The sequence below is a fragment of the Panicum virgatum genome, chromosome 1N (assembly GCF_016808335.1).
Source record: "Panicum virgatum strain AP13 chromosome 1N, P.virgatum_v5, whole genome shotgun sequence".
Lineage (NCBI taxonomy): Eukaryota > Viridiplantae > Streptophyta > Magnoliopsida > Poales > Poaceae > Panicum > Panicum virgatum.
This window is the reverse complement of record NC_053145.1, coordinates 18,534,449-18,659,065: the sequence shown is the minus strand read 5'-3', so window position 1 is coordinate 18,659,065 and position 124,617 is coordinate 18,534,449. Positions and strand designations below refer to the sequence as shown.

Genomic DNA, 124,617 nt, shown 5'->3' with positions numbered 1-124,617 from the left:
CCACTATGCCCATTTACTTACGAAAGCACTGGCGGTGAAAACAGACACTATGCCCACCTACTTGCGAACTGGAGGTGAAAATGTATCACCAGCGGTTCAATTTGTTGCATTTGCAAAAACCTACTCTATATAGTAGTGCAAAAACTTGATGTAGAACCTGATGTTTCATATGACTACATCAGGTTTTGATACTGTTCATACCCATTTCAGAATTTTTTTATTGTGCAGCTACATATGGCTTTAGTCCACCTGGGAACCAATCTATTAAATAGAATTTAGCTTTCAAGTTTTTTTGTTTATTTTTTAGTTATTTTCTCATTATATGGTAGCTACCATGATGTACGACATCCTGTGTCCTTTATGCCAGAGCAACAAATGTCCTATAAAATAGGTAGCTTTTGCTTCTGGAAAACAAAAGATAAATAACAACAAACTGCTGGGGCGAAAAAAGGAGAATGATACAACATTATTTGAGCTTCAAATCAATTTCAAGTAGCGCTGTCACCTCTTAGGCAGCACTAGTGGTTCCGCAGCGGCCAGCAGTCCATGGTGCGAATGCGAGGTGTCAGGATTAGAAATTCAACTACAAAAGAAGTCCGTCGGCCTGTGAAACAATGAGATAGCTTGCAAGCTGTCATGACCTAGAGAGGTAATAATAGGACTACCATGGGCTGTTGTATCTGATTCGGATCATAGGCCGACGGGATATATTAGATCTAAGGCCGTCAATGTACAACATATACCTGTGTAGTCGCCTTAGTAGACCATTAACGAAGAAGATAATAACTGAATCATCCGTTCTTCCTCGAGTTCTTTCTATTCATGCTAAGAACCTATGAATCCTCTCTCTTCTTCCTCGAGTTCTTTCTATTCTTGCTAAGTTCTTTTCCAAATCCCTCCAATTCTGCTATGTTTCCCTTCCTATCCAGGTCCATAACACAAGCACGCTAGGTTCGCAAGGTATGGTGGCGCCGTTGGTGAAGTGACTGCGGTGAGAGGACGGCACCAGGATCAGACACACGCACACCAACCAGGCCTACTCGAGAGACGTAGGTTCAGTTACACATGGATTCATTCCATATCGGGAATGATAAAAATATAACAAGAGACTGAGATTTATTTCGGATCGAAAACTAATTGCAACAAAATAGTCTCATAATAGTAAATAAGAGACCGAGATTACTTCCACACCTCTGAACTCATGGATTGATTCCTGGTCTCTTAATATAGCTATCATAAGTCTATTTTATTGCAATTAGTTTCTGACCTGGAATAAATCCCAATCTCTTATTATATCTCTTGTTGTTTCTATCATTCTTGACCCTAAATGAATCCATGTCTAACTAAACAAGGCCTCAGTCTTGTTCCAACCCCAGCCATCTTTTAGGAATTGAGCTCCCAACATCGAGGTATCGCTAGTGAATTTCCTCGTTTCTATTCTCTCTGTTTGTATCTAAAATCCTAAGGATATAGGAATAGGATATAGTGGAGCCGAATGATGTTGGCACAATCGGGTAAAAATTTCTCGGTGAAGAAAATAAGCCGATAAATACATTTATCGGTGGTGGCCGGTTTGTCAAAAATTCTAGGTGATTCTGAATCGCTACCCACCCATTTTCTCCTCATCCATGCATTTTCTCATTTATATACATTGTGATATATTATTTTCATATTAGATTGTTTGGAGATAATCTAGAGTCTCTTGTGTACAGTTTGAGGGATTTTTTTGATAAACTAACAACAAATACGATAAATGTGTTCATCGGCAACCTCCAATTTTTCCCCTTACTGGTAAAGTTAACCCTAGGCACAATATTACTAGTCCTGCTAATGGGCCCAAACCCACCCCTTACCCCACCCCAATACTTATAGAAATCAAATGGCAACCCACCCCAACCCAAAAGCTCAACTAAATAATCCAATCCGCCCGTCCATTTGATGCTTTAACCCATTGGTATAGATAGATCTACTAATTAAAACTCACCAACACTTATCCCTACTACTAAAAAGAGGTTAAGGGTGATGTTTTTTCGTCTACATCGTCACCCTCTCCCTTTGGTTAATCCTGCGACGGTCATGATTCACCCGTTTGAATTTCCAGGTGCGATCCTCGTAGGTTTCAACCTGCCCAGCGCCCGCCCGCGAATCTTGCCCGGTCGCACATCCTCCGCTCGCTCGCCTGCCAAACGCCGCCGCCCTACTCTGATCCGATGGCCTCCCGATGATCTAATCCGGTGCCCTCGACGTCGTACCCAACCGCGCATGACATCATCGCCGTCGCATCCTCCTCAGCCATCCTCGCTGTCGTGTCCTCTGTGCCATCGCGTCCTCGTCCTCTGATCTGGTGGCCTCCCAACACTCCAATCCGGTGCCCTCGCCGTCATGCCCAATCGTGCGCTATGCCCTCGCTGTCGCATCCTCCTCTGCCGCCCTCAACGTCGCGTCCACCTCCTCTGATCCGGCGGCCTCCTGAGTCCCGACGCTCGGTTGTTCCAGGGCATCGAGTATGGCGGGCTAAGCAATCAGGAACGCATTTGGCCGGACGCCTTGCTGCGCGTCGCCTCCTGAACCCAGATTCCAGGTACGTATCCAAGGCCCAATTCAGGATGCCCGTTGTTCCGGGTGGGGGCGGAATTATAGGGGATGACGCTGCTAGGTTGGGGAATTCAAGTTGTGTGCTGAATCAGTGGGAGCGGGGGCAGTTGAGATGTGATGGTGGATTTTGAATTTATCGTAGTGCATATGGGTGCAAATTTAGAATGCCATGAATCGGTTCTTACATTAGATCTATTTTGTTCTTCGCTGGTTGCTCTATGAATATTCATGATTTGATAGACGGTGTATAGAGATAAACTTATCAGTAATGCTTAGTGACAAGGAAGCTCTCCATAATGCTTATATCCTGGTGAGTAATGCTCTAGATGAAGGTTGTAACTTAACACAGGTGAAGCATGCATGCATACATGCATACTAGAACTCTGGGTATGCACCTTTATGCATGATGCATACTTAAACTTGAATTGTATGCGTGATCTATGTGCAGTCAGAGAGATTTGATTGATGACTATAGTTGATCTGTGATTGCTTGTCTATGGTTACAGTAGATGATGTTACCAGTTGCAGTAGCTATGATATTGGTTGATGAAATCTGACCACTTGTTCAATTGTTTAGGAAAACCAATGACTTGGTATGTTGTTTTTCGCGGGAGGAGAGACCTGGTATGTATGGGTTTATGCCAAGCCCAAGTTTCAGGCTTCAGCCACTCGAGCTACAAGAAGTTCAAGACACCAGACCAATTGTTCATGCATACCAAGTTTTTCTCTTGCCCTAACTTTTCCAATCTACTATTTGCTGTTCCTTCGTCGTCTCTACGTCGATTGAGGGCGTTCTAGGTGGCCTGCCGACCCTAGAACAACCCTACGTGCGCCTGCCCTGACGGGTCTTCCTGGGCTAACGTTCGTAGGCTTCGTCACTGTTCTGCCGGCGGCGACCGGTCTGACCGCTTCAATGGATCGGTTTGACCGGTCTACGCAGGAGGCGCTGCAGCGAGCTGCCTCTTCACGCCGCACGTTCGAGTGCGTTCGTGTGTTGATCCTGAAAGGCGTCAACATATTTTTTGGCGACTCCGCTGGGGAAAAGAAAAAATAAATCAGTTGCCATGACCGGTATTCCTAAACCTGGTGAGGTTGATTCTGCCAATATCCGGAGGCCGAATGTTCAACAACTTCCGGCCGAGCATCAGAAGATTCTTGATGACATCCAAAAGAAGATCAGAGAAGAGAAGGAGAAGGAGATCCAGAAGCTGGAAGAAGAAGCCATGAACCAGTACATCTCGCACTTTGACATCGATCGACAAGGGAAGGTCACTACGGATGCCGCCTTCGATGCTTCACAATTTGAGGTAAATTTCGATGAGAACAAGCAGCCTGTCCTTAATTCTGAAATAGCTAATGCTATAGATGATGTTGTTTCTTCTCATGTGAATAATAAGTTGGAATTTATTGGTCAAAATATGCATGATATGTTTGATGACCGTTTTAGTCGAATTGAAATACATCTTGGTATGGAGTCTGTCGGTAATAATGCGTCTACATCTAATAACGATAAGACAATTCGTGGTTCGGTAATTCCAACTAATAATGCTATTGAGACTAATTCGGCTAATCAGCAAAGCCGAATTAATTATAATGCATCACCTCATGCCAATGTGCCATATGAGGCAGCAAGTTCGTTGCGATATTCCACACCGCCGAACTTTGCTCAACCTAGTAGTACACTGATCACAAATCGGCTTAACGCCGATGATGTTGGATCAGGTAGTATCAAAGAGGAGGTGATTAAGATATTTCGGCAAACTTTTGGTATAGAGTCTAAAGCCAAATGCCGATCTTATCAAAGGTCATACCCTGAGAATTACGATTATGTTGCATATCCTCAAGGGTTTAAAATTCCTGAATTTGTTAAATTCACCAGTGATGATAGTAGAACTACATTGGAGCATATAGGTCAATTTATTATACAATGTGGTGAAGCTAGCACTAATGATATTTACAAATTGAGGTTATTTCCTTTATCCCTATCGGGTGCTGCATTTACATGGTTTATTTGATTGCCACCCAATTCAGTTTTCACTTTTGCTGATTTAGAGCAAAAATTTCATGATTATTTCTTTAGTGGTGAAACTGAATTGAAATTGTCACATCTCACATCGGTTAAGCAAAAGATACTTGAAGGTGTTTCTTTAGTGGTGAAACTGAATTTACATGATTATTCCGATGTTATAGTTTGACAATTTCTGATAGAGATTTAGCTGATCTAGCTTTTGCTGGTTTACTTGATTTTCATAAAGCAAAGTTAGAGGGACAAGAAATTCTAGATGTTAGTCAAGTCTTACAAAAGGCTCTAGCTAATGAAATCCGAGCTAAAGAAGCTAGAGATTCTCAAAAGTCCAATGAAAAACCTAATCGTCCTGTTTATGTGCTCGGGTGTGATTCCAATTGTTCGGACGATGAAGGTAAAGATGTTTATACCGCTGAATTTGTTTGGTCTTCTAATGATAAACCTTGCGTTTGCGGTTCTCTTAAGCCGATTCATAAAGATCGGCAAGAAAGATTTACTTTTGATGTATCCAAATGTGAGAGGATATTTGATGAATTATATAAGAATGGGTACATCAAGATGTCGCATGTCATACCGCCGCTTGAAGAATTAAAGCGGCGAGCTTATTGCAAATTTCATAATACTTTCTCTCATGCGACTAATGATTGCAATGTGCTTCGAAGGCAAATTCAATCGGCTGTTAACGAAGGCCGAATAATTGTTCCACAAATGAAGGTGGATCAGAATCCTTTCCCTGCACATACACATGTGCTTGAATTGAGTAATCCTAAAGTGTTAATTCAGCCAAATCAACAAAAGGAAAAAATATAATTATTGGTGAAGAAAGATCTGAGCCTTCGAAATCTCATCAGGAAGCTCCAGCAAAGAAGGTCCCTGAAGATTCATTGAAGAATTCAGCGCTCGGGGGGCAAGAACAGAAGAAGGATGCCAGATCTGCTCAGACCGGTCTGACCGGTCCATCTGGGATTTCTAAAAAAAATTCCAGAAACAACAAAAAGGAGAGGCCGAGTTTCAAGCAACTCTTGGCCAAGTATGAGGAGAAAGGAGCTACTCAGAAACAGAAGAAGCGACCAGATCAAGCTAAAGACACAAATCCATCATCGGAGCATCGTGAGCAATCGGCTTCTCATGTTCAACAAGGTAATAATGCTTTTGCGCCATATTCATTTAGTGGGCCGATTGCTCCATGGTTCTGGTCGTATCCTTACTATTACACACCTATGGATTATAGTAGAATGTATATGCATCCATATTTTATTCAATATTCTTCTATATATCCAAGTTATGGTGCCTCTCAAAGACCGATTGTTGCTAGCAATAATCTGGTCAAAAGCAAACCTGATTGCAGCAAGGAGGGTGAGAAAGACATAAAGCAAGACAACAAGTATTTACAGCCGAGGTGGTGCCCTTCAGGCTTATCTCACACCCAAAAGAGAAGGCTGCAACGGATGTGCAAGAAGGAGTCTATGGAACAGCAAGCGGAGGTTGTACTAGCAAGGTCGGCGACCATGAAGTAGGTATGGAGGCCTAAGCAAGTTGTTTCGTCATCAGCTTGAAAAAGAAGCAAGATATAGCCGATAGAATTTATCGCCCTTAGAACAAAATATGGCCGATGCATATTTATCATCGTCCTTAGTCAATTTTGGTCCAGAGGCTTGTTTTTTGGCATGCTAGCATCACCAAAAAACAGGGGGGGCATATGTTGGCGACCAAAATTGGCACTGGTCGAACAGACCGGTCTGACCGGTGCTTGAGAGCGGTCAGACCGGTCTGGACCATGTAGCCGGTCTGGCAACACCGACCAGTCTGACCGGTGGGTCTGACCGGTCAGACCGGTCTACCTGGAATCCGAGTACAACTAGAACTCTTTGTAGATTTAGATCTATAATAGGATTTCTTGCGGGATAAGTCCACCCCACCCTATAAATATAAAGGGTCACGGCCGATTAGGGGATCCAATCGATCAAATCAATACAACTTTTATCTTTTTACTTTTCTCTTGCCCTAACTTTTCCAATCTACTATTTGCTGTTCCTCCATCGTCTCTACGTCGATTGAGGGCATTCTAGGTGGCCTGCCAACCCTAGAACAACCCTACGTGTGCCTGCCCCGACGGGTCTTCCCGGGCTAACGTTCGTAGGCTTCGTCACCGTTCTGCCGGCGGCGACCGGTCTGACCGTTCCAAGGGACTGGTCTGACCGGTCTACGCAGGAGGCGCTGCAGCGAGCTGCCTCTTTGCGCCGCACGTTCGAGTGCATTCGTGTGTTGATCCTGAAAGGCGTCAACACATAGGATTCCATCACTTTTACAAAAATTAGACTAGCAGTTAAGATGATGCGGCCACATTATTTGAAACAACCAAAAGGGGGGCTTCACCATCGCCCTAAATACTACTGCCAAATTCAGCACCAATGCAGAGTAAACATCACCAGGGGCTTCACCTAAGCACTACCAGAGGATTCCACATAAACAAAATGGTCTTCAACTTCTGGAATCCAAGCTCACTTCATCTTTAGAACCACTCCAAATAGCATGGCCACCACAACTCCAATCAGACAGACAACAACTATCCAAATCCTCTTCTTGTCCTCTAGTTCATTCTTCACAATTGCTTGAAGTGCAGAGACACAACTTTGTGAGAACCTCCACCTAACATTGAGTTGTTCTTTGTCCCTAACCAGCTCTTGCTTCTCCCTAACCCAGGTCTCCTTCTCAGCCTCCAGGATCTCCTTCTGTTCTTTGACCTCATTCTTCAGTGCTTGCTCTACCATCATGTCCACCAAGTTCTTGTCAGCCTTCTCGATGCATTTGTTAACCATATCCCACAGTGTGAGGATAACCTCTTGTGCCCTTTGTGACCACTCCTTATCGAGCCATTGAACGAATCCACACCTCTCTGATTTGACCTGAGCATAACAGCAGCACATAACCATACAGTCTCATTAACTACAACAAAAAAATGACTCACAATTTAGTAACAATCACTGAAACAGCTGCAGTTACCTTCAGTGGGCATCCTAGAAACCGACGACCTATATGTTTGCCTTCCCAAGCCTATAGGCGACGAGGATGCTTACCATGATGGCACAGAACCAAGGATTGATCGACCACGCCACCCCAATGCGAATCCTCTATACTGTCAGGAAGAGAACTAACTGAGGAACACTACAGAAATGTTCAAATTCTAAGAATGATAACTAAACATCAAACAAATTTAGAGCATATTACCACGATTAGAGTCATTTAGATTCAGAGAAGGTAAAGGAAAACCCTAGCGAATTCTTTCAAAGATCTACACCAAACTAATCAAATCGAAACCCTAGAGGGGAGGGTCAAAAAAAAAACCTCACCGGAGGAACTGGGCTTGATTTACCGGAATTAGAGTCGTTGCCGGAGTTCTCGGAGCCTCCAGCGCTCCCAGATGTAGCACGCCATGCAGTCGAGTTGAGGGACGCAAACCCCGACCGCACGACCGAAGAACCAGCGCCGCGGGTCACTCGCCTCGACGACCTTCCACCTCCAGTCGTGGCCCAGCACCGGCTCTTGTAGAAGACGCACCGGACGCAAGGAGTCGCCGAGCAGCACTCGAATGGATCTGTCTGCTCCTCCATTAGGGCCGGCGAGCTGATCTCGAAAGAGCTCATTAGAGTGGGGGCCCTCAGACCCGTTGGAGATGGACTGCGGCTCATGCGGCCGCGCCTCGCTCCGGCCATCCCCCTACAGCTGGAAAGGCGTCGGCCGGAGGCGGACCGGCAGGGGGAGGGCGGGCGAGGGCGACTGAGGGCGGGGGAGGGCGAGAGCCAAGACCTGGGGAGACGAATGGACGCCGGTGACTCGAACAAGGCTGACCACACCGATATCAATCGGCTTCCGACGTGGGCCGTGCGGTAAGAACACCAAAGTGGACCGTTCGGTGGAGTGCCCTAGCCAACAGCAACCAAACAAGCCTCCCTTTCTCCACATATACAGGCCACCTGAAAGTATTAGTGTCGTTCACTTTGAAAAAGAAAGGAGTGAAAATTGATGATATGGGCCCAAAGGACATGTAAATGCATATATATGCCCAATGCAACTTGTGTGGCAAGCTTTTTGTTTCTATTATCCATGGAACCATTTGACAGGTACTTCCCTCACGTGCAAATTACTTAATGGTTACAACAAGAACAATCAGCAATGACACTAAGATCGACCAATTGTACAGATCGACCAATTGTATAATGTTAAGTTTCTGGACTATCCAAGGTGGCACACTTTCATGGACAAAATGAGGCAATATTTTGATTATTGGGTTCATCATTAAATAGTAGGGTTCTGAAATTAATCCAGAGCTACAATCACTACTGGGAAACTACACCCCTTTAGGATATTCGCAGTCGTCATACTCTATTTTCATCCTCTAAAAAGAATATTTCATCCTAGTCACCGAGATTCTCTCCTTTATACCTAGTTTTCCCACACCCGTAATACTATATATGTCATCCTCTATCCTAACTACCCATCGGTGGGGCCCACACATCAGCCACCCCTTTCCTTTTTTACTCCCCTTCTGTCTCCCATCCCCTACCACGGAACAGGAAGGGGCCCACGCCCTGCCACGTGGAGAGGATGGCGGGAGTCGAGTATTGTACCAGATATAGAGGAACCGGAGCTGAGTGGGGAGGTAGCCTACGGGATAGAGGAGGCCGGTGCAGGAATATTTATACTAAAATGGTACTGCATGGTGGCATACCGTGCCGCGGTGTAGTCAGCCTTAGTACTGGTTGGAAACCAGCTTTGGTCCCGGTTTTCCAACCGGTAATAGGGAAGCAAGACCAATAATTGGGGTCTTGGACATCAGATATTTCATCCGGTGCCTACATCCCCCATTTGGTACCGGTTGAAAAGACCAATCATACTATTTGGGGCCCCCACGCTGACACAAGCGGCGTCCCCTTTGGGGCAAGTTGGACTTTTCAACCAGTACCAAAGGGTTTCCCCCTTTTTTTTCCAAATCCTATTTTATTTCAATTGTTTATTATAGTTTTAGTCGCGTAATCATGTAGTTAAGTTGTTTAGACATAATGATATTTACATATATACAAATGTCGATTGATGTCATGATTACAATATATGCAAGTATATACTAAGACCCTCACGATGTCGATGCAGATACCAATGTGGCAGTCGTGGTAGAATTCGCCTGTAGGATCTAGGATCTCCCTCATAATGAATCCTATGAGTTTCTCCGACACGACCCTTATCATATCCACGGAGTAAACTTCATCTTTGATTTGCCTCATATATCATTTTGAAAAAAAAGAATCTCGATATATTAATTCATCATGTCAGTATAATTAGAAAAACATAGATGTGAACTGTTTGTATATACTCTTAGGTCCTCCGTTGTAATCCTCTTGCAGTGCCTTAGAGAGTGCATGAACTCGCATACGTGCATCTACCCTATCAACGGATAGCGAGAGAACAAAATCTGGATAAATACCAATTCCTATTACTGGTAAAAAGGTACTGATTAAAAGAAATAGTTTCCGTGGTAAAAACCCATGAAATTTTTATTAGGAACATTAAATAGCTTGTATCCATAGAACATATGGCATAACATAGATAATAAATAAATAGGAATTAATATCATTCCAGTTGCCATTACAAAAGTAATTAGCATTTTTGGCTCACACCATTTATTTCCTTATTTTTGTATGGCACACTATAGGAGAAATAAATTAGTTATGCAATATTTGTGTTTGCCTATATAGAACAAGTAAGATTAGAAAAATGTCTGCGACCCCACATACCGGAAATTCCATTCTAATGTTCAATTCCTCCTTCCATTGATCGTTTTCTTTTTTTAACAAATTTTTTCCACACCTTGTGCTTATAAATATGTTTGATGTTTAATTGATCTAAAAATGAAAAGGATACGATTGTGCAAATTTTACTTACTTGTTCAATGTGTCTATGATGCATTGGATTAGCTCTTGTTTCTTCCTCATTGAGTAGAACACTGTAAGACTTCCGCTCTCCATACAAAGAACGAGCAAAATCCAATGAAAACTGCAGATATAGAAATACAAGCATTAGACTTAGCATTTATTTACGAATACATAAGAGGTATCGATCAAGTCTTACTCAAAGGCGTAGGGTATCATTATATAGCGTTTTTGTAATATTGCGCAGTCAGGTAATTGTACATGTTTTGACACATGTTAATACTTATCCTTCAAATTTATCTCATTGATTAGCAAGGGACTCATGAAGCCCACATGATGCTGTCATCCTTCTTTTCAGCATCTTTGAATCTCCATACTACATGATACAATATAAATTACATAGTGCACAAAGGATACGGCACTGGTTAACAAAATGTATTAATCTAGAGATGAGTTACTTAAGAACCCAAATGTTGACGATAGAGACGTCGAGGGAATCTTGATGGTATACTGCATGGACAAGTTCGAAGTCCACCGAGATTCTATCCTCCCCATGGAAGAATTCTTCGTCGCGATACTTAACTCCAAACAACATTCTCATTTTTTTTATTTTTGCAGGTACCATTTATAGAAATTGAACATCTATGCCTAGAGTGATCTCCTCCTTCTCAGTAACAAAAGGTTTCCGATGCTTCTATGGAAGACCAATAACTTTAGCGACTGGGGCATCTGTTTCCCCCACTGCCTATTCACGCGTCAATCTTGTTTCATGAATAAATTCCACCACATGTTGGTCTTCCGCCCTCAGCACCAGGAGGGGCTCGAGTTCTCTTTGTTGTGTACCTAGTTGAGGAACGGTCTTCCCACATTTCATATATTTCTGGTGGACCTTTATCAGCGTGCGGTCGTGGTCCGAGGGTATTTTGATCCATAGTTTGTATAGAAAATTAGTGTATGGATGCGTAGATCTTTTTGAAAACAATTCGTTTGAATACTCATATATAGTATTCAGATTTATAATCACGAAGTTTAGTGCAAGCCAATAATGAATGGATGCGATGCATCAAGAAAAAAAAGAGGGCACATAACCCTTAACTCCACCCCCTTTTGGCTGACATCAGTGCCACCCCTTTCCCCTACCTCACGACCTCCTCCAAGAACACACCTTCCTCCCTCCATTGCTGTCTTCCCCCTCTAGATCCCCTCCTTTGCAGCATCAATCGTGGAAAAAGAACTAGCAAAACGGATCGAGGAGGAAGAGAGGATCAAGGAGATGTGCAAGATCGGTGTTTCCCCCCACTTTCCCCATGCGGATTCTCATGGGGAAACCCTAGGTGATGTTGCTTCGAGGAGTCTAAGCGTATCTACATTGTCGGAAAAAGGCAAGTAAACATAGTGTGGTTGCTACAGCTTCACTTGTCGTTTATTCTACCTACACTTTGTCATAACATTAATTGAACAAAGATAATATACCTAATTCATGGTATAACTAACTATGAATTCACTTATATGCTTCAAATTAATATATGAATGATCATAGTTGTTGAATCTCATTTGTCTAAGATCGGAAGGTAAGTGCTATATTTTATGATCGTGGAGACATATGACATAAGTGGTAGGTATTTATCTATCATCAGAAGATACGTGAAGTGTTTTATGACTGTGGAGGTATATGATATGTGTGGGTAAGAGCAAACGCATCATATAATTGTATCATGTACATTTTTGAAATGAGCATATGCATTGAGCCAGGTCGGTGTGGAAGTCATATAACTATTCTGGAGTGCTCTTAAGCTAGGTTGGTGAGAAAGTTATATGACTATTCCAGACTGCTCTTGTGGATCATGTCGCTGCTTGCTGGCTGCGACCGAATTGGTACAACATAATACGTGGCCCGAGGAGGGGTATGATGTAGCTTCATACCTTGTTGGGTATGAAGGCAGTGGACATGCATATGCATTTGCACTATTTGAGGTTTATTTATAATGAAGTGGATTGTTGGCATGAAGTGGATATGAGGAGTATATTTTTAATTTATATGAGGAGCATTGTTTCATTCAATCTTGGAAGTGGTTTATTTATTGTTTATAATGTCCTTAACTTCTCTATGGAAATTCTATTGGATTAATAAACTTATCATGTACATTTTATTCATTATTGTGGCATGTTTCCTTCTATTATTAAATTGATGTCTAATTAAATTATAGTTTGAATGACATGTTCAAGCAGTTTGCTTGCTGAGATTATTCAATCTCACCCTTGTTTATCCCTCCCAGGTTATCCTTTTAAAGCTAGCATGAAGAGGAGTGGGTTAGTTGCACGCCATTCACTTCTATGGGATCTCGTAATGATGTGGTGTACAACTTTGAGTTTGATAGATCTTATAGTGCTCTTTCTCATATTCGTTAAGGATGCAGAGATACCTTGTTGGAGTATCACACTTTACATAATTATGTATCTATCTGTCGTCGCTTCCGCATTGAGTTCATTTCTAGGTTTATGCTATTGAAATTTTCTATTTCGGCATCTTGTAGTGTCGTTGTGTAGCATCCTAGGGCTGGCGTGATACCTAGGGTGTTACATTAACACCTTGGTTAGCTCATCATTCTCCCTTTGAGGCTGGAATGTTCCTTCTTTGGCCTCTTCTACTGTCGTGACCAGATCGCGGGCCACTTCTTCCATATGCTGAGGCATGACTAAAGATCCATACACTTGGTTCGGTGTCACACCATGAGCAAACAACCACCACTTTGATCTTTTTGACCAGTCCCAAGTCATCAGCTGATGTCTCTATCCATGAGTTCCTGCTCCGTCTTCTGCCATTTTCTAACCACCTTACTATACCCACCTGCCCCAAGGTAGTAGTTGTATTTCTTGTTGGCTGCATTGACTTTGGCCTTTTCTGAAAACTCCTGCGCTTCCTCAGACAACTTGTATTGTTTTTACTCCTCCCAGTAAGGTTTAACCTGAGAAAGATCATCTCAGTTCGGTTCCTTGTCCTTCTTGATGTAGTTGGCGAAACAACTTCTTAAATGTTGAGTTGTCACATTTAGCCAAGGGATTAATTCAGAATGAGTTGTCACATTCATAATTAGTCCCTTATACTCAAATAATTAGGGTTCACAATTCTTTTTTATACATGATTAGAGTGTCAAAATAATTCATTCATACCACAAAATTAGAACTAAAATTGAATATGCTATTTCACGTGTGTAAAAATTATTGTAAAAATAATAAATTACATCACTTGCTAACTACATCTAAAAAAATTATCACATGTATAGAACAATAACAAACTAACCCATTTGTTAACTACATCTAAATAAATAATTGTCATATGTATAACAATTAATATAACAAGTAGAAACTAAATCAGGTGCTAACTACATCCAAAAATAATTATCACACGTATAAACTAAATCAAGTGCTAACTACATCTAAAAAGTTAATTGATAAGTCATGGAGAAAATTGCCAACCTTTTGACTAAAAAAATGCAAAAATTCCCCGCCCCTCCCCTCACTTGGCTGCCATGAACAGTGAGTTCATGGCAGTTGTGTGTGGTGGTGGAGGGGGGGGGGGTATTTATAGGCGCGGGCCAAAGGCACCTGGTGATGCCTTGACCCAGTGCTAATTCTTATTCATTAGCACCGGTTTATGGCACCAACAGGTGACTATGGCTCTGTTGTCGGTCGAAACCCACCGGCGAGTAGCGACGGGCAACACGAAGAGCCGAGAGGTTGCTGGGGCACTGGCAGGCACTGCCCCCTCGTCGACGGCCCGCAATTCCGTCACGCGCCCGGAGGTTTTGTGGAAAACCGGGCGTGCCACCTGACCTATACCCGATCAGGAGGGTGCAGATGTGCTCCGAACAGTTTCCTGCATACAAAGACACGTGTAAACGTAAGTCCGAGCCGTGGTCGGCTCCCCGGGATGACTCTTGCATCGGCTTTAAAGAGTCGATCGAGTCCCGGTGTCAGATCGGATCTGTAACCATCCAGATTTCGATAAATAAAGCAAATAACTATAAAGCCGCTTCAATTAAATCTAGCTAATCTAATCCACGATGGTAAAAGCTTCACTGCTAGATCGGAACATCCTACACGTGACTAGGCCTAATGAACGTAACAGATAACTAAACCATAACCCAAAACAGAGGCCTAAGAACTAGCAAGAGCCGATTCCCGGAACAATCCCTATTAAGGCCAAAGATAAAGCATCTACTACGCCACCGGATCGTCCAATCCGTTTGCAAGGCCTAACCTAGCAGATATTACGCCGACTCCTAAGATAAGAGCAAACCATAACAGATTAGATCTACTGGACATAAAAGAAGCAGAGTGTTGCTTCTGTGCGACTAATGCTAAGCGACAAGAACTAGCATGAGATTGGAACGTGACAGCACAGGAACAATGTGATATTCGTAGATGATAAGCAACGAAGCATAATAGATCTACTAAAAGCCATGCTACGAACATCAGGATAACTAGCATTACTCGCCATCAAAAACGCTTCAGTACGAGTAATACCAAGGTAAAAGCAAGAACTACACTGCCCTGATCGCAGGAAGCGATCAGGGCAGCATGGCACTTACTTGGATGAAACCCTAGGATTAGGGGTGGCGATGCGCCGAGAGTTGTTGTTTGCAAGACGTGATGACGCTCTCCCTTTACAAATGTCATAGGGTACATATTTATAGTCTGGAGACTTCTTGCCGTGCAAGGCAACCCCTAAACTCTTTCCTAAACGAAGACTAGAGATAGATTACAACTCAATAAAGACTCGAAGATTAGATAACTTGATCTGGACTCTTCCCTCCACCGGTCCAGATCTTCATGAAGCTTCCAAATATCAGCCGAAACATGCCGTATAATTGTGGCAGATTCTGGTCGTCCTATTGTTTCGGCAGTTCCCGTCAACTCCGAGCGAATCTGGACGTGATTCCAGTTGTATTGGAAAGCTTATCTCCTTAGCTTTCCATGCATATCTAGAACGTCCAAAACGGAGTCCATATGTGGCCTGGGCGTCCATTTTTGTGCGGCCTCTTCCTGCAGTCCGAACCAGCCTCGCGAATAGACTGGGCTTCAACTTGGATTAGGCCCGTGACTCCATCTGAGCTTGACCCTTGAGTGCCCAATTATCATTGTATTTGGCCAAACTTATGATATAAGCCTGGCTAAGTGGACTCCTTTACCGTGGGCTTCTTCTGACATTTGGCCTACCAATCCTGGTCAAATTCTGGCGATAACACATGCCCCCCAAGTTTGGCCAAATATGACAGAATCTTCTAAGCGCCAGCCGTAAACCAAATAAAAACATCATCTCCTCAAATTGTCTTCTCAGGCCACTGATGGTCTTGCCCCCCGAGCCGATAGATCGGCTATTAGCCAACTGACTTTGTGACCGATTGCTTGAACCGGCCTCACGCCTTCCTCGACCAATCTCAATGTTGTTGCAGACCGGTCCTAGTTTTCATATTCCATGGATGGCACTGACTTATGTGATCATACTCGTGCTTCATCAGCTCAGCATCAACACATACGGCCTCTCCTGCAAAACAATCACTTGCCGAACTGGCTCTACAAAGATCATTGTGAATCGGCTAAAAGCCGATGGATCATATTTGGTTAGGCAAAAAGTCATGCAAACCGACCCAATCATCAAAAAAGCTCTTCCCCCACAAAAATATGCTATGTCATGCAAAGGGTGAGTGGAAGCTTCCAAGTATGTCTCAAAGCATTTACAAGTGCTAGCATGTATATACAGTGAGGGTATAGCATAAAGACACCGCATAGAAAAAGCTCAAAAGAATATATCTATATTAGAACATGAGCAAGCAATTTTTAGGATTTTCAAAATAAAAAGCATCACCACTTAGCCCAACCAACTAGTACATTAAAGCATGACAAGCAAAAACCAGCAAGTATCTACACCAGTGAGCTCTTTCCGATACAAGGATCTTTTAACAAGCTTGATTACTCATGCCCTCAGGTCTTGCAGGTTAAAACATATTGCATTTGAAACTTAAACAAGCCTTTTGTTCTGTGCCAGGGGTTATTTGATTATCAAGCCACTTCTTACCAACCAATGCTAAGCCTAGGTCCGTTGAACCATCAGAAGCTTAAAGCAAGGTTTTGGCCATTCACAGCCTAGTCCAAGTTCATGCTAAAGTGCAATAGCAAGCAGTCCCGAACTAGATCAGTGAAACAAAACAAACCCACCTGGATCTTTTCATTATAGCACAACATGGACATCATTCAGATTTTAATGTAATTTAGCACAAGATTATCATATAAGCATTGAGACTCGAGCTGCATAAATGATTCCAAGAAAAGGATATAGCTACCAGGCATGTACAAGATAGTAAAAGCAAAGTCAGCCTACACATACTAGTAGCCAAGTAAAGCGGTGAACATATTTCAGATTTTCAAAAGAATAAAAGCCATGCTCGGTATCAGATATTCAACATATTCAAATGAGCCTAACCACACATGGTCACCAGCATCCACACCTCAAAATATATACACGAAACACAAGTAGAAGCTACTAAGCATACAAGGAAGCTAGTGCAAGTGATAAATGCATATACTGTATGATGATACAATGGTGGGTTTGAATATTACCAATCAAATTGGCTGTTGACGAGCCAATGGTTAAAATCCCGCCTGGTCCGTACTTGCCATAATGCATTCTCATCACAACTATCGGCTGTTAGAAAGCCGAACACCTGTAGCCTAAAGTCCAATCAGCACATCTGTTGTCGTAGAGAGCTCTTCAAATGCTTTGTCGACGTGGATGAAGTAACCGATGTTGATCGCATCAAAGGAGCACAGAAGCTGAATCAGCCGGCTGATGTGACGAATGCCCTGACCCTCTATCCGCAGGGGTCGGGCGAGACGGACCCTGTCTGCAGAGGTCGGGCAAGGCGGACCCGTCCATAGGCGACGAATGCCCTAACCCTGTAGGAGCCGAATTCGCCGATGTCGATGGTGTCGCAGGAACGGGAATAGCCGATGACAATGATGATGCAGAAGTACTGTTGGCCGGATCGATCGGCTAATGTATCAGACACTCCCACGCCCACATGGGAGCAGAAGTAGCCGATGTCGATGGCCGGAACTGCGAAGGAGCGGAAGTAGCCGATGGCGAAGAAGCCGTAGGAGCACTGGTGGTATTTCTTCATCCGGACGAAAAGTTTTGTATGGGTCTCCATATTTCATCACCAAATCGTGCAAGAATGTGTTTATTCTGTGAGGCCAGTGGATAAGACCAGCCTCAACCCATTTTTTGTCGCTTCGATCCGATCACAGTCTTCCGGTGCGATCCCTGAGATCGGCACTTGTCCTTCCGCGTCCCAAGCGTTCATGTCTGCAAGCGAAACCTCGCTGGAGTCATCTGCACGGACCACCTCCACTTCATCGCCATCCCACTGGACCAAACACTGGTGCATCGTGGAAGGAACACAACAATTGGCGTGAATCCAATCCCTCCCAAGCAGCACTGTGTATGTACTCTTACTGTTGACGATGAAGAACGAGGTTGGGACGGTCTTGCGGCCAACTGTCAACTCCACATTGAGAACCCCCATCGCTTCTGATGGCTGTCCATTGAAATCATTAAGCATCACATTAGTCTTGATCAGATCCGCAGAAGAACGACCCAATCGGCGCAGCACAGAATATGGCATCAGGTTGACCGCGGCGCCAGTGTCGACCAACATCCTATTCACAGGCTTGCCGTTGATGAAGCCCTTGAGATACAATCCCTTCAAGTGCTTGTAGCTTTTCTCCTTGGGCTTCTCGAAGATGATTGGCCGCGGGCCGAGATCCAGCTGCGCAATGGCCAATTCCTTCGGTTGGGGTGCCCGAAACTCCGATGGGAGCACGAACACCATGTTCACATCAGCCGATGGCTTCTCATCGGCTTTTGTCTGCTTGGGGCGCCACTCCTTCCTTGGAGGGCGCCTCTCCTCCCTTCGCGGTCGCCTGACTTGTTCCGCGAGATCCGGACGCGCCTTCCTCAGCACGTCGAGGTATTTTGCTTCTGCCCCTTCCAAATAGCGCAAGCGCTGCACTCTGCGCTTCTGCGAGCGATTAAGCCCGTCAGGACACCACCGTGGGCGATGGTACCCATCTTCTTCTTCTGGCTCGGAATCACCCCTAGATGGGCACCTCACATGGTCATCTTGACGTGTTCTGGACCATAAGCGCCGGAACACCGATGTCTCGTCCTGCTGGCGTCCTCGAGGCCTGCACTCCAAGCAATCGTCTATAGTAGGAAATCGGCTCATGCCGGAATTCCAACAATACCTGAAGAACGGGCAGTGCCAGTGGTCGCGTATAGCCTGGCGTCTCCCCAGTGTCCTTCCTGTGCGATGCTCGTACTCGTCCTCCTCCGATTCGTATCGGTGACGCAACTTGTACTGGTACTGGTACTTTTCCAGAAGCCGATTAGAAGCTGGAAGCTGATTGCGGATGTGACGCACCTACTCTTCAGTCACATGCTGCTGTTCCAACTTGCGTTCATTCTGCGGCCGTTTGCCGGAAGCGGCCTCTCTCCTCTGCTTGTCATGGCGGTGCATGGGTCCCGCCATGTTGATCTGGAATGCCAGATCCTGGCCCTCGGTTCTGAAGTCTGACAGCTCCACCATGTTAGCTTGTGGGAAGGGCTTTGTGTCCACCTTCATTGTGTGTTGAGCCAGGATTAATCGGCCTTGCTCGATAGCCGATTGGATCTGACGACGTAGCTCCTTGCATTCTCTCGTGGCATGAGTGAACGAGTGGTGCCATTTGCAGTACAGCCTCCCCTGCAGCTCTTACGCCATCGGTAGCTTGTGATTCTTTGGGAGCTTTAGCTGTTTTTCTTTGAGGAGCAGATCAAATATCTGCTCTGCTTTGGTCACGTCGAAGTCGAAGCCCTTCACAAGCCCCTGCTGCTTGATCCATTTGCACGGGACGGGGTTTGCCCCCCCGAGTCCACTCTACTCTGGCCACCTCTTGCTCTTCGCTAGAGTCATCAGATTCTTCCGTCTGGGCCATGTTTACATGGCGCTTGAACTTGTCCTGGTAGAGCTAAGGATGGTAATGCTCATATGTTGTAAGCTTCTATACCAGGTGCGCCAGAGATGTGAACTCCAACTGAAAAGCCGCATCCTTGATCGGCTTAGCGAGTCCCAGGACAGCCAGATCGACTGCCTCCTTCTCTATGATGCGCGACGAGTAGCATCGGTTCTTGACCTCCCTGAAGCGCTGTATGTATTCTGACACAGTCTCTCCTCGCTTCTGCCTGACTTGGGCGAGGTCGGCAATTCCAGCTTCAGCAGCCTCCGAGTGGTACTGGGTATGGAATTGATCTTCAAGCTGCCTCCAAGTCCGAATCGAATCCGGAGCCAGTGATGCATACCATCCAAAAGCTGGGCCTGTAAGGGATTGGCCGAAGAACCGGACCCTCAACGGATCTGACACTGAGATCATCCCAAGCTGCGTTAAGTATCGGCTCACATACTCGATGGAGCTGGCTCCTTCTGACCCGTTGAACTTGGTGAACTCAGGAAGCCGATACTTGGGTGGCAGTGGGATCAAGTCATAGTCACTTGGATACAACTTGGAATAGCCGATCGCTTTCCTCTTGGGCAGGATGCCAAACTGGTCTCTCAATATTGCATTGACCTGCTCAACACTAAGAACTCCTGGGGCCGATGGCTCAGCACTCAGCCCAGTAGCGTACTTTGCCAGCCACGCTTGTTTCTCCGCGTCTGCTCCAGAAGCTCCTGGGTTTACCATCTGCACCGAGCGTGTTGGATTGACGCTGTCAGGGATGTAGGCGCACGTGTAGTCGTGTGGGATCTCTTTGGGTGGCTCGGTGAGGAATTGGCCTTCTCCAGGATCACCGCCGATCTTATGGACGACGTAGATCGGCGAATTTTGTGGTCTTGGGGCCGCAAATGAGAATGGCAATTGCGGCCTAGAATGCAGTGCGGCTTCCTCTGTGTGACTCCCCAGGGTTGGTCCCGATGGAGAGTACTGATTCTTGATTATCTCCTGGATGACGCGGTGCGCCATGCGCTCAAGCTCGTTCATCAGGCTCTGAGAGTGCCGATGAAGCGAATGGGCCACCATGTAGTTCACCTCCTGACGCAGGGCCCTGGTGCGCTCCTCTGATGGTACGGACAAATCTATGTTGTCGAGAGCGCCTTCAGGCGAGAACCCCTTCCACCTGATGCCATGGTTGCGGGTCCTCTCAAAGGAGCCGATGAGATCGGCTTCCAGCAGAGCTTTGATCTCATCATACTTCTTCTTGTGTTCAGGAGAGAGCTCTTCATACGTGACGGGCTTGGGAGCGGGTTCTTGATCTTGAGCTCCAGTCATTGTTGCAGTGGACGTTGTTGGCGAGAAGTGTCCCACTGGGCGTGCCAGAATGTGTTGTCGGTCGAAACCCACCGGCGAGTAGCGACAGGCAACACGAAGAGCCGGGAGGTTGCTGGGGCGCTGGCAGGCACTGCTCCCTCGTCGACGGCCCGTAATTCCGTCACGCGCCCGGAGGTTTTGTGGAAAACCGGGCGTGCCACCTGACCTATACCCGATCAAGAGGGTGCAGACGTGCTCCGAACAGTTTCCTGCATACAAAGACACGTGTAAACGTAATTCCGAGCCATGGTCGGCTCCCCGAGACGACTTTTGCATCGGCTTTAAAGAGCCAATCGAGTCCCGGTGTCAGATCGGATCTGTAACCATCCAGATTTCGATGAATAAAGCAAATAACTATAAAGCTGCTTCAATTAAATCTAGCTAATCTAATCCACGATGGTAAAAGCTTCACTGCTAGATCGGAACATCCTACACGTGACTAGGCCTAATGAACGTAACAGATAACTAAACCATAACCCAAAACAGAGGCCTAAGAACTAGCAAGAGCCGATTCCCGGAACAATCCCTATTAAGGCCAAAGATAAAGCATCTACTACGCCACCAGATCGTCCAATCCGTTTGCAAGGCCTAACCTAGCAGATATTACGCCGACTCCTAAGATAAGAGCAAACCATAACAGATTAGATCTACTGGACATAAAAGAAATAGAGTGTTGCTTCTGTGCGACTAATTCTATGCGACAAGAACTAGCATGAGATTGGAACGTGACAGCACAGGAACAACGTGATATTCGTAGATGATAAACAACGAAGCATAATAGATCTACTAAAAGCCATGCTACGAACATCAGGATAACTAGCATTACTCGCCATAAAAAACGCTTCAGTACGAGTAATACCAAGGTAAAAGCAAGAACTACACTGCCCTGATCGCAGGAAGCGATCAGGGCAGCATGGCACTTACTTGGATGAAACCCTAGGATTAGGGGTGGCGATGCGCCGAGAGTTGTTGTTTGCGAGACGTGACGATGCTCTCCCTTTACAAATGTCATAGGGTACATATTTATAGTCCGGAGACTTCTTGCCGTGCAAGGCAATCCCTAAACTCTTTCCTAAACGAAGACTAGAGATAGATTACAACTCAATAAAGACTCGAAGATTAGATAACATGATCTGGACTCTTTCCTCCACCGGTCCAGATCTTCATGAAGCTTCCAAATATCAGCCGAAACATGCCGTATAATTGTGGCAGATTCTGGTCGTCCTATTGTTTCGGCAGTTCCTGTCATCTCCGAGCGAATCTGGATGTGATTCCAGTTGTGTTGGAAAGCTTATCTCCTTAGCTTTCCATGCATATCTGGAACGTCCAAAACGGAGTCCATATGTGGCCTGGGCGTCCATTTTTGTGCGGCCTCTTCCTGCAGTCCGAACCAGCCTCGCGAATAGACTGGGCTTCAACATGGATTAGGCCCGTGACTCCATCTGAGCTTGACCCTTGAGTGCCCAATTATCATTGTATTTGGCCAAACTTATGATATAAGACTGGCTAAGTGGACTCCTTTATCGTGGGCTTCTTCTGACATTTGGCCTACCAATCCTGGTCAAATTCTGGCGATAACAGGCTCATGCAACTACTGGCATCGGTTCGTGTCATGACCAGGTGCTAATGTCGGCACCATTAGCACCAGATCGTGCCACGCCCCTATGCCTATGCCACCGAGAGCATTTGGTACTGGTTTATGCCATGACCTGATGCCTCTGCTGGATCATTGGAACCGGGTTATGCCACAACCCGGTACCAAATACCCTCCCTCCCCTCCCCCGGCCAATGGTCCAAGCCATTGGTACCGGCTGCAATAGCAGCTGGTACTTTTGGCCTAGACCTTTGCCCCATTTTCTAGTAGTGAATAATTGACTATACTAGAAGATAAGGACATTCAAACAATAACTCCTCCATTGAAATGTGCATGTTGATGGTATCAGTCATTGAAAATAAACAAAAACGAGAAATTTTGCAATGTGTCATTTTAATAAAGTCTGTGAGTTTTCATAATATAGTGTCTCAATTGATATACTGATGGTTTAATGAAGCAGTACAATGCAGAACCTATAGTCGGTACAAATGTTAATCCCTTTTCCTCGCCATGGCCAATACTCACTGCCAGCCATATATATAAGATTTTTTCACTACATCCATCTGCCTGATATAAGATGATGCCCTCCCCACCCCCTCTTTGCGAGGTAAGGGTTTGTGGACTACTGAGAAGGACCTTGCCTAGGTACTAGTAGAGCAGGAAGTGATCAATATTACTCTTTTCTTTTTTTATTAGAGTAACGTGTCTTCTAAGGGGGAAATTTATGTTACACTAGTCACCTAGTGCTCGCATTGACAATCACTGCAACGAGGCATGTGAGGTGTGTGAGGTATCAGAATTGTAAATTAGGGTAGACCTGATCCTCCTTCCACGGATAGAAGTGATGAACTCAGAGAATGCTTGAGCACGGTGCATGTCCTCGTTGGTACCATTGGATGTTGGCATGCAGAAGGCTCCCATTAGCTTTCAAACATGCAGTTTGTCTAGACATGTAACTCACCTACAGGTACTCTTCAAAGTAAAGTCATTTGTTTAATATTGAATCGAGAGTAGAGCTCGTGTCTTTAACTTCGAAAAAAAAATGGAGGATATGCACACAAAGGGGAGACAGCAGATGCAAATAACTCTTGAGGCTCTGACGATCAAATTATTTACTGTGTTCCACACGAACACAACTGCTACATATATACCTTTGGCGAATATCTTCTATAGGTACATATTAAGAAAAATAATTAAAAACTCAAATGGCAAGAACTGAGAACTACATTTGATGCCAGACCGCTACTATGATTCTCATGCATTATCCCACTTAATCAAAGATATAACTGATGTAAATTTGGATGAGCCGGACCTGGGCATAAGAATTTGTGATCTCAAGGTGTCCGGCCGAAAGTCCAAATCGTCATCCAAAAAGGCCAAGGCGCGAACGAAGGCCCAGAAGCTAAATAAAAGTGTTTCCCCATGAAAGGATTCTACTGGAATAGTAGAGGTCTTTCAGACTTGGCTAAATACTGTTACATTTCAGACGCGATTAGGGACCGCAATCTAGATTTTGCTGCAGTCATGGAGACCGGGAAACAAGATATGTCTAGATCAATTCTTAACCGCCTCTCCGGAGGTGCGGATTTTATCTGGCATTGTCTCCCTCCTAGGGGACGGTCAGGCGGAATTCTTTTGGGAATCAACGCAATGGTCCTTGACTTATCTTTAATTGTGGAAGGGGAATATTTCATTAAGTTTCATCTCCGAAACAAAAATGATGACTTTAAGTGGATATTGATGGCGGTCTATGGTCCGGCTCAGGATGAATTTAAATCAGCTTTTCTATCGGAACTCGTTTGTACCTGTTAACAAAATCCGTTGCCCACCTTAATTGGGGGGGACTTCAATATTATGCGCCACAGTAAGGAAAAAAACAAAGAAAATTTTAACCCCCGTTGGCCGTTCTTATTCAATGCCGTCATTGATAGCTTTGATCTTCGGGAGATAGATTTGATAGGGAGACAATATACCTTTGCAATCTCTCTTCCGGATCCGACCTATGAGAAACTCGACAGAGTTCTAATGACTACTGAATGGGAATTCAAGTACCCAATGGTAACGGTGCAGGCGCTGGACAGAGGTGTCTCAGACCATGCACCGTTACTTTTGGACACAGGTGACCCAGCTTATGCGGGGCATGCCAAGCAGTTCAAAATGGAACTCAGCTGGCTAGCCCAAGAAGATTTTAGAGAACGAGTAATCGATATTTGGAACAAACCGGCCAGTGGGCAAAATTTCATTCAACGCTGGAATAGGAAAATGGGGGCACTTAGAAAATACATGTGGGGGTGGGCTCGCCATCATCATGGGGAGTATAGAGCACAAAAAGAATACCTCCAATTGGTTGTCACTAATCTTGACACTCAGGCTGAAACTAGGACACTCACAGAAGTGGAGAGGAATCAATTGGAAGCAGCTCGAGATGACTTGATCAAACTCTTGTGAGAGGAAGAACTCAAGTTCTATCAACGGGCCAAAAACAACCAATGTTCTTTTTAGAGATAACAATACCCGATACTTTCAGATGATTGCGAATGGCAAACATTGTAAGAAACATATCTTCTCCCTAGAACACGAAGGCGGGAAAATTGAGGGGCAAAAAAACCTTAAAGATTACATTACTCAATTCTACAAAGAACTTTTTGGACCTCCGGAGGAGAATCATTTCACTCTCCTAGAGAGGACGGATGATATTCCTCAAGTCAGTTCTTCAGAAAATGAATTCCTTAGAGCTCCACTCACGGAAAAGGAGATTCGGGATGCAATTTTTGATATGGAACATAATAAAGCACCAGACCTATACGGCTTCCCGGCTGAATTCTATCAGTAGTTCTGGGATGTCATCAAAGGGGACTTGATGAATATGTTTCATGATTTGCATAAAGGAGATCTCCCTCTTTTCAGCCTACATTTTGGTGTCATTACGTTACTATCGAAAACGCAAGAAGCTAGTAAAATCCAGCAATACAGGCCGATTTGCTTATTGAACGTAAGCTTTAAAATCTTTACTAAAGTGGCAACAACCCGAATTAATTCAGTCGCCGACCACATAGTTAGTCCATCTCAGACGACTTTCATGTGAGGGCGCAACATTTTAGAAGGAGTCGTGATCTTACATGAAACAATACATGAACTTCATCGCAAGAACTTGAGTGGGGTCATTTTCAAAATAGATTTTGAAAAGTCCTATGACAAAGTGAAATGGAACTTTCTAATACAGACGCTTTGGATGAAAGGCTTTTCACAAAAATGGATTGAGTGGATTAAGTCTTTCATATCAGGCGGAAGTGTAGCTATTAATGTCAACGATGAGGTGGGTCCCTACTTTCAAACAAAGAAAGGACTTAGGCAGGGTGACCCACTCTCACCCATCCTGTTCAATCTAGTAGCTGATATGCTCACATTATTCATTACTAGGGCAAAAGCAGCGGGTCAAGTGAGTGGGGTGGTGCCGCATCTAGTGGATGACGGCTTATCCATTCTACAATATGCTGATGATACGATCCTCTTTATGGAACATAACCTGGAGCAAGCTCATAATATGAAGACTATTCTTTGTGCATTCGAGCAGCTATCGGGGTTAAAAATTAATTTCCATAAGAGCGAAATCTTTTGCTTTGGGGAAGCAAAGAGTTGCGAAAGCCAGTTCATGGAACTGTTTGGATGTAATCCGGGATCGTTCCCACTTCATTATTTAGGCATTCTGATTCACTATAGGAAGTTGTCTAATAGCGATTGGTTGAAAATCCAAGAACGGTTTGAAAAACACCTTAATAGTTGGAAAGGTAAAAATCTTTCAACTAGAGGGCGTCTCACGCTTATCAATTCTATTCTTAGCAGTCTACCCATGTATATGATGTTCTTCTTTGAAATCCTGAAAGGGGTCTGTAAAAAGTTGGATTCCTTTCGTTCTAGATTTTTTTGGCAAAGCGATGAGCATAAAAGAAAATATCGGCTAGCCAAATGAGATATCCTGTGTCAACTAAAGGACCAAGGAGGACTAGGGATACATAATTTGGAACTTAAAAATGTAGCTTTACTCAGTAAGTGGTTATATCGGCTGTTAACGATAGACAGTACTTGGCAGCAAATCTTACGCAATAAATATCTAGGGACTAAGCCGTTGGTGCAAGTCCATTGGAAGAGCGGAGATTCACATTTCTGGGCATGCTTGATGAAGGTCAAACGAGACTTTCTAAGATTTGGAACCTTTATAATAAAGGATGGATCGCAAGTAAGATTCTGGGAAGACATATGGCTAGAAAATAGATCTCTACAGGACCAATATCCACAACTATAAAATATAGTCAGGAAAAAACAAGATACAATGGCTGATGTATTAAGTACACAGATTTCTAATCTATCTTGGCGCAGAGATTTATTTGGGAATAAGCTGGTGATGTGGAACAATTTAGCCTCACGACTAGCATGTGTTAGACTAAACCAGGAAAGGGATGGTTTCAAATGGAACTTAGACCAGACATGTGTTTTTCAGTTAAATCGCATTATCTAGGTCTAATCAATCAAAATATCCCCAACCTAAATAAGAGATTATGGAAGTTAAAAGCTCCACTCAAGATAAAAATATTTCTCTGGTATCTCAGGCGAGGAGTCATTCTTACAAAGGACAATCTAGCTAAAAGGAATTGGCAAGGAAACCAACAATGTTGCTTCTGTCATGAAAATGAAACGATTCAACATCTGTTTTTATATTGCCGGTTCACGCGTATAGTATGGGCTTCGGTCTATGCGGCCTGGGGCATCCCTAAATCACAAAATATGACTAGTAGGTTTGGGAGCTGGCTTAATGGAATACCCAAGGAGTTTAAACCACTAGTTCTTTTAGGCGCGGCAACCCTGTGTTGGTCTGTTTGGCGATGCAGAAACGCTGTGGTGTTTGATAACAAAAGATCTTCCTTTTTGCAGGTTATCTACTTGACTACACACTGGCTCCGTTCGTGGGCTATCCTTCAGCGACATACATTGCAGGACAAGCTTGTAGCGGCATCTCATTTCTTGGAGCAGGTGGCCAAGGATTTTTTTTGCCCGGGCACATGGGTGGCGGTCTAGTCTTCGGATTATAGTCATTAGTGTGTACGGCCCGATCTGCCAAGAACAAACTCTTTTTAGGCTGTGTGCCGGTTTGGCAGAGGTCGGGAAAATTTCAAGATGATGTATCACCTCGATGTATTGTTCTTGAAATCAATAAAGTTTCCCTTTTCCAAAAAAAATGTTCGAATATTTTTACTATGTATCTGAATTGAAAAGGGATATATACCCAAAACCAAAGTTATTTGTTTCTGTTATGCATAGCTAAAACCAAGATGGAGACACGAAAGGAGAACAGGTACTGTAAAATTAGAATGGCCTCAAGCTGTGCAACAAAGGCCATCATCAATAACCTCCATACAAGAATATAAAAAATGTAGCAGATATTTCCTACACACAGAAATTAAAAGGCTTGTCTGTGCATTAGGATGTATGTGCGCCTTTCGAATGCTGTGAACAGTTTATTATAGGTCTATGTCAGCCACATAGTGCCAACAATGAGAGTGATGCAGCTGGGAATTGAACTTGCTAAATTCATAACACTAATTTACTGCATCAACAATACATTATGGAAAAGACACATCTCGGTGTACTTGTCTGCATTATTTTTCAAGGCAGAGGACCTGCATCTGCTAATCAATCTGCATATGGATCTTTCCGAATGCTTTGAGCCACCTAGTAATCTTAACTATATTCTTTTGTTTCGTTCACTTATATATGTAAAGAGCGCATAGATAATTCTTCAACCTAGCTCTTTCTAAATCAGGCAAATACCTAGCAATCATAACAAAGCCATTTTCCCACCTCCTAAAGATCAGTTTTTCTAACTTCAACCACGCACCAACCATCAACGTAGCGATGTGAAAGACCATAAATGTTGAAGGACCATAGCCGAAAAAGGGTCATGTAGTGACAATAATATATGCTTTGACGGTTTCTTCTATTGCTAGCTAATGTATTCTTCATCAATCTTTGCAAAGAAGGATATCACTAAAAAGCTTATATAGGCACGTGGCATCTCCTATTCTACATAATGATAGTGTCAGCGTATATTTGAGGAAGATACATAGGACATGGTACACCAGAGGCTTCATGTAGGAAACATTACTCATGTTTGCCCTACATCTAGACTTATCCATGGAATTGGTCTGTGTCTCTTATATATATGCGACCAATGAGGGGCAAAAGAGGACAGTCGTAGCTGTGATAGCATTTGTGCAGTGGTGAGAGGTTTTTGATGTATTGGTTGAGGCATCCGTGTAAAGTTGTTAGATGGGGCAATATTTCTAGGTAATTCTAGCATTGGAGTGGAAAAAATCAGGTTATCAGTATCATTACCCGGTAAAGGCGGTTCCCCGCATGTATTTGTGGCCACAAGTACGTGTTATCTCAGCCATCCATTTCTCCCCCATGATATTCATCTAACCGGTGAATTTGCTACCTACCAATGATTCTCTCACCTACCCATGATCGATCTCACCCTTGATTTCAAAATGAATGGACCGAATACACCATGTGGCCACAAGTACATGGAAAAATCTAACTTGGAAAAATTGACAGTATACATCCAAAGGTGCATCAACCAGGAATGGCGCCTCTGGTGTGTAAAATATAAAGAACAAACCAAGTAATTGATTAATAATTTTTGGTCAAAAGGGAATGAACCTATGTTTCATCAAGTGTGTACTTTAGCATGTTTCTGCCATTCCCAAGATTTCTAACTCCAATTTGTGAGTTGTTGGACCAAAAGATGATAAAACACTTGAAAATTACATCGAGACTGTACTTTAATAGCGTACATGATGGGTGAGAGGCTTCAATGGGGAAATGATTATATGGCTTTGGTAAAATCGATGCCTATAAAACAAAAGTGTTTATGCCGAAGGTACCATGATTATTAAGAAGAAAGAAGAAATTAATGAAATACAATTTGTCTTTCAAGTTATTTGTTACAATAGGTAGACAAGCTTTTACTCATTTCCTTGCTATATATATATATACATGGCTTTGGTCCTCCTGGGAATTAGTCGTCTCTTATCTAGAGGGTCTCTTTATATCGTAGCTACCATGACGTACCACATCCTGTCATTGTGCTAGAGCATGCAACAAATGTTAGCTACATGTACCATGCATGAATGCATTGCATCCACACACCGTCCTATAAATTAAATAGCTAGCTTTTGCTTCTCAAAAACCAAAGGTGGATGTCAGCAAACAGAAGACGTTTATTTATAGAGTCTAGTTATTAGAACAATGGGCGGCAGAGAGAGTTAGTCAACAATACGATAGATATTCAAATTCTCCTCGATCCGTCTTCTTTTATATGTGCAGCTTCTAATAAGCGACGAGAGAGAGAGAGAGAGAGAGAGAGAGAGAGAGAGAGAGAGAGAGAGAGAGAGAGAGAGAGAGAGAGAGAGGAAACAGTGGTTCCTCATCAGTCCATGCGAATGCGAGGTGTCAGGATCAGAAATTCAACGACAACTCCCACTCCGTGCACGTGCGGAATGGACAGAAGGCATGCAAGCACGCGCATGTGTGAGGCGAGGACAGCTAGCTGCGCCTCTCATCTGCCAGGCCTAGCTGAGGGAGCCTGAATGCCTGATGCATCGCACCCACGTTCCGCCGATGGGCTTGGAGCCTGCGGCTGGGCGGCTCCCACACTTGGTGGATCGCCCGAGTTCGCGCCCTCACGGTGCGCGCACCCGGCTGGATGGATTCAAGGTAGATGTAACGTTGTGAATGTTGGGATTAGTCCTACATTGGTTGTGGGGGGAGAGTTGAACCAACATAAAAGTGGGAGGAGTCTCTCACCTCTTGGGCTAGCTTTTGGGGTGTAGCAGGATTTCCCCCGGGTCACTAGTACAGAACTGCCCTTTAGTCCCGGTTGCCAACGGGCATTTATCCCGGTTTTCCAACCGAGATTGAGCATCCGGCTATTTGTCCCGGCAGCTCACGACCCGGGACCAATGCTATTTTTCCAAAATAAAAAAAAGAATCCCGCAGGCCCGACCTCGCCCACAGGCCGGCTCTCTCCTTTCCAAATCTCTCGATGACAAAATCATTCACAAAACCAATCACAATCGAAATCCACAAACAAATCATTCATATAATCTATCCCAAATCATTCACATAATTTCAATCCCAGAATCATTGAAGAAAAAAGAAAGAAAACAAAGAGGGCTACTATGATTGAATCAATCCCAAACTTCATCTTCTCCACGCAAGCCGTAGCCCAGCGCCGCCTCTGCGCGTCGCCGCTCGCCGCGGCCCTACGCCGTGGCCGCCGTCCCGCATCAGTGCGCATGGGGGTGACACGGACCTCGACGCCGGAGTAGCCGTCCTCGGTTGGTGGTGAGCTGCACGCCCATGCTGTAGCCGTAGACGAAGACGAAGACCAGGTCCGGTAGTTTCTGACCGCGTGCAGGAGCACCTTGGAGAAGCCGTCCTTGTTGGCGCCGCCCTGCTTCTGGAGGCTGCGGAGGTTGCCGTCCGGCCGGCCGCGCCGTCCTTGCGGAGGCTGCGGAGGTTGCCGTCCCCAAGCTAGAACAGAGAGGGAGAAGATAAAGCAGACAACGAATGGTTGGGGGCAGAACTCGAGAGGAGAGAGATAAAATAGATGGAGGCCAGTCTTTTGTCCCGGTGATTGGTTGGACTCGGGACAGATGGACTTCTTTTGTCCCGGTTGGTGGCTCCAACTGGGACAAAAGGTGCATGTCCCGGTTAGATCCACCAACCGGGATAAAAGGGGGTCCTTTTGTCCCGGTTGGTGCCTCCAACCGGGACAAAAGGCATCTGTCCTCTCCGCTGGCCCGGCTAGTTGTTGGACTCGGGATAAAAGCTATCTTTTGTCCCGGGTCCAAAAACAAACCGGGACAAATGGCTTGGAACAAAGGCCTGTTCTATAGTAATGGGTGTGCACCCTGTTGGGCCGACTCTTCTGGTTTTTGGCCCGGTTCCAACATTTGGTATCAAAGCTCAGGTTGGCCCAGTGCATTCCCAGCGGAATCTCGGCTCCAATGCGTGAGGGGAGCTCACCATATGTGAGGGGGAGATTATTGGGAATAGTCCCACATTATGAGTTGTGGGTGGGTAAGCATGGTTTATAAGGTTGAGGGTGCAACCCCCTAATGGGCTAGCTTTTGGGGTGTAGCGAGACTTTCTCCGGGTGTGCACCCGTTGGGCCGACTCTCCTGGTTTTTGGGTCGACAATTGGTATCAGGGCTAGTTTTTGGGGTGTAGCAAGACTTCCTCCGGGTTTGCACCCGTTAGACCGACTCTCCTGGTTTTTGGGCCGATAGTGAACATGTGCGCACTGCATAGGCTCGACGGGCTTCACGACGATTGCCGGTGGAGAAAAGTCACTGCTGTCAGAGTCCAACACCAGCATCACGCCAACCAAGACTACGGCAGCGGTTCGACAACACCGATCGAGTAGAATCATCAAAGCCCTAGCTAGGTTTACTAATTGCATTCTTTAGTCGTAGTAGGAGATGCTGACCTCAAAGTGGTATCGGTCATTCCTAACAGTCCCATTGGACCATCCCAGTGGCTACTTCTAATTAGACTTGTAACTTGTAAGACAATAATGCATATTAACTCTAATCTTTATACTTAATTATAATTAATCTACAGCGGAAAAATTATAATTATGTTGTAGATTATTTATGTTGTATGCTTTGATGGCCTTCATGAAAGAGTTAATACTGTCAAAAAATTAGAAATATTCACCTCTAAACTATGACCTTGAATTTACTAATAACATCGTCTAAAATTTTCTGAGTTTCAAATTAAATAACGGCGGTGAGAAGACGGCGCCAGCATCAGATACACACGCACGCCAACCAGGCCCACTTGAGAGACGTAACTAACGCCGAGCAGAACCAGCGGTTCCTTGAGTCCTCGACTAGTTATCTCGTTCTGTTATACATGAATTCAGTCCATGCCAGGAATGATAAAAATAAAAAATATATATAACAAGAGACGGAGATTTATTCCGGGTCGAAAAATAAGTGCAACGAAATAGGCTCGTAATAGTACAATACGAGACCGGAATTAATTCCACACCTCTGAACTCATGGATTGATTCACGGTCTCTTAATGTAGCTATTGTAAGTCTATTTTATTGCAATTAGTTTCCGACCTAAAATAAATCCCGATTTCTTATTATATCTCTTGTTGTTTCTATCATTCTTGACCACTATTTTCAGATACGGACACGTTATAGATGTCCACCTTAGTTAATTGACCGACCCAATAGAAGCCCAATTAAGCCTGATTGCCGAGAGAAGTATATAATAAATCCTAACCCTAACCCTTCCATCCTCACTCTCCCTCACACAGTTCTCCCGCGCGCACACACACACACACTCTCTCTCTCTCCCTCCCCTCCCTCTATCTCTCCTGACTCAGATGCGGCGGCCGCGGGCGTGGGCGGCCGGAGTGGCGGCGACGCAGCGGCTGTGGCGGCCGCGGGCGGGATCCAGCGACTGCGCGCGAGATCCGGCCGCCGCGCGCAGGATCCGACCATGGAGCGGCGGAGGGCGGAGGACGCCGGTCATCGTCGGCTTCGGTGGAAGCGGTTGCGGTAGGCAGCAGCAGCAGCAGCGCGGGCGTGGTACACTGCGGCGCGGACGTGGTGCGCCGCGACAGCGGCTGCGGTGCGCGGCGGTGGCGGCCATAGCGCCTGATGAGCTCGGCGGGCCTGATGGGCTCCGTGGGCTGTTTTTTTTCTTTTTTCTACTCTTTTATTAACAGAGGCCGGCAGAAACCGTCTTTATAAATGCATCATTAACAGTGACGTTTGCTTAGAGATGGTTTGCTCTGCCCAACTCTGAAAATCAATTTCAACCGCCTCTAAAAAGATTTTTGTAGTAGTGGTGTTGGCACAATCGGGGAAATTTTCTCTGTGAAAAAAATACAAGCCGATAAACATGTTTATCGGCGAAGGCCGATTTGTCAAATTTTTTCCTGAATCGCTACTCATCCATTTTCTCCCTATTCATATATTTTCTCATTTCTATACATTGTGATATATTATTTTTCATATTAGATTGTTTGGAGATAATCTAGAGTCTTTTGTGTACAGTTTGAGGGATTTTTTTATAAACCTCCAAGAAATTCAATAAATGTGTTTATCGGTAACCTCCATTTTTTTCCCTTACCGGTAAAGTTAACTCTCACAATATTACTAGTCCTGCTAATGAGCACAAACCCACCCCTTACATACCCCACCCCAATACTTATAGAAATCAAATGGCAACCCACGCCAACCCAAAATCTCAATTAAATAACCCACCCCGCCCCGTCCATTTGATGCTTTAACCCATGGGTACATCTAGATCTACTAATTAAAACTCAGCAACACTTATTTAACTATGTATATAGAAATTTTGTGGCTCCGCTCTAGATGGCGGACCCATGTATAGGTCTAGCCACACTACTTTAAACAGAATAGGTGCAAGTCATACTAGTCATCTCCAACAAATTTCAGTCATGACAAAGTTTTATGGTGCGAACGCGAGATTTTTAATTTCAGGGATCTAGCTCCCAACGCGGGACCCATATTTAAATATAGCCAAACTATTTTGCACAAAATATCCATTTCAACCCACCCAACCTGTCCTAATCCGCATTTACATAGAACCCGCTTCGCCCCATCGCATTAATTACTTAATACAACACATTTTAATCCATTCAAACACATTCCACATCAAAATCCACCCTATAAAATACATTCCAACCTACCCCACTAGTAGGCCTAAAATATTAGGAGTCAAATTGCATTTCAAATTAAACAAGGTTCGCTCCAGCGCCGTTCCAATTCCTCGCCCGGCGGCCACCACACACTATGGCGATGGTGGAAGATCTCGTCGACGGCTGCATCAGCAACCTACGCAATTGAGTCCTCGGCAACATCATCTCATTTCTCCCTGCTCTTCCAGGTGGCGCGACCTATGGCCCTTGGCCTAGAGGCCCAGACCTAGGGAAAATCTATTCATCACAACGTGCTACTGCGTGCGATTCAGCTGCAGAAGGACCTGCGGTCCTATATTCATCTTCTTCCCCATGCTAGGGGAGAGGGGGGAGCGGCCGCGTCGAGCTAAGGGAGGGGGAAGGGGGTGGAGCGACTGCCGGCAACGGGGGTGGGGGCAGCAGACCCTGGCGGGCGGGGTAGTGGTTGAGGCGGCGGATCTTAAGGTTTCGTGTTACCGGGTTCTAATAGCCGGCGGCCCTAGAGGAGGTCGGCGGTGGTGGTGGTTCATCCGGCGGTGGAGGTGAGGCGGGGCGGCACGGGAGTGTCACCGGTTGGCTGGAGCCGAATATCCGGTGGGCCAGCGGTGGTGGACGGGTGGTGAGATTGGTTAGTGGTTACTGATGCCGACTTCACGTGGAGCTATCTGTGGGGTGAGATGCCGGCATCAGTACACCGCTTCTCGCCCACCTTTGGCATCGCCAGCTTTGCCAACTATAGTCTCCCATATGTAAGCCTGCCTATTCTCAAGCAGCTGAGCCTTTTAAGGGTCGGAATCATAGCGATCGATCTAGATGCCTTGCTCGCCGGCTGCCATGTGCTGCAGAGCTTGATGCTAGAAGATAGTTATTGCTGCTCGCTTCCAAATTGTTTCTCATACCCTAAGAAGCATCGGTGTGAAAACTTGTCACAATGGAGGCATCGACCTGCAACAACAGCATATATAGACTGGTCGGAATAAAAAAAAGATTGAAGGGACGCCCGGTTTGATTTTGTACCTCGTTTCATTCTGCATGTCACTACTACAATAATCTTTTCTAAGGCGGTTGAAAAATATTTTCAAAGGCGAGCAAACGCAACCGCCTCTTCTGTAAATGAAACATTTGTAGAGGTGGTTGCCTGCCCACCTATGTTAATAGAACAGAAAAAACAAAAAAAGTAAAAGCCCACCAAGCCCACCACGGGCCCGCTGAGCCCATCGGCTGTCGTCACTGCCGCCCTCGGCCACCGCCGCCACCGCGTGTGTCTGCCGCCCGCCCGAGCCCTGCCGCGGTCGCCCACCCGAGCCCGCCCGTGCCCGCCGCCCAAGGTCGCCGCTGCCCGCCGGATCCCGTGGTGGAGGAGTGCCTGAGGGGGGGGGACAAGACTGGGCGAGGGAGAGAGACGGCTGGGAAAGGGAGGAGTGTGGGGGGAGGGAAACCCTAACTCGTGCTTAGATACTCCAGGTGATATATCGGGCTGAGATGAGCTATTTGGACTCCGAGATGGGCTCAATCTATTAACTAAGGTTGGCTTTTATAAGTGGACCGCCTCTGAAAATAGGAGTATTAACAGAGGCGGTCACTTTAATGTTGACCGCCTCTGTTAATCGATTTGCGAGAGGGGTTCTTCAACCGCCTCAGTTAATAAGAAATGACCGCCACGGTTAATACTGATCATTGACAGAGACGGTTACTTTTTGTGCCCGCCTCAGAGGTGCTAAAAAATATCGTTGTTAATCAGTTTTTGTAGTAGTGTGTACTAAGCAAGTACATGATTTGTCAACAACGGACCCCTTTGTAAGGTTTCATGATCGGACATGATGATTCTTTCGAAGGACCTACATACAAACTCGCTTGTCCTGAATTGGAGGTAATGATCGATCTATCCATTTCTTAGCTAAGGCTTGAGTAAAAAAGTGAAGTAATGGAACATAATGAACATTTGCATTTCTTGGCACACCAACTCCTGGTCTGCTAGGTGTCCTAGCCTTTTAATTCATAGCAATATATGAAGTTTTTTTGTGGTAAATATATGGCTTCTGTATATTTTTTATTTGAACACTTTGCTCTATTGTTTTGGCTGAGTGGTACACTGTTTACACTGGCCTAGGCAGGTGAGTGTCCTGATGTACCTGGGCCCTTCAGCTAGCTAATATCCTCAGTTTTTATTCAGCTAGCTATCATGCACAATTTATTTGAACGATTCCGTGTGCGTAACTTGGAATGGCTATGCAACAAGAAGGGTCTAGGTTTTTTTTTTGACGGTCACGGGGGGGAGAGCATCCCCACCTGAAATTCATTGATAGGGCTTTTGGCAGCCAAAATACACATTACATTTTCAGCAAGTTGGAAAAACCAAGGGAAGAGGAGAGAACACCACGATACAATACAACAAAGGAGTAAAGAGAACTCACTTCAAAGATAAAGCCATAACACTAGATGAAAGACTACCATCGATGATTGATTAATGCCACCACCGAAACAGCATGCTTGCCGGTTACACCACAGCCATTGCACACTGCACCACCCCTCATAGCTACGCCGACCCGCTGCAGCCCTCCATCTGAGAGACCGCCCAACGGAAAGGGGACTAAAGGTGGTGAAGGTTGCGCAAGCCAAGGTTCCCCGAACACCTCCCTTGAAGCTGAAGATGACATCTGACAGCTCATCCGGGCTCCACATACTGCCATCCAACGCCATCCAGACGGAGGAATCCTTGAAGGGGAATGGCAGAAGCGGTGGAAACACCACCCGGCATATGATTTAATGGCACTGCCAACAAGGAGAGCGTCGACGAAGCAGAGGCGCCAGAGGAGAACACTCATCGAATCATGATAGCACCCAATAGCCAATGCCGCCTCACCCATGAAGAGCAGGGAGGAAGAATGAGGCTCACCCATGAAGAGTGAGGAGCGAGGCAACGCTCCAGCTCTAGCTTCGAAGTGTAGCGGACAACACCAGTAGGGCGAGTAGCCTCACGTCAACGCCTCCAAGGAGGAAGACGACATCCTCAGACGCCGTCGTTGACGGCACCGGCACAATGCCGAGCAAGGATTTCTCCTGACTGCTACTCGACAAAATCAGCACAACCATGGCAACCAGAATGTGGACGGGGACGCCACAAACAACACCTCCAAGGAGGAAGAAAGGCAACAACAGATCGTGTTGTCGTTGTCGGCACCGGCATAATGTCGAGCTAGGATTTCTCCCGGCGATTCCACAGGCCACCAGCAATGCAGCCGCCAAGGAAGACGACCCGCGAGCGCCAGGACGCCCCGAGAGGGGAAGCCTGCGCGAGCATCCGTTGGAGCCCCTGTCTACCGTCGACGCCGCGACGAAGGACCAGAACAGGTTGCACATGACCGCAGCATGGCCACCGCATCAGTGCGCCAGAGCAAGACACCGAGAAGCAGAGGCAACTAGCACCAACAGCCCCGCCCACCGTCCATGTGTACGGCTCCGACCAGCGGTGGTCAAACCCAGGAGCACCCAGCTCCCCCATCAGAGACCAGATCAGAGACTAGATCAGGACCGAAAGATGCGGGGTCCGGCAGCTAGAAGCCAAGCTGGGCCCTCTATAGCTCGCGAATGGAGGCACCCGCGTCGGATTTATGGCACGAGACGCCATGTCCGCCGGCGAGATGCAGAGGAGGAGATACCAGGGGGGCACTAGATCCAGTTGGGTACGGCGCGGAGCTGGCCCCCACTGGTCCGCAACGCCGGCCGCTGGCGCCGGAGGTCTCCCGGCCACCGGGCTTGCCTTCGAGCTGATGGAGGAGGAAAACCATGGGGGGGGAGATGTCGTGGGAGGAGGCCCCGCCGCCACCGGCCTTGAGCCCGGGCGGACTTCCGCGCGGGGGGCTCTCTGGCAGCAGCGAGGAGGAGGTAGGGAGGGAGGGGGAAGGGGCGGTGGACGGCGGCGGTTCGCCAGGGTCGCCGCAGGGCGACGCGAGCGGAAACCGGGGGGGGGGGGGGAAGGGGGGGACTTCTTGAAGCTCGGTTAAGCAGCTATCTGGTTTTTTTTATTAGATTGGTGATTTCAGTAGCTCTTTGGATTATTGCTCCCAGTTATGGATAGAAATTCAGAGAGTAGAAATTATTGCTCCATGTTTGATTCTCTTGCTACTGTTGGCTAATTGTTCAGATTGCATTGCCTAAGGAAAATGTATTGAGATGAGTTTGGAGCAGACCTTAGATTCTAGTTTGCTGGGTTTGTCAGGCTTTTGAAGGATGCACATCCTTCAAACAATTGTTATGGTGGTGGATATAGTTGGACATCAAGTTTCTAAGTAGACAAGAGATGTGATGGATTGATTTTACGTGAATTTATTGCAAGATTGAAGCAAGAATGAAGAAGAAGATTAGAGCTTAGTCTTCTAGCTTTCTTTCTTTGTTTTACAGCTTTCTTGTATTTGTGAAATCCCTCCCTCGAGGTTTAGAGACTAAGAACTCTTATAACTCTTTTGGCTAACTCATTCACATGTGAATGATCAAAGCCGAACCTTTTTCCATAATCTAAAAAATAGTTGCATGGACTATATCATTTGTTTCATTTGGACAATATCTACTGCTTGATAGAATTGATTGGTAGCAGTAAAGCTGATGTCAGTTCAGTTTATATTATCTTGTTGATGTGATTCATCTTGCATTCTTGCTACACCGTAGAAGTATAGATCGTACGATGCTGCTTATGATTACCATTGCTGCTCTTCAGCTCACTCAAGGTACTGATACTTGGTAGATAGTGTTAATTGTAGCATTAAATTATTTGCTCCCATGATCCTGAATGAACTGTTAGGTCTGGTCATTACTCAATGGTCTGCCATATTACAATCAACCATATATGCTCGAATTATTGCAGGTAATGGAGAACTCCAAAGTGTGCATCGCCAAGTTGGAGGACAAACAGCAGCCTCTTATGTACAATGCGTGAATCAACCATACATATGCATAGTACGTACTAGTCAGTGTTTATGAGTTCTTGAATTTCTTCCTTTGTTACTTGAAAATAAACGAAACGTCTCTGCATTTCTGGTACCGCTATAAGAAATCCTTTAATCCATGACAAATTTTCGGTGACATACTTATTGTTTCAAGCTTTTGTAACATACTTATATGATGCATTTCAGTGGATGTGGCTAAGTGTGGCTCCTCTGCTTGTTTGTCTTTGAATCCAAATTGTTCGTGCTGGCAATTGAGTATACTAACCCCAGTAGTTCGCATTCCAAAGATCTGACCAGGTGTTTGTTGGTTTGTATACAATTGTTTAATATATGTATACATGGATTGGTCTTTGTTTTTTCTAGTGCACTTACCTGGGCATGTATTTTATTAAGAAGTTGAGAGAAAACGGTTATTTATAAATACAGGACAGGCCGGACAAAGGTCACAGCCTACAAAGAAAAAACAGAACACGCAAGGGTTTACAATACAATTGATGCGCGGCCAGGGATGCGACCCAAAGCTATGGTGAGCGCCTCTACTTGCTCGTAACCTGCGTGGGCCCAGGAGACAGCCTAGTCGTCAGCGTACAAGATCTGCATTTTATAACAAATTTCTCTTGCAAAAGAGCAGCCAACAAGAAGATGGGTGATTGTTTTTTATTCCTGACAGTAAAACACACAATTACCATGATCCTGAAGGTTATGCCGTCTTCTTCTTGCTGCTGTCCAGCTGCGATCATGTAGCACCAACCAGCCAAAAAATTTGCATTTGCCAGGAATACGTGTTTTCCGAAGAATTTTCGCTCCTGGCATCGAAGCCTGCCCAATGATAGAAGTTCTGTATGCTGAAGAAGTAGAACATGATTGGTCACTCGTCCATTTCCAAACCAGCTGGTCAGGAACACCGGGACGAAGCACTACCGTCCTAGTCAGCTCCCAAATAAGTAGCTAGTCAAGCAGGACTTGCATAGTAAGGGCTCCGGAGATATCACGTACACAACGATCATCTTGTAGTCCTTGCGCCACTGTTCTAGTTCTCTAAATGTCTGGACCTACCGCGTTGCACAAGCAGGCTGCCAAATCCATGATGGACTGACATTCCAGCCAGCGATCGAGGAGTCCAAAAAAACAAAGATTGCGCGCTATCACCCAAATCAATAGAAATGGAAGCCTCAAACAAAGCTCCAGTGGTATGCAGATCTTTGGCAATGCAAGCAAACAATGACCTCCCCCAACTGTGTCAGTTCCCTTCCACAAGATGTCATCGAGCCACCAAAGGGCCACCGATTCAAAGTCTGAACCAATATATAAATTGAAGATGTCTGCCAAATAGCTCCACATAACTGTTGCCACACAACATTCAAGAAACAAATGATGGAAAGTTTCAAGTTCGTCACAAAATAAACAGTTTTGATTATCTACATGTCTTTTTCGCAATACAACGCTGCCAGAGTGTGAATCCTAGGTGGCACCTTAATCTGCCAGAGTGCAGGGCTATACAACGCCTGAACTAACTCCAAAACTAATAGTTTTATAAAGAGACTGAAATGAAAATCTGCCATTTTCCCCAAAGGTCCAGAAATAGAGGCACAGTCGTCTACAGAGGTTATAGATTCTGCTATGGAAAGAAGATCCGACCAAAGCTGCATAAGCCTTTGTGACACTCCTCTCCGATCCTAAACGAAATTTTCAGGTTTATGACATTCCACACCTCAGCACTACAGATATTTTTCTGTTCAGCAAGCACACATAGATCCCCAAATTCCCACATTAGTTGATCAACATGTCCTAGGCTATGTAATCCTGTGTTTATGTGCTTATTACGTGATTAGCAGATTCAACACCCACAAGTTGCTGTACGTAAGCTAACTTCTTTTTCCTTACAAGGTGTACTTGCTCAAAACAGATAGAGAAGTGTAATATAGAGTAGAGGGCACTTGCTCTATTCATATTCTCAACTCTAGATAACGAGTGGTCCTCCTACTCAATATAATCTTTATATTATCCTGCAAAGCAAAGGCCATTCATAGAAGGTAGATGGATGTACTCATGTTTTATAATACTGCAGAGCAGAGGCCATTTATAGAAGGTAGATGGCTGTACTCATGTATTAGAATTCTACCTACTACGTATCTGTTTTTATTATACTGTGCTGCTTTGATCAAGTCGCCAATAGACCAGTGGAGATATTATTGGAAAACTACAAAAAAATATTATTTAATAAATAAATTTTGTTGTTTTTGCCTTCGTAGTGGCATCAACGTAGCGGAAAGCTTTGTGCAAATCATGCAATGAACTTCATTAGCCAAATGGACACATATTTGAAGTACAAAAAGGCTCTACGAACAAGGCAACTATCGTGGTGATTGCACCGAGTTGATACAAAAAAAATTAAATGTGTCATTATATGAGCACATCATGTGCAGCTTGCGGCACCTCAATGAAAACTAGAGCCTCCAGAATTGTCGAATTGTCGAGTTCTGGTGAAGATCCAGTGAACACTATGGTAGTCTGGGACGGACAACCCGTTGGTAAAATGCACATTGGGTACCTTCAGTTGTTGTCAAATCGATCGAAGAACAAACATGTGATTGGGAATGTTTAGAAAAAAAGGTTAACGATTAAATTGTTTGATAGATTTGATTGGATACTCTCAATCAGCCGCATGAAGGTTTCACTCAAATGTGAGTCAGATCCCTTACAAAGTTGTGCAGTTCAATTCTTGGATTGGTTCTCCAAAACGAGGACATTTGGTTTTAGAAACCGTCCCTTCGGTATAAGAAAACTGGATCCTACCATATAAATATTTTTTTTTGAAACGAACTAGGCAGAAGAGCTGCCGATTATATTAAAAAGTAGATGAAGCCCAGACTGGGCACACAACAAATGGAAAAGAAACTACAAAATAACACTGGCCGGCTGGATCAGGGCATCAGCACGCGCCACACAACGCTAACAAACTACACAACAGAACTCCACATCGGTCAGTTGGATTGGGACATCAACACGCTCCGAGCTCAACTCATCTCCAACAATTGCTCGGTCGGATTGGGACATCGACCTGAGCCTCAACTTGCTTTGCCCGGTCGGATTGGGACATCGACACGAGCCTCAACGAGAACCCCGCTCAGTTGGATTGGGTCATCGACATGAGCCTCCACAAACTCTGGCCGATCGGATTGGAACGTCGACACGAGCAACCATACACCCACCAACTCTTTTTTGTTTTTTTCAATGTTGAAAAGGAAAGGAAAATAAGAAACACCCCTGCTGCAGCTAGCCGGAAGAAGGCGAACCACCACGTCGGAAATGCCTAGCGTCGTCTTCAGGAAGGACGAGCCACACATGGTAGGATGGTGAGGTATGAGAAGACGCCTCCAAGAAGGGAACGGCGTCCGCAGACGTCATCGTCCAGGTTTTCACCTTGACCTCCACAGATCCCACTAGAAGCCGAGCTGAAATGCATGAGATGGCCGGCGCAGCCAGCCACGCCACCACGGCGCCGTTGAAACACCTATGTTTGGTCGCCATCAGCCACATCACCATGATGTCTCTGACGAACAACCGAGCAAGCCGCCACCGGCCATGCCACCACGATGTTGCCGACACATCTCAGCGGGGGCAGCACAAACTGCCGGAAGAAGTGGCCCGGCGCCGCCACACCGTGAGGCACGGAGCACCCGGGCGCCGCCACCACCATCGCCGTGCGCCGCCACCTGGGCCTATGCAGAGCAGCCGCCGTGTGTAGGCCTCGAGCTGCAGTCGCCCAAGGCCCGCACACCACCGCCGCCGCCCAAAGGCCACAGCCGGCCGCCCACCACCGGATCTGGGTGGAACCACCTGCAGAGAGCAGATCCAGGCTCCTCCTGCACGGATCAGGCGGCCAGGCCCACAGATTGGTCACCAGCTCCAAGCATGCACCAACAGCCACCGGAGCAAGAAGAAAAGAGGGGAACGAATGGAGAAGGAAAGGAGAGGGCAAAAGCAAAGAGGAAAAAAAAACGAGAGGGCCCCGCCACCGCCATCCTTGCTGCTTGCCAGGCTTCCGATGGGCAGCTCCGGCGGCGGAGGCAGGAGGCAGGCGGCGAGGTAGCTACGGCGGGGAGACGGGGGAGCCACCCGAGGGCGTGTACACGAAGTCCTACCATATGAAATTGGACTTCCAGGGTTTGAACATATGAGGAACCTGGTCAATATAATTTTTGCATTCGAACTCCAAGTTGGTGGTGCACGGCGGCAGCTACCTGTTCGGCATGCCAACCAGAACACGAATTATCCCTTTCTTCTAGTAGGGAGAAAACCGTTTTTTCTTTTCGTGGCCACCAATATGAATTAATGCTACATAGACACATTGCATCCATCTGCCCGACATGAGATCGATGTCCTCTCTGCTTTGGTTGCCAAGGGTTGTGGACTATATATTGAGGACTTTGCCTTGTGTCTGCCTGAACATCGAAATAAGCCCGCATTCAGAATCACTTCAAGCAGCCATGTATATGGCTCCTCGAGGAATGTGAAGTATCAGGATTACAAATTAGAGGACAGCGGATCCTCTTTCCATGTGGGGGAAGTACTGAACTCAGACAATGCTTGAACACGGTGCAATTGTTCCTTTGGCATCAGGGATGGCATCATTCGGAGGCTGTAGTGGAGTGGATTCTTCGAATTTCTAGTAAGGCCATTAATTTGTTTGTTCGCCATCCCATTGGATGTTGCTTGAAATGAGGACATGGACCCTAAATACGCTAGACGAACAAGTGGGGTAGGTTGCTTTCTTTCTCCTTAGTGGAATCATTCGGGTGGGAGTACCTCGAAGGTTCTTATCAAAATTACTTGCTTGTTCCATATGAACACAACCCCTACATTTCTTTGATCATTACATTTTGGGGCAATTGCGTTTCTGCCCTTATTTTCAACCCCAATTGCGATTTTACCCCCATTTTTGTTGACTTTGTAGTCTTACCCCTACTGTTCCCAAACGAAGCTGCCATTTACCCCTACTTCTAACACCGTGACCTGCATCCCAAATAAAATAATTTGAAAAATAATCTAAACCCTACGAAAAGACAAGTATACCACTTATCCTTATCTCTTCTCCCCACCAGATCTGGCCACAGCTCTCTCGTTCTCTCCCAGGAAGCAGCCCCCGGCAGCCAGCAGGGAGGCGGCCAGGAAGCAGGCCCCGGCGGCCAGGGAGGAGGACCTGGCGGCAGCCAAGAGGGGGCTCAGCTCGCCGGCCAGGAGGGGGCTCGGCTCTCCGGCCAGGAGGGGCCGCGGATCCACCGGCCAGGGAGGCTCGACGGCCAGGAGGTAAGGATGGATCTAGACATCCGAATTCTTAGAACAAATTTAATATTTTAAAATAGATATGCTTAAAATTTTATGCTAATATTTTTTTTTATATTACACATAAGAATAAAATTTTGTATAGATTTTTTATGTATTATTTGCTCCCTACAATTAAAAAGGTGAAAAAAGATTCAAATCCGTATCCGATCCGTATTCGAATTTTTATATCTATTATTTGAGAATATATATGATAAATTGGAGGTTTAGTTTTTACGAATCTTTACAAGATCAATGTTAAATACAAGGCTATGAATTTACACAGTAAATTATATATCTTATTTGTCCATAATCGAAGAAAAATGACCAAAAATCTAACATTCGAATAAACATCCGAATCCATCCTTACCAGGAGGGGTCGCGGATCCGCCGGCCAGGGAGGGCCCAGGAGGAGGCTCGGCTCGGCATTTAGGAGGGGCTCGTCTCGCCGGCCAGGAGGGGGCGCGGATCCGCCGGCTAGAGAGGGGCCGCGCGCCCAGCGGCCAGTAGGGGCCACGCGCGTGGTCTGGGGAAGGGGCGCGTGAGAGCCACGCTTGGATGGCCATGGAGTCTGAGTGCAGAGTCGTGGAGGTAGCAGTGCCCAGGTACCGAATTTGGATCTCTAACCGTGTATTTGCCAATATGGATCGAATTAACCTCGGGATTTAGACAACACAATAGTGCTAATTTAGTTTCAACTGCTCTGATTTGTAGGCCAAATCAGATGAGAATTACTGAGAGTTGTACCTGGAAGCATTGTGGAGATAGACATCGAAAAAGATGAGAATAGTTATTTGTGTTTTAGCAGGTTCTTTGTTGCTCTCAAATCATGCATTGATGAAAAGGTTGTAGACCCTACATTGCCATGGATGCCACACACTTGACAGGAAGGTCTAGGGGTCAGCTTATGGTGTGATTGAGACCAAGTCTAAAGAAAGCCGGACTTGGTTTGTCAATAACTTGAAGAAGGCTATTGGTACTCCTCCTGGTTTTGTCATTAGTACAGATGCTGAAAAAGGTATAGAGCTGGTTGTAGATGATGTATACCCTGGAGTTGAGCATAGAGAATGCATGAGACACTTGTGGAAGAACATGAAAAAGAATGGATATGGTGGTGAGCTTTATGGTAAGAATATGTGGTGTGCTGCCAAGAGCTTCACAATTGACATGTTCAAATACTTCATGGGCAAAATAGAGGAGAAGGATCCTGGTGCACTTGAATGGTTGGATGAGAATCATCCACATGTTTGGAGTAGAAGCAAATTCTCTGAAGATTGCAAGGTAGATTACATTAATAACAACCTTTCTGGATGTTTCAATAGTTGGGTGTCAAAAACTAAGGACTTTCAAATTATTGAGATGCATGACAAGATAAGACAGATGATCATCAAGAAAATGGTTTTGAGGGCCAAAATTGCTAGGAAAATGTCAGGAAAAATCATCCCAGCTGTCACCAATGCTCTGAATGCTAAAACCAAGACTACTAAGGGTCATGAGGTGTTGATATGTGGGGCTGGAATAGCAGAAGTAGCTGTGAACAGATTCAGACATGCAGTGAATTTGGAACAAAAGACATGTAGTTGTAGGGCATGGCAAGTGACTGGAAAGCCATACACTCATGCTTTAGCTTTCATTGGTAGATTTAGTAGGCATGTACACATAGATGAATTTGTTGATGACTACTTCTCTGTTGATAAGTTTAGGAAAGCATATTCAGCTACATTTAATCCTATGACATCTAAGGATAGTTGGACACATGTTGATTTAGGCTACAAAATCAAGAAGTCTAAATTGAGAAGAAAACCTGGGAGGCCAAGAGTATCTAGAATGAAATCATATGATGAGGCTGGCAGTAGCAAAAGAGAAAGCCATGTTCTAAATGTAATGAACTAGGTCACATAGCCAAGCATAGCCAAGGAGGTCCCACTGCTAGTCAAAAGAGAAAGCTTTCAGCTTCACGAGATGGATCAGCTTCACAAACCTCAGTGTAAGTTATGGATTTTATGTATCTATATTTCTATCCTTATTTATGTAGTCAAACTGTTCATTGATCCATTTTTTTACATTTGTGTGAAGTGCAAGTGCAGATGCAAGTGCAACAGAAAGAGGGAGAGGGAGGAGAAGAGGCAGAGGAAGAGGAAGGGAAAATTCAATTGAAAGTGAAACTGGAACTAATGGTATTGGATGAAGAAGGGGAAGAGGAAGAGGAAGAAGGGGAGGAACAAGAGGGCGATTGGCTGCGTTGTTAGGGATAGATGCTTGAATGTGATGCTGCCACTGAATATGTAATATACTAGTTGCTTTTGATGGACACCTATGTTGGATGTGATCTGGTGGTGCTTCTCTTTTGGACATGTAAGATGGGGATGTGATATGGTGGTACATCTCTTTTGGATATGGATGATGGGATGTTATACATACATATATATATATATGTGTGTGTGTGTGTGTGTGTGTCATGATGCTGCCCAAATTCTGTCAATTTCTTATTAATATTGTTATTGAAATGTTGCTGCAATATAGTGGCAAATAAGGGTATATTCACAAAGTTTAAAAAAAAAGTAGGGGTATATTCGCAAGGGCAAAATTTTCTTCTTTAACATTGTTAGCTGCTTTGACGGAGTAGGGGCAAAACGAGACTTCATTTCGGAACAGTAGGGGTAAGAATGCAAAGTCAACAAAATTGAGGGTAAAACCGCAATTGGGGTTGAAAGTAAGGGCAGAAACGCAATTGCCCCTTACATTTTATTGGTATATTAAGAAAGGAAAAAGTCCGGTTTACATCCTTGAACTATCATAGAAGTCCGATTTTCAACCTTCAACTACAAAACCGGATAACATATGCCATGTAACTGTCAAAAACCGGCAAATTTGGACCTTGGGGTGGTTTCCAAGGTGGTTTTGTATTTCGTGAGAATTAAAAATATTCATATTTAAACTAAAAAATTCATAAATAATTTATTTTAGATAAAAAATACAAAAGAGGGATTAAAAGTTTTCTAAAAATGTAACATATCTATTGGCATGTTTTTATTTTCATAATATCTTGTTGCTTTTAGTTATGTCTATTATTTTTGAATAACTAAGATTCAAACAGAGCAATAATAGATAGGTTACATTTTTAGAAAAATTTTGGTACTAGTTTCATATTTTTCTGGTTTAAAATGAAGATTTATTTTTTAGATCTAATTAGAAATTTTTAATTTTTTAAAAAAATACAAAACCACCTTGGAAACCACCTCAAAGTCCAAATTCACCAGGTTTTAATAGTTGGATTGCCCATGTTATCTGGTTTTATAGTTGAAGGTTGAAAATCGGACTTCCGTAATAGTTCGAGATTGTAATTCGGACTTTTCCCATTAAGAAAAGATAATAAAAATCTAAAATGGTCAGACCTACTTTTGATGTCATGCTACTAATAGAACTTTTTTTGTCCAAAACTCCAAATATTTGACAGGTATGTTAGCATGTATCTGAATTGAAAAGAGATATCCGAAACCAGGTCTATTTGTTTGCTGTCATATATAGCCAAAATCAAGATGTGGACAACAAAAAGAACATATAAGACAAAATAAGAACGGCATTGGCATTTGCCAACAAAAGGAATCAACATACATACAAGAATAAAATGTAGCAAATATCTCCTCACACAGCAATGTATAGATAATCAAGAAAAAATGTTTTTAAAAGTAATTTTGCAATTCATAATTTTATAATGATTTAGAAGGCCTAATAATATACTTTTTATTGATTTAATAATGGCCGCATGAAGCAGTAGAACATAGAATGGATAGTTGGTCGAAGAATTTAATTCATTTTTTACAGACCATGGACGCTGCCAATAAATTCTAACTGTGTATGACTACATCGACGTGCATGTTAAAATGGTCCCTTATTTGCAAACCAGGGATTGCAGACATTTCAGAAGGACCTTGGTCTATGTTATGGCAAGTGGAGCCAATCCAGGGCCCATGCGGTACTGTAGCATGAGTACAGTACCGCGTGAATAGTGCACAATCCGATTAGATTAGATTGATTTGTTTTATTAGGAAAGAGATAAGATAGATTTATTCGGTTAGGATATTACTTAGGGGTCAAGTCAGTCGTCCCTATAAAAGAGACTATCATATATCTTTTAGAGGCAAGCAAGATTAGAACCAAATACTTCCCAGAGCTCCAACGTGAGGGCGGGTAGCCTCTAATCCTGCTATCCACCATATCATCTATATCCAGAGTTGAAGGGGGTATGAGTAGATCTAGAGCAGAAAGACCATAATACACTTCTCTATTTGCTTTAAGTGTGACATCCAAGGGGGTAAAGGTTCTGTTACATTGATCTTGTGTGTGCCTGGATCTTCAAATTGAGACAAATAATAGTCAATCACCCATATGACTACCATAGACCATATAGGCATTTGAGGTATCAGGATTATTTATACTTTATACAGTGGAGTTCGGTCCCAGACTTCCCAGCTAAAGAATGCTATGGATGAATGTAATTTAGAGATGTCTCGTCCTGAATCAGCGGCAGGGTTGTGCTGAGGATAGTGCTTTTGAATTGATGGCACAACACCCACCTTATGCTTGGCGTGTCTGTTTGTTGGTTGTCGTTTAAGGGAAGGAAGTTTGTTTGTTGTTTAAGGGAACTTCCTTGAGCACAAATTTTTCATTTACCTTGATCCTTGATCGCACTGGCGGCCCCAGAGGGTAGTCCAGGTAGGCCCAGGACAACCCTATGGAGCTCCAGCACTCTCGAACTCTCGAGCTGTGGTTAGCATAGGCTTGGAGTTTTGGAGCATCTCTTTTGTAACTCCAGAACCGTCAAATACGGATCTAGACATGGAGTCCTATGTTAATAGCCACCACTGCTACTAATTACAAAAAATGTTTCGATCCTTCTTTCTTTTTTTTCTTCCTCGACCCGCTCGACCCTGCGCCTCCCTGCCCTTAGCTTCCTCCACCACCGCCCACCCTTCTCGCCACCACTGCCGGCGGCTTGTCATCCCCGGCCGCGCCACCTTCTCCTCCCCTCCACGGAGCTCGCCGCCACCTCCGGCGGTGGTTCCTTCCTCCCCGGCAGCGCCACCACGCCTGAGATTGCGCGAACACGACAAGCACGTGCAGCACGGTGAGCTCATGCGCGTCATCGCTGTCGCCGTTGTTGCCGCCAAGCAAGATGCAGGAGAGCACCGTAGTGAAAGAGCCTAGAGATTTGGGAGGGCAGGGAGGAGGTGAAGGGGTCTGCGGCGCTAACTTCGCCGTGGAGGAGGCGGAGAGAGAGAGAGAAGAGAGGAGGTCGAGCAAGGACTTGGAGGCAGCCACGAGCGCGGCGTGCCGGCTCCAGGAGAAGTGACATGGTGGGTGGTGACTGCGGCACGACTGGGCTGCAGTGGTGGGTTGAATCATCAGAGGCGGGGTGTGGGAGTATGGGAGATCTGGTCGCCAGTGACGCCTTGCTCTGTTGTTGTTTGGTGCCCAGTTCTGGAAAGAGCAGGCAAGCGGAAGGGAAGCAGCGGAGGTGACTTGGAACGGATTAATGGTAGTGGGACTGTGGGAGGAGCTGGAGGAGTGTCGTGACGTGGTGGGGATAGCGAGCCTGGACAACATGGTGTCCAACGCCGTAGCTCTCCACGCCGAAGTTGGGAGTACTCTTCTATCCAAACACCCAGTCTAGGTAGCTCCAATTCTATGCAGAATTAGCTTCACATGCAGTTTTGGAGTAGAGCTGCTCCGAGTAGAGTCGGAGCCATGCCAAACAGACCCATAGTCATAAGCATGACTAGAAACACATCTGACAAAATAGCGAGAAGCAAACTATCGAATACCACCACCACCACAACTGGACTGAGAAGTTGGTCTAAGTGTATGTACTAATGTACACCATGAGCAGGGCATTACATATTTACATGTTCTGATTGCCCCTGCTCATCCTCGCGCTTCAAAGAGAGCAGAACTTGTCAAGTTGATCCTCTCGGTGACGGGCGCGCAAGCGGCCCAGCGCAACCAGCGCACAACCCAGCCACGAGCAGGGCGCCAGCTGCTCGGCCAGCAGGCTAGCTGCACGGGCGCTCGGCCCATTAGTGGCTCCGGGCGCTGGGGCAGGCCAGGTGCTGCCAATGGCAGGCCGAGCGGGTGCAGGCGCCCACGGTCCATCTCAACGAGAGCAGCCAAGGTGGTGTTCGTGGTCCAGATTTGGCCGGTTCTTTTTATTTTCATCTCTTACTGAAATTCTGGCGCGCCAAAGACCAGCTAGCGATACTATGTTAGGTGAACAATGAACTTCTACTTTTATGTGGTAACACTCCGTGTGTTTCGATTGAATAATTTTAAAGGTAATGGACACATCAATATTATTCATTTACTTGCATGCACGCAGGGGCGTCCTGGCACACCCGGTTTTAAGAGGAAAACCGAATGCATAACTATATATATGCCAGGATCAAATTTCATACATATAGAGACATCATAAGTGAATAATCAGTACAGTATCACGAAAAAGAGAACTAAAACAAATGAAACACTATCAGAGTTTACAGCTTATCCTGGAAACGATGGCTCCAAACTTCACAGGCAATCGACTGGGGGTTGCGTACGCCTAGAACTCAGCATCATCTTCAAAAGACTTCACAGCAACTTTCCCTTCTGAGCAGCAGTAAGCAATGGTGAGTACACTTATGGTTGGTACTCAGCAAGGCCACAAGAAATAACCAGAAAATGATTTAATTCCATCTTTAAGTTAAATTAATCATGTGAGGGTCTAAGCCGCTCCTGACCGTGAGCACGGCTAACCGGTTAGTTTTAACTCTGCAGAGGTTGTACACTTTCACCACAATTCGCGTAAAAGTTCCGAAGAACTTTGAACCCAACCACGCAATGTGCTAGCTAGGCACAATACCACACTTCCGAGGTGTGACTGCATAGGGACGCTACGAGGCCTTTACAAAGATTCCCTAACCTATGACAATCCGCTAAGGATTCAAGTCAAAGCGGTCATAACACTGTCCTAATGAGGTGGTACCTTGCCAAAGGACCATTAAACAATACCAATTGCCCCAAGAGGACCGAGCTATACCCCGTTGATGCATCCCCTTTTGCCCTTTCGGTAAGACTGTCACAAGCTAGAGTCTCTAATTAATCAGCCAAGACCAGAGCCATATAGTATTGTGGTTGCACTGTTTTCTTGGGTGGTTCTCCATGTTCCAATTAAATCATCATAATACTCTTGTAAACAAGCATAGACAGAAATATGGTTAGGGTCACTTGCCTTTCTCCAACGAAAAGCTACTCTTACTGCTCTTCACTGCTCTTCAGCCTTTGCTCACTTGGAACTCTTGATCTTCAATCTTCGAACAGCGATCCTTCTACTCGGAGCAATCATGGAACAAACATACAAAGCAAACAAGAAGATACAACTAAGAACAATACACCAGAACAAAAGAAAGGCTTTAAAAGAACGTACTAAAGGATAGGGGTCGCTGCTACGGTTACGAGAGCGCAAGAAACGCGGAAAACGAAGCTAGAACAGCGAATCTATGGACTAAACGGTGCTTCAGGGATCTAGTTGTGATTAACTATGGACATGAAGTGCTAGCAAAAAGGATTTGTGAGGCACATTAAAGTATGCTCACAGAGGATAACAAGGTCATAAAGCTATCGCACACGTTGCAAGGATCACGTGAGCGCGAGAATCGATGAAAACGGAGTTAAAACGTGAAAGATATGGCTAAAACAAGGTTTCACGGGCTTATTTGTGAAGAAACAAAGCTTTCAGGGGCTAGATCTAAAGAAACCAGGGGCCTAAACATAATTAAACCTTATACGCAGGGGTCAAATTGCAAAAACACGACTCACGGACGGCGGGTGGGATTTTAGATAAACTCAGGGTTTAAAACGTAAAAGGAAGGACCTATACGTAATTATTTTTGAACACTGATGGACTGCGGGTTTATTTTGTGGAAACTTGGGGACTCTTTTGCAAAATACCCTAGGGTTGACCGGTATTGGAACTGTTGACTTGGATTTAGATTGGATCTGGTCCGTTGGATGAAGATCGAACGGTGCAGGGCGAATCGGTGGAACGGGCGGCGCTGGCTCACCAGCGGACGGTGGCGCACGGCGGCGGGCTCGCTGGACTTCGCCGAAATGGCGGTCCGGGGCACGGATTCGGGAGCAGGTTGGCCGGGAAGCGAGCTGGAGCGATGGAGAACTCCTCTAGGGGTTCGGGACGAGGCGCCGAAGACCGGAGGGCGGTGCTCGCCGGCGGGGCGGCTCGGCGGATCAACAACGAGCGATTGCGCGCGAGAGGAGCCGCGAGAGAGAGAAGGAAAAGTGGCCAGCGGGGTTCCTTACCCTGCTCTGGAGCTCCGGCGGTGGCTTGTGGGACAAGGAAGGAGCGCGGTGGTGGATCCAGCGGCGGCGCAGAGAACTCGACGAAGGCGGCGCTAGGGCTAGGGTTTCGCGCGAGAGGCGGTGGCGGCTTCGAAGAAGGGTTCAAGGGGGTCGCGCGGCACTTAAATAGGGCGGGGACGAGGCCTCGGTGTGCGGGCCACGCAAGGCGCGGGGAGGCGCGCGCGGGGGCGGTGGACGGGCTCGAGCCAGAGTCCGGCTCGAGGTGGGGGACGCGCCTGACGGGCGGGCCCCACGCGTCGGCGACAGAGGGAGGAGGGGGGGCGCGAGCTGGGCCGGGGAGGGGAACTGGGCCGGCAGTGGGATTTTTGGGCTGCGGGGAAAGAAGAAATAAGGGAGAGGGAGAAAGGAGAGGTGGGCCGGCTGGGCTGAAAAGAAGAAGAGGGTAAAGGAAAGTCTTTTCTATTTTTGAAAGGATTCAAACACATTCAATTCAAATTTGAATTCAAGAATTCAAATTCAAACTGAACAACAAACAATAAAACTATGCAAGGAAAGCATGAATGCAACACAAAAGAACAACCTTATTTAATTGAAAAAAAACAACCAATCTATTTTCTTTTACACTAAATTCCCTGTAAAGAAAATAAGTGTTGGATAAAATTTTAAAATTACAAGAAAATTGTTGTTTTATTTTTAATTTTAATCACATCCTAAAATTCAAAAATTTCAGGGTGTGACAGAACTACCCCCTTAAAAGGAATCTCGTCCCGAGATTCACAAGGCTAGCAAGAGACGAAAGTTTAGGTGGGTAGCATCCAACACATATAACTTTCTTCTCAGTTATTCCTTCTTACAATGTACACTTCTTAATTCCTGGTAACTTACACATAACACTTCACGGATACTCAGTCTAATTCCTCCCTTAACTTCCATTCTTTCCACAGCTTCGTTAGCACATCTTTCGAAGAACATCCTTCATACCTTGATAAAGTGATTTGAATAGAGCTTGATTGTTTCTTTCTGGCTTGGGTGTCTTGTATCATCTCTCAAGTCTTCATGTACTTCTGTCATGGAGTTAATTATCATTTTCTTTTTCACACCAACTGGCAAGGTGTCCATCTTTTCCACACTTGAGGCAGTATAATCTAAGGTCACGGGATCTAGTCATCTTATGCTTTGTTGGGCATCCATTGGCATAGTGCCCTTTTTTTTACTACATACAGAACACATTCTTTTGGCATACCCATCCTGGCTTCATCGCTTCGTGAAACATCCGTTGGCATAGTGTCCTTTTTCACCACATTTATAGCACAGTACTCTTTTAATACGTCCATCCCGACTACTTTTCTGCTCCTCCACAACTCTTAGTGGAATGGCTAGTACATCAGGATCCTTTTTGGCAGAGGGGTCACATGGAGGTTGAACAACTTTTGGCTGTGATTGATTGAAACTAAGTTGAGTACCGTTATCTGCCAATGGTTGTGGTAACTCTATCTTCTCTTGGCTTGTTTTACTAATTTATTTCTTAGGCTGCTTGCTTCTTTTAGGCTGATACTCTTTGAAAGTGATAGTCCAATCCTCGAGGTTTATAGTCGGATTTCTATCTTCAGCTTGAGTAACTCCTTCTAGGTTTGGAATATGCATAGATAACTTTCTATTGATATCTGAATGATAACGTTGCCTTGCTTCTGCTGTCATTAAGCTATCTTCTTGTAGACATCGACGGCCATAATGCTCACAACATTGGCACTTTTCTGAAGTCTTACTAATCTCATGTTGTTCCTCTATCTGTGGCTTTGGTGCTTCATAGTTTCTCTTATGCTTTTCATTGTTCCATGCTTCAGCTACTTGCCTCTTCACTGGTCCGGTAGGAATCTTTGCTTTGGTCAACTCCATGCTATGAGGTGATGCTATATTAGGCTGCAACCTTCCTTGTAAAACACGAGCTTGCATAGCTAACAACTTCTCTTTATCAAACGGTGGCAGACCAGTTGGGAATTGATTATCACTGCTAACAGGGTTGTGGCTCCTAGGAAATGAGGCTTGCTCTGTAACATGTTGTTGGATATTGACCCTGGTTGGAACCATTGCTTGTACTCCCTGAGTTTGTGCTGGGATGTTGAGGTCTTCTTTCTCCTTTCTGCTGGGACTCACCATCTAGTTGCGTGGTAAGGATGAGGTCAGTAGAGAGAATGAAAAAAAAAGAAAGATCGAATTAACAAAATCCATGATATCCTCTTCAACTCTTGGTGGTCGCAACTTAAAGAAATCAAGGTGGAGGGGAGAAAGATATGGGGGTAACAGAAAGGAAAAGAGAGCATTCTTATCTTCAGCTTCTTTCATTTGTCGATCATTGTAGACGCTTGAAGGCTTCTACTATTGCAGTCAGTGTTAACATGAACTCCTTTCTTGACATCCTCGAAAGGATTAGGTAGAAAGACGGAGGATAACAAGGAGGGGGAGGTATAAAAGAAGAACCCATCTAGGCAACTGATGTCATTGTAGTTAGAAGACCCACAATACACCAACAATCATTACAAAGAAGCGAATCAAACAAGGTCATAAAGACAAACATCATCATGCAAACACAGAATTCCACCAGACAACACAGTCAAAGACGATGCTAAACGTTGCTAATAGATCTAGAAGGGGTACTCCTAATCATGGTTATATCTTCCATCTTCGTCATTGATGACACTTGTCTCCTTCAACTTGTCCAGCGTTGACTTCACCATCGTGATTGCAGTAGTAGTGATAGTGTCACCATGTGGCTCAAGCTTGATTCTTTGGTAGTGCTTTGAATTTTCCATCCAACATGAGTAGGAAGGTGAGCAGGTGGTATTATTTCCAATTCAACTCGACTCCTTATGATGAACTAGCAGTTCTATTCTTAAGATGACTTGGATCTCAGATGACTTGGACAGGCATTAGGATACATGACACGGATCATCTAATTTTCTTGAATCATGAAAGATACTTTGGAATAAAAAAATCAAGGGATGATTCCAGAGCGGTATTGTTGTTATTATTATTATTTTGGAAAGAAGAGGCACAATGTGAAAACTGAGCACATTGTAAACAAATTAAAAGAAAATAGGCTCAAGAAAGATAAGTTAAAAGAAATTCAAGGATGGAATTTGTATAATCATACATCAAGGAGGATTAAAATCAAGGAGTGATCCAGAAGGGGAAATTAGACCTACCAGAATTGAGGGTCTAACGTTTGCAAAATAATAAGGTGCAAATGAGAAAGGGGTCAGACGAAAAAGGTGAGTTATCAAAGCGGATTGAGAGAAGAAAAAGCTAAGGAGTTAGAATATTCAAAGGAGGGGGTCAAGGAATAAGTATGAATGGATTTGATATCAAAAGAAACCTTAGAACACGGCCATTGCTATCTAGGCTTACGTCCTACAGTCGATACAGCTCTGATACCACTTCTGTCACACCCGGTTTTAAGAGGAAAACCGAATGCATAACTATATGTATGCCAGGATCAAATTTCATACATATAGAGACATCATAAGTGAATAATCAGTACGGTATCACGAAAAAGAGAACTAAAACAAATGAAACACTATCAGAGTTTACAGCTTATCCTGGAAACGAAGGCTCCAAACTTCACAGGCAATCGACTGGGGGTTGCGTACGCCTAGAACTCAGCATCATCTTCAAAAGACTTCACAGCAACTTTCCCTTCTGAGCAGCAGTAAGCAAGGGTGAGTACACTTATGGTTGGTACTCAGCAAGGCCACAAGAAATAACCAGAAAATGATTTAATTCCATCTTTAAGTTAAATTAATCATGTGAGGGTCTAAGCCGCTCCTGACCGTGAGCACGGCTAACCGGTTAGTTTTAACTCTGCAGAGGTTGTACACTTTCACCACAATTCGCGTAAAAGTTCCGAAGAACTTTGAACCCAACCACGCAATGTGCTAGCTAGGCACAATACCACACTTCCGAGGTGTGACTGCATAGGGACGCTACGAGGCCTTTACAAAGATTCCCTAACCTATGACAATCCGCTAAGGATTCAAGTCAAAGCGGTCATAACACTGTCCTAATGAGGTGGTACCTTGCCAAAGGACCATTAAACAATACCAATTGCCCCAAGAGGACCGAGCTATACCCCATCGATGCATCCCCTTTTGCCCTTTCGGTAAGACTGTCACAAGCTAGAGTCTCTAATTAATCAGCCAAGACCAGAGCCATATAGTATTGTGGTTGCACTGTTTTCTTGGGTGGTTCTCCATGTTCCAATTAAATCATCATAATACTCTTGTAAACAAGCATAGACAGAAATATGGTTAGGGTCACTTGCCTTTCTCCAACGAAAAGCTACTCTTACTGCTCTTCACTGCTCTTCAGCCTTTGCTCACTTGGAACTCTTGATCTTCAATCTTCGAACAGCGATCCTTCTACTCGGAGCAATCATGGAACAAACATACAAAGCAAACAAGAAGATACAACTAAGAACAATACACCAGAACAAAAGAAAGGCTTTAAAAGAACGTACTAAAGGATAGGGGTCGCTGCTACGGTTACGAGAGCGCAAGAAACGCGGAAAACGAAGCTAGAACAGCGAATCTATGGACTAAACGGTGCTTCAGGGATCTAGTTGTGATTAACTATGGACATGAAGTGCTAGCAAAAAGGATTTGTGAGGCACATTAAAGTATGCTCACAGAGGATAACAAGGTCATAAAGCTATCGCACACGTTGCAAGGATCACGTGAGCGCGAGAATCGATGAAAACGGAGTTAAAACGTGAAAGATATGGCTAAAACAAGGTTTCACGGGCTTATTTGTGAAGAAACAAAGCTTTCAGGGGCTAGATCTAAAGAAACCAGGGGCCTAAACATAATTAAACCTTATACGCAGGGGTCAAATTGCAAAAACACGACTCACGGACGGCGGGTGGGATTTTAGATAAACTCAGGGTTTAAAACGTAAAAGGAAGGACCTATACGTAATTATTTTTGAACACTGATGGACTGCGGGTTTATTTTGTGGAAACTTGGGGACTCTTTTGCAAAATACCCTAGGGTTGACCGGTATTGGAACTGTTGACTTGGATTTAGATTGGATCTGGTCCGTTGGATGAAGATCGAACGGTGCAGGGCGAATCGGTGGAACGGGCGGCGCTGGCTCACCAGCGGACGGCGGCGCACGGCGGCGGGCTCGCTGGACTTCGCCGAAATGGCGGTCCGGGGCACGGATTCGGGAGCAGGTTGGCCGGGAAGCGAGCTGGAGCGATGGAGAACTCCTCTAGGGGTTCGGGACGAGGCGCCGAAGACCGGAGGGCGGTGCTCGCCGGCGGGGCGGCTCGGCGGATCAACAACGAGCGATTGCACGCGAGAGGAGCCGCGAGAGAGAGAAGGAAAAGTGGCCAGCGGGGTTCCTTACCCTGCTCTGGAGCTCCGGCGGTGGCTTGTGGGACAAGGAAGGAGCGCGGTGGCGGATCCAGCGGTGGCGCAGAGAACTCGACGAAGGCAGCGCTAGGGCTAGGGTTTCGCGCGAGAGGCGGCGGCGGCTTCGAAGAAGGGTTCAAGGGGGTCGCGCGGCACTTAAATAGGGCGGGGACGAGGCCTCGGCGTGCGGGCCACGCAAGGCGCGGGGAGGCGCGCGCGGGGGCGGCGGACGGGCTCGAGCCAGAGTCCGGCTCAAGGTGGGGGACGCGCCTGACGGGCGGGCCCCACGCGTCGGCGACAGAGGGAGGAGGGGGGGCGCGAGCTGGGCCGGGGAGGGGAACTGGGCCGGCAGTGGGATTTTTGGGCCGCGGGGAAAGAAGAAATAAGGGAGAGGGAGAAAGGAGAGGTGGGCCGGCTGGGCTGAAAAGAAGAAGAGGGTAAAGGAAAGTCTTTTCTATTTTTGAAAGGATTCAAACACATTCAATTCAAATTTGAATTCAAGAATTCAAATTCAAACTGAACAACAAACAATAAAACTATGCAAGGAAAGTATGAATGCAACACAAAAGAACAACCTTATTTAATTGAAAAAAACAACCAATCTATTTTCTTTTACACTAAATTCCCTGTAAAGAAAATAAGTGTTGGATAAAATTTTAAAATTACAAGAAAATTGTTGTTTTATTTTTAATTTTAATCACATCCTGAAATTCAAAAATTTCAGGGTGTGACACGTCCCGACCAAATCGGAGGCCCAGTGCGAAATGCTAAGATGAGGCCCTAATTGTCTAGTAAAATCAAAGTATCAAACAATAGTAATAAGTTACATATAAATGAGATATTTCAAGAATTATTGTACCTATTTTTCACTTGAAGAACTTTATTCTTTGGATATTTTTTGAAATAAAATCTTCAATAATGCGCTCGTAATTAATCTTCTCCAGCTATCACTCTCAAGTGCTATCGTAGCCAAATCGTTGAGCCTTCCTTGTGTCATTGTAGAACGCAAGTAGGACTTTAATAGCTATCATATTTTTCTATATGTTGTTTTGCTCACCACATGACTTGCATTTGCAGTGGAAAAAATAAAATTAATAGACGTATTATTATCATCAAGACATCAACATAATCAAACGAGGAAAGAAGAAAATAACACGAAATTAAATCTTACTCTTGGCCTGGCCTTCCGCCTTAGCGAGTGCCTCTGCAGCCAATTGCAAATGCAAGTGACGATCACGATGGAACAGACCTGCGATGGAATTGGATGCAGAATTGCAGATGGGCGGTCTGGGCTCTGGCGCGAGTCCTACTCGCCAACGCCGCCGGCCGCGATGCTCATGCTACTTGGAGCTTTGGATGAGTCTGCCGTCCGCGAGGCGCGACGTACACGCAAGGGCGATGGCCGATGGGCCGCCTGCCGGGCGATGCCTGCCGCGATGGCGATGGCCGAGAAGCTGAAGCATCACTGCGTAAGTTGGGGGTTTCACTTCGTGCGTGCACCGATAGAATTGGAGGGCCACCGATCAGTTAAACTTCTATTAATTTGGGCCTCGTTTTCTACGAAATGGGCTGCAAACTCATAGAATTGAAGTCTCCTATACTACTATATAATAAGATATACTTTATATTTTGGGGGCTCTTCAAATTTGGGGGCCCTGTGCGGTCGTACAGCCCGCACGGGCCCAAGGACGCCCCTGATGCACGTAGAGAAGCCATCATAACTTTCGTACGAGTAATTTTCTGTACTTGAAGTGATCCAATGGTTGCTAACAGTTATGGTTTCTAATTCATTCGCACGGGCAGTTCTAGTGGTACATTCGGACATTAGCTTAGGATGTACAAGGGTATTTTAACGTCATATGAGCACTTCAGGGTCACTTTTTACAAAATAAATAAATAAATACCCTGGAGGTCTGAACTACTGATGCATGAAAATCTTTCAGAGAATCATGAAATGGGTCCTTGTGCGGCAGGTCGTGTTCGCTGGCGTCCATGCCCATGGTTCTGAAGGCTCTAGTGCTTGGCATCCTGAATCAAGTTGGAAAACTGATACGAGTTATGATCTTATGTCATGTTCTCCAGTTGTAAAAACTTGTACAATTTTTTTTTGTATGAGCAAAGCAGAGCAATTTCTGGGGTAGTGGGTGCTTACTTCAGGCATAACGACATCAGGTGGAGGAGCACACATGTGAGGGGAGCACAGAACCTGCAAATGTCAAGATCAAGGCAGTATCATAAGAAGAATTGAAGAATCATCGTGCCACGTGCGCGTTCACCAGAAGCATAGACCATTTTTTTCATGTAGTATCTGGTGTGATTTCAGTTTACATAGAGTGACCCAGGATATGGAATGTATAAGAATATAGCAGAGCAAAGGAAACAGTGGTTGGATGAGACATTTTTTTAAATAAGGTGTGGATAAAGTCTAATTCAGAATCTTCTTTGATGTTCTAACACTGTGTCTGTTGGTCCAACAGTGAGAAGTAGGTTGTTAGGACCTGAAAATAAATGGAGAAAGGATTAATGTGGCACACAACAATAGCCATGAAGGCAAAGTTCATACATTTAGTTTGCAAAGTATAAAATAGAAGGGTAGAGTTAAGCTAAATTCACAAATACTCATTTTTTTTAAAAAAAGATGAAAATGAAAAAAGTAGAGAATATGCAAACTATAGACGAGATGCAGAGCTGTTACTCAATGGTTTTCTATGCTCTCACCATCAGCAGCAATTGCTTTTCTTTGTCCACAGCCATTTGTTCAGAAGTGGAATTACTTTGCCATTCTGCAGAACATGGTTAACCAATCACAGGACAACAACAATCAATATTGTTTTGGAGGCAAGAAATTGCTTGTAGCTGAAATGTGTATCGTTGATGTTATACAGAAGTCCAAAAGCACAGTGATGCATATGTAACATCTGAAAGGGAATCAACACTTTCTACTGCAAGTGAAAGGAATCATACTTCATACTGTAAGACTGAAAGTGCCAATGTAGATGGCCTCTTCAGTTCAAATAAAATGTTTAGGCTTTGAACTCCACCTCAAAAGTTTGAGAAGAGATATTAAGGTGGAGGAAAAGGACCTCTTCAGTTACACATTGAATTTGTACGTGGGTCTTTATTTAAGGTTGTAAAGATGAATTATACTTAAATATGCAACCTTCTTTTTGTAGTTGATGTATCGTTATTTGGCTACGGAATATGGATTTATAGTTCCCTGGTTATCATAAACTTGACAAATGCAATTTTTTTCTATTTGGAACAAAAACACATGTTTCTGTAATTGGCAAGTTAGGTGTTTGGAGCGTAATCTTCAGCTACATGAATTATATATTCAAGCCTCATAAATATTGTTCCCATTTCATGAATTTACATTTTTTGAACCAACTTTGAACATATATACATGAATGTTCCCATTTCACCAATGATAGTATATGAGAAGATATGAAGCCAAAAGATTGGATTATTTTCGTCTAGTAGCACATGCATTTAAATCCTGAATATTGATTTGGGTGGGGGTGCCTCTGCATATGAAGAGGCCATGAGTGTTCCCATATTTGCCTATACAATTGGTTTCAAAAGGTAATCTATTGAACTCTGAAACAATGGGATTCATCTATTTGTATCATAACTAACTCATTTTGCACAAATTCCACTCAGCTCCATGGCAACTGAAAAAAAATCCCCATCCTCAAAGAGAAAATTGCATATTTAGGACTCCAAACATTGCGCTTCGTAGTTTTGCCATTCCTAACATTGACTTCATAAAAATAGGACTCCAAACATATGCCACTTGATTTTGTTGCCATTAGATGTATTTCATCTCTTTTTTCTAGTATTTATCCTTGTATTTGGCAGGTGAATTGACCATTCCACCCTTCTTCTTTTTTCACCATATGCATTTCTGACTGAGGGCGCTAGCGCTAGGCAGGCGCCCTGGCTGCCGCCGCCCTAGGCAGTGTTGGCAGGCAGGCTGGCCACGCCGCCGGACTGGGCATGCTCGTCGACGGCACCACATCACCGCATTCAGCATCCGCGGCCATGGTGGGCGTGGCTAGAGCGCCGCCGCCCTCGGCCATGGTGGGCGGGGCTAGAGCACCGGCGTCCTCGGGCAGGGCGCGGCCATGGCGTGCGTGAGTCAAGGGCAAGGGCGGCAAGCAGTGGTGGGGTGGATGCCGGCGGTCACCCCCTCACCCGTCCCTACAAATGATTTTCAAATTTATTTCAGAAGTTCGTTTAAATAAAAAAATAGCAAAACTTGTTAAAAAAAGTAAATTTTTTACCATAAACCTATTTTTATATTTAGAACTAGAAAAAAATTAAAAGCACATTTCATAGTATAAAATGATTATGAGTTTGAAACCATAGAGTGAGTCTTGAGTTGTATCAGATAAGTTAGTGTGGGAGCTATTTATTGTGGTTTTCACACCTTGAACTAATATGGACACTCAAATTAGATTTTAGTTTTTTTTTCTAAATTATATAGGTTGCAATAAGTTTCTAGTAAAAATTTCATATTTTTTAAAATGTTTTGCTAATTTTAATGAATTGAATGATTTTTCAGAATAAATTGAAAAAAATTAGGGGCGGGTGGTGGCTTCACCGGCCCCTAAAAATATTTTGATCCATCCCATGCGTGTTTTTTGATGTTGCAAACATTGATTTTTATGTTGCAAGCGGGTATTCTTGATGCCGCAAGGGGCGTCCAATGAAAAATTTGCCCTCGAATGCGCGGACGCGCAGCACCGAAAGTTGATTCATAGAAAACAGGGCATCAAATACATATACAACTAATAAGATGTTTTTTGGATTATCACTAGCCAAAATTAAATATTAATAGACTCTCTTTGCCGTGAATTGAGCTCAGCTGACACAGTTCTTTATGGTGGGACGTGCCCAGCTATAGGTCGAGTCCTCGATTTGGCATGTGCTCATATTTTTCAATATTTATTTCAAGATTTATCCCGCGGTAGGCAATTTGGCTGCAAGATAATATGGTTAATTTTGCCAATATCGATCTCTCGGAGCTGCTTATAAGGCTAGGGTGGTGCCCGTACACGTATACAAGCGGGTGCGTGGTTTTGGGAAAAAAAAAAGTTTTCTTTGCCGCACTGTTTCGCTTGACATGTCGTCACAAGAGGTCTACGTTTTGAGGCTGACCGCCCCTGTGTCCGCCACGCCTGACGCCAAGTCTACGTCATCACCTTGCTAGCTGACGCCACGGCTGCGCGCGTGGCCAGAAGCCCGGAAGAGGCCCGAACTTGAACTTGGCCCCCAAGGCAGCGCACCAGCGAGTCAGCGACCAAGCCGATTCCACCTTCCCCGCCTCCCGTCTCCTCTCTTCCATACAAAAACCCGCGGCACCGCCGGCCATCGCGGTCGCCAATTCTCCTCTCGAAAGCCCCGAATTGATCTGATCCCGGGCTAGAGCAGACTGCAGAGGGCGGGGGTACAGTACGGGTACGGCTGCCTGATCCTTCGCACGGGCCGGCTGATTTGAGGGAGACGAGCAGGATGTCGGGGCGGCCGAGCCGGATCGCGGTGGTGGTGGAGGATCGGTGCCGCCCAAACAAGTGCGGCCAGGAGTGCCGCAGGCGCTGCCCCGTCAACGCGACCGGTATGTCAGCTTGACGGTAGCTAGGGGAATTTCCAGTTCTATTTTGAATCCATCGCCGCTTCCTGCTTCCAGGGGTGGTCCGTGGTCGGCTGGGATTAGCATTTGGTTATTAGGCGATTACATGATTACGGACAGATTTGGAAGATCAGTTACACGATTGCCTATTTTGCCAAAAAAAAATCTAGTAATTCGGATCATTCGGGTCTTTCGTGCACAGCAGCTTACCCTCGAAATTCAAACATTCAGAGTCTTTCCTGCATTGCTTACCCACGAAGTTCAAGTATTCAGGGTCTTTCCTCCTCAATTGCTTACCCACGAAGTCCAAGTATTCAGGGTCTTTCCTGCTCAATTGCTTACCCATGAGGATGAAAATAACCTTTCTGTAACTGCAAACCACGTCAATTTTACAGGAGTTAAATGGTACTTTCTCCCCATTTTGTAAAACTTCGAGTCACAATTCCTAAAATTTTGAAAATCTCAACCAAATTTCGGTCTACAAGTTCTACCAGCTCATTCCGATAGTTTTTTTTTATAAAAAAAAAGAGGTAGGCTGAACCCTGTACTGAACATCTGAAACAAGAATGCAGCTTATGAATGACATCCAAAAATAGAATGGTAGTTCATTGGTTATCAAATAACTCTGTTTATTTGCCTTGCCATTTTTGTCGAAAATTAATTATGCAAATGCAAAATGGTAAAATGTCTCTTAGTTGAAACAACCATTGTCATTCCCACATTCAGTCTAGAGGCCAAGTATGTATTTCTATCACAGGTTTCAATGTAGTTTAATTTTAGCTCAATGAATCGTTTTAGTATGCTAGAGTTTAGCTTTACTGGAAGCTCTGTTCAATTTGCTGAATGATCGCTGGTTATTTCATATTGCTCTTGTTTATCTTATGACCTTATTTGTGAATTGTGATTCACTATCCACATTGGTAGTGCGCCAGTGCATACAAGTTACGCCATCGTCGAAAGTCTCCTTAATTTTTGAGGATCTGTGCATTGGGTGTGGTATTTGTGTGAAGGTTAACTCTTTCTCCACTGTAGATTACCTTAGGAGTTAGGATATTGACTCAAGCTAGTTCTTAACATAACTCCTTGCAGGTATGTCCATTTAACGCTATTCAAATTATAAACCTGCGAAGGGAACTTGACAAGGAGACGACACATCGCTATGGACCAAATTCATTCAAACTTCACCGGTAAAATGATCGTTATACTCAATCATATCTTTTTTTTCCTAAGTCTTATAACCCTTTTCATTTTTCAATTAGTCTATCTGTAAAAGATGTTTATCCCTGAATTGATAAGATATATAATGCCACCATCCCTTTCAGACCTTCTCCCCTAACCTTCATAATCTTCTGCAAGCTGCCTGTTCCAAGGCCTGGACAAGTTTTGGGCTTAGTGGGGACAAATGGTATTGGTAAGTCGACTGCACTTAAAATTCTGGCTGGAAAGACGAAGCCCAATTTGGGTAAATTCACGGTAAGTAAAATTGAGCACCTTTTCATTATCCCTGCAGAAGTCACTTTAAGCTATGAACTATATCTTCCAATCTTACAGGATCTCCCAAATTGGGATGACATTCTAAGACACTTTCGTGGATCTGAACTTCAGAAATACTTCACTCGCCTTTTGGAAGACAAAATGAAGGTACTTCTACAGTTGTACTTGTTGGCGTGACATTTTGTTTTCCCTAATCAAATTTTACATTAAACAAAGATTTTCTGAGCATTAAAATTTTAATAGTCAATTTTGTTCATACTCCATTCCATTTTACAATTCAAAGACAATTTTTTTGATAAAATTTGAAAGGTGCTAATGTAACAGATAGTTTAGTATATTTCTTTTTAATTATTCTAACATCTACTGCTCCCTCTATTTTTCTTGCTCAACGTATCCTTCAAGTTTGGTGCTCTGTTGGCATTATTTATTCTTATTCCACTAGGAAATGCAATATTTATTTGGCCTAGCTTTTGAGGTTAGTTATATGTAGTAAATATAAATATATGTGTTATATGTTCCCTTTAATGTGTCTTAATGGCAAGCAGTTATTAAATATCAATACCTCGATCATATCCAAAAGTCTGTTGAAGGGAAGGTTGGTGACCTTCTTAACAAGAAAGATGAGAGACAAGTCAAAGATACATTGTGTGATATTCTTGAACTGAAACATGTAATGGACCGAAATGTCTCAGATTTATCTGGTGGCGAGCTCCAGAGATTTGCAATAGCTGCCCGAGCTATGGAAAATGCAGATATTTATATGTTCGATGAGCCATCCTGCTATCTGGATGTGAAACAGAGGCTGAAAGCTGCACAAGTCATTCGTTCGTTACTTCATCCCAAAAAGTAATGAAAGCTTACATTAAAGAACCATAAGTCCGTTGAAATATTTGAGATCACCCTGCAGATAATAAACCATTTTCCTAAATTTTTGCAGCTATGTGATTGTTGTGGAGCATGATCTTAGCATTCTTGACTACTTATCAGACTACATATGCTGTCTCTATGGGACTCCCGGAGCATATGGTGTTGTCACTTTGCCCTCTTCAGTAAGAGAAGGAATCAATATTTTCCTGAATGGTTTTATCCCATCAGAAAATATGCGTTTTCGTGAGGAGAAACTTACATTTAGAGTAAGTAATATTATTGCAGTAACACTTCTCAGAGCTGATTTACTTGTTGCATTTTTTGAGTCTGATGCGATCTTTTTTGGCTTATCAGGTTACTGAGTCTGCTGAGGAGATAACAGAGGGTGAGACTTACCAAAGCTACAAGTATCCTAACATGGTGAAAACAAGAACTGGCTTCAAGCTTTCAGTCATGAAAGGAAGCTTTAATGATTCCCAAATAATTGTATTGCTCGGCGAGAATGGTACTGGGAAGACAACATTTATCCGTATGCTGGTATATATCCCCTTGTTCTTCAAATATGTTTTTTTCGCAGCGATAGAAGAAAAATGATTATGGAGTCTCTGATCTTTGGTTTTCATCTGAGTATCAGGCGGGACGAGTGAAGCCAGATAAAGTGAGAGATAAAGAAATTGATATGCCTGCGTGTACAGTCTCATACAAACCTCAGGAACTGATATCCAAGATTAGCTCTACCGTGAGAGAGCTTCTACAGAAGAAAATATATGGATCTTGCAGTCAAGCACAGTTTAGATCTGATGTCATGAAACCACTGAAAATTGAAGAACTCATGGACAGACAGGTTGCAAATCTTTCTGGAGGGGAGGGAGTTACAAAGGGTTGCACTTTGTCTTTGTCTCGGAAAGGTAATAGTAAACTAGATTACTCCCTACGTTCTTTCTCTCAGATTTGCTGGTACAGACATTCTCTTTCAATTGCCACCTGGAACGTTTGGACAACACTATGAAAGTTAAAATATTTTAAAGATGCTCATGTGGAAAATGTCATGTGGATACATCATATTTTAGCTAATTCTTTTCTTAATATTCCTAATAACTAGAATAAATAAGCATATATTTTACTAAGCATCCCACTTTATTTCTATGTGCAGCCTGCTGATATTTACCTCATAGATGAACCAAGTGCACATCTTGATTCAGAGCAGCCCCTTCTTGCAGCCAAGGTCATAAAACGGTTTATCCTTCATGAAAAGAAAACAGCTTTTGTCGTTGAGCATGATTTTATTCATGGCCACATACCTTGCTGACAAGGTAGTCGTCTTTGAGGGAAAACCTTCTGTTGACTGTACTGCAAATGTGCCTGAACCCCTGATATCTGGGATGAACCGCTTTCTATCAGTTAAGTTCAGATTGCCTTTCCCCTCCCATTCGACCATAACCTAAAAAAAAGTAGAGGACTACTTGAACTTTCTTTTAAGCATTTGCTGATGACATATGCAAAAAGATTCTTGGATTTGAATAGCCCAAGAATAGTTTACTGGTAGTTTATGGTGTATAGGATGAAGTAATAGATAATGAATTTTCTAGATTATTTCATTGGCATTTTGATGAAATGTTGAATTTTTTTGACACTTTCAATCTCTCTCTGTACCGCAGCATCTAGATGTCACTTTTAGAACAGATCCAACAACATACAGGCCTCGGATTAACAAGCTTGGATCTACAAAGGACATTGAGCAGAAGGCTGCAGGGTGTCACTACTACCTTGATTATTAACATAAGAAATATCAACCTTTTCGAAATACATTCATCATTCATAGTGTCACAATTAAGTCTTCAATACTTTCCTCTATATGCAGAAAGCTTTCGCTAAGGGCACATCTACATTTTGTGAAAGTTCTAATGGTGGCAAGATCAAATGCTCGTGCTACCGTTTTCCTAAATGCAAGCGCATTAACGTCGGCCAGTGCTATCGGTATGCTTGTCTAGGTTTTTATGTTTAACATGCACATCCCACTAATTGTTGTGGGATAGGAGTAGGTTAAACACTAACAGTAATTGCTTGTCTCACTTTGTACGGCTGCCATGGCACAGGGCATTTTTGAAGCTTGTGGACGTGAACACTATGGGCCACCAAAATATCTTGGCAAATTATCCATTGTTGTGTCTGCCAGTGCTCTCGGTATATGTTTCTGTTCTTTTTTCAACTATGCACGTTGATTCTCCTTGCTGTTTCAAAACTCTAATGCTTGTGTTATTTTGCATGGCTGCATTGGCATCAGGCACGTCTCCGCACTTGCAGACTTGAATTCTATGGATTGGCAGCTCGAACCTTGGCAAAGTAGTATAGCAGCGGAGATAAATTTCTTATGATTTTTAGATATTGGTAGTTTACTTTATCACTCAATTTTTTATTGGCAATTTTATTGATTTGGAAGGTTTTGATGAAACCATCCGTGTTGTTTGCAGGTCATATTGAATGACATTTGGAATAAACTAGCATGAAGCTATTTATTACCTGAATGGTTTGCAGTTTGAGCAAGTAATGACATGAACGTCAAATGTGTTGTTGAAGACTCAAAATAAGACGAATATCCCGGGTGGGAAAAGAAAGATGGATCTGCTTATAGCCTGCAGTTATATGGAAGTTTGAGTGAATTTCTTGTCAGTTTCAGGCCACTCTGAAGTCTGAACTATGTCGTTGTTTAATATTCAATTATCAGGAAACTTTTATGTATTCTCATCAAAACCATGGATTGAGTATTTATTTTCAGGATTGTTCTTGATTGACGCTGAGTTGTTAACTTATCATACCGTATTTTTGTTACTATCAAACAATTTATTACCTTACAAATGTTTACCCTGTTATGCTGTTTACCTGCCTGTGTGTTTCAATTCCCTGTTACTGCTTTCTAACAAATGATATTTTGCATTCTCATGGATTAAAAATAATTGTCCTTAGTTTTTTTGCACTTGTATCTTTATTAACATAATAATAATAATATTAAAATCTTGTTGGTTCATCAATTGTCGTGGGTATATTTGGTTTGAAACTGTCACGAACTGGCCTAAATAATTGTAGGCCATCACCATTGCGAGTTCGATTTGCTTGCAATTTGTGGTTAACTGGATACACATTGGAAATTGTTTCTTCAAATTTTGGTGATTTTCTTACGCAATGTAGGAAATTTGAGGAGCCAGTTTCCGAACAATGCCACAAAGGCTAAATTGCTCCTGGCGCACCTAAGCCTAGTCATGGAAACATTGCTCTGCTTTTATCTGACTTGGTCGTGAATCAAACAAACGCACATGCTGTATTCTTCCAAGTCATAAATTTTTTTGACAAATTATCATTTCCATGTGAAAAGCAATTAAATGCCACATCAAATTGGAAATGGAGATGTAATCCGTAATCTTTTTATGTGTGTTATGCAAGTCAAAAAAGAAAAAAAAATGGTGTGGTAACCATATGAAACGCCTATTATCTATCATGGGCTTGGACCAAGCGGCCTAGGTAAAGTAGAGAGGCAAGTAAACTTAACCCAAGTTTGGGCCGAGCCCATTGGAACGAAACACAACCCAGATTACGCGGTTTTTTTATTTTTATATTTTTTATTTTTGTTTTTTACAAAAATATATTTTCATGTTCGAAATTTACATGAATATACCCGGGCGCCCCGCTGCCGGGCGGCCGGGTCCTGGCCGCCCGGCAACCGGGCGGCAGGGGCTTATCTGCAAAAAAAATCGACAAAAAATTGCGCCGAGGTCCATGAAGGACCGGCCGCGCGGCAGCGGAGCGGCCAGCTCTCCAGGCCGCCCGGCAGAGGAGCGGCGGGCCCGGCAAAGGAGCGGCGGGCCCTGGCCGCCCGCCTGCGGGGCGACCAGCTCCCCCAACCCTATATAAGGTGTTGGCTGCCCCTCACCCCCTCATTTGGCTCACTAAAAATCCAGAAAAAAAGAAAAGAGAGGGAGGGAGGGAGAGGAGGGGTGAGGGAGAGGGAAAGCGGCGAAGCCCTGCCGGATTTTCAAGCCGGCGACTGTAGGTAACTAAAATTTTCTACATTTTATAAATAGATTATGTTGTAATTATTTTTTTGAAACAGTAGATTAGCAATCAGTTCAATTATTGTTAGGAGTGATTAGTGGTACATTTAGATGCAGTTACTTATAGTGATTAGCGTTGATATAGTACATTTAGTGTTAGATTTAGTATTAGAAAATACTAGAAAATTGTTAGAGAAGTATTAGAAAATCAAAAAAAAATTGCAAGATAATATTAGAAAATTGTAGAAAAGTTAGAAAATTGTAGAAAATTATAGAAAATGTTAGAAAATTGTAGAGAATGTTAGAAAATTGTAGAAAATGTTAGAAAATTGTAGAAAATTATAGAAACTATTTTGTTGAAACAGTAGATTAGCAATTAGTTTAATTATTATTAGGACTGATTAGTGGTACATTTAGGTGTAGTTACTTGTAGTGATTAGCGTTGATATAGTACATTAGCAATCTAATTAATTAATCTTAAAAATTGCAGATAATATTAGAAAATTTATAAAATGTTAGAAAATATTAGAAATTATTATAAATCGTTAGAAAATCTTAGAAATTATTTAGGAAATATAAGGAACTATTAGAAATATTTAGATGTGTGTGATTGTATTGTATTGTTTTGATCTTACGTGGTAGGTATGGCCGGGGTTACTCCTGCGTTGCTGGACCCAACAATAGACTCGGGGCACCGGTCCTTCCTTGCGAAGGTTCAGCACCAAGAACTAAACGTGCTGCGTCCACGTCCACCTGCAGAGTTGGTTCCTGTAGACCCACGATGGGTGCCCAGGTGATATGTCGTCTATTTTCTGTTTTTATCCGTTATACATTTTGTTATATAATGTATTAACATTTGTGCACTGTATGATGCAGGCTGAGCGAGGCAGGTCTTCTCACTGTGGCTTGTCTTGCTGAGAGTGCTTTGGTGAAGCTAGACAGGTCTCTACTTTCATCTCTCGTTGACAGATAGAGACCTGAGACACACACGTTCCACCTCCCTTGTGGGGAGATGGCACCGACCCTGCAGGAAGTTGCGATGCTGCTTGGTATTTCTATCACCAGAGACGCTGTCGGGCCCCGAGTGGTACCTTCTACATGGCTGGAGGATCTTGAGGAACGTTTTGCAGGTGTTGCCACCACGATTGATCCTGAAGATTTCAATGAGCACCCACAGTTGAAAGGCCCTTTCCAAGTCATGGCTCCTACAGTTTCAGGTACAATTTCGTACAAAACGATGTGTTGATGTATTTTATGGCTTTGAAATACCTCATGTGTTTCTTATTCTCAATGTTCGTACTTCATTGCGGCCGGATATGTTGGCAGCCGATGCTGATAAGTACAGCGTGACTAGATCACTCGAGGCATACCTGCTGTGGTTGTTTGGGTACATCATATTCAACAACTCACATGGCCACTGTGTGGATAGGGTGCTTCTACCCTACGCACAAGAGATCGCCGATGCAGATGAGGATGCCATACCCTTATATAGTTGGGGTTCAGCGGTTCTTGCATGCACATATCGTGTACCCTGCAAGGCATCACGGCAGAATGATAGGAATGTTGTCTTAACGGGGTGCCCAATTCTGCTACAGCTTTGGTCTTATGAGAGGATTGCTATTGGTCGTCCCATGATTGACTAGTCACCGTACAAGCCGGATATGTATGGTGACACGGAGGACGACAGACCCACCATGGGGACTCTCTGGTACTCTCGACAGGTATGGACCCGATAAAAATTTATATTCTATGCATACTATGGTCATACATTATTCCCTCAATACCTTTCTTATGGACAAATAATTTTTATTTTTGCAGAAAACATGGGCACATGTACAGACCCAGCGGTCTTATCCTGAGTTTGTTGCCGAATTTAATCGATTGACCCCAGAAGACATTGTGTGGGAGCCATACAGTCCTTCGGCTATAGCCGCACGTGCCCCGCTTGGGATATCTTCGATGTGCACACAGGACCAGGGCCTATGGATGACTATTGCAGCTTTGGTGTACGACGTTGCAGTTGAGGCCCACTGCCCGGATAGAGTCATGAGGCAGTTCGATCAACGCCAGTCTTTCCCTGTGTCTTCAGCGTTGGATCGTGTTCAGCGCCATGATCATAGGTAACAAAAAAGTATAAGTCCCCATGTACTAATAATGTGAAACTAATTTCTATTTAACGTGCAGTTTATCAAGGGCTGGACATCCTTTCTCGACAATGTGGGTCACTAGATTACAACCATGGGTGGCTGCGTGGGATGATGCAGGCGAGCAGTTGGCTGAGGATACCGGTCCACACACTGAGCCTTCGTTTCGGGCGTACCTGACCTGGTACGAACCGAAGACTCATTGCCGTTTGACGTATGTTGACATGCATCCACAGCCACATGTTGTGACTTCGCAGGATCGCTATGCACGACACAGGGATGAGGCATTAGCTGGGGCGGTGAGTAAATGTTGACGACATTTTCGATCTTTTAAGATTTGTATACTAAGTTTTTTTGGTTGCAGTTCGAGGCCTGTAGGTTGCTTGAATTAGATTGCTCACTGAATGTAATGAGGATTCATGGCGAGTCTACGATGAGCATGCCGGCACAACTCGAGGCCTGGACCACTCAACGTGATAGAGGCCTTTGGTACGCGGACGGAGTACGAGGATTTCTACGGATCGTCGCAAGCGTCGACGTCGGTTCCTTGTGGTCCCGCATGGCAGCAGCCTCCCTTGTACCACCGACAGTACGAAAGGTATGGTGTGATATTTACCGATTCGTATATTTATATGCAGTATTTAAATACGACTCCACACAGGGTACGGGTACCCCGGTTCTCAGCCCTATGGAGGGCCAGGTGCCTCGCAAGGGGCTCCATTTCAAGGAACCCAGTTTACCTCTATGCCACCATCTGGAGGGACTTTAGGTAAATATGTGGTGCATTTATTTGCTTATGTTTTATGATCGAAGGCTCATACGTTATTATTTATACTCAGGATCACAACAGTTCACCAGAGCCGCCACTAGGAGGATATGAAGGAGCTTCTTCCTGTCCACCACCACCACCACCTCCAACACAGGGTACGTACAATAATTTGTACGGAATTGCATTCACCTATTGAATGTTGCTTAAAATTTTTTTTTTGTGATCTGTAGGGTGGTCTGAAGACAATGATGGGGCCTCCTTGGACGACTTTACACGGTTATTTGCTACGCCTGCCCAGGACGATGATCCCAGCTTGCATATACCTATGGCTCTGTTACGCCGTCTTACCAGAGACGTGAGGCCACCGGAACGTCATTGCTACCCTACAGATCACGTACACGCACAACGTAAGAGAGGTCGGAATGGTAGGGGTGGTTAGTTGTTGGCACTTCTTTCTCTATTGTTATTATGGACTGTTTCGACTGTTCGGATTATGGTTGTTTATGATTGTGGTAGTTTACTTGTCATTTGTTTCTATAGATATTATTGATGTGAACTTGTTATGTTTGTGGGTTCCATAATGCTCGTGAAATAAGAGAAGTTCTTGCGAATTTTTTCCGTGATTTAATGAAGGACAAGTTAGGTGCGGGAGGAGTTAGCGGCCGAGATCCCATCGACGATGATGACGACTACCGCATACAGAGTAAACTTCGTGACACGCTCGTATAGCTCAAAATAGGGATCATAGTGTATCTAGCTGCGAGTACGAGATTACAAGTTGCCACTGCTCAGCACGGCGATCACGGGTTTCCCATATGTCGTATTGTTTGCCCAGACAAACGTGACAAAAGACGACAGCCCAATAGCAGTGCCCTTTCACCATTTCAAAAAGATGTGACAACATGGCAACCACACCAGCCTAGGATCCAGTAGGAGGTGCTTGAGCTTAACTCAGACAAGCTCAAATGGCTAACAAATAGGATGTATTTGGTGTTGTTATATTTGGATATTAGGAGGCTCCTGAGACAAAGCACCAAAATGCAGAGCTATGTGCTGCATGACATGTGAGAGTTGCATACTAATGATGAGAAAAACAGTATGTGCCCATTGGATAAAAGGGTACCTCTGTGTGGACATGAATCTTGCGCAGCAGCAGTGCCCGTGGATTAGTCTTTGATTCAGCCAATCAATCAGTATTTAATGAATTATTATGCATTCATCATAATGTGTTCTTCTATATATTATAATTAAATTTTATTAAGAAAATATTTGATCTGTAGACTGTAGTAAAAGAAGCTATCATATTATAAAGGAATAAAATCACTGATCTGGATCGATGCCACAATCCATTACCCTGGTTATTGGATTTGGGTCCTAGGTAGATTGAGGAGAGGAGGGGAGAGGGAGGGTCTATGCTGCTACGATACCAGAACTCCAGAAACCAATTAGTTGACATCTGATCAGATTTGTATCGATTCTTTAGTTGAGCTTTTATGGAAATTATAAGTATTGTGTACCCTTTTATCAATCATGATGTGCCTATCCCCAGTGTATCCAGCTGTTGGGCTGCCAGCACCCTCTCCCAGAGTCAGTCTACTACTCCCTCCGTCCCACAATGTTAGCATTTGTAGCATTCAAATGGAAGAAATAGGAGAGTAGTAAAATTAAGCATGTGCCCTTGAGTTGAAGTGGTATGGTCCCGGCTAGAGCACAGGTAAGTACTAAAAAAATTACGTTCCAGCACCTTCCAGCAGACATCGGAATTCTCTGTCCAAGCAAACTCAACTGATACCGAGTCATCTCTGCATCGCTCAGTGATCCATCTGACCGCATCTCTATCTACATGTCGAGGATGGACTTGCCGCGGTGGTGGATGCGCGACCAGACGGCCTCCTGAGAGCTGGAGTTGGCGGAGATGCGCGGTGCAGCGGCGGGCCGGTCCAGAGCACCGGCAGCGGCCTGCGCCTGAAGCAGTGGCGAGGCCGGCGGGCGAGCTTGGGGTGCGGGTTCTCCGCGAGCTGGTCGAGGAGCGTCTTGAGCACGCCGCGGCGGGGGTGGTCGGCGGCTATCGGGGTTGGGTTCGGCGGCGACCCTGTTGTTGTTGTTACTGGACGCGGAGTCGACGGAGCGGCGGGTGCAGGGGTCCCGCAGCGAGCGCAACCACTGCAGGGCCTGGAGGTCACGCATCAGCACGGCCGACGCCGACGCGGAGGACCCCGTCGGGCTGCGCCTCCGCCCGGACGCGCCGTGCGCATGGTGGTGGCGCAGGTGGATGCAGCTGGTCAGGTGCGCGTGGAGAGAGAATACCGATGATGGAGCGATGGAGGGTGGGGAGGTGCCCTGGGGACCGGCGGCCGAGGGGCCCGACACCAGCGGCGAGAGGTCCGGGATCTATGGGGGGGCCTTGTGCGGCAGGGGAAGGAGACGAGATGAGATTGGGGATTTTTCCTGTGCACACGATGGCATTGCCTTTTGGGGTGGGTGGGGGAATCCAAAGTGTGGGGCCCACAAATCAGCTAACAATGTTTATATTATGGGAAAAATTTTGGGTGCTTCAAATGCTAATATAATGGGATGGAGGGAGTACAATCTTATGGGTTTTGGGGCCACAGTTTTGCTGCTAAGTCATTACACTACTAAAAATGTACTGAACTTGTGGCTTAATTTCCCAAATATTTGTTTGAATTTTTATTAGTGTCTAACTTATTGATGTGACAATGAAACTTCTGTTATTTCAAACTATGTCATATGCACTGTGGATGACATGCCTAATGAACATGGCTTGCTTTATGTTCAGATTTTTTTTGTACCTGTTTCTTTATGTTCTCAGGTCTGAGCAGATCACTCTGTTTTTGTTACAGCCAAAGAAAGCTGAGGACAAGCCCCAGACCTAATCTCCATGTCAGATTTCTCTTTGATGTTCATGGTTAACTGAGGGCATTTGTACACCCACAAACATTTCCCAATCATTTCATGGAAAAAGTCTCTCCTCGATCCATCTTGAGAACATTTCCAGGTGGTTGTTGGCTGGTGTTTGAAGTTTGTTTGGTTCACCCACTTGGATTTGTACTAATATAATACCGATGTAGCTCATGCCGTTGCAATGTGCATGATGTGAACGAATGTCTTTAGAATAAGCAGCTATCATAGTCTTGCTGTAGTGTTTTCTGTTCCATGGTCAATGTTTTAATGAGGTATATGTTAGGCCAGTCTCAATGGGGAGTGTCATCGACTCATCGTACAGTTATCAAGACAGTAAAATAGGTAATCGAGCCGAAGGAGTATCATGGTGATGATATCCCTCTCACATCCCATGAAACCTCTCCTCGCACTTTATAATAACTCTACTATGTAAGCAAGATTAATGATCATGTACTTCTATGACACTCTTATTGAGGTTGGTCTTATAGTGCAATGTCTTTGTAGGGATCAATAAATAGAATTTGCTGCACTACACAAAACAAATGATTAATTGAGCAGTTCATTCGACATAGTACATAGAGACATGAAAAATCATATTCCAGTGCCTATGCCTTCTAGAAAATTGGAAAATTGAAATATTGTTTTAGATTTCAGGTGAACACATCAAACTTTAGAATAAAAATATGACAACTGTTTGAGAGAAAACCACATGGTATGAAAAAGCTCGACAGAGCGTGCAATGGTACAATTGTTATGCCCCAATTTAGCTTGCATAGAAACATGAATTGCAAACTGATACATATAACACATAATACATGTAACAGAGCAGACAACATGGTTTGTTTATGGATAACCTGGACCCAACACCAAACCGAATCATCTTGTCCGAGCTTGAGGGGTTAGAGCAACTCTAAGAGGTTGCTAAAAACTTGTTCCCTAAAATGATGTATTGGGGGCTATGCTAAATTTTTTTTCCCTAAAAACATATCAACTCACAGTAGAATGCCAATGACTATCCCCAATATTTCAAATCAGGCACATGAACTACCTATTTTGCCTCTGATCCTAATCGATTGGACGCAAATCGATCTGTCCGTGCATCCCCTCCTCTCCCGTGTTCTTCTTCTCCCTTCTCTCTCCGTCTCTCCTCTCTCGTGCTCGTGCACATGCTGCTGGAGAGCATAAGTTCCAATGGGAGGCTGCCACTCAGAGAGACCTCGATGACCTCCCTGATTGCGTTGCAGGCTACGCCGTCCCATTTGCAGCAGTCCGTGCTGCTCCTCCTAGATGCAGCAAGGCCGCCATCCTGAGAGAGCCTGGCCAAGAACAGACGCGAGTGGAGAGGAGCGACGCGAGCTGCAAGACGAGCTTCCTCCCCGCGGCTGCCGCCGGCGACGAAGGCATCAGGCGCACAGAGGATGGCGAGGAACCGGTACGACAGGCGCCATTCCAGCAGCTAGCGGCGCCCGTTTCGGCCTGGAGCCGCGGCGGCCGGTGGCGCTCCCGTTCCGACCTGGAGCCACGGCGGCCGGCGACCTGTTCCGCGGCAGGGGCGATTGGGGGCAGCAGAGCCTGCGAAAATATGCGCGGCGAGGCATTGGATATTCGCGTCGCGAAAGTATTGGGGAAGGTTTGCGCTGTCTGTTGGACTCCGTTTTTTTCACTTTTCTTCCAAAAAAAGATTTTAGGGGTGAGATACATGTTCTTTTGGAGTTGCTCTTAATCCTCCATCTTATTTCTCAGAACATGATGTCCAGTTTAATAACTAGGAATGATCACGTCCAACCAAAATTCATAGGATGATCCCACAATGAAGTAGCTAAATGGTTTGATTTCTCAAACTAACAGCGTAACTGTCAATGAATTATTTGCCATGTGATCACAGATGACATGTGGAGGCTAAAAATGGAAGGGAGAACATAGTGACAAGAGGGTGATCATCAAGAGGCGCCATTTTGGTTATATGTCCTGTGGGCCCAGCCCATCAATTCTGCATAAGTAGAGAACATTTAATTAGCAAAAGGACTATTCTCCAAAAATGAAAATGTAAATGGAACTGGAAGCAGTAGTCGGAGTGCTAAACATGTTTGAAATAACTATGGACAAAATATAACTTGCCAAGATATAATCTCACATGTGAAAACAAGATAATTTAAAGGTGCAATCCACAAGTTTCCTAAGATACGTACCACGGATTCCCTCTCGGCTGCTCTATTTCCATCAACTTTGGGCAGCCTTGAATGTATACTGTATTTATGTTTGCAATTGCTTCCGGTCCACCAATTGAGACAAGGTATGGACACCTCATAATCCACAATTTCTGGAGTGACTTGAGATTACTGCTCCAAAGATTGCCTGGAATGGACACTATACCTCGGCATGATTCCATCGTTAGTGACTCAAGGGAGGTTAGGTTCTCTAGGCAGCACCTAGGAGACCAGGCAGAGAAATCTCCACAACGGGATAAACTGAGCGTTTGGAGGGACGGTGGTAACACCATTGCACTTTGCCAGTAGAGACATGGACACCACCAGATATCCAAATTCTTCAGAAAAGGAAAACTCTCAAGTCTTTCGGTGGGCAGGGACAGCAAATCACAAAACCCAATAGTAATACTCTCGATGGTAGGGAGGCATTCATGTGTTATGAGGTCATCAATACTTTCCAGCTTGTTGCAGCGTACTATAATTAGGTCAGTGAGTAACGGGAATTTGGCAGTGCTGCCTCTGGCTCTGGCCAAGCCAAGGGAAAGGCCCGTGGATATGTGCTCAGATTCTCTAATAAATTTCAGACAATCACAATCACCGATGTGGAGCCTCTGCAGTACTGGAAGACTCCACTTTTCTAGTTCAATGGATGGCAGCTGGGAGGAATGTATAAGCAAGTAGGTGAGGGAACTACACTCAATGTTGAATCCAAAAATCTTAAACTTCAGCTCGAGCTTCTTTGCGGACGGGGCCGAGAGATGTGTCATTTTTGGACAGTTGGACACGCTTATTTGTTCAAGGGAAGGGGACCATTCAATTGGTACTGATTTTACACTTGCGCAAGCTTCAATAGCTATTTTTCTGATGGCTGGTGCAGAAGTCGTTGGATGTAGAAATTGTTCCAGGCTTGATAAGTTTCGGCACCCTTTAATGCTTACCTCTGTTAATAATGGGAAAATGGTCCTGGCTCTGCTAATATTATTGTTGTCAACTGTCGCCGTAGGTAACTCAGAAAATGACATGGCCTTGGGTCCATCACAACCACGAAGCCAGCTAGGAAGATATTCACCTTGATAACCCTTGATCTGTACAGACTTGATGTTGGTGGGAGGCTGTAGAGCTTGAAGTACTTCTGTCTCATTGTGCTCTTGGCATCTAAAGGAAGACCATATCAGAGTCAGACTATTCAGATATTCTTTCTTCTTGAGTTCGGATTCTGCTGCACAATCCTTGCTTATTGCACCAAGATTGTATATAGTCAAATCTCTTGTAATTTGATTCAAATTATTTATTATAAACCAAATTTGCTCTCCCCACTCTGCAGCATCAATTTCCATTTGAGGAATATCTGGTTCAAACTCAAACTTTTTCAGATTGATCAGCTTACTGACACCTCTTGGTAATCTTCCAAAGTTGCATTTCCTAGCATATAAAATCTGCAAGTTATAGAGGCTAGAGAATGATGAAGGAAAGCTGTCAAAATGGCAACCTCCGGATATTTCAAGGTACCGGAGATGCTTCAGATTACCAATACTCTCTGGTAGGCCCTTCGTGGAGGCAAAAAAAATCACACGCAGGTACTGAAGTCCACTAAACCAGTGACCCACCGCTGGATACAAAGTCCCACTTCCTAAAGACTTGTTGCAAAGTAGGGTGCGCAGCTTTTTGTGCTTGCATAGGATCAATAAGTTCGAAAGTTTAACATCGTTGCTTCTGAGTATTGATAGATGGCGAACATTTTGCGGAACCATTTCAATATCTCTTGCATTCTTTACAATGAAACAGTCCTCCTTCGAAACTAGCTGTGCCATGTCATGCATCAAGTCATGTATTACATATTTACCACGGAGTTTTTGGAAGAAGGACAAATTTACAAGGTCTTCAAAGTATTGACCACCAATATGTTGAAGTGGGATGTTGCCTTGAGGTTCTACAAATCCTTCTGCCACCCAAATTTCAGCAAGACTAGATTTGTCAAAATTGTAATCTTTGGGGTATGTAGCACAGAATGAGAAGCATCTCTTCAAATTAAAAGGTAGATACATGTAGCTCAACCGAAGAGCTGGCAAAATATCAGTCTCCTTTTGTCTAAGCTGCCACAGTTCACTATTTAGTATATCATTCCAGTGTGCAGGGTTAAGACTCTTTCGTAATAGCCTTCCAATAGTTTTAGCAGCTAAAGGAGTGCCCTTCAACTTTGGAAGTATGCTTTTACCAATCTGTTCTAATTTTGGATCAATGTGATAATCCTCATACCCAAACACACACATTTTGAAAAACTGCCAAAATACATCATTTTGTAAGCCTTCCAATGCAAATTTGTCCATTGTGCCCACTATATCAGCAACCTCTGCAAACCTTGTGGTCACTAATAACATACTTCCCTGAAGTACATTTGTGAGAGGTGCACAAAATTTTCTCCAACAACCTTCATTCAAGGCATTAGGCCAAATGTCATCGAGGATAAGTAAGAACCTCTTTTTTCCAACTTCACCAGCAAGAATTTTTTGAAGATCATCTAAATTATCAGCCGTTGCCTCTTTACCTGATAGAGATTTTATGAGAACTTTAGTAAACCTCTCCTCATCAAATTCACCAGAGACGCAAATCCAAATGATTTTGTCAAAGTGGGATTTGACCCTCTGAAGGGTGGTGATCTCTTGGGCTAGAGTAGTTTTTCCAACACCCCCGATTCCAACTATTGGCACAACAGGAACATATGCTATCCTTGGTTCACTATTTGCTGCATGAGAAGATCTCTTCCGTTTTGAAGAAGACTGGTTACTGTAGTTCGGTACACCAAGCAATCGGATCACCTCCCTCAGTTCCTTCTCACGACCAAATATCTTTGGCTCAGTGCGGAAAGAAGTGGTCACTGGCCTGAACGATTTGTCAAACTGCAGAGTTTCCTCATGCAAGCCCATCTTCTCAAGCTGGCTAGAAAGATTACTAAGCCTTTTTTGGATATCAACCACTTTGTTGAAGCTTCCTTGAGTGACGCTGTGAAAGAAGTCAATGAAAGGAGATAGCTGGGTTGCATTGCCCTCAATTTTCACCTTCAGCTCATACCATGTGAACTCATCCAGAAGGTCCTCTGCATCATACACTGCATCCTTGAGATTTGGAAGGAGCTGTTCGACACCAGGTACATGGCTCTTCCACTCTGCTCTATCAATAAAGTTGTACATTGCTGGTAGAGTATCACGTAGACGTTGAAGGTCACTCTGCAACTGCAGTATGTCATCTTCTTCAAGTTTTTTCTCTTGTGACCCCATCCACTGGGAACGCATATACGAGGCAGCAGACCCGAGCAACTGGAAAAAATTACCAAACTCATTGATGCCGTTAATTATCCCAATGGCCTTTGATAGGCTCATGTTGGCTGGACTCTGAAGATCTTGCTATCCTGGAGAAATAATGGGCGTATTAAGCATTGGATGAGTAAATCCTTATGAATCATGATTTGGATTCCATACATACGTGAATGTTGTAAATCGATCTTACTTGTGCAATACATACGAGACAGGGACTTCCACGAAGGGAAGTAAAGACTCAGATTTGGTGATGTCAGATGCTCCGAACTTGCAGTGGCAGCTGTAGGTTCAGCTGATCGATCTTTCTGCAGGACTAAAGGACCCCTTTCCAAGAAAGGCATGATCAGGGCATCAGGCAAGTAGGCAATCACACCTGACATTTGTTCGGCGGCAAAATCAGAAAAGTTGGGAAGGAAACGGAGAAGGACGATGTGAGGACAGTGGCCTTGATCGACTTACTTGCTGGACTCTGAGGATGGGTCCGTCGGAGGTGCAGATTATTGGCTTTCTTTTCACTGACCTAAAGTAGATACAGTGATCGTGCAACAATAATTCTTGTAATCTAGCAGCTCGCAAAATTTGTAAAATTATTAAGCAACAGTCCGTTTGCTCTGGACAATTCCTGTAAAGAGAGAAGGTACTGGATCAGAAGATGAATGGATGGATCTGCGTTATTATTAGAAGTTGAAAGATAAACTGGGAGGAGGCTGCTGATGATTTCGTTTCCTTCCTCGGAGCAGGAAGTGAGCTCAACTCTGTCCCCGGGTGCTGCCCAGCCTCGAAGGTGCAAGGGATCGAGATGGGAAGCTTCTCTCTCGACTTCCAAGTATGTTCTGGCCTGCGAAGAGCACCTCTTGTCTCCGTAAAGAATATCTGAAATGAACTACACTAGCAAGTTTCCAAAAGCCTCCCATTGTAGAAAATGAACACATAATCTATAGTCCTTAACTCATTAATAATCATAAACAAATCGGTCAGCACGTTAGTACGACGGCCGGTTGGTGCTCGTGAATCGTGATATATATCGTTAATTAGTTGTAAAAGTACGGCAGGGCACCTACGCCAGGCTTTACAGCCAAGCAAGCACCAGCGCTCGTCCCGACAACGCTGTCACTTGGTATATGTGGTGCGTGGGGCTAAAGTACAAACTATACGTGAAGACTCAAGATTGGAGGAAGACGCGAGCGGAGCAGTATGATAATGAACTGGTGAGCCACCGGACCCAGCCAGATATATATATTTGGTATTTCCTTTTAGCAACGAACGAGGGGGAGAAAGATTCATTAGAGCAGGGCAGCAGGCTTCACCACAACAACTGCTTTTGTTTCTGCAACTTTGGAACAGATGCCAATACAGACATCCTTTAGTAATTAAAGTGGTATATATATGTCATCGCAACTAATCGGCTGACCCAGGAAAACAGCATTGAATGTCCACCTCCACCCATACTTATACATACAAGGCAGCACGGACTTACACAAAAGCGAAGTAAGACTGAGGCTTGGAAACCAGTGGTAGGTTTTCTGTTCGTTCAGCCTGCAAGACCGCGATGTCATATTTATAAAACTTGCAGATGTTTCTTAATGTAACCGTAAACAGCAGAGAGAGACATACGCGTCGTAAACTGACCGGTGGCAGAATTGGGTGATAGCTTTGCTAGGACACCAGCAAAACCAGCTGTGTATGCAACCACCTGCCGTCGTCTGTCCATAGAAAATTCAGATAGACTAAGACAAACGTAAAACCAAACTGAAAAAACTCGAAGTAGTCAAGCCGGTAGGCTTACAGGCTCGATAGCGAGTATTGGTTTCTTGGAACAGATTAACTCTCCTTCAGGTTACCACAGAGATGGAGATAATCCACGTGATCAAGCTTTGTGGGGAGCAGCAGCTCTGCGAAACTGAATTACAATACTCATCCCCCAAGTCAAAAAGGCTTTGTGAGGAGACGGGAGAGGGTTCATGCTTTATGGCCGACCAGATGCTTTATGGCCGACCAGAATATGTACCCTCCTCATCAGTACTCTTTCTGATAAAAAAAGGGGGCTCACTATGAACGTATTTGATGCGTTCCTCACATAAACAGATTAAAGCAGCTCTTTTCCTTTCCGATAAAGATGTGATAATTAAAGCGATATGATTCTTCCTAGTAACTTCATCCACCGCTGCTAAAAAATACTCCTATGCTCTGTAAAATATCCTACAATTAATCTACAATCTATAAAAAAATAGAAGTATACTCACTTCTTTAACAAAAATTTAATATGAGAAATCGAAGATTTATATAATATAATTAGATGCCATCATATTCATATTTGAGAACACTTCAATATTATATTAATTTTATTATGGTATGAGATATTAATAGTGACCATTTTATAGTGAATGTTTATTGCATGATTAATAATAGGCAACATTAACAATCATTTGAGCATTTTAACTAATTTATTTTGGTATTTTTTTCAAAAGCAATTTGTGTGTCTTTGAAGTATATTATCGAAACATATACAAGTAGAGTCTTGTTTTGAACGTCTCTTCAAAGGAGATACAGTTGTGTAATTAGAATTAGAATTTGATGGATGGTTTAAGAACTATAACTTTTAATTTTAAATTTTTTTTACATGTGTCACTCCAGTTGAACGGCTGTCACCGAATGCACGGAAAATTAAAGGATCTTGAATTTCATGTGGCCTGGTATGGTATATGTTAGATAACTAGGCAATTTATGGTATATTTTAATTCCAAATGTTATTATCAATTTCATGTCATAAATGAGTGATATTGTGCTAACAAAATATGTGCTCGTGTTCATATTATTCTCACTAATAAACATGAACAAAATAATAAACCAGAATTGGTTTAGAGTGTACCCTAAGGCGGGACCAGTGCCGGAGGCACCGGGTGCGCCGTTTCCATGACTGGACATTGTGTCGGTCAGGGCTGTTCGATATAGCCGAACTTAGTCGTTGCAGTGCAGATGGCCGTCGGGAAGTAGTCGAGACGATCTTGATGTTCACTTGGGGAACACAGGTACGACCACCAGGATGTAGAGAACGTAGACATTCGGCCACCAGGAAGAGGACGTAGATGTTCGGCCACAAGGAAGTAGAGGACGTAGATGTTCGGCCACAAGGAAGTAGAGGACGTAGACATTCGGCGAGCGAGTAGTCGCGTCAAGACGCTCCCAAAAACCTGATTGTCCCGCTATCCCGAGCAGGATCTCAGCGTTGCAGAGGTTCCGGAGGCCTGCTCTCACCAGAACTGTGCGCGCAGTGCTAGCGATGGGAATGTAGAAAGCAACCGAGGGAGAAGGGAGAGGTCTCCTAAGTAGGAGTACCTAAGAGCTTGAGTGTTGTGTTGGAATGAGAGGGGGCTGGTCTCCTTTTATAGTTGATCCTAGAAGAAGGGGGGAGAACCTGGACATCTCTAGGTGTAACAATGGCCATCAATTTGCACCATTAATCAGTCATCATTCCTCTATTTTAATCACTATTTACAACCCAGCCATTACTCTACTCAACACTCCCTAGCATTAGTAGTGAGTTTTAATTCTTTTCCATTGAATTATTGAATAATTAGACTTAAAAGCCTTTATATTCCAACAGTATAGTTATTGGGTTGGATTAGCATATAGTATGCATTACGATCTATGGAAAAGGTTCATACGTATGGATAAAATTACGGCTGGTTGCAGAAAAATCATTACCTATGAAAAAAAATGGTATGGTAACCGCATGGAACACATGTATTGTCATGGGCTTGGTCCAGAATAATAAAAAGGTACTCCCTTCGTCCCAGAAACATATCATCCTAGAAATTTTAGAACAAATTAATAAGAAGGTATAATTACCATATTCACTTCTATTTATTATCCATATTTAGTACTAATTGATTGTTGCATGCATATGCACATTCTAAAATTTTTAGAATTAAATTTTGAATCTAAGAATGACTTGTTTGGAATGAAGGGAGTACACAATACCAGCGTGCAGCAGAAGCCAGTAAAAACAAAACCAAGTTTGGGCCGAGCCCATCGGAATGAAACCCAACCCAGATTGCTCAGCATCCAACCAAGCGAAGGGCGGCTGCGGCGAGAGCGCCAGGAAGAGGATGAAAGGCATCGGGGCTGGCGTCGAGCGGAGGAAAGATGCTCATTGCAAGTTCCTTTCCAATGTGGTAGTGGAGCACTGTCCGCTGGACCCGCGGAAGGCGGCGGCGGCGGTGCTCCTGCCGTAGTGCAACGGCCGCAAGGCCAAGGACTCCAATCCGGCCTACTCCGTCGAGCTCCGCCGCCTCCCCGCCCCGCCCTCCACCGAGGACCCCAAGTCGCGGCCGCCTCTTCCGCCGCTGCGGGTCCTCGTGACCTACCTCAACGGCGCTGAGGAGGCCATCGTCGCCGCGGAGTTTTTGCAATGTGTAGCTCAACCGAAGAGCTGGCAAAATTTCAGTCCCCTCCTGATCATGCTGCCACAATTCACTGTTTAGTATATTATTCCAATGTGTAGTGTCACGGCTAATTCCTAATAGCCGTCCAAGAGTTTTTGCAGCTAAAGGAGAACCTCTCAACTTTGGAAGTATTTTCTTACCAATCAGTTGCAACTCAGGATCCCTGTTAGACCTATCAGATCCAAACGCACAGAGTTCAAAGAATTTCCAAAAGACATCATCCTTCAAACCCTCTAGTCGGAAGGAATCTGTTGTGCGCACTATATCAGCCACCTTCTCAGACCTTGTGGTGACAAGCATCACACTTCCCAGACGTACATTTCTGAGAGGTGTGTAGAACTTCTTCCAACGCTCCCCATTTTCATCCCACATATCATCGAGGACAATCAAGAATCTTCTCTTGTTCAAGCTGTCTGCAAGATCAGTTTGAAGAGAATTCAAACTATCAGTCGTTGGTGGTTTCCTAGAAGCTTGTTCTATGACCTCTTTAGTTAACCTCTTGACATCAAAGTCATCTGAGACACAAATCCAAATGATTTCATAGTGAGATTTCACTTGCGGGTGGCTGCAAATTTTTTGACCCAAAGTAGTTTTTCCAACTCCCCCAATTCCAACAATGGGCAAAACTGGAACACTCTCCATAGTTTCTTTGTTATTATTGAAGGCGGTATAAACTTGCTGGTTGCTTGTGGATGAACCATCTCCAGTTCTTGCTGTCTTGTGTCTGGAAGAATACCTCCTATTATTGTTAGGTGCAACGACTTCACTTCCTGTTCTCTTTCTATTGTTTAAAGGTACACCGAGCAATCTAATAAGCTCCTTCATTTCCTTATCACGTCCAAATATTTTTGCCTCGGTGGGAAAACTGGTGGTCTCTGGCCTGAGTGATTCATCAAACCGTGGAGTTGCTTGATGGAAGCCCATTTCCTTGAGCTGGTTAGAAAGATTATTTAGCCTTTTTTGGATATCAGTCACCTTGTTGAATCTACCTTGAGTGACGCTGTTAAAGAAATCGATGAATGGAGCTAGCTGAGTTTCATTGCCCTCAACTGACACCTTATGCGCGTGCCATGTGAATTCATCCAGAAGGTCTTCTGCATCATACACTGCTTCTTTGACTTTTGAAAGGAGGTCAGCCACACAGTGATCATGGATCCTCCACTCTGCTCGATCAATGAGGATGTACATTGCCTGTAGATTATCCCCAAGGCATTTAAGGTCACTCTGCAACTGCAGCACATCTCCTTGAAGTTTGTTATTTTCTGTTCCATTCCACTGGGTTCGCAGAGATGAAATGGCCGATCTAACCCACTGGAACAATGTGGCACACTCATTGAGGCCACTAATTATGTTCATATTGACTGAACTCTCTTGATCTGGATGAACAGAGAGGGTGTATCGAGTATTAGAGAAATATATATTCGGTCATATTTTAACACTAATGGTATAAATACGAAAAACCAGTTGATACGACAAATAACTCTTTGATTACAATTCCAGGAAAATGAGCCGTTATACTTGAAGCGACTTTAAACGGATAGCTCCTTGCCAAAAGAATAATGGTTAAAGATGTCTTCGTAATTTCTAGTTGTTACAAGAGAGATATTGATCATAAAATGTTTTTATACCTTAGTGGGAAACAAAAAGTATCAACAAAATAAAATTGGATGCAAGAGGTCAGCTCATTTTGTGCTCCGTACCTTGTTTATATGTGAAAGTTGCAAGTGGACTATCATACCCCCAAAATACTTAATTTTGGGACGTGAGTAAATGACACTAATAAAGACAAAGATTTCTCTTAATAATAATATTAAATTTTCCAATATTTTATGTAATTATTATGATATTAGTGCAGGAAAAATAATTATTTTCAGAAAGTAAATTAATATGCTTTAGGGTATATTAATATGTATTAGATATTGATTAGGTCTTCTGTGAATTGTCTGGTAATTATTCTCAATTTTGTAGAACTAAATCCATTTAGTGGACAAATCTAAAAATATTTTTATTAGCTCCAAATACATTATTTGAGCACATTGAATCCAATTATATCTCTGAAAGTTTTATGTGATTTTCTGGAAACTTCCTAATATTTCTCATAAAGTAAATATTGTAGACTTATTTGAAATTTATCTATTTTTATAAAAAATATTATTTCGAAAATAGCCAGGTCCAAATTTTAATGGGCCAGCATTGGCCCATGTCCACCTTACTTGCCCTGGTCCAACCCATTTTTAGCCTAGACCCATTCCACGCTTTATTGGATCAAATCACAAAGATCTATTAGCGTTAAAGGGACGCTAATGCTAAAACAATTTGTAGGAAGGCTTCATTTTTTAGTGGCGGTCAAAATGTTACCTGCTCCTACAAATGGAGCGGAGCTACTATAGCAGTTGATTTGCTCGTGAAAATGCATTTATAGGGACGAGTGATGGTGTCACCCATCCCTGAAAATGACCACCATTTTTAGGGGCGGGTGACGCTATCACCATTATTTCCACATCACCCTCCCCTAGAAACGTATTTTTAGGGGTGGATAATGATGTCACCAGCTCCTAAAAATGATTTTCAATGATGGGTGAGGGCATGAAACGTCCTTAAAAATGTTCTCACATGAAAAATTCATACCTTTTTCATGGTCTCGGATGAAGTTAAATTTTACACCAAAATTGTAGAGCTTGATGTGATCTAAAATTTTATAGTTGGTAACCTTTTCAATTAAGGTCATTAAGTAGCCCAAAAAAATTATTATGAGTTCTCTAGTTTCAAAATCTAAAAGTATTCATTCGTTTTCAAACAAACCTCTGATGTCAAATGTAGAGTAATTCCACATTAAAGCTTTAGCGGTAAGATCTAAAATTTCCATAGTTTATACATTATTTATTTAATAAAATTTAGTATTACAAGATTATTTATTAGTTGTGCCCTACATATGCTACTTCTATATAGTATCTCATACAACTTAAGTCATATTTTCAAGTTTCCACAATCTTAATATTTATATACACTAAAATATATTTGACATATTTGTCTGTAGAGTTCCCAATAACCATAGTGTAGAAGTTTCACTTTTGTTTGATTTGTGCTATATTTAATGATTTAAATGAATTTTTATAATAAAATAGAAAAATATTATTATGGGCGGGTGATAGCATCACCTGCCCCTAAATAGATTTGTAGGAGCGGGTGATGGCCTCACCCACCCCTATGTTGACACTTTCTAGAGACCATTTTCAAGCGTCAATTTGAGCAGAAAATCTTGAGAGTTTGCATTTCTTGCATTCATATTTATCTAAAATAATGCCTAAATCCACTATACCTTTAGAAAATATATAATGTTGGAAAATGAGCTAAAATGTAGGTTGCAAACACCCTATGATATAAAGGGAATATACTCGACCAATCGGAACACGACACGTGTCATTTAAAGGATAAAAAGGGTCCACATGCAGTACAAACCGACCAAGATAAAATGTCAATCACATGTATTGGGCCTTGGGGCCCACAGGGCAGCCCCCTAACCAAAGCTGGGGCTGGTTGGGGCCCACCAGTGGTCGGCCGACCGGTCCAAGGCGCCATCGCCTTTCTCCCTTGGCCAGCAGCTTCCAGGCACCTTCCTTAAGGCGATTCTAAGTGCCCAGACTGCTGCAACTCGACCGATATCACCCCACTTGTACCCTCTATAAATATGAGAGAGGGGTAAGAATGGAGACACACCACAAGTTGCAACATCTCAACCTTTTCCTCTTGTTTAGTTCTAGGCTAGTGGAGTTTAGGTGAAGTAGTAGTCTTCGGGTCCTCGAGGTTGCTGCCGAGAATAGGTATGAGTGCGGTACTAGTATTTCTTTGTAATACTCGGTCGTTTGTAATAGACTTATCTTATAGTTATTTATATCTACATGATCTATCTCCTGCGGTGTTAGATATAGATTTCATAATTAGTTTGCTTTGTTACTTATATCCTTTGCATGGTTAGATAGATAGTCTTAGTTCACTGGTACCCCGCTCCAGTATTCATAAGTTAGCTCTAGTATGATGTCTGTTCATCCGAAGGGTGGGGGCCCCGCATGGGATACTGGAGTACCGCTTAATAATATAGATATGGTGTCTGGGTTAGTTAAGTGTTGCTGGATGTCTCCCTTTCCCACGATTTGTAGAGGTAGCCTGCAGGTGGTGACAACACTGTGTTGTGCTAGCGTAATCCACTACGTTCGGTTAGGGAGGTAGGAGGTCCATAAAGTACTATAATGGCTCGGTCAGATTTATCTGACAGTTATGAGCGGTCTTCTGGTAGTACTAGGTTGACTAGAGTTAGGCTAACCCGTATGCAAAGTGTAAAGTGCATGGCAATATGTATAAATAACTTAAGAAGATTTAAAACTCGAGCTGCTAACTTCTTCCTATCTCCCTACCTTTTATCTTTTATTGAGCTGAGTATGACTTGTGTGTCACACGACCTGATGGAGGTAGATCTATATACCTCCCTGCCGAGTGGGGTCCCCGTGTCCGGGTGACTACCCTGTTCGGTGACTAGGCTACAACTACTCAGCGTGCAGGGACTCGGCTGTACGCGGAAAGGATCTTTAGTAGATCAGGATGAAAGGTTCCAGCTAGAAGCCCGGATATCTATGGATCTTAACCGACCTTCTTCCTTGTAAAACAACCCGAGCATACCTTCCTTGTAACCCTACGACTCCTAGTCTATATAAAGGAGGCGTTGGTAGACCCATGGAGAGACTTCTTCTTCGCATCATTTCGTAAACCCTAATACAACCCCGAACACAGGACGTAGGGTATTACGCATATTACGGCCTGAACCTGTCTAAGTCCATGCATCTTCGTGTTACCATTGAGCTCTTGGTCCTGAGATCCTCGTCCTGAAACTCTACCGTGGGGTACACCCCTGGTGGACTGGCCGGAATAACAATCCGACAGTTGGCGCGCTAGGTAGGGGACTCAAGGCTCATACGTCGAGTTCAATGGCAACCAACACTGGCGTTGTCTTCTCCGCCAGCGTCATCGCCTAGATGGAGACGACTGTTGGCTTCTCCTTCACCTTCGGAAGCTTCCCGGAGGTCACAGTTCCCAGGAACCCCATGACTAGCTCCTCGACCTTCGAGGGCAGCATCTTCACCGAGGTCAGATTTGATCTAATTTCCCCGACCCCCGTCACGTCTCGGGTTTCCGAATTCGAGACCATCAAAGTGATGGCCACGCCTACCAGGGTGACCCGTCGCCCTGCTGGATCTGCGGATGATCTATTCTCCCAGATAGATCGCGTCGGTAGATCCATCACCGAGTGCATTCAATTTGGCGAACATGCACTTCACCACCGAGACGACCCTAATCGAGTCCTCCGTGGACTCAGCAGCACTGCCATCAGGGCCAGATCCAATCTGGCCACCCCAAGTTCCATCACATCCCGAGTTTCCGAACTCGAGGCTGCCAATGTGCCGGCCACTCCTCCCAGGGTGACCCCTCACCCTGCTGGGTCTACTGACGACCTGCTCTCCTAGATAGATCGAATTGGTAGATCCATCGCCGAGTGCATCCAACTCGACGAATATGTGCTTCGCCATCATGACGACCCGGATCGGGTCCTCTACGGACTCTGCAACGCCGCCGTGACGTACTCGGACCAGATCCGAGTGCTCCTCTTGGATCCGGTCGCCCCGAGTCAGATCCGATCTGACTCGGCCTCGGAAGCGGAGCCTGACTTTCAGGAGACCTCATTCACCCTCTCACCCAACCGCTCATCTACACCAGAGCATCGCCGAATCTTCGTCGTCTCCGACGACTCCGACACCCTGCCCAACAAGGACAACGAAGAGCGAGCTAACCGACACCGCCGCAACGACATCCGCACCGATAGGAGGCATAATGAGGCGACCATTTGTTAGTCCGAGCAGAACATGCAGGATGCCGACCACCGCAACCCTAGAAATTGGCACTCACCGATCCGACCACGTAACCTCGACGCCAACTTTGACCTCGACTACAACGGCCAAGACGTCTTCGCCACACTTTTGGCCAATCTGGCCGCGGTGTTCCAGGTGCTCGAGGGCCTCCAGGAGACCCCCGAGATCATCAAGGCTCGGGCTCGTCTGCACGTGGCCGCCACGCAGGCCCAGCAGATACGCAAGGACAACTCGGCCTACCGCGCCCAGTCGAGTCATCACTCGACACGACCCCACGACGATGGAGAGGAGGTCAACCAGAATGACCTCCGCCTCGAGCTCAACCAGCAGGATTTGCTCCCACGCATCAACAATCGTCATCGCGAACGCGACGCCGCCGAGCGCGAGTGATGTCACCGGTACGATGAGGAACACGGCGTCCCCGACGCCGACTACTAGTACTGCGGCCGCCGAGGCAACAACCCTCCCCGACGGCCACCTCGCGACTACGAACCCTTCTCTGCCTTCTCCAACCAGCTTAGGGCCATCCAGTGGCCCGCCACCTTCAAGCCAGCCGGCATCGAGAAGTACGACGGTGAGTCGGACCCCAAGACATGGCTGCGCACCTACTCCATCACCATTTGAGCGGCGAACGGCGACAACGACATCACGGCCGCCTACTTCCCTGTCATGATGAGCCGCCAGGCTCTCAACTGGCTGGAGGCGCTCCCGGCCGGCTCCATCAACAGCTGGCAAGCCCTCTGCAACGCCTTCATCCAGTACTACTTAGCATCCTGCCCGTGCCCCAAAACCAGATGGGATCTGGGCAGCATCATCCAGCAACCCGACAAGTCCCTCCGCGACTACATCAAGAGGTACTTCGCTAACCGTAATACCATTACGGAGGTTGATGACAGGGACATCATCCACCACTTCCATGAAGGCCTCCATAGTATCGAACTGTGGAGGAAGATGTTTGAGAGCAACCGTCGGTGACATGATGGCGGTCGTCAACAAGCACGCCGACATGGAAGACGCCAAGCGAGCCCATCGCCGGCACAAGACCAAGAACGACTCCTCCGAGCATCCCTCTCAATGGGACAACCGCCCGAAACACCGACGCGAGGCCGCAGAGGGCCTGCATCCTAATGCCGCCCTGCCATCTGGGATCTGCTGGGCACTACCCTTTGAGCAAGTTGTGGAGGTGCTAGGGGTTGTCAGTCACCGTGCATCGCATTGCTTCTTGGTGTCTAGGTTTTCGGGTGAAAGCTTAGTTTGGTCCTCGACTACCAGTGAGGGTGGTGCCATGGGCATCTATTTCCTTCTTGAAGATGTTACAGTGAGCACCTTGACCTATACAAGGGCAGATCTAGGTGAAAACCAAAGAACCAATGGACTGGTTCGGGCGGCGGCAGCATCTTGATGTTGCTCTCCTCTTGAGGCGTCGTCTTGGAGTCCTTGATGTTGACACCTTGATCAGCTTGGAGGAATGGCAGTGCCTAATCTTTCTGTGTTGTAGATACTGACTCAATGCAGTTTATAGATCACAGGGTGACCGGACAGCACAAGACCATCGACAATCCTTACATAAAGTGTTTCAAAGTAGACTGTTGATGTGAGATTTCTATTACTATATTAGGACCAAACCAAGGTTGAAAGAAGGATGTAGAAGTTCAATGCTTAGTCTTTTACGCTTTCTTTCTTATTTCTTCCTTTTCTTGTGTTTTGTATTCCTCGGTCGGAGGTTTGAGTCTAAGTACTCATATAACATTTTAGCTTTATAGCTAGATGTGTTTATTTATGGTCGTAGACATTCAAATGTTCAACACCGGATTTTTCTCTTAATAAAAAAAGGTACACCTACGCTAAAAGACACGAAGCATGACGGTCCTAGAGAGAGCACCGGGATAGTGTCTCTGCAGCGGCCGCAAAAATGTGGTCTCGCCAGCGCTTAGAGTCCTGCTTTAGGCGCAACATATGTAGTCCTTGCTCACCTCAGTTTCTCTATTTCCACCGCCACACAAAGCTGTTGCTGCCCCCTGCCGCAGACCCGCAGGCTCTGGTCCTGCGCGTGGCGCCACCTCCACCAGGCCAGGCGCCACTACGGCACGTCGGCACCGCGCCAAGCCGCGAGGACCTCGCGTGGACGCACGCAAGATTGGATTGACTTGCACACGCTGCAGAGCAGGCTTGGATTTGGCGACCACTTGCAGAGCCCTACGCTAGCGACGATGGCCAGCAGTCTACAATCGAGTGAAGTGTTATCCTTAATCGTATTGCTGACTTGCTGTGCTCAGAAATGCCATTTAGCTTGTTCGAGGGAATGACAATGATGAGTAGCCAATCCCTTTTTTCTTCCATTATGTGTCGATGCAAGTCTCTTTATGCCTGGATTGTAGGTAAAACTTCGATTCGTACCACTTTGTAGCTGTGCAAAGGGCTTTTCCGTGTGAATTTTTGTGCTTCTGCTCTTGCACCAAGATGTGCCATCTACTGTAAGCGGCAGGGGCGCACTGCCGCAGGAGGTGCAGCCCGTTTCATTCTCATCGGTCGAACGGGGCAGCGGTTGAGCATCACGGGTTCCATCCCCTTTTGTGTGGCCTTGCTCCATGTTCTGGCTCTCGAGCTGGACCGAGCCGATCCGAGCTAGGTTTTTTTTGCTCCATTTTGTTAACAAGTAGTTGAACCGGGAGAGGTCGTTTAGATAACGAGCCAGATCGAACAGAGCCGTTATCCAGCCCTAGAGAAAACCTTGCCCTCGAGCGTTGATGAGAATGGGGATGGGAATTTTTATTTCCTTAGCGTGGATAGGGATGGCGAAGCATTTCCTGGCGAGAAATTCCCCTTTGCCATCTCTATTCTTAGATAGATATTGGTTGCTATAAATGATTCCGATTTAGAAACAATGATAACCACGATGATAATGTTACAATTATTTTTATCTTATATAACTATTAATTACAAGATTATCATGTAAAACAATGCAAACATAATAACTAAATGAGATATGATCTTAGCTAATTAATTAAAATTTTCTTACTTGTTAGTAGCTTACAGCATTTCCAGCAGAGCTTCTACTTTCAGCCCCTACTTAGAGGCCAAGGCAAAAAAACTCACTCCAACAGGGCCTCTAATCGGGTCCAGAGTAGGAAAACACCCAAATCACCCCTCCCAGACCATTTTCCCACGGGTCTGTAGGAGGCCCCTACTCGGCATCTTCTACTTGTTTTTACCCGCTCGCATCTCCATCCTTGCCGCGTCGCCGCCAGCCGGACCTCGCCACGCCGGCGGCCCGACCCCACCGCGACGCCACCAACCGCATCTCGCCACGCTGGCAGCCCGACTTCACCGCGTCGTCCCCAGCTAGACCTCGCCACGCCGCCGGCCCTCGCCACACCTGCTCCTTCACGTCGCCGCTGTTGGGGCCCCTGCTCCTTCGCACAATCGCACCGTCTGCCGTCGGGTCGGGCTCCCTGCTCGTTTTCGCTGCTCCCGAGCTCTAGCACCGCGTCGCCGCTCCCGAGCTCGAGCACCGCGCCGCCAAACCCATCCTTGACTCGCTGTGCACATGTTCTTGGCGTCTGGCGTCTAGCGTCGGGTGGCCGGGCCACAGGCCATGGCGTCCCTGTGTCGAGCTCCCGGGTCGCACCGGCCGCACTCGGCGCCAGGTGGCTGGGAGCGTGGTCCGTGGTCGCGGGCTCACGGCGGCTCGGTGGAGGGAGGACTAGAGAAGGGGAATGGACGGACTGTGAGAGGAACGGAGGAAGGGGCTGGTGGGAGAAACAGAGGAAGGGGGCGGACGGACGGCGGGAGGGCCGGAGGAAGGGGCGGTGGCGCACATGGTTTGGGGGTGGGGAGGACCTGGCAAGGAGGGCTGGAGGGGGATGGCGGCGCCGAGCCTGAGCGGCACAAGGAGGAGGAGTGAGGGGGAAGAAGAAAAATGAAAAATGAAAAAGAAAAGGAGGAGCCTTTTTTTCTGAAAAAAGAAAAGAAGGGTCTCACACAGATGGGTCCCACCTGTCATAAATAAAGAAAGGACCAAGAAGTAGGGGGTGTTGCTGGAGTTGTGAAAAAATTTAGAGCCCAGAAAGTTGGGGCAGCCCCTACTCAGGAAGTAGGAGCCCTGAAGTAGGGTCTATTACTGGAGTTGCTCGCGATTAGCGAAAGAGGGGGACTAGACTTAAGAGGGGTATTCAGCCTGCCAAGAGGTCGGTATGCCTATGAGTTACATCCACTTTGGGGGAGAGTATACTCGCCTAGCCGCTGAAATCTCGCCTAGTTGCTTCGCAAGCTGCTACTTGTAGAGTCTTTGTAAAGGTCTCATAATGCACCACTTAGAACACACATTTCAAAAATGAGTGGTGGAAGTCACTAGGATGGTGTTGTGATTTGTGGATAAAAATGTGCAACCTCTGCAGAGTGTTTATAACTGATATATCAGTTATGCTCGGTTAAAAGAGGTTTGGATCCTCGCATGAGTAGTGAACTTGAATACAAATCAAATTATGGTTCATTCCTACGGTTATATGTTCTGCTTATGTTATTTTTCTCTTTTATGTAAGTTGGCACATACTTACACCTTAATAATTATGCGCCAAAAATTTTCACCAACTAAAATAATTTTTTGCAGTCAACAGATTGTTTTTCCTTATTTTGCCTCTCATGTCATGTTGTTCCAACACTTGTTAACTATAAGTGTACAGAAGAAAAATTGCCGTCAAGTTTTCTAAAGTTGAACTTGACTTCTACCTGTAGTAACCCTAGTAGATTGCATGTAAAGTTTGAAACTTTCATTTTCAAAATAAGCTATATATCTGTGGTAGAGTTTAAAGTTTTTTTTTTCAGCCAGTAGAGTGTAAAGTTATTGTAAATCTCTATTCGTGATATTGTTGCTGTTATTTTTTTATAGAATATTGTTGCTATTATTCAGTTATGAAGTTGTTGTTTATATGAAATTTAATCTTAGCATATAGATAGCATTGGGTTCTATCTTCAAAACTGAATGTGACGTGGATTGTACATATATAATAAAAAATTGATGTCGTCTTGGGCTACCTTTGGTGCATCCAGTATCGATCAAGTGCTGACAATGTTAGCTTGCAGTATTCGAAGGGAAATCGATCAACTGCTGTTCCTGGAGAGGAAAATCAGATACTAGTAAACACCAAAGGAAATCAGATGACCTGTGTTTCATCCAAAGGAAAATCAGATGAGGAAAGAATGGAAAGTAAACCAGATCACTTTGCTGGACTGCAAAAGGAGTAGATGGGTTTGGCTTCACACTCCATGTTGCCACAGTGATTCTACTACAGTGTTGCTTGCTGCGATATCTTCCAAGAGATCTGAATGAATGGCGGCTGGTGGATCAGGGAAATCAGTTAGCCACCATACATCTGATTCATTCTCACAACATGAATGGCAAGATCGATTACTAGTACCCGGCTTCAATTGTGCATCTTGGAAGCACGGCAGAACCCCGGCTATCAGCTCTCGAGATCTTGCCGTGTATGCAGTCCAGCAGGTCCAATTACCAAAGGGAGAGGAAGCCTGGCATGTAATTATACGCATGAAGCTTAGTTTAGAGTATACAGAACAGATACGTGCATGTCAATATCGTCAACATCAAGTTGGGGGAGCAACAAAGAGATAAGACTTTGAGAATAAGGTTGATCCATATTATTCATTGCAACAGTTAAGACAGATATATAATACTTCGAGAAAGAAGTTGTATACTCATGCAAAAAGCAGAGACTTGTTTCAGATCATTCAAAATTTACACGAAACATTAGTGATTTCTTTCTAATATGCGACACATGCAAATGAACCTTAAGCATGTACTACTTGTATACACAGGAGAGAGTGACGTACGGGAAAGGAATTAAGACTCAGGCTTGGTGATGCGTCCGGAGCTTCAGGTGATCAGTTTCTTACTAGGACAGGGGTGATCTGATGGCCAGATCTTTGGTTTGTTCAGACGAAAATCGACCAAGGGGAAGTACACAAGAACGAAGAAACCTGAGTGAGGCTGGTCGGCTTACACTGCTGGTTTGTGAAAGGATGCATCTGTCGGAGCAGAGATCTGCTTCTCTAACAAGATCTACAGTGACTGCTGGAACGCTGCTTCCTGCAAAGTTCAAGCAGACCTGAAAATGGTAGCCCGAGCTTAGAGATCAGTAAGCCAGCAGGCATCCGCTGCATACAAAAGCACCAGAGAACTATGAGGGGGAAGTTTGCTTACTGGCTAGATGGATTCGGAGGCTAATTCATTTTCCAAAGAAGCAGGATTGCTGGGGTTTCGCCTTTGGTTCTTGCTGTCGAGGACTCGAGTCTAGAGGTCTTGCCTTGCGGTACGGTGTTGCTGCCGTATATGCCAAATGGGGAGGAACTTGTCATGCAACTTGTGAAAGAGTGCAACGCCGCGCCAATTATTGCAGTATATAATCATTAACTCATTATAATAACTATAAGCAAGTCGGTAAGCACGATTAGGACTGCTGATTGGTGCTCGTGATATATATCGTTAATTAGTTGGAAAAGTATTAGAAGAGTAGATATAAAACTAGTACTCCAGCAGTCTCCCAAAATTTTCCCCTTTCCCCAATAGTTATTGGGACATCCCAATAACTTACCTCATCTCTCCCTAAATAAAAGTGAAGTTGTGACTCTCCCAATAAAATAGTTCGATTGGGAGAAGGTCATTAGAAGACTGCAAAAACAATTCCTCCAATAATCCTAAAACTGCTATTGGGACATCTGCCTTGATCGACTTACTTGCTGTACTCTGAGGATGGGTCCGTCGGAGGAGCAGATTATTGGCTTTCTTTTCACTCACCTAAAGTAGATACAGTGATCGTGCAACAATAATTCTTGTAATCTAGCAGCTCGCAAACTTTGTAAAATTATTAAGCAACAGTCCGTTTGCTCTGGACAATTCCTGTAAAGAGAGAAGGTACTGGATCAGAAGATGAATGGATGGATCTACGTTATTATTAGAAGATGAAAGATAAACTGGGAGGAGGCTGCCTGATGATTTCGTTTCCTTCCTTGGAGCAGGAAGTGAGCTCAACTCTGTCCCCGGGTGCTGCCCAGCCTCGAAGGTGCAAGGGATCGAGATGGGAAGCTTCTCTCTCGACTTCCAAGTATGTTCTGGCCTGCGAAGAGCACCTCTTGTCTCCGTAAAGAATATCTGAAATGAACTACACTAGCAAGTTCCCAAAAGCCTCCCATTGTAGAAAATGAACACATAATCTATAGTCCTTAACTCATTAATAATCATAAACAAATCGGTCAGCACGTTAGTACGACGGCCGGTTGGTGCTCGTAAATCGTGATATATATCGTTAATTAGTTGTAAAAGTACGGCAGGGCACCTACGCCAGGCTTTACAGCCAAGCAAGCACCAGCGCTCGTCCCGACAACGCTGTCACTTGGTATATGTGGTGCGTGGGGCTAAAGTACAAACAATACGTGAAGACTCAAGATTGGAGGGGGAGAAAGATTTATTAGAGCAGGGCAGCAGGCTTCACCACAACAACTGCTTTTGTTTCTGCAACTTTGGAACAGATGCCAATACAGACATTCTTTAGTAATTAAAGTGGTATATATATGTCATCGCAACTAATCGGCTGACCCAGGAAAACAACATTGAATGTCCACCTCCACCCATACTTATAAGTAGATCTTACGCAATACATACAAGGCAGCACGGACTTACACAAAAGCGAAGTAAGACTGAGGCTTGGAGATCCTGCGGACACCCAAGTGTACAAATAAACCAGTGGTAGGTTTTGCTGTTCGTTCAGCCTGCAAGACTGCGATGTCATATTTATAAAACTTGCAGATGTTTCTTAATGTAACCGTAAACAGCAGAGAGAGACATACGCGTCGTAAAGAGGCCCAGGCTTGCGAGATGCAAATCAGATGCTCCTGCCCTTCTCGTCCACTTCCATCACTGATACTGTGCGCATCGGCAAGACTCGTTGCTGGCCTTAGTTCTTGGTGCTTGTGACTGACCGGTGGCAGAATTGGGTGATAGCTTTGTGAAAGAGATTGGGTGCTCTAGCCTAAGAGGGGGAGGGGGTGAATTAGGCTCTAATAAAAACTTAGACCTATGGCTCCAACTAGTTTGCACAAAGCTTAAACTAAAACAAGCTATCTAGATGTGCAACTAGGTTGTTCTAGTGTAAAACCCCTATCCCAAAAGAGTTTAGCAACCTATAGCCTTTCCTATCAAGAAACTATTCTATGAAAGTAAAGGCATACAAATTACTAGAATGAAATGCGGAAGCTTAAAGAGCGGGATAGGAGATAGCAAACTCTTGACGCGGGTGTTTATCCCGTGGTTCGGTTAGCCACAAAGGCACACCTACATCCACGTTGTTGTAGCACTCACTAAGAGTATTGCTACTCGGCCACCAAGTCTCTTCCGTGAACACAATCACGGTCACCTTGGCCCCGGGTTCCACTAAGGAGCTTCTCCACAAAAGATGGGGGTCTCCACGTCCCCCGCACAAAGGTGTCGTCGCCGCTCCACACCAAGTCGGAGGGTCGATGACGTTGCCGGCGAGCTCCACGCTCCAAGGTGCCGGCGCACCAAGCTCTTGTTTTGGTTCACTAATGAACCACAGCACAAAGGCTCTAAGCCTTGCAAACTCACTCACTAAGAGCTAATCCTTTACACAACACTCTCAAAGTGTGCTAAGGGCTAAGGATATGATCTTGATGCTTTTGTATGGCTTGGAGATGTTCTTGGGTGTGTGTGGGATGTCCAGCAACTCCAGCAATCTTCAAATGGCCGGGGTGAGGCGTATATATATGCCACCAAGTCTTGTAGCCGTTGCTCCAACGGTTAGCTGAAAATCTGCGTACCACCGGAAGAACCGATGCCTCTTGGCGGGGTAGCGTCGGTTCATCCGGTCACTCATAACACGAAGTAGCCGTTGGACTCCTGATGGCTGACGCAGAGACCACCGGTTGAACCGATGCTTTGCACCGATGCCTCACCGGTTCAACCGGTGCTGAAGGAATCTTCTCCTGGACGCTGACATCGTCTCTGGTACAAAGGACGGCCAATACACCGATGCCCCTTTTTGACCCGTCGGTTCAACCGGTGCCTGTAGGCTGACTTGGCTTCGATTTCCTCCTGCACCAAACATCGTAGCGTCGGTTCTTCCGACAAGCGTCGGATGCACCGGTGCCCCTGGCGTCGGTTCTTCCGGTGCTCCTGATCCGAAGAGCTTTCAGGGCGCTGCCCTGAGACCCGCGAGGGGCGGCTCCCCCTTGACCCCCGTCCGCTAACCGGGTAGCGGAACCCCCGTAGGGGCTGCCCTTCGGGCCTTGCTATGCCTATTTTCTCTTTCTCTTTGTCATCACTTGAACCTAAAAGCCTGAGAATGATCATCTTAACAATCATATTAGTCCAAGTGTTGTGTTGTCATTCGATCACCAAAATCACTCGAAATGGCATAAATGGTGCCATGTTCGTTACACTTTGCTAGGACACCAGCAAAACCAGATGTGTATGCAACCACCTGCTGTCTGTCGATAGAAAATTCAGATAGACTAAGACAAATGTAAAACAAAACTGAAAAAACTCGAAGTAGTCAAGCTGGTAGGCTTATAGGCTCGATAGCGAGTACTGGTTCTTGGAACAGATTAACTCGCCTTCAGGTTACCACAGAGATGGAGAGATACTCCATGTGATCAAGCTGGTCGGCTTACAGGCTCGATCGGGAGTACTAGTTCAGAGTGAATTGGGAGCAGCAGCTCTGCGAAACTGAATAACAATTCTCATCCCCCAAGTCAAAAAGGCTTTGTGGAGAGACGGGAGAGAGTTCATGCTTTATGGCCGACTAGAGTCATCAGTACTCTTTCCGATAAAAAAGGGGGCTCACCGCTCACTATGAACGTATTTGATGCGTTCCTTACATTAGTGATTCCTTTTTAATATGCGAAACTTGCAAATGGGCCTTAAATATATACTACTTGTATACACAGGAGAGAGTGACGTACGGGAAGGGAATTAAGACTGAGGCTTGGTGATGCGTCCGGAGCTTCAGGTGCTTAGTCTCTTGCTGGGACAGGGGTGATCTGATGGCCAGATCTTTGGTTTGTTCAGACGAAAATCGACCAAGGGGAAGTATAAGAAAGAAGAAACCTGAGTGAGGCTGGTCGGCTTACACTGCTGGTTTTTGACAGGATGGACCGTCCGAGCAGATCTGCTTCCCTAACAAAGTAACAATCCACTTCCAGATCTGCTAGAGTGACAGCTGCAACGCTGCTTCCTGCAAAGTTGAAGCAGAGCTGAAAATGGTAGCCCGAGCTTAGAAATCAGTAAGCCAGCATGCATCTGCTGCATACAAAAGCACCAGAGAACTACGAGGGGGAAGTTTGCTTACTGTCTAGATGGATTCGGAGGCTAATTCATTTTCCATGGAAGCAGGATTGCTGGGGTTTTGCCTTTGGTTCCTGCTGTCGACGACTCTCAGGAGTTTTGAGGTCTTGCCTTGCCGTGTTGCTGCCGTATATGCTAAAGGGGAAGGAACTTGTCATGCAACTTGTGAAAGACTGCAACACTAATTATTGCTGCCTCAAGTTACGGTGTTGCCCCTGGAGCGAGAGCCTGGCTACCCTCAAGATGTTACACTGGTCGCCCTCCCCGCGGCACAAAATATTGTTCAGCATGACAGGTTGCAGTTTACATTATATTTCAGTCCTATAAAAAAATGAAACTGCGTCGTCCATATTTACAGATGGATTGAAGAATTTGTCATTTACATCTTGCCATGCAGTTTCTTCTCTTTCGCGCTGTCTTTCCTCGAAACTGCGAGGAAATTGCTGCTTATTGACACGACACCCGAGGTGTACAAATAAACCAGTGGTAGGTTTTGCTTCTCCAAAAGTTTAAGACTAATGTCATATTTATAGAACTTGCAGATGTTTCTTAACGTAACCGTAAACAAGAGAGAGACATACGCGTCGTAAAGAGGGCCCAGGCCTGTGATGCAAATCAGATGCTCCTGCCCTTCTCGTCCACTTCCATCACTGATCCTGTACAGCGCATCTGCAAGACTCGTTGCTGGCCTTAGCTCTTGGTGCCTGTGACCGACCGGTGGCAGAATTGAGTGATAGCTTTGCTAGGACACCAGCAAAACGAGATGTGTATGCAACCACCAGCCGTCTGTCGATACAAAATTCAGATAGACTAAGACGAACGTAAAGCAAAACTGAAAAAACTCGAAGTAGTCAAGCTGGTAGGCTTACAGGCTCGATAGCGAGTATTGGTTTCTTGGAACAGATTAACTCGCGTTCAGGTTACCACAGAGACGGAGAGATACTCCATGTGATCAAGCTGGTCGGCTTACAGGCTCGATCGGGAGTATTAGTTCAGACTGAATTGGGAGCAGCAGCTCTGCGAAACTGAATAACAGTTCTCATCCCCCAAGTCAAAAAGGCTTTGTGGGGAGGCGGGAGAGTTCATGCTTCATGACCGACCTGAGTATGTACCCTACTCATCAGTACTCTTTCCGATAAAAAAAGGGGGCTCACTATGAACGTATTTGATGCGTTCCTCACATAAGCAAATTAAAGCAGCTCTTCTCCTTTCTGATAAAGATGCGATAATTAAAGCGATATGATTCTTTCCGGTAACTTCATCCACCCACTGCTAAAAAGTACTCCTATGCTCTATAAAGAGTAAATTTCATGGCCGGTCCCTAAACTATCGGACGATTCTCATCCAGGTCCTCATACTATGAAATTGCATTTTTTATTCCCTAAACTATCTAAATGGGTCATCTAGGTCCAATTCAGTCACGCCATACCCTAGAAGCCGATGTGGCAGGCTGACAGTGCAGTGATGTGGACCCTTACATGTGGGGCACATATGTCAGCCTCCTCCCTCTCTCCTCCCTTCTTCTTCCTCCCGCGACCGCCGCGAGGAGCTGCCGCCGCCGCGAGGAGCCTCTGCTCCTCCCTCCGGTGGCCGCCGTGAGGAGGCCCCTGGTCTGTGCCTCCCTCCACGGCCCGAGCTCGAGGCCCGCCATGGCCGCCGCCGCCATAGCCTCCGAGCTCGAGCAGGAGGTCGGCCGAGCTCCGCCGTCGCAGATCCGCTCGAGGCCGGCCGGAGCAGCTCCAGAACGAGTGTCGCCGGCCACTGCAGGCGCAGGGCAGGGGAAGGACGGCCAGCCGCACGCGCAGGGGAGGGAGGCCGCCCCTGCTTCTCCTCCTCCAGGGGCTACGCGGCGTCGGCAGCATCTAGGGCCCCACGCCCCGCCGGCGAGGGAGGGGGAGGGAGCTCCGCGGGGGGCGCTCGGGCGCCATTGCCACGAGCCCCAGCTCAGAGCGCCGCCTCCATGGCCCCATGCCCTGCCGGCGAGAGAGGGGGAGGGAGCTCCGCGGGCGCGCGCACGCGCCATGGCCACGGTCTCGAGCTCGAAGCGCCGCCGGACCTGCGCGGATCCGGCCGCCGGCGCCATGGCCCCGCACCCCGCCGGCATGGGAGGGAGTGGCCGTCCAGGTGGAGAGAGAGAGAATGGGTTGGGTGAGGGGGCGGGGTTAAAAAAAAGGGTAAAAAAGAATAAGGGAGAGAGTGGGAGGAGGCCGACATATGGGCCCCACATGTAAGGGTCCACATCACTGCACAGTCAGCCTGCCACATCAGCTTCTGCAGTCTGACGTGGCTGAATTGGACCTAGATGACCCATTTAGATAGTTTAGGGACCCAAAAATGTAATTTCATAGTATGGGATCTGGATGAGAATCGTTCGATAGTTTAGGGACCGGTCATGAAATTTACTCCTCTGTAAAATATCCAACAATTAATCTACAGTATATAAAAGATAGAAGTATACTCACTTCTTTAACCAAAATATATATGAGAAAGCAAAGATTTATACCATATAATTTGATGCCATCATATTCATATTGCTGAAATGGGAAGCTTTCTCACTCCAGTTCCAATTTCCAAGCTCTGGCCCTGCAAAAAGTCCACCTCTGGTCTCCACAAAGAATTGCTGAAATGAACCTGCCTAGCTAGTTCCGAAACCCCTCCCAATAGTTGAAAGGGGACATATATTATGGGTTTGTTTGGAGGAGCTAAAATTAAGTGCTAAATTTTAGCACATATAATACTCATGCATATGCTAAAGTTTTTGAGTCTTGGGCTATAGTTTAGCCCACTCTATTAGCACTTTCATTTAGATGAGTTAGTGATATAAAATTTAGCATTTTTACTTATTAACACTTGGATCCAAACCGAACCTACATATAATTATTAATAATTAAACAGGTCAGCATGTTAGGACGTCGGCGTGCTCCAGCCGGCGCACCTCCACCAGGCCCAGACTGCCGGACAAGACGTACGGCCGATTGATGCACGTGATATATATTGTTAATTCCTTCCACGTTTATAAGGCGCGCACGCATATCAAAATTCAAATTTTGTTATGTTTGACCAATAATTTGACTATTATTTTTTTATTTTTACAATATAAACTTTATATGGTTGGATTCGTAATCAAATATACTTTACCATGATTATAAGTTTATAACCATAAGTGATATAATATATGATAAATAAATGGTCAAAGTGTTATTTGAGAGACCGTGCTATGTTATATCATATCATATAAACGTAGAAGGATGGAGTAGTTGTAAGAGTGGGGCACCAAACCAAAGGACTTTACAGCGAAGCAAGCACCAGCCGCTCGTCGCGACTCCGCTGTCATATGCTACTAGTAGGTACTTTTTATAAGGCGTTCACGTACGATCTTTGACTAATAATTTGGCTAATAATTTTTAAACTATTATGAGACAAACTTGATATGGATGTTGAGTTACTGGATCGGCTAAGTGTGAGCCTGTGAGGCGAGGACAGCAAGCTGCGCCTCTGATCTGCGAGACCGAGCCGCCAAGGTCAGGGAGCCTGGATGCATCGCACCCACGTCGCGCCGATGGGCTTGGTCAGCATAGCGGCAGGCCGGCTCCCACACTTGGTGGATCAACCGGAGTGCACGCCCTCACCGTTGTGCGCACCCGGCTGGATGGATTCAAGCCTTCAAGGTTTGTGATGTGAACATGTGCGCACTGCGCAGGCTCGACGGGCTTCACGTTAGCACGGGCGATTGCCGGTGCTGAAGTCACGGTCAGAATCCAACACCAGCATCACGCCAACAAGGACTACTGCAGCGGCACGACATCCATCGAGCAGAATCATCAAGCCCTAGCTAGGTTTACTTGCATTTCTTCAGTCGTAGGAGATGCTGAACTCAAAGTGGTACTGGTCATTTCTTATACAGTCCCATTAGAACATCCCAGTGCCCAGCGGCCATTTCCAATTAGACTTGTAAGACAATAATGCATCGTAACTCTAATCTTTGTACTTAATTATAATTAATCTGCAGTGGGAAAAAATTATTTGTTCTTTGCTAATTTGTTGTCACACCTGGTTTAAGAAAGAAACCGAATGCATTCTCATATGTGCGCCAGGATCAATTTACACACATACGGTAGACAATAAAGCGAATATCATAACAATGTCATAACGAAAGAGAGTATTAAAGACTTTATTGTATAACCGAATATCTTAGTCTTAAGCGAATAAATAGCGTCTCAAAGTAACAGCGGAATCTTCAAGCACAAGCAATCGACTGGGAGACATACGCCTAGAAAGCTTCGAAGTCTTCTGGATACTCCGGGCAATTATTATCTTGGTCTGAACAGCGTTATGCAAGGGTGAGTACACTTATGGTTGGTACTCAACAAGTGGCAAGGAAACGACTATATATTACATGCAAGGCTGAATCAAGGAATAGCTGACATGGTTTAACTGCGATAAGCACTTTTAATTGATCAAGTTTTATTAGTAAGCACTAACTAGATGTAAGTTTATACCATTAACCCACAAATAAGTATATGAAATAACCATCATCAACCTCATAAATAAAGCATCGATTTAGATCATCTTCAAGTTCAATTATCATGTGAGGGTCCAAGCCGCTCTTGACCGTGAGCACAGCTAACCGGTTAGTTTTAACTCCGCAGAGGTTGTACACTTTCACCACAATTCGTGTTTCCCATGTCGCCCGACGTCGCGAGCCTTTTAAACACTTCCTTTGGTGAGTAGCTAGGGATTCACTACGAGGCCTTTACAAAGATTCCCTAACAAGTGACAATCCGCTAAGATTTCAAGTTAAAGCGGACATAACCCTCCCTAATGGTCAGCTTCTTAACAAAGGCCGCTACCCCAAGAGGACCGAGCTATACCCCGTTGATGCAACCCCTCTTGCCCTTTCGGTAAAAATGTCTCAAGCTAGAGTTTCTAATTAATTAGCCAAAACTAGAGCCATATAGTATTGTGGTTGTACTGTTTTCCTGAGTGGTTCTCCATGTTCCGATTAAAATATATGATCTTGTTTAACAGCATAACCATAGAACATGAAGTAACATAGGTAGCATTTGTATCTTATATCTCTAACCATAATCCATGTATAAGCAACTAGCATAGCTACCCAATATAAATAAAACACCCGGGTTGATCAAGGTATGGATAAATAATCTAGGTAAAATCCTTAATTGGGTTCCCATCATGTTATAGACACATGCATGCAATAAAGTAAATGTGAATAAGTTGTGAATTATTTGGGACAAAAGTATGATCAAGGGGCTACTTGACTTCCTCAAACTGCTGGTGCTGCTGCGGGTCTTCAAAACCTTGCTCCTGTTGACCCTCGAACTGTGCGTCGTCTACGCATCACACGAGCACATACAAGCAAACATATACAACAAATAAGAAACAGTACACCAAACAATATAAATAGTACAAAGCAAGAGCACAAAACTATTCTACACGTTGCAAGGATCACGTGAGCGCAAGAATCGTCAAAAACGGAGTTAAAACGGTGAAGTTATGGCTAAACAAGATTATAAGGGCTTGTTTGTAAAGATTTTGAAATAACCGGGGCTAAAACATAAAGAAAAAGACTGTTCTGGAATTATTCTTAAAAAGGCTTGGACTGTGGGTTAATTTTGGGAAAACTGAGGGGCTATTTTGCAAAAAGCCAGGGGTTGACTGGTATAGGATTGTTTGACTTGGGTTTAGGATAGATCTGGGCCCTTGGATCTAGATCGGACGGCGGGGCGCAAAGCGGCGGTGCAGGCGGCGGCGCTGAGCGCCGGCGGCGGGTTTTGGCGATGGAGGCTCGCCGGACTTGGCCGAAAACGGCCGTCCGGGGTCGGTTTGCTGCGCGGTTTGGACGGGAAGCACGAGCGCGACTTTGCGAACTCGATTAGGGGGTTTGGGAGGGGCATAGAGGCGGCGGAAGGCTCGCGCGGCGGCGTGGTGCGGCGAGCTTGCTCCGGTGAGCAAGTCCGAGTGCGGAAAAGCAAGAGAGAGAGAGAGAGGGGAAAAAGGTCGTGGAGACCCGTCAACCTCCGGCGAAGCTCCTGCGGCGGTCGAGATCGGCGAGACGGCGGCGAATCGACGGTGCGGCGGCGGCGGAACTCGAGCTCCGAGCGAACGGCGGCGCGAGCTAGGGTTTCGCGAAGGCGGCGGCTGCGGCTTCGGATAGGGATCAAGGGGGCACGGGGCGGCGCTTATATAGGGGCGGTGAAGGTGTCTGGGCGTGCGGGCCCAGGGAACACGGTCGAACTCGACCGGGAGTCCGGCTCGGTCACGAGCTCGGGGGCGACCCCGACAGGGGGGGGCCACCTGGCGGTGAGAGAGGTGAGGAGGCGCGCGGGAGACGGGCTGGGCCGGGAAACGGGCCGCAAGCGCGAGCTGAGCCTGAAGAACGAGCTGGGCTGCGCGGGAAGAAAAGAAGGAAAAAGAGAAAAGGTAGAGTGGGCCGGGCTGGAAACCAGGAAGAAAGAAAGAGAGAGGTTCTTTTCCATTTTGCAATTGATTCAAACAATTCAATTTAAATTCGAATTTAAGAATTCAAATTCAAACTCAAATTGAGCAACAAACAATAAAACAATGCAAAGCAGCATGAATGCTCACAACCTATTTTTCCTTATATTTCTTTTTAAGGCTAAGTAAATTATTTAATTCTCAAAGAATGCTCTAAAATGCAAGATAAATAAATAAAACCTTATCAGCCTATAACAAAAACCAGTTAACTTAATTTGGGTTCCTAATCTGAAAATTAGGGTGTTACATTTGTGGAACTCGAGTACTACGTATTTAACATCTTACAATAATGCAAGCTTCATTCATACTACCTCACATCATTGCCGGAAGAGGAAATTCTAATAAACCATCCTTTACCTAAATTGTTTCTTAGCTTATATAAATTTGATAGAAATTATTTACACCTATTAAGACCGGATTTTGTTAGGAAGATTGATAGGGGAAATTGATCATGACCTTTATATGTATAGGAGGGATTGATTTTCAAAGCATAACCTTTATTATTTACATAATTTTTAACCCCGTCTTCTTTTAATATGTGCCGCTTCTAAGCGACGAAAGAGAAAAAAAAGGAATACATTTGTGATATGTTGGACCAAAATATGACAAAAACACTTGAAAATTACATGGAGAGTGTACTTTAATAATAGCCTAGCTACAAGATGGGTCAGAGCCCTTCAAAGGAGAACTGGTCATGGCTTTGGTAAAATCGATGCCTATACAACAAAAGTGTTTATGCGGAAGGTACCATGAATATTAAGAAGAAAGAACAAATGAAATACTATTTATCTTTCAAGTTTATATATAGTATAGGTAAACAAGCTTTTGGTCATTTCAATGCTATATACGGCTTTGGTCCTCCTGGGAATTGGCTGGCTCCTCTTATCTAGAAGGCCTCATTATATATATCGTAGCTACCATGACATACCACATCCTGTCCTTATGCTAGAGCAACAAATGTTATAGCTACGTGTACCATGAATTAATGCATGCATATCTACACCGTCCTATAAATTAAGTATAGCAAGCTTTTGCTTCTCAAGAAACCAAAAAGGTGGATGTCAACAAATTAAGTGATGAAGACATTTATAGATTGGAGGTAGAACAAAGGACACACACACTGAGGAATGAGCAGTACTCACTCCTGGCTGTGATGAGTGAATTGTCAACCGTGCGGTGTGATCGTGTGCTTGGTCTTTGGTTGCAGGTACACGGGCGTCGAGTGTCGACGGAGAGCTGCCGTGGAGGTGCTGTGGCCGATGGACCGTGCGGTGGACGGCGGTGAAGGGTAGCCGGGACCGGAGCTCGGGCAGGGCGGCAGCTGTGGCGTCCACTCCTAGATCGAGGGCGCAAGTGCCGGTGGATGGCGGGTTTCTTGGTTTGCGCCACAAAACCAAGCTGGCGGACGGCGGTTGAAGACACCAAGTCATGGAGGCATGGGCGTCGGTCTCGGGACTGGCGGAGGAATTGACGTCGACGGCGTCTAGGGCCTCATTGTGGGCGAGGAGGTGACGGGCATCGGGCGGCGTCTAGGGCCGTCAGAAGGCCGAGGCGGGAACGGCGTCTAGGGCCACGGCGTGGAGACGTGAATCTTCCCGCGCGTGGAGTTTTGGCAGTTTTCACAAAACTGGCCACCCCAGCGGGTTTCGCGGACCCTCCAAAACCGCGGATCAGATCTGCATCGACGTGGCGGCATCACGGAGAAGGCTTCGAGTCGAAGAAAGAAACTTCACCGTCAGATGAGATCTTGTACCCTTTTCCGGTTTTGCCCCTACGGGCATTTTAGGTTGTTTTATAGAGTGGATGTCAAATCTGGGAGGGGTCGGTCTCACCGGTTTGGGAAACCGGTCTGACCGGTCACCCCCGAGGGTGGATATATACATCTCACCTGCCCTCTTGGACAGGTGAGCCTCCAAGCCACGAGTCATTTTTCTGTTTTTCCTTGCTCCTCCCTCTTTTCTAGAGTTAGGCCGAGGTCTCCATGGCGATAGTGGTTTAGATTATAGCTAGGTCCACAAATTTAAGAGGGTGGATGAATGGGTGGAGGTCTAGCTCTTGTATAGGTGAAGTCCTCTGTAAATCACGATGAATTTGAATGAAATCGAGGACCCTTTTGAGCAGCTCTATTGTGTTCCCGTTCATCTTTTGTTCATAGATTGATTTCCTCTCTTTTGTTGGTTTTTGGGATCAAAGCTTTCTCTTGGTGGGTTTAGGGACTCCGTGAATTGCTTCTCGACCATCTAGCCTAGAGCTAAACTCCCGAGAATCACAAGTCCCACGGCTTGAGGTTTTTGGAGTTTTTGGAAAACCCTCTTTTGCTTCTTTCCCCCCACGAAATTCTCGTGATCCTTTGCATTTTGGGTTGTTTCTTTTTGTGGAGAGGTTCGTCTCTATCCCAGGAACCTCCCTGCAAATTTTGAGATCATTTGGTGATGATTTGAATGAGTAATCTTTGAAATCACCTCGAGTTCGCGGGCTGGAACTCTGCTTTGGGTAGAGGCGGTCTGACCGGTCAGAGCAACCGGTCTGACCGGTCAGGAATTTCAACTCCGCCCAAACCGGTCTGACTGGCCATGGCAAGCGGTCTGACCGGTCAGGTCCAGTGACCCTGCTGTTTGTGGTTTTTCTCACTATTGCTTCCGGTTAGCTTCCTAGGGCGTTTTGCAAAGAGATAGCAGTCTATAGCTATTCTCTCATATCCTAGGTTTGAGGGCTTGTGGTGATTTTCGGGATATAGGCCGACGGATCGATTTCGAAAGAAATTTTTGTTCGGTTCCCATTCACCCCCTCTGGTCGCCAGTCTCGGTCCCTCAGAGAGAGAGAGAGTCCACAATACGATACATATTCATATTCTCCTTCATCTTCTTTTAATATGTGCCGCTAGCTTCTAAGCGAAGAGAGAGAGAGAGAGAAGGAATGGTACTACATTTGTGCCGATGCTCACATTAGAACCTTCAAATCGCCAATTTCAATTAGCACATGCAATCACTTCTTAGGCAACAGTGGTAGTTCCTCATCAGTCCATGTGAATGCGAGGTGTCAGGATCAGAAATTCAACAAGAAGTCCCCCTCCGTGTGGAATGTTGAGAAGGCATGCGAGCACGCGAATGTGTGAGGCGAGGACAGCAAGCAGCGCCTCTGCGAGGTCGAAGTGGGGGACCAGAGCCTGGATGCATCGCACCCACATCGCGCCGATGGGCTTGGTCAGCAGGGGCCCCGGGCGGCTCCCTCACCTGGTGGGGCACCCGAGCTCGCGCCCTCATGGTGTGCGCAAAGGGTGGATGGATTCTTGGTAACTGTGAACGTGTGCGCACTGCGCAGGCTCGACGGACTTCATGTTACCACGCATTGCCGGCGGTGAAGTCATGGGGAGACTCCAACAACTGCATCACGCCAACCAGCAGGACTTCTGGTCATTCTAATTCTCAATGCTGATCACCTCAAAAGTTCAACAACAGCATCAGGCCAACCCGTACTAGCGGCACATCATCGAGCAGAATCATGAAGCCCTAGGTTTACTAGCATTCTTCACTCGTAGGGGATGCTGACCTCAAAGTGGTATCGGTCATTTCTTACAGTCCCATTCGACATCTTAATTATAATTAATCTGCAGCGGAAATTAAAAAATTGTTTTATTTGCTCTTTGCTAGTTTGTGGAACTCGAGTACTACGTATTTAACATCTTACAACCTTCATTCAAACTACCTCACATCGTTGTGCCAGAAGAGGAAATTCTAAACCATCCTTTATCTAAATTGTATCGTAGCTTACATAAATTTGATAGAGATTATTTACATTAAGACCAGATTTTTGTTAGGAAGATTGATAGGGTAAATTGATCACGACCTTTATGTATAGGAGGGATTGATTTTCTAAGCATGTGATTTAGTTCAATTTCAATTAAACATCAAACATAGATGAATACCTTCCCCAAAAAGAGGGGTATAATAATCTTCCCTTAGCTAAACAATAATTAATTTAGGGTATATAGCACCACACCCACCTTCTAGGGAGAGGCGGATGCCTTGGGGTAGGAGAGAGAGAGGCTTACTAGCTGCCACGTCTTATCGGACTGGAGCAACAAACACTATGTAAGAACCATCCTATAGTGACGCGTACAAAGGTAACACCACTATATTGCGCGCCACCCTAATATAAAAGGTGACGTGCACAGATAAGGTGCGTCACCTTTTATTCTCCTAGCGCCCCCGATTATGCCTCTGCAAAAAGTGGCCCGTCACCTTTGACAGAGGTAAGGTGACGCGGCTCATGAAGCCTGTCACCTATAATATAGGTGACGGGCTATATGTGTAGCCCGTCACTTGTATTCAAATCATAGGTGACGGGCATTGTTCTCCAGGTACAGGTGACGACCCTTATTGAATCCCGTCACCTTTTTAGAGGACACAGGTCACCTAAATCCTAAAAACCCTTAAACTATGGTCCTATGTGTATGCCCTATCTTATTACCAGTGCACATGAAAATTGCGAGCTAACAATGCTGAGATTATTGTGAGATATATAACAAGGAAGAAGCTAGTTTATCATATATATATATAGGGACCTGCATACAAACTACGATATTACATAGTTCATGGCAGCTCCCTGATAACTTCCGCCACCCTGAAGATGACGTACACATAGCCGGCGACGTTCTGCACGATCGGCTGGTTCACTAGAGGTTTCCCAAGGCGGACGAGGTAGTCGTTCAACTCGTTGAATGGATCCTGCAGGACACGAATAGCCCCGTCATCGCCGAAGCCGAAGGGGTGGTCCGGATCGAACCCCGGATCGTCAGCCGCCGGAGCCGAGGCCGGAGCAGGCACCGGGGCCAGAGACGGGGCCGGCACCGGAGACGGGGCCGGAGCATGGGCCGGCGCAGGAGCTGGGGGCGGAGGTGAGGGAGGAAGAAGGCGAGGTCGACTGCGGCGAGGAGGGGTGGGTCAGGAAGACGGCGACGACAACGACGACGATGAGTTCCTGGGCGCGTGGCGGTAGCGGCGGCGGCTGGAGCGGGAGCCGGAACCCAACATTGTCGACGACAACGATGAGAGCATCAGAGCGAGAGGGTGTGAGGGGATGGCTACGGTGGCTACAGCGAAGAAGATGGGAGCTGAGAGCGGCCGGGGGGCACTATATAATGCGCAGGAGGGCGGGAGCCGAGAGGGCAGGCGCGGTTGCTGAGAGTGCACCGGTGGATGCCGAGAGGGCGGGCACGGTTGCCGAGAGGGCACTAGCGGGAGCCGAGAGGGCTGGCGCACGAGAGGGCACCGGCGGTTGCGATTCCCGAAGCGTCACATGACATAGGTGATGCGCTACATATATCGCGCGTCACTTATGTAAAAATATAGGTGACGGGCCATGATGAGGCCCGTCACCTTTAACTGATACATAGGTGACGGTCTACATACATCGTGCGTCACCTTTACCTGATACATAGGTGACGTTCCAAGATGTTGCCCGTCACCTTTGATCTTGACCTAGTATTTAAGCGGAGAAGATGGGGTCGTGCAAGAACCGAGCTTATCCTCCCTCGCCTCCTCTCCAGTCGCGCCGCCACCCGCAGGCAAGGAGGAGATCCGGGCATGCCGTCGAGCCGCCGCCCGCAGGCAAGGAGGAGATCCGGGCACGCCGTCGAGCCCTGCCCGTAGGCAAGGAGGAGATCCGGGCACGCCGTCGAGCCCCGCCCGCAGGCAAGTAGGAGATCCGGGCACGCCGTCGTGCCTCCTCGTCGCACCACCATGCGCCCGCCCGCCGGTCACGCTCGCCACCTCCTCTCCGGTCTCCGGTCATGCCGCCGCCTCCTCTCCGGTCTCCGGTCACGCCGCCGCCTCCTCGTCGTGCCCGTCGTCCCCAGCCCCGACCTACACCTCCTCAGCTCTCGGTAATTACCTGAGGCCTTCTTCTTTTTCTTTTTCTTTTTCTTTTTTGTGTTCATTCGTGACCATTTTTGAAATGCTATATATTCATGGATACTTGCTATCATATATATACTTGACTTCTTTTTTTTCATTCGTGATCATTTTTGGCAAATGATGATATGGGAGATAGATTGACCTCAGTGCTCACCAAGATATACTTGTTGTTCGTATTGAAATAGTGATCTGTTGCACACATAGATTGAGAGATAGACTTGTTGCTCACCAAGATAGATTGAGAGATCGCAACAAGAGTACAAATTAAATCAGATTGTTCTTATAAGCTATTGTGTACTTACACATATACACCTCCATCTCAAAAGGTAAGAACCACATGCCGCAGTCTAGCAAGGCTGAGGTGTTTATGGTAAGTACGCAGTAGCTTATGCCTTTTGAGGCTGAGGTCTTCATGGATTTTTATATAATCCAAACATATCTCTCCCAGTTCTGATGCCTTTTTTGAAATGCTAAATATTGTTCTGATGCCTTTTTGAAAATGCTAAATATTGTACAGATGCTTCTTTTGAAATGCTAAATATTCATGAATACTTGCTATCATATATATACTTGAGGCCTTCTTTCATATTTTTTTGTTCATAGTTGAGCATTTTTGGCAAATGATGTTATGGGAGATAGATTGACCTCAGTGCTCACCAAGAGAGATTGAGAGATATACTTGTTGCTCACCAAGAGAGATTGTGAGAACAATACATAATTACCTCTGCCTCAAAGGGCATGAAACAGATGCCACAGTCAAGCCTAAGGTGTTTATGGCAAGTACGCATCTGTTTATGCCTTTTGAGGCTGATGTCTTTATGGATGGTTATATAATCCCAACATATCTCTCCCAATTCTGATGCCTTTTTTGAAATGCTAAGTATTTTCTGATGCCTTTTTTGAAAATGCTAAATATTGTTCTGATGCTTCTTTTGATGGTTATATACTTGTTGTCACCTATATACTTGTTGTTTATGTTGAAATAGTGATCTGTTGCCTATTTTTGCAGGATCACTGCAAGCAACCATGTACACTTGGTGGTTGTTTCTGATGTAACCTTTGTGATATATGAACCTTTGTGATAATAACATTTGTGATATATGAACCTTTGTGATATATGATTGTAGATTTAAATTACATGTCTCCATTCATATACAGTAAATGGTCTCTAGTCTGTGTGTTAATTTGCTGGATCAAGATGGCTGCCAAATCCTAGCTGTGCTCCAGGATGCAGCTGGAAGCAAAAAAATACTCTGCAGGGGTATAGTCGAACGTGACGGGTAACAATCAAAGCCCGTCACATTTAAAAATTGAAAAGTGATGGGTGATGCCCTACGCCCGTTACTTATGCTATAATGATAGGTGACAGGCGTTGTATCTTGCCCGTCATCTATATTTGACAAAGGTGACGGGCGTAGACTTCATACGGGAGGCCTGGTCACCAAGAAAGGTGATGGTTCTCTAGTGAGGTTTGTCACCTATTACATCACATAGGTGACGGGCAGACGACCGTCACCTTTCTGTTTTGAACAGTGACGCAGTGGAAGTGACGGGTGCAATGCCTGTCACCTTAGGGAGATAATGCTCGTCACTATTGAGCTTTTCTTACATAGTGAAAAGACCATATATACTATAGGGTACCCTATACTCTGTAGGTCTGGAAATTCCAAAGCAAGAGTTCATATCATACAATTATAGTCAAGACTACTAGTTTAGGTTAGTGCAAGTCAATTTAAATAGAAGATCTCTCTTACTTCTCTAATGAGCGAATGAAGAAGAGAATTAGCTTTGATTACACAATGCACGTTTCTTTTTACGTAACCAACCACATGACTTGTGCCTTCATCAGGTTCATTAATGTCCTTCCATGCTTATTCGACATCTGGTAGTTGGACATAAAACCCCTAAACAGTAAATGAAAATGGATCTACTCAACGTTGAGAAACTGCTTCTGATTTTTAAAATCAATGCGTGGGCAGTACATGTAGCCATCATGTTGTAGAATATCTATATTGTATGCCTGCCTTCACAAAAAAAAGCCAATACCGTCAACAAATTACAAATCTTGAGCTGGCATACCATAAATTATCCTCGATCCATTTATGAACGATTGAACGGGAAGGAAAATCAATTTAATGGATGGTGTCCCCTAAACTATGACCATAAATTTAATAATAACATACTCTAAAATTTTCTGAATTTCAAATTAAATAAAAATGACCTCCATATGTCTAAGTCATTCAATTCCATGAATGATGTCCTCTAAACTATGATCTTCAATTTAATCATAACATCCTCTAATAATTTTGAATTCCAATATCAATAAATGTTTCTTGAAAATATTTGGCATTCTATTCCATGAATAGCGTCCTCTTGAAATATATGACTTCAATTTAGTGAAGATATCCTCCAAAAAAATAATTGTAGGATTCATGACCAATTTAGTGAGAAATGACCTCCAAGTGAAGAATGAGGTTCTATATCCCATTCAACACAAATTTGAATATGATCTAACCAAACAAATCTAGCATTTATAAGAATTGCTAGGTACCAACCTTGAAGCAAGTGACTGATGTATAGCAACCTTTGAAATTTGGGCACCCCCATGAACAATTTTGTTATGAAGTGATCTAAAGTTGAACAAAATGACTTACCAACAAATCCCTCACAAAATGCATGATACAAGCCAAAGAAACAAGGTATTGCTAGTTACCAACCTTAAAATAAGTTGATGTTGTGTATCCAAATCTAGAGGCAGCATGAGTATTTTGGTGAAAAAATGGTGCAACAATGGTGGATGAAATGGTGGTTTGTACTCACTTATCACACCATCTGTTCGTGGTTCGAATCGATGGTGAAAACACTCATCATATCGGTTCATGCTAGGGAGTGATGGTGAAAATCAATTTCATTTTCATTGCTGGTTCATGATTGGAACCAGCTGTAATAATAGTCAATTTCACTATTGGTTCCAATTGCCGCCATGCCCAACTACTTAAGAACCGGTGGTGAAAACGGCCACTACACCCACATATTTGCGAACTGGCGGTGAAAATGTATCACCGCTGGTTCGACTGGACTAGCGGTGATGTCGCATTTGCAAATACCTACTCTATAGTAGTGCAAGTAAAATGTGATGTTGTATGTGGTGGGCAATCTACATATATAGTGGATGCATATTGAGGTGGAATGCAACCAATGCTGAGAAAAATAGAAAGAAAAAGGAAAAAGTTGGATTGCAGTTTATGTATTAATAGTGTTTTTGTTTACCTTTTATGGTCTGATGAAGAACTGCAATGTAGATACAGGATGTCGATACGAGTACTTCTATTTCATATTTTGACCATTCATTTCTCTTGCAGTAATCCATAGCAAAAGAATTATGATAACAGACTACCTTCGCCTTCCGCTCCAAATTACATTTACATATTGTATACACGTTTACTCGGTTAGCCCATATGAAACATCAGGTTTTGATACTGCTCCTAACCATTTCAGAATTTTTTTTATTGTACAGCTATATATGGCTTTAGTCCACCTGGGAACCAATCTATTAAATAGAATTTAGCTTACAAGTTTTTTGCTTATTTTCTAGTTATTTTCTCATTATATCGTAGCTACCATGATGTACCAGATCCTATGTCCTTTTTGACAGAGCAACAAATGTCCTATAAAATAGGTAGCTTTTGCTTCTGAAAAACCAAAGATGAATAACAACAAACTGCACGGCGAAAAAAGGAGAATGATACTACATTATTTGAGCCTCAAATCAATTTTAAGTACATGGTATAGCACAAGTGGTTCCCCCAGCGGCCAGCAGTCCATGGTGCGAATGCGAGGTGTCAGGATTAGAAATTCAACTACAAAAGAAGTCCCTCCGCTTGTGAAATGGTGAGGAAGCAAGCTGCGCCTCCGCGGCACCGGAAGCTAGAGACGGAGGTGAGGGAGCCTGCTGGACGGATCGAAGGTAACTGTGAAGCGACATGGTGCCGCCGGTGGTGAGGTGGGAGGCCGGCGCCAGCATCAGGCACATGCAAAACCAACCAGGCCGACTAGAGAGTCACGCCGAGCAGAACAAGCTAGTGGTTCCCTTGAGTCCTTGGCCAGTCATGCTCGTCAGAAACGGTGTGCCTTGGATCGTCAGAAACCCTTTGTCTAGAAAGGTTGCTTCCATATGAAAACTCTTTTGGCATCAGAATCACCATCTCAGTAATCTCGGCGCCAAAATTGTATGTTTTGGCACTACTACCTGCTCCCATGCTCACACTCAAGCTTGGCACCGCAGTTTTTCTGGTATCCTACTTCTCACTTTCATATTCATGATAGATCCAAGTCACTTGCTTGTTCAGAACAAATTAGATGGACCAAAGTCCCTATGTTAGTTCATGATATTAACCTTAGTAAGTAATCTGTGCTTTACTTTGGGAGTAAGAATTATCTTCCGGACTTGTGTGGTGCACAACATGAAGGTCTTAGCATTAACACAGTTGACTCTTACATTGGACAAGGTTATTATCCTCATCAAACACTTTCCCTGCTTGGAGAAGCTGTGCATCAAGGTGATTAAACCTACTCCATATTGACTGTCCATCTGCATTCTTTAGTTACTATTGCATCAATATGTGTTCTAATGGGCCTTTGCTATGGTACACCCAAATAACTGTGGACCGTTGATCTAATACCATATTACCTCTTAGAAGGTAATAGTTTTAATATTTATTCTATATATTTTAAATTAGAAAATAGAGGATTAGATCTAACATGCATGCATGATTAGTTGAGATCTCATATTTCTATTTTTTTCACATGATGTGCCGGCCATTAAATTGAGACAAGAATTATTTTTTATCCTCCGTGCACGTGACATATATACCCAGCAGATTGTATGTAACTTTTTTTTGCCATCACGAGTTTTAACATAAATACATGATGTATATGCACAATTTAGATCTAACATGATTGATACATCGATGGAGCATGTGTACATGTGTGAGTGTAACTTCTTTGTTTTTCTTGGGGAATGACACGAACATGATTGGAGCCTTTGCATACTTGAGTTTGCATCATTTTTTGTGACATAAAGGAACCACCGTGAGTTTATAATGTTATTTTGTAATGATATGAGATGCATACCTTCAAGATCTAACTTGAGATGTGTATGACAAACTTGAAAAAAATATTTTTCCAAACAAGAGAGATCGACATGTAACAAATGTGTCTAGCTACCAACATGTAATTAAGAAACGTGCACACAATTGAATCCTAACAAAATAAGGGAGGATATCGAGATTTTCATGCATGCGTACATGCAAATTTGCAAGCCTCTGCTAGATCCACGGAAGCAGCATGCAGGTATAGTTAGGATAGCCGGCAGATTTTTCCTTAATTAATTAGTTATTTAGTTTTCCTCCTAATATTCAAGGGCTAAGATTTATTTGAACTCTTACCTCCTAAAAGGTAATTGGAGTACCGTAGCAAAGCCCGTTCTAATGCTTGATTGTTATTACTATTCTCATGTTCATTTTACCTTTTCAGACAGAAAATCCAGGGGACATAAATTTGTGGCTTCGTAAAAACCCAAGGACCTTAAAATTGAAATTCGTCTAAAGAAAATTGTGACAAACTACAGAGGCAACTAATCACATATTAACTTTGCAAAGTTCTTTGTCTTGAAAGCGGAAATGCTAGAATCAATAATGAGTTTTGAATTACTGCTGCAAGAAAATCCCAGCAGTGAATGGATTGAAAGACAGCATAGACTGCTCGAAACAAAAAATAAAGCTTCATGGGATGCTTGGTTTGATTTTGTGCCTAATAACATATGCCGTTCCACGTTTCATTCTGCATGTGCTGAGCAAGTACATGATTTGTCAACAGCTGACCCGTTTATGTAAGGTTTCATGATTGGACGTGATGATTCCTTCTAAGGACCATACATACAAACTCTCTTGTTCTGAATTAATTGGAGGTAATGATCTATCCATTTCTTATTTAAGACTTGAGTAAAAAATAAAGTAATAATCGAACATAATGAACATTGCATTTCTTGGCACACCAACTAACTCCTGGTCTGCTAGTTGTCCTAGCCTCTTAATTCATAGCAATATATGAAGCTTGTTTGTGGTAAATATATACATGGCTGCTGTATATTTTTATTGGAACACTTTGCTTCATTGTTTTGGCTGAGCGGTACACTGTTCGCACTGGCCTAGGCAGGTGGGAATGTCCTGACGTACCTGGACCCTTCAGCTAGCTATTGTCCTGAGTTTTATTCAGCTAGCTATCATGCACAGTTTATGTGATCGATTCTGTGTGTGCATAACTGCATATGCCTATGGGACAAGAAGGGACTCCGTGTTTGATTCTCCTTCCTACTGTTGGCTAATTATTTATTGTTCAGATTGCATTGCCTAAGGAAAATGTATTGAACTGAGTTTGAAGCAGACCATTCTAGTTTGCTGGGTTTTTCAGGTTTTTGAAGGATGCACATCCTTCAAACAATTGTTACGGTGGATATAGTTGCTTTGGACTATATCATTTATTTCACATTTGGACAACATCTACTGCTTGATAGAATTGATTGGTAGTAGTAAAGCTGATGTTATTTCAGTTTCTATTATCTTGTTGATGTGATTCATCTTGCATTCTTGCTGCACTATACAAGTATAGATCATACGGTGATGCTTATGATTACAATTGCTGCTCTTCAGCTCACTCAAAGTACTGATACTTGATAGATAGTATTAAATGTAGCATTAAATTATTTGTTCTAATGATCCTGGATGAACTGTTAGGTCTGGTCATTACTCAATGGTCTGCCATATTGCAATCAACAATATATGCTTGAGTTATTGCAGGTGGAGAACTCCAAAGCGAGCATCGCCAAGTGGGAGGACAAGCAGCAGCCCCTTAGTCTTATGTACAATGCATGTTTCTGAATCAACCATATATGCATAGTACGTACTGGGCAGTGTTTATGAGTTCTTGAATTTCTTCCTCTGTTATTTGAAAATAAATGAAACATCTTTGCATTTCTGGTACTGTCTCAAGCTTTTGTAACAGTACTTATGATGCATTTCAGTGGATGTGCCTTTAAGTGTGGCTACTCTACATTTTTTAGACCAGTGTGGCTCCTCTACTTGTCGTTTGTGTTTGAATCCAAATTGTTCGTGCTGGCTCAATTTGAGTATACTGACCCCATTAGTTCGTATTCCAAAGATCTGACCAGGTGTTTGTTGGTTTCTATACAATTGTTTAATATGTGTATACATGGGTTGGTCTTTGTTTTCTCTAGTGAACATACCTGGGCATTTATTTTATTAAGAGGTTGAGAGGAAACAGTTATTTATAAATACAGGAGAGGCCGGGAAGAGGTCACGGCCTGCGAGGTGAGGAATGAGAGTACTCTATCCTGCTTGTGATGAGTGAATTGTCAACCGTGCGGTGTGATCGTGCGCTTGGTCTTTGGATTGCAGGTACACGGACGTCGAGTGTCGACGGAGAGTTGCCGTGGAGGAGCTCAGGCCGGGCGGCAGCTGTGGCGTCCACTCCTGGATCAAGGATGCAAGCGGCGACGGAAGGCGGGTTTCTTGGTTTGCGCCACAAAACCAAGGAGGCGGACGGCGGTTGAAGACGCCAAGTCGTGGAGGCACGGGCGTCGGTCTCAGGACTGACAGAGGCGACGGGCGTCGACGGCGTCTAGGGCCTCGCTGCGGGCGAGGAGGTGACAGGCGTCGGGCGGCGTCTAGGGCCGTCAGAAGGCCGAGGCGGGAACGGCGTCTAGGGCCACGGCGTGGAGGCGTGAATCTTCCCGCGTGTGGAGTTTTCGCGGTTTTCTCAAAACCGGCCACCTACCCGGGTTTCGCGGACCCCCCAAAACCGCGGACCGGATCTTCATCCACAAGGCGGCATCGCGGAGAAGACTTCGACTCGAAGAAAGAACCTCGACCGTCGGATGAGTCCTTGTATCTTTTCTGGTTTTGCCCCTACGGGCTTTCTAGTTTAGTTTTATGTCTAGTGGTAGTTTAGTCCTTCTAGTATTAGAGCTAGTGGGATATTTAGGAGAGGTGGACAGCCACCTTCTCTTGCTCTCTTTTTTCAGCGCCTGGACAGAACACGCCATCTCCATGGGCGCCCTCCCCCTCTCTTCCTCTCTTCCTCCCTTTCTCTTCTCTAGGGTAGGATTAGGAGTATGGATTTTTGAGTTCATGTACTGAAATTGATCGGGAAAGGAGGCCCAATGCTCCTTGTGCCCTCCGGGCTTTGAATTTGTGTTCAATCCCATACGTTTCGTGCCTTTGTTTGTGACGATTTGTGATTTCATTTGTTTAATCATGAAGCACGAGATTGGTGTGGTTCTTTGAGCTCTTTGACGTGATTCTAATCCCTCTTGCCTAGTGCAAAACTTCTAGGAATCACGAGTTCTTTAGGATCGGAGTTCTTGTGCTTTTTGTGTTTCTAGAGAAAACCCCATTTTTGCTCGGCTTTCTTTCGATTCCTCTCAATCCATGAGGACTTTCGTTGAAATCTTTTGGGGATGTGTTCTTGGAGTCATCATCTTCATCTCCCCAAAATTTGGGCTCCTTTGGACTTGATTTGATCCCTCGAACATTGAATTTTTGACGAGGCGCGGGCTGAAAAACAGGGTTTTGCGTCAGGCTGAATTTTTACCTATCACCGGTTAAACCGACGCTTTGAACATGGTGCGTCGGTTCAACCAGTGAGTACGAGTTTCGCACTTTAGGGTTTTCTACCTTCTGTTTGGTTGCACCGGTGCATTCGCCTCTACATGCATCGGATGAACCGGTGTAACCACAGTGCTCTCTGTTTTGCCCGTTCAACCGACGAGTTCATTTCTCTCCTCATCGGTTTAACCGGTGAGTGACTCCTTGACTTGATTGCTTTTACACGTCGGTTAAACCGACGAGGAGCCATCTATTCACGTCGGTTTAAACGGTGCTCACAGACCGGTTTTGAGTTTCTCTGGACAACTACACCGGCGCTCGTGATTGATTTTGTCGGATCATCCGGTGCTCTATCACCGGTTGAACCGACGCAGTTTAAACCGAGGTGTCGGTTTAATCGGTGTGTGCTGTCTCCTTTGCTGCCGGCTCTGTGACATCAGTTGAACCAGTGAAGGTTTTCTTCACACGTCGGTTCAACCGGTGTTCATATACCGTGCCTGTTCCGCGCTGTTTTACGTGCAGTTCTTCGTGTTTGCTTCCGCAACTGTTCTCGTTTGTTCCTAGGGTTGTTTTATGTTAGTGTAGCTCCGTTATAGCTACTCTACACTTCACCTAGGACTCTAGGGTTGGGTGAACACTTGAGATCTTAAGCCAAGCTTCCGATTGCAAGAATTTTTGATCGGCTCCCATTCACCCCCCTCTGGTCGCCTTTTCGGTCCCTCAATTGGTATCAGAGCTTGGCTGAGGTTTTCAGTACCTTAACCGGTTCGAAAACCACTTGGCGACCATGGCGAGTCTTGGTAAGATCCCAGTGTTTTCCGGCGAGGACTATGCTTATTGGAAGGTTCGCATGCGAGCCTTCTTGCAAAGCATGGGAGCCGAGGTCTGGGATATTACCAAGAACCAGGCGTACGAGGTGCTTGCCGTTCGGACCTCTCCTCTTCAGGTGTCCGAGCACGAGGCTAACGCCAAGGCCATCAATGCCTTGTTCGCTGGCGTTTCTCGTGCGGAGTTCTCACG

The 124,617-nt window shown here is 44.8% G+C and overlaps 2 protein-coding genes, 3 long non-coding RNA genes and 1 pseudogene across 13 annotated transcripts; 2 read left to right on the top strand and 4 right to left on the bottom strand.

Moving 5' to 3' along the window:
- Nucleotides 1–63,638: 63,638 nt before the first annotated feature.
- Nucleotides 63,639–69,165, top strand: LOC120655434 (annotated as a pseudogene).
- Nucleotides 69,166–72,372: 3,207 nt separating this feature from the next.
- LOC120653996 lies at nt 72,373–73,011 on the top strand. The gene is made up of 4 exons (XR_005666928.1): nt 72,373–72,511; nt 72,576–72,719; nt 72,793–72,834; nt 72,900–73,011. It is a non-coding gene; the product is annotated as an uncharacterized LOC120653996 (long non-coding RNA).
- A 5,015-nt stretch (nt 73,012–78,026) lies between these two features.
- LOC120655420 (putative disease resistance protein RGA3) lies at nt 78,027–100,125 on the bottom strand. Of its 5 annotated transcripts, none has more exons than XM_039933255.1 (8): nt 84,617–85,153; nt 83,534–83,934; nt 83,362–83,450; nt 83,225–83,283; nt 82,207–82,585; nt 81,938–82,120; nt 78,416–81,839; nt 78,027–78,216 (listed from the first exon to the last, which is right to left on the bottom strand). In XM_039933255.1, coding segments are annotated over exons 7-8 (3,396 nt in total). In that variant the 5' UTR covers nt 81,811–81,839; nt 81,938–82,120; nt 82,207–82,585; nt 83,225–83,283; nt 83,362–83,450; nt 83,534–83,934; nt 84,617–85,153; the 3' UTR covers nt 78,027–78,215. The 5 variants fall into 5 exon arrangements, with proteins under 5 accessions (XP_039789189.1, XP_039789190.1, XP_039789192.1 ...); XM_039933256.1 differs by having other exon boundaries at nt 83,534–83,647; XM_039933258.1 differs by lacking the exons at nt 83,362–83,450; nt 83,534–83,934; nt 84,617–85,153 and adding an exon at nt 99,971–100,125.
- Nucleotides 85,469–99,102, bottom strand: LOC120655421 (putative disease resistance protein RGA4). Of its 3 annotated transcripts, none has more exons than XR_005667491.1 (9): nt 98,861–99,102; nt 98,328–98,447; nt 98,128–98,232; nt 97,958–98,035; nt 97,528–97,636; nt 97,323–97,446; nt 97,145–97,223; nt 85,729–87,568; nt 85,469–85,556 (listed from the first exon to the last, which is right to left on the bottom strand). XR_005667491.1 is itself a non-coding variant. In XM_039933262.1 (9 exons), exons 8-9 carry the CDS (start codon nt 87,546–87,548, stop codon nt 86,206–86,208), a joined length of 1,221 nt encoding a protein of 406 aa, XP_039789196.1. In that variant the 5' UTR covers nt 87,549–87,568; nt 97,145–97,223; nt 97,323–97,446; nt 97,528–97,636; nt 97,958–98,035; nt 98,128–98,232; nt 98,328–98,447; nt 98,861–99,100; the 3' UTR covers nt 85,469–86,205. The 3 variants fall into 3 exon arrangements, 2 of the variants coding, with proteins under 2 accessions (XP_039789196.1, XP_039789195.1); XM_039933262.1 differs by having other exon boundaries at nt 85,469–86,210; nt 86,333–87,568; nt 98,861–99,100; XM_039933261.1 differs by having other exon boundaries at nt 85,469–87,568.
- Nucleotides 100,126–101,709: 1,584 nt separating the features above from the next.
- LOC120655428 lies at nt 101,710–102,763 on the bottom strand. Of its 3 annotated transcripts, none has more exons than XR_005667493.1 (4): nt 102,487–102,763; nt 102,269–102,391; nt 102,101–102,178; nt 101,710–102,011 (listed from the first exon to the last, which is right to left on the bottom strand). It is a non-coding gene; the product is annotated as an uncharacterized LOC120655428 (long non-coding RNA). The 3 variants fall into 3 exon arrangements; XR_005667492.1 differs by having other exon boundaries at nt 101,710–101,988; nt 102,487–102,761; XR_005667494.1 differs by having other exon boundaries at nt 101,710–101,864; nt 102,487–102,758.
- Nucleotides 102,764–102,866: 103 nt separating this feature from the next.
- On the bottom strand, nt 102,867–104,140 carry LOC120655430. The gene is made up of 3 exons (XR_005667497.1): nt 103,352–104,140; nt 103,064–103,268; nt 102,867–102,978 (listed from the first exon to the last, which is right to left on the bottom strand). It is a non-coding gene; the product is annotated as an uncharacterized LOC120655430 (long non-coding RNA).
- Nucleotides 104,141–124,617: the final 20,477 nt, after the last annotated feature.

Excerpts from the sequence above, each read along its gene's own strand:
- LOC120655420 (XM_039933259.1), bottom strand. The coding sequence starts at position 81,810 with ATGAGCCTATCAAAGGCCATTGGGATAATTAACGGCATCAATGAGTTT.
- LOC120655421 (XM_039933261.1), bottom strand. The coding sequence starts at position 87,548 with ATGAACATAATTAGTGGCCTCAATGAGTGTGCCACATTGTTCCAGTGG.